Consider the following 144179-nt stretch of genomic DNA (forward strand, 5'->3'; position numbering starts at 1 on the left):
CAATACATAGAGTCCTATGTATGTAGCATGTTTTTTTTTATTTCGCTGAGCAAACAGTGCTCCTAGAGCATGTGTCGAAGTCAATGTAAAAATGTATCTGCCATATAATGTAATTGTTTGTTTTATGGACTGAGCACCACCTGTCCCCTAAACAATTAGATTACCAGAGCAGAGGCAACAAAAGACCTCGTCTCTATTCATCATAAAGGCAGAGTGATAACTGTTATTGTTTTTCCAATTAGACCTCCAAATTGATGCCCCGTCTTTGGGGGGAGCAACAAATAGCCATAACTAGGATTTTGAGTTATCTTAATAAATTAATCCCGATAGAACATTTATTGGTTGCACGGTGGGCGAGCGGTTAGAGCGCAGACCTCACAGCTAGGAGATCAGGGTTCAATTCCACCCTCGTCCATCTCTGTGTGGAGTTTGCATGTTCTCCCTGTGTATGCGTGGGTTTTCTCCAGGTACTCCGGTTTCCTCCCACATTCCAAAAACATGCTAGGTTAATTGGCCACTCCAAATTGTCCATAGGTATGAACGTGAGTGTGAATGGCTGTTTGTCTATATGTGCCCTGTGATTGGTCTCGCGACCAGTCCAGGGTTAACCCCGCCTCTCGCCCAAAGACAGGTGGGATAGGTTCCAGCACCCCCCGCGACCCTCTTGAGGATAAGCAGTAGAAAATGAATGAATAACATTTCTTTTCAATATGAGGCAAGAAAAATTTATGAAGTTCTTCATAAAGAAGGACAACATATCCAATGTCATACATGGCAAGAGACAACACATTTGCTTACCAATACACAATCTGGATCAGATCAAGATGAAAATTGGTTTGGTTTGGAAGCCTCAGCCATTGCATAGGCAGAGGAAATAGTTTAATAAATTATTATTCATTCATTCAAATTACATTAGATTGAGTGGGAATTCTAATGTAATTCAAATTACATTTACCACTCGTATGTAGCCGAACATGCTACGTGTTACTTTCTATTCACATTGGTGTCAAATCTGGATCCAATCTGGGTTGATATCACAGATTTTGACCATTCACATGCACATTTAATTAAACTGGAGAAAAACAAAACACAACAAATAACATTCGACAACAACACAAGTGTCTGAACATGTTAAATATAAATTTCCATGTTATATTTTTAATTTAGTTTGGTTTGACATAACAGCTTCTGACCTTGCACACCAATGACTAGACAACAGAGGTGTGGACTTAAGTGACGTGACTCGGACCCGAATTACAACTTCGATGACTTTGGACTCAACTTGACAGTATCATCAAAAACTGTAAACTTTACTTGAACTTTGGCATCCTTGACTTGGACTTTAGTCCGATGACTTGAAAATACATGAGATTTTCAGTGAATGTGTTTAGTAAACTATTCAAAGTAGTCAACAAACATGCCCACCGTTATATCGTTTTTCGCAAGAGCAAATTCATTCATTCATTCATTCATTTTCTACCGCTTTTTCCTCACGCGGGTCACGGGGGTGCTGGAGCCTATCCCAGCTGTCTTCAGGCGAGAGGCGGGGTACACCCTGGAGTGGTCGCCAGCCAATCACAGGGCACATATAGACAAACAACCATTCACACTCACATTCATACCTATGGACAATTTGGAGTGGCCAATTAACCTAGGATGTTTTTGGAATGTGGGAGGAAACCGGAGTACCCGGAGAAAACCCACGCATGCACGGGGAGAACATGCAAACTCCACACAGAGATGGCCGAGGGTGGAATTGAACCCTGGTCTCCTAGCTGTGAGGTCTGCGCGCTAACAACTCGTTCGCCGTGCCGCCCGAAAGAGCAAATTTTCCCACAAAATCTGCCTCTTTGAATGCATCTATTAGCGTCCAGTCAGTTTTAAGAACAAACAACGGTGTGACTTACATTAATGTGCGTGCCAGATTGCTGCTAGAAAGTTATGCGCACACTCATCCAAAGTTCATTGGTTAAAATGAACGTCTTCAGAAGTATTTGTTCTTGTACTGGTACTTTGATGATACAGTATAATCAATGCAGACAAAGCTACCTGTAACAAGTGCATGAAGGTGGTTTTGCTGTGATAATTATGACAATTTATTGCTTGGTTATCATTTTATTTTTTATTATTTAAATTAAGTATTTAGTAAATTACTGTCCGACTTGCATGCCATACAATTCCATTAAAAATACATTGCTTTTGGACAAAATCAGTATGTTTTCCTTTTTTTGAAGCAACAACATAGTACTGGTATCAGATTAAAAAAAACATTATCCAACTGTGCAATTCCACATTCACAGCCTTGCACATATTTTTTTGTGACATAATCACACAAAGTCAGCTACTATATTAGGGTTTACGGGGCAGTTAATGTATGTTAGAAAGATAAATCATACAATTCATGTGGAAAAACACACCTTCTTTTGCACTTATATTACATTTGAATGTGTCTTTAGTTAGTATATTGGCTAAAACAATCGTCATACTTATCTGTAAGTCACTGTCAATCGAAATGAATGGAATATTCAAACTAGATGGCTCAACAGACTTGGTAATCGTGTCTTGTGCTTTAAAACACAATTCATTGTTTTCAATATGCAAACGTGTGTAGAGGAATTCCAAAATATGGCTGGTGACGTCACGACTGTGTGTGTGTGTGTGTGTGTGGATATATATTTGTGTGTGTGTGAGGGAGAACCTGCTACTGGCTGCTTCATCCACAGCCGCAGTCAGTCAGTCAGTCAGTCAGGCGAGCGGTCAGGCGGTCGGTTCCACTGGTGAGTGGAAAAAGTCTCCTTTACAACACGAAACTCTGGAAAACAAAAAGTGCGGACATGTTAGATTAATCGACAAGCTAGCTTTTAGCCGGAGAGGTGCGCGAGGCGAGGATTTGTGGGCTGCACGTGGAACGAAGCGTCGTTTTCAACACATAAACTGGTAAGTAAATACCACCAATGAGTTTGTCTTTGCGCGTATGTGGTAGTAAACGAGTTCTGATAAGTGTTTTTGCAGTCCTTTTTTCAGTATATTGTTAGGAAAGACAGCTGTTGTTTGCTATTCGCCACTTTTGTATTGGAACAAGTGTGCGCGTGCAGGTAGACTAGTGCGCACGAGACCACTGTTTTGCTAACCAACTAATTGTACATCTTTCAAACTACGAATTGAACAATATCTAACGCATTTTTTATATGTATTTGCATTGCTTGAATATTCTTAACATGACACCTGACATAGTTTACCTCTAAGTCGCCCCCAGCCTTGCACACTGAGTTGGTATGATCCTGCTGATTAACATAACATGCATGTTTAAGTATGCTAGCTGTGTTAATGTAACATATTTAAGGCTGAAACTGACCTTCAGGTCAAATGTTTTATATGAATGTTTAAATATTCAAGAGAAATACCACTCAGTTAGTATGTATTTGAAAAATACTAAGTGTATATGGAAGTGTTAATGGGGACCTACTATGGTTTTTCCACTTTTCTGGATAATGAGGTTTGCGCATTTGGAAGTGAGCCCTGAAGGAAGTTTGGGATGGTTCAAAAAGCTTGATTTCAAAAGGCGTGGTCAAATCGCCCCTTGTGATGTCACAGAAGAGTGGATTTCCTTATTTGTTTCTTTAGTTAGGGAGTTATTTGAGCGTGTGACCGATCACAGCGGAGTTGGCGGGCCGGTGGAATAAATTAAAACAGACCGTTTTGGTGGTAAGCACAAATCAAGGAAATACAGCTGGAATAGGTGCAGATTCTGCAAAATCTAAAACGTTTTCTGTTAGTGTGTAGATGCTCTATAGGTGACCACAACTCAATACAAAGGGTTGAAAATGAACATAATAGGTTCACTTTAAGGCTCGTTTAAGTTTTAATAATGCATGTATATTTGTTTATATTATCACTAAAAATGTTCTACAAGGTAGGCTAAAATATACAGGTGACTTCCCCGAACCCTTGGTTATTTTGTATTGGGCTAATTGTCACTTTCTCAATGGTTTGATTCATGCTTGTTCCACTAAATTCAAGTTGGATGTGTTTTTCTCATTATCTTGTGTACAGTCCATGTTGATATTTCATACAATCATACATACATTCATTTTGTACATATGGAGGACTTTTCCTATTTGGAATTTCCAAAGTCTGACCTCCGAAGTATCAAGTAGTTTCAAGTAACCAGAAAAAATACATTGACGTCCCCCACGCAAGTGACAATTCTGCAAGCTGACATCGAGCAACTTTTCCTAGCTGGATAACATTGTACTTTTCTGGAATGTATGTTTTCATTTGTGTTTCGGTAAGATTAGGTAAAAACTACCTACAAGGATCTCCTTTCATTTTCCTTAATTGCTCAGTAAATATTGCATGACTCCTAACAACAAGGATATGCAAGCTGATTATGCCTTTTATTGTGTTTAATTTGGTGCTGATCCAAACTACGTAGCTTCAACTAGCTTCAACACTTGCTCTAATCAGTAGACCAGTAACTGCATCTGCATATACTGCAGGTCTGCGAAAGGCCGACTTCTTTGGTTGTTATTAGCCTTGAGGCTTCTAATCTTAACCATGTTCCATGCTTACGATGCTGACTATAGTAACCCACTTATGATAAAATATTGCCTCTTCCCCCTGGCAGCAGTTCAGGGGCAGGGCTTAATTTGCTCTGCTACGCCATAAAAGATAAGCTTACACCGTATCTTGCTCCATATTTCTTCTGTCCAATTACATTGAACATAATGTCAACCACAGAGCTGGCTTTGCAGTTGTGTTTACCACCTTAACTTATCCCCTCCCCCCCACAGAAAAAAATGATTTTAGGTTTTATTTTTTTGCTTTTGAATTCCTCACTTATTGGTCTGTTGTCTTACCAAATTTATTGCCATGGGTTACAGTTACAACAAATATTGAGCTCAGTTTGGTGGCTGGCATCAGGATTATTGATTCATGGCAAGGTAACGCCTTGCTGGCATTATGTAACATTTGCTAGTTGCCAAGTCACCCTAGAAAACTGACTGTCCAGATTTTTCTTTTTGAGGCGTGTTGTTTTCCTGTGCCTACATTTTGCTTCTTTTTAAGTTAACAGTTGCAAGTTCTGCTGTCAAACATGCTTAAGCATAATAGACTTGAGATGGAGAAACATGGTTGGAAACTTTATAAGGATGTGCAAATTTGGTTTTCTGGTCTTGACCAATGCAGATCATGAGATACCGTTCTATCTTTAACATTTGACATGATGTATAAATGGAAATGACGCAGATCAGACCAGATTTTTTTTGCAATCAGGACTAGATGCATCTCTTTAAGCGGCCTCAGTTACTGTGCATCTGGATTCAAAAGATCATCATCATTATTACATCATTTTAGTGTGCAAAGAACTACAGAGTCAACTGCTGATGACGCCATAGATGGTGGGACAATGACAGTAACAAGATGCTAAGGGATGTTTTGTGGGGAAAAAAAACCCCAAAAACATCAGGTATACAGTTGTACTCGTGCAGTGTACTAGTAAAACTACAAGACGCTCTGCATATTGTATGCTAACTGGAAAATGTATACAAACCGAGGCAACATTTTGACCTAGGGTAAACTGAAAATTATGCTAACCCAGGTACTTTATATATCCTTGTCTGTTAATTGTGTTTTCTTGTAGATTAATCTTTAGAATGACCAGCAGATCAGAGATGACAACCCTAAAGGCAGAAACACAACAGACATCTTTAATGTTTGTTTCCCTTTCTTCATACAAAAGTTTTATTGGTGAATATCCTTTTCCCCGTCTGGAAAAAAATGGCAGGTAGTGCTTTGCAGGCAACGTTACAACAGAAACTCATTTGTTTGCCTTGCTGGGCTGAAGTTTATACTGTTTCCAGTGACGTCACACACCGCAAACAGTGTGGTTTTGGCTCAAGGTCGTGCTGCTTCTTCTTTTTTTCCCTGGATGCTTGGCAGTCTCAAACACTAAACAAACGAGAAAGAAGTGTGGTGTCACCGTGTCAACAAAGTGAACCACGCAAAATGAAGGGTACTAGTTTAACCGATCAAGCCTGATGATTTTTTTCAGAAGAAAAGCTTTTGGAGCTATTTTGCACTGGATTGAATCCTTTCCCAGTTTGGATAAGCAATCCTACTTTTGTGCTTGTTTTTCCATTTTCTACCAATGAAATTGAGATGTCTTTTCTGCCAAACAACAAAAAAGCTTAATGTTTTTCCAGCCTCAAAGTGGAGCAACTGCACAGTGAGATTCCCCAAGTGATGATTTGGAATTATGCACTGTAAAGCTGCTAAAAGTATTGTCAGCCTCTCGCATTGATGCAGTCTCTTGTATAATACCAGCGAGAGTTCTTTCTCGGCATGAATTGGAATGTGTAGGTGCACAAAAGAAGGTTTCATGCAGCTATTTCTCCACTCATAAAATGTGGCTGCTACGAAGACTGTAGTGTGATGCAACATTGGAACAGGATGGACACCACAGACATGTACTGTAGATCCAACCGTGACATTATGGGATGTACTGTAGTGTATATTCCCCCATGTGTGCATGTGGCGATGTTGGCTATATGACATATCCCACAGAAGCCCTCAAAAGATGCTTGGGATATAAAATCCAAAGCAGTGAGTCACTATGAAAGAGTCATCAGACATCTTTTTACCACAGTTTATACATTTCACATATATAAACAGCTCACTACTGTATTTTTAAGTTCATGTGCCACACAGAATTGCCACAGTAGCGTCTGTCCTGTGTGTCAGCCCTACTATCAATCAAACGGGCTGCCTTCCATTAGAGTTTGGTTTAATGTAGCTTGGCCTATGTTTGGTGTTTGTTGAAGCCCTGTTTACACAGAGATCCTGTTGAAGAACAGTTGTTTGTCGGCCAAGTATTTCATACCTAACACAAAACTCGGGCACTGTCAACACCAGGCATCAAGTTATGCAGGTATATCCAACTTCGCCTGGTACTGTGTTAAAGGCACAAGCAGGTAAATGCTACATCTACTTTAATGTATAAAAGAGGAACATACTGTGCATTCCCTTGTACACTGGCACCGTCCTACAATTCGGGATGGGGTAGGTCCGAGCCAATATTGGATAGCAGCATAATTCACATTTATCGTCAATTGTCCCTACCAAAGATTTTCCAGTCCATGCATCTGGTAATGGTAATGGTTTTATTTCATTTGAACATGCATCAGATTACAATCCCATAATCAGTTCACAGTTCCACAATCAGTATCTGTTACGTTTGTTCACTTCCTGCTTTCCATAATACAGTTTAAGGGTTTTTTTTTTTTTTTACTAATGCACCTTGTACCGAAGTACGAGGTGATATGAGCATCCAATGACATAATGGGTACCATAGTAAGTGTCAATATAGTGATATATATAGCACATCATGACTGGTTCAAGACTCTTCATCCTTGTATTTAGCAAACATCAACTGCTTGTATTGTTTCTTGAATTGGCTCATCGTTGTGCATTGTTTGAGGTCCTTACTCAATCCATTCCATAGTTTGATTCCACATACTGAAATGCTATGTCTATCATAACGTAGTCCTAGCATAGAAGTGTTTCAAATGTACTTCTTCCCTGAGATCATATTTCACCTCTCTTGTAGAGAAGTATTGGATGACATTTTTAGGTAATTGGTTGTTTTTAGCCTTATGCATTATTTTAGCTGTTTGGAAATTAACTATCAGCAATTTTTTTGTGATGTTAGAAATAAGGAGTTAGTATGTTCTCTATAGGCGGCATTATGAATTATCCTTACTGACCTTTTTTGCAGTACATTTAGCGAGTGAAGATTGCTTTTGTAGTTATTACCCCATCTGTACTTTTAATGTTGAAAAACTTAGCTTCAAGAATATCAGCAAAAGTAGCCACATAGCTGTCTCCACATATGCACTACAGCCGCCATCCTCAGCGCTCCGCCAATTGCATTCAAGGCCACACACAAAAAAAAAAACAGAGAGCCCTGGTATTGGAATTGTATCGGTATCGATAGATGTCCAAATTCAAATATCAGGATTGGGTCGGAAGTGGAAAAATGTGGATTGGTGCATCCCTAGTTAGTTAGACACACCAGGAGTCCCGAAAAGAATATGTGAAAGGCTAAAGCTTTCTCTGCTCCAAAAATCAGTGGATTAGTTTGTAAACTTTGTGGGGTTGGGGCCCATGCTAAAACAGATTTTTCACAATGCCAGCTGTTGCTTTTTTTATCCTGGTGCATAAAAACGTGTCTGCACAGCCAACATTGAAAAAAAAAACAAGGTCTCTGGAGAAGAATCGAGCACAACCAGCACTGAGCCATCGCCCAGCTCGGCAGTTAACGAAGTGCTTTTCTCCTTGGAAATGGGGTGATAATCAGCCGTGAAATTTATGTACGTTGCTTCACTGCCGTTGCAGCAACACGGCTCCTTCTTCCAGTGCGCTTACATAAGACAGCTCACAGTCAAAGCATAAGCTAGGCATCAGAGCTGGCTACATCTCCCTGCCCGGAGGCTCCTTGTCTGCTCCTTCCTCCCAATTTGGTCTTCTTCCCTCACCATCCACTCATGCTTCAGTGGGTCACCTGAGGGGGGGTGGGGATACACACTGATCTTTGCCTGGTGACAGCTTGCGGGTAGATGTGGGCTGCCTCCCTTCTCAGCTGGAGGACTGTGGATAGGAAGGAGCGATTAGGGCTTCCACTGAGAACATCTCTGCAGGGCTGAAAGTGAGTTTTGCTTATACCTTCACCAAAGTAATAATGGTGTCGTAGCCATTTGTTTGGTTGGAAAACTGCTTTGTCATTTTTCCACAAAACATTGTGGAGGAACTACCCTCTAGTTTGGATCTCCTTCTCTTGCCATTAACTATGGACGCCATCAGGACGCTCCTATGCAAATTCCAAAAGTGCAATTTTGTGGCATCGAAGGCGACAAGGCCTTTGAAGGCATTTTTTGTTCCAAAAAGCCTTCTCTCCCATGCCGTCTAATGGTTATTGGGCTACACTGGGGCAGCATCGATAAGAACCTTCATTTAGACTGAGGACCATCCCACGTATTGACGGACAGCGAATTGGATCCTCCGGCTCAGGGTCTACCACTTCATAACCCTGCTCCATAATAACCCCCAGGATGTGCTAAGAAATTGAAATTGACGTCTTTAGGAATTGTAAACAAATGTGGTTTTCCCTTATGGGCTATTGCCATTGCAACTTATTTGGCTTACAGCCATGTAAGGAAGTCTGCTCCTCTGTGACATCACAAAGGGACAATTTTACCACGCCTTCTGAAACCAAGCGTTTTGAGCCATCGCAAACTTGTTTCAGGGCTCGCTTTCAGACCTCTTTATCTGAAACTTTGGCATCGTTTAATACGAGAATATATAACATTCTAGCTACATGTATAGGTCAGAAAACTGGAAAAAGCATAATTTACGTTTGTATTGTGTTTCTTGATTTCGACTATTTGTTTTTAAAAAATGGTCTCTTTTTATTTAAGAGTTGCTAAACGTGATGCCAACTAGTAGAATAGGCACTGTGTGTTATGTTATTATGCTATTAAATCATCCATCCATTTTCTACCGCTTATCCTCGCGGGGGGTGCTGTAGCCTATCCCAGCTGTCTTTGGGCGAGATGTGTCGTACACCCTGAACTGGTCGCCAGCCAATCACAGGGCACATATAGACAAACAGCCATTCACACTCACATTCATACCTATGGACAATTTGGAGTCGCCAATTAACCTAGCATGTTTTTGGAATGTGGGAGGAAACCGGAGTACCCGGAGAAAACCCACGCATTCATGGGGAGAACATGCAAACTCCACACAGAGATGGCCGAGATGAACTCGGGTCTCCTAGCTGTGAGGTGTGCGCGCTAACCACTCGACCGCCATGCAGCCCGCTATTAAATCAATGAACAGAAATATGAATGGGTCCTATAATGATCTTTATTGCCATATTGAGCTGTAGTGTGAATCATTCAAAATACGGGTCAATGTTTTGGCAATATTAAATATTGATGCAAGTTTTCTGTCCTTTTACACATGATTTTTTTTTTGCACAGCTTGGTTTGCACCCAAAGCAAGTATTTTTAAATTTTTTGTCTGTTTATTAATTCTTTGATTTTTTGTTTCTGTTTAATTGTTAGATTTTGTCCCACTTACCCCTTTTCCAAAACACTTACAATATACAATTTCATTTAAATGTAATGTCTGTTTTCCAGTTTCATTCACATTGCTCTTTAGCCATACAAAAATGTACAATGTATATTCTTTCCGATTACTTGATTAATCGACAAAAATTTCACTAGGATACTCAATTACGCAAATATAAAAAAATACATGTATTATAGATATATTATAAATGAGGAATGCCTGTACTGTATATAGTAGATATTTGTAAGCTTTTTAAACTGAGGTCTTGTACATTAGTACAATTTCGGTATTTGTGTGTATATATAATATACCATTTGTGGTGCTGAACCAAACGTATTGTTCAGCCTTGGCTTGGTTCTGCCATCGTCTAAATCTTCACTGTTCTAAAGCTAATGTGCTTTGTATGTAAATGAGGATGAATAAAGATTGCACACTCCATGTGTGTAGGTTGGTTGACTAAGAATCTATTTGTACAGTTCTTTTCTCCTCAACAATTAGAATGTAAATCTTAAACGGTCGCTAGCTATAGGCCTCCAGAAGCTTGGAAGCATATTGGTTCCATTTCCAGGCTGAGCATGCAAGATACAGCGGAGTTGTCACTGGTACAGATCGCTATCGCTTTGCTTTGCACCGTATGCTAAACGGGCCTCGTGTTATTGCATTTTTCATTTCCGAGCCAAATACGAGCTGTTCGAATTCAACATATGACATTTCTCCCAGAAATGTTCTTTAGTCGGGCGCCAGACCTTTTTATGTTCCACTGAGTTCCCTTTGGGCTGACGTAATCCCTACACAACAATGACCTCCAGCCAACAATGGCCTCTTTCCCAGTCCCACTTACATTATCAAGTGGACAAGTTTGTGGATTATTTACTGCTGAACTGTACCCTGTTTTTGTGTCTCGTTTTTTGCTCCCCTTGGCCTCAGCATATTACCTTTTTTGAAAGCTTGCAGCAAGTGACAAAAGTTGGTAGTTTTAAGGTCTGTTGTTTATTAGCTGACTTTTGGACTTTTTCTCGCCATACAGTAGTTCATCCACTGGTTATGATTCACAAATTGATTCCTGGGCTGGAGTTTGTTTGTGTGTGTCTCTCCAGTGTGCTTCTGATCAAATGCAGTTTTCCTGAGAACATTTGGACCTTATTAAACCACTTCTTCGATGCACAGGCATCCACTTAGAGTGAGTGAACTCGAGGGCCACTCGGCACTCTTGACTTGAAGTATCTCCATTCAGCCCCAAACAAACAATGTCACTCGTGGGTTAACTGGTAAAAGCAGTGTGGGTGTTTTGTGTATTTGTCAAACATATAAATCACTATACCGAGATCCCGCAAAAAAGAAACTCCAATTTTAGCTGACAGTTCAATGCAAAAAGATTAGATTTTAAACACTGGTTAGTTGGGACACATGGCAAGGTAGCACTGTATATGACAATAAAAACAATGCCTGCACTGCTCCAGTCTCTGGCAGGCGTGATAACTCAGCGACAGTAGATACAAATAAATTTGGTCTTTGTGAAAGAGCCTACAGTGTGGACGCACATTAATCGCACGTCAAAAAAAGAAACTTCCGTTAACTTTGACAACCCGAATTTTTATTTCATTCATTCATTCATTTTCTACTGCTTTTTCCTCACGAGGGTCGCTGGAGCCTATCTTCGGGCGAGAGGCGGGGTACACCCTGGACTGGTCGCCAGCCAATCACAGGGCACATATAGACAACCATTCACACTCACATTCATGCCTATGGACAATTTGGAGTTGCCAAATAACCTAGCATGTTTTTGGAATGTGGGAGAAAACCCACGAGAACATGCAAACTCCACACAGAGATGGCCGAGGGTGGAATTGAACCCTGGTCTCCTAGCTGTGAGGTCTGCGCGCTAACCACTCGTCCGCCGTGCTGCCCCGAATTTTTATTTATTATTATTTATGTAAGTAATGAATGAATTATCGTCGCATGGTGATGCAGTGGTTGGCATGTAGGCCACAGTCAGGAGATTGGGGGAAGATCTGGGTCCGATTCTGGGTGGATGTACCCTGCCTCTCGCCCCAAGTCAGCTGGGATAGGCTTTTCAGTATCCCCCCGCGAGCCGAGTGAGGCTAAGCGGTATAGAAAATGGATGGAAGAATGCATGGATTATCGTCCCAGGCCTTGTGCCCACAACAAGACTTTTTTTTTTTTCTGAATGAGAAATCTTGTCATGTTTTAATCTTGCCAGATCTTGTGACACTCCTAATTTATAAATATGTGTTTTGCTTTTATTGTTTTTTGCTCACTTTTAGTTTCTCCCAAAGCATCCATTGAAATGGACACTTGAAGCCTGGTACTGAGCATGACGCCATCATGTTCTGTTTTGGTTTCCACTATGCAAAGTTGCAGCTGTCATTTCTCACCGGCAGGAGGAAAGATTTAATTATGACTCTGCGCACTGACTGTGCTGTGAGCTTTGGCTTTGTATTGCTATGAATTTTTCATTTCTTTTTTATTATACCAATTTTAATTGGCAAGAGCATTGATTTCAGTACATGACACATCTACGTTGCCCTGCGGGGATCAGAACCGCCTCTTCCAAGCATGCCTGGTCCAAGGAAGTAATGCTTTAAGTACAGATCTGAGCAGTCACACTCGTCTAAAGAAACGAAGCAAAAGACGGTGGTACTTGAAATATGTTTGCGGTGTCTAACTCCAGAAAAGGAGCTTCATCCATCATCATTCATAATGTGCCCATCCTCTCTCTCTCTCTCTCTCTCTCTCTCTCATTCTCTTCTGCCCACTCAGTTAAGAACGTACCTCGTTGCCGCCTCTCGGAACCAGCCGGTCCTGCTTGTTGCCCGAGATGAGTGCCAAAGCAGCCATCCACAAGGAGGTCTTTGTACCCCACGACGAGAAGATGCTGGCAGCCGTGCAGGTGAAGCGGAAGACCAAGAAGAAGATCCCGTTCCTGGCAACCGGTGGCCAGGGGGACTACTTGACCTTCATCTGCCTCTCAGGTGACTAACCCGGTACCATATTTCAAAACGTCTGACTGAATTCCCACCTCGATGTTCCCTATGATGGGCATGTTTCCTCTGCTGCACTAAATCAGTTTACGACTGAGCTGCAGGTCAATCCTGATTACATTTACTTGGAAATTGAATAATTGTTTCTCCACAAACGAGGGTTTAATTTCTGTTTCATTGCCTATTAACTGAATTAGTCATGCGTGGCGGCGTAATACAAGAGTCCGCCAATCTGCGCAGGGAAGCGGCAGATCAATGAAATGTGATGTCTAAATGGAAATCAGGCGTCAGGAGTTCGCATCACAGCATTCAGCGGTTTGGTGTTTAATTACCACTTGTTGGATTTAGTTCTCATTACTGAAACAGAAAGGCCAGAAGGCCATGCAATTAAGAGTTGACATAAATTCATCTCAGTCATAATTACTAAACCGGCTGCACGGCCATGGAGTGCTTAGCGTGCAGGCCTCACAGCTAGGAGACCCGAGTTTAATTCCACCCTCGGCCATCCCTGTGTGGAGTTTGCATGATCTCTCCGTGCAATTTCCAATTTCCTCCCACATTCCAAAAACATGATAGGTTAATTGGTGACTCCAAATTGTCCATAGCCCGAAGACAGCTGGGATAGGCTCCGGCACCCCCGCGACCCTCTTGAGGATAAGCGGTAGAAAATGAATGAATGAATGAATACTAAACAGCTACGTATATTAGGAGTGTCAATAAAAAAACAAAAAACTTTTGTCGTTTTCATGACAGGCAGTGTAATATATTGTTAAGCATTGGAATTTAAGTGGTTTTCTGGTATTTAATCAAAGTGAAGAATCTCAATCATATATTATAGTATATATATATATTTTTTTTTTATGTTGCCATTGATGGCGACATCACAGCTCCTGAAGCAGATCACTCCAGAATAGGAACATTCAGTCTGCTTGATCTGCACAACGTAATTGAATGTCTGCCTTGACATTTGAGGATAACGAGTGCTAAAACACAATGCCAAATTGACATTGACTTTTTAACGACTTTACATCTACAAAGGGCACTTCCTAGAATTTTTGATAGTGCTGTATCCAAGAAACAGTCCTTTTGAGTGAGTGAAGAAGAAGCTCATGGCTATCTTTTCATATTATGAATGTCCCTGGCTATATATTTATAAGAATATATACAGTAATAAGTCCTACCGGCTGCCATTCAGATGTGAACGATGGCCTTGCAATAAGTGGAATCGACAGCGTTTCTTGAGATTTGCAGTCCAGATCTTTACGATCTTTTTGCTTGCGCTGGAATGTATAAATTTTTTTGCTGCAAAGAGATTACTTCATCCCAGCCTATGATCAACCTGCCTTGGAGATTTTGGTCTTTTCTCTGTACTGTTCACATTGTTAGTCTGAAAAGAGTGTACGTTTCAAAACATGCACCCCTACTGTCTGGACCATTATTAACATTTACACCACAGGGCGGCGCTGCTGTTAAACCCCAAAGTTTGGTACGCACTTTCAGGGAATTGACAAGTAAACGCAAAATAGTCTGCTAGCCTGCTTTTCATGTAGGGTTTCAGTTAACTCATTTACTACCAAAGACGTATTTGTCATTTACGTTTTTTTTTGTGCAGGAGGCAAAAAGAGGTGATGATGCATCTGCACAATAGAAGAGATCATGTTTAGTGCAGTTTTAAGCTGTAAAAACGACCACCAGGCGGCAGAAGTGTGTTTTATAAAAGCTCGGCATGCATCTTTCCAATGTAATCATCCACTCCACAGCAAGCAGGAAGTTGAAGTTGAAATTGAAGGCGTGTAGCAAGGTTATGCATTGAAGGTAAATTCAATACGTGCACAATTTAATCCCAAATGTGAAAACTGTAAATAGGTTATGGTGTTATATTTGTAAATACGTACATTATTGTCATATATAACAACAATTTTTTGTGGTGTTTGTGTTGTGGCATAGTTGTTTCGATATTGTGACAAAAAACATATGGCTAAAGTTGTGTCAAAGTGAACGTTATGCTTGAAATTGATCTTTTCACAACAAGCTTTTTTTTTCTACTGCTGATTACTAAAGAACATCAAAAGTTTGAAACTAACTTTTTTTCTGATGAAAAATGAGAATCTAATCTTTCTTTTGGTAGGTACCATGTTTATATGTAGAACACTATTATACTACAATATTCTGTGTGCCTCGAAATTCGGTCAAAATAGTCAAAAATAGCCCTTAAAGGGGTGTTTTGAAAAATGTCTGGGATGGAATGAGTTAAAAATGTGAAAACACTAGAAAGAAAAACATTCTGAAATACACAGTGTTTGGTTTTAGTAACTCTTGGCCATTTTGATTTTGTAAAAATAGCTCTCACAAGTAGAAAATGTTGAAGGCTACTGGTATCGTATAGACAATAGCATGTAGTGTTTTTCCTGCATTACCACATGTGATGACTGTGTATACATGTTTGCATAATGTCCGTTCACTATATTTAGCCTCGGCTGCCTTTCAATACAACAGTCAATGGAGTCTCATCACATTGTTCTGGAGGTCTGCCCATGAATAGTGATTGAAGACTGTACTGTTAGAGAAATTCAAAGCTATGTGGATGTGGAGCCATTCACTTCATGTGTAAGTCCTTAAGGTCATTGCATGTGCAAAGAGTGACCATTCAGTCTGTGTACATTTAAGATGCATGACTTTGGAATGCTTATGTGCATGCACTGTACAGTACAGTATGTAAAGCTGGGAATGGGGGTTGGGATTCTGTCAGACTTTCAGTAGCACAAAGTGGAGACCCTCGGGCCATACAGTGGCTGTGTTATGCAATGCATGGTATGCCACAGCTGGAAGCCAACAGTGGGAGGAGGCAGACACAAGCATGGACGTGGTGCCAGGATAAAAGACCCGACTGTCACTGAAGCGCTTCTCCAAAATGTTGTCCATCCATCCATCCATTTTCTATCCAGCGTATCCTCACTACGGTATGCTGGAGCCAATCCCAGCTGTCTTTGGGTGAGGGGCAGGATACACCCTGCACTGGTCGCCAGCCAATCACAGGGCACATAGTATAGACAAACAACCATTCACACCTATGGATAATTTGGATTCGCCAATGAACCTAATCTTTGGATGTGGGAGTAGACCCAAGTATCCTGAGGTTACCTTGTTTTTAAAAGTAGAGTTTCAACCTGAAACCAGTTTACTGGCATGCAGACTACAAAACAATACCTTAACAGTCACACATCTGCTCAAAACATTATTTTAATCGTCCAAGTTTGTTGACACCAACACTGATGCCTTTCATCTTCATTGTATTCCTCGTCTCCATTCAGGAAGTTGTGTTCTGTAGTGGAAGTACGTGTTTTCAGGGCGGTTCTGGCATCAAATGAAGTTGCTCCTTAAAAAAACATGGCAGAAAAAACATGTTTTCACAGATTGTTTTGCAATAGGGAATCTGTTTCTTTTTTAAAGTTTAAATTATCATAGACCAGAGATCTAGTTTTTATTGACTTATGACTCTGGCAGGTTGGAAGTGGTGAAATAGTAAAATGATGTTTGTCGTGCTCCCTCTTGGAGAGCAGGGTTCCTTGTTAAAAAAGAAAATCACACATGGCTTCAAGAGAAATGTTACCGCTTCTGTTGTTTGGCCTCACCGTGACCTCTTATTTCATCATATTGTCAAAAAGTCTTGTACAGATTTTAGTCTCTTACCAAGTAAGGTGCAAAATCAAAACCGAGAGTCTTGCTAGCATGTGCTGTGACAATATCACCAAGTAGGTTTCGTTGTAACGCCCCTAACAACAACATCGCAGGAGTTTCCCTGGATCGAAGCCAGTGAGCTCAACGTGGTCCAAGTCAGTTAGCGAAGGTTCACTTTGATCACTGGGCTCCATGCGGTGCCTTTATGGCTGGACCTCGAGGCTGAAATGCTCGGCCGCCTGCAGAATGTTTGGCAACAGAGATGAGAGAGCCCAAGATAAGACTCGGCCAACGTTTCACTGGCATCACAGACCTTTTAGTCTAGCATGATTCTCACAGGATCTTACGGGTCCTAAGAGGAAATCGTTTCTACTTCTTTGGCCTAAGGCAGTGGTTTCCACACTTTTGCCTTGTACCCGCTATTGCTGCACACTTAATAAAACTTAAACATTTTTTAATCTCCATTTACTTGAAATATTGAACATGATTAAGATATTCTGGTTAAAATATTTCCATTTTGCATAACCAATTTTTTTTTTAAGTATTCAGTCGACATATATTTTTAAATTCAGCCAGATTGAATCCTTCCTTTTGAAAAGGTTGAACTTGAGCTCCATAATTGTACACTTTGGGAACCTAGATCCCGAGGATGATGTGTTTATGCTTTGTCATTGTGTGGTTGTCACGGTGGGATGCATGTGGGCATCCACGTAGGATTATTCTTCGGCGAGTATTCAAGGTTATGCAGATTGGCATGTTGTAAGGTGGTTTTGTTTGCATGTTAATTTCATGTTTAGTTTGTCTCATACTTTTCCACACTCCTGATAACTCCATGCGCCCTATTTCTTTGGTTTAAAATCACTAAGGGTATCCCGATCCTATATGGATATTCGATATCTGTCCAATATGAAAAAAACAGAGGTATTTGATTATATTGCTCGGCATGTGAAATCTTTGATGTAATCACTTCAATACGTCATTTATTGTGCTCAATGACCACCCCATCAGTGGTGAATAATGTTGGGATTAAACAATTTTTTTATTTTATTTTAACATATTACACATTACAAAACAAACAAAATTATGAAAAAACAAAACATGTATGATTCATTCTCCTATCTTATCAGATTGATTTATGTATTGGCCAGCATACAAAGCTGCAACATCGGTATTTTATTGGAAGGGAAATGTTTCAGGATACACCTAAGATCCCCCTCATCTGGGCTGGATTTCAATCAGGATGCTAGTGTGACCCGTATCTCTAATTTGCCAAAAATTGGAATTGTCACTTAAACTGTCTAGTGTAGGGGTGGGCAAACTATGGGCCACATCCGGCTGGCCAAGTGTTTGAATGAAAGCATTTTATTCACACTTAATATTCAACCTGGCATCATGGCTTGAGCCAACCTTTTGATGGTTTAAGTAGCTGTTTAACAAATTTCGTTATTTATGTGGTTGGCTGTTTACAAAGTGCTCCTGAAAGGGCCACAAGCACATATAGCAGATTGCGCAACACTTTTACAGATACAATAACTCGAGGTGGACTGTTACGTGTAAAATATGTAAATGTTGTTAAAGCAATGCAGCCCGCGAGTCAAAAGGTTTGACCACCCGTGGTCTAGTGTAAAAACATGCATGTTTGGTAAATTGGGGACTCCAAATTGTCCATAGGTATGAATGTGAGTGTGAATGGTTGTTTGTCTATATGTGCCCTGTGATTGGCTGGCCACCAGTCCAGGGTGTACGCCGCCTCTCACCCAAAGTCAGTTGGGATAGACTCCAGCATACCCCGTGACCCTAATGGGGCTAAGCGGTATAGAAAATGAATGGACGGATGGAGATCCTTTCACATGTTCAAGAGCAACATCTTTATTCACATTTATCCATATTCACATTGAACTGTGTGAAAAATGTCAAGACAAATCCGACTTGTATGCTAGGACTACGTTATGCTAGCCATAGCATTTCAGTATGTGGAATCAAACTATGGAATGGATTGAGTAAGGACCTCAAACAATGCACAACGATGAGCCAATTCAAGAAACAATACAAGCAGTTGATGTTTGTTAAATACAAGGATGAAGTCTTGAACCGGTCATGATGTGCTATATATATCACTATATTGACACTTACTATGATACCCATTATGTCATTGGATGCTCATATCACCTCGTACTTCGGTACAAGGTGCATTATTAAAAAAAAAAACAACAAAAAAACAAAAACTTTAAACTGTATTATTGAAAGTAGGAAGTGAACAAATGTAACAGTTACTGATTGTAAAAGTACCAGATGGAGGGGTCGGATTTAATAGGCTTTGCTGCTTCTTACTCCTTTTGGACATGTGGAACTGTGAACTGATTATGGGATGCACTCAATTCTAATCTGATGCATGTTCAAATGAAATAAAACCATTGCCATTACTTATAGGGTCGAGCTTTGGGGTTTAGTACATACTGTATTTGTCAGAAAATAACAACGCAGGCAACACAGTATTAATGCATGTTTTGACAAATTTTCACCCTTTTGTGTGCAGCAGTTCAGTTCATTTTTGCGAATGTAGATTTGTGGTGCTTCCTCACTAGAACTGTTCACCTACTGTTCATTTACAATCTAAGAATCTCATTCAGGAGTTGAGCCTGGTGTTACAGGGTTACAATACGAATAAAATCTTGCACTCGCAGCTCCAGCCAACTTTTGCATTTCCGTACATACCACACTTTTTTCATCACCAGCTACTTGCCCCACGGCTATTGATTGCCTCACGAGATGGATGGGCGAGCGGCTTGTTTAACTCGCCGGTAAATTAAGCTCTCTGGGCTCAGATCAGTTATATGCCTTGTTTGTTTGCTTTTCAAAGACCTTAGTCTGACTTTCTTGCTTTCCATATATGAGGTAAGTATTGTGAAGTTGTGTGGGTGCTCTCGCCAAGGCTACCTTAGACCTTCCCACCTGGAGACAAAATAGCTCATAATAAATACATATTTATAGTTTATGATCTGTTTGTGACCTCTCAACGCATTTATTAAAAACAGAAAAATATACAAAGCTTTTCAGTGCTTTGGTTCAGATTTTCTACAAAAAAAGCTCTGCTAAAACATTCCATTGTTCTCAAATATCTTAATTTTTATTTTCCTGCACAAAATAAGATGAAAAATAAATAAATCAAGAATAAAGAAAATCAATCAGTAATAAATAAATCTAATAATAATAAAACGGCAAATAATAAAAACTTAAGAAACCACATATAGTTGGTGGGTAGACAAATTATTTTTTTCAGATTAAAATTAACAAGGCATTATTAGAGCCCTGTAGACATGACAAAACACAACTATAGTCACATTTATACTCTTTTTATTTACAACATATTGCGCAACTGCAGGGTCTTGAGACACATGCCTACTCGCAAACTAGAGAGCTAGCGAACTAAACGGTAATCATCAAGTTATTTCCTTTAAACTTAAATAGCCAAAAACGTACCACTTCCACACGGATAGGGAGGATAACTATTAACAGTTATTTAACCTTTAACATGAACATTAATCAAACATAATGATTTTTTTCTGAGTACATGATACCATACAGCATCCATATCAAACCGCACTAACATTAAACTTTCATATCAAGGCGGGGGCCTCAAAGTAGTGTGGCCCGCAGGCCGCGTGTTTGAGACCCCTGGTCTTCAGCGATGACAAGCCCTGCACCTACCGGAAGATCAAAACAAGAGTCAATAGCAACAGCAGACTAAACCATTTGGCATAGGCAGTGAACATTTGGCACCTTTTACATGGGCGTAACACAGTGTTAGCTGCTCATCCCACAAATGGATATTCCTTACAAATAGGGCAACATTTAAAGGCTAAATAAACAGGCTTTCAAATGGTCAAACAGATGAGGCAAAAGATAACAGAGACAGGACTATGCATACAAATATTCTACAGTGCGTCCAACTGTTGAAAGAAAGGTCTCAGGGAGTTTGGCCCAATGCTTGTTAATGAGGTTTAGCCAGACGTGGGTGTGTGGGCGGCCCGTGTTGGGAAGAATGCTGCCTTCTGTGGGCTTCTTACAGGGCCCGTGTATCGGCTGTGACTGATGCCGGGCTCCAAGTATTTGCAGAGTGCACAGACAAACAGCCCACTCACATGGGACTAATACCACATTCCGCGTTGGTGTGTGTGTGTGTGTGTGTTTGTGTGTGTGCTGTGCATGCATGTGTGCGTGTAAGTGTGTGTTTGCATACCTCTCCCTATCAGAGCGCCACAGCAGTCTTCATCCAGACTAATTAGCCTCTTGCTGCAGTTCAGCTCTCTTTTTTTTGCCAGATACTTTCCCCAAACAAGCTTTGCTTCCCACTTTCTTCCCCACCCATCATGAAAAACTCCTTTTTCGGCCCCCATGCTCAAATCTCATCTTGGCTAGGTCTTTTTGGGCTTGGGAAAGGCCTCTGTGATTGATTGACCAGAGCTGAGCCCAGGAGAGGAGGGCTTAGACAGAACGAAGATAAACCTGAGGGGGAGACAAAGTTTCAAGTGATAGACTTACAGCAGGTGGACTGGGACAGATGAAAAATCAGGTGCAATGCAGGTGGACTGAAATACTGTGTATATATATATATATACAATATGTGTGGGTGGGGGGTGTTGTCATGCAGTCTTAAATCCACATCTGAGTATACAGAAGGTTTGTGTGTTTGCAATCCGTTTTTGAGCTGTCATCTTCAAGTTGTTTATACGAAACTCTGCATCGTGCGCATTCATCAGCTACTCCCAGGTCCAACTTGGCTTCACGGCGCAACCCATAATTTTACACTGCTATCCCACAATGCAAGGACTTGTGTAGCAAGCACTCTATCCAACACCAGTGATGTGTGGTGGCAGTTGTCAGCCAATAGCCTGTAAGATTTTAATTACTTTCATATGTTGACACGCAGGTTTGTTTGAGATGCTTTCCTATAAAAACAAAAGCAATCACGTCTGCCGTGCAGAACCTAACTGCTAAAGCATTATATGGAAACTATCTTGTGGGGGTAGCGCGATAAAAAGCTTTACTACGGCATTTGAAGAACAAAATTGTCAGAGTATGATGAGTTTTGGAGGCTCATAACAGCTCATGTCAAACGGCAGCTAATGCAGCTTAAGTGTGTGACAATCAGACGGCTAGGCTAATAACCCCAAAAATAATTGAATTCATTGGATGAGAACAGCCTCTCTCAGTGGTGGAAGACACCGGGTTTGCAAAGTTTCTTTAAAGAAGGTGTCTCATCCTCTGGAAATTGTCTTTAAAAAAGTAATTTAAATGTTTTTTGTCTAAATTAACCCTTTAAGCGCCAAAGTTGCAACATTTCCGAATTTAACAAGCCATTTCAGCAAACACGGTGCCAATAGTAAATACTTTACACCGGGAGATGGCGGACATCTGAAACTTTAAACTACATTTGTGGGTGTGGTTTTATGCTAAGTGTAGGTGTTAATACACTTTCAACTACCGTGTACTAGTGGCAGCGACTCCGTCGTTACAGTCCACAAATAGCATATGCAGTACTTTTGCCGATGCTTTGCTTAAACATGTTAGGGGATGCAGAAGGGGATGTGGTGGGTTGTCAAACATATCTAATGGTGAGGGGATTAGCGGGAATTAAAAAAAAAGCACTGCTAATTAATTGGTTAGACCTGTGCAGACAGCCCCCAACACACACTTGTGATTAATTCACGTGATCGGAATCAGACGGTGATCATTACATCGCAATCATGCCTCAATTACTTTAGGTAGCGATTACTCCACATGTCATCCAATTCTACACCATGGACAGACTTCTTAACATTCAATTAAAACATTGATTATTCCCATTCCTACCCCTGATGAACTGGTGGTCATCTCTGCAGTTGAGTAAATACACGGTTCTGTCGACTCTGAGGAAATACAGCGTCCTGGAAAATTATTTACCTGTTTTCCAGTCAAGGAAAACAAATGGAGAAATGAGAAATATTACAATGTCCTGAAAACGGTGCAGTTATTCTGGAAATTTATTTACCCTCCCCCAGCTTTGTCAATTCAGATCTTCTGGGTAACTTTAAGGCCCAGCGCCCCATGTGATGCTACGAATCAGATTTGCATTTCCGCTCAGAGCAGTTCTGCAACCCACTGCTTCCAATGTACTGTTTTCAGAACCCTGTTGGAGACAAAGCTAGCAACTAGATTTTCTATTTTAGAGAACAGTTTGTTTTTTGTTTTAACCCAAGAAAACACCCCACAAATATCTCGCTCAGTTCTCCCAACATCAGTTCCACTGCATCCCCCTGCAATAGTAGCGTAAGCCTCCACTCCCAATAGATGAATGCAAAAACAAACTTTGAGTTTTCATCACTCGGCACACCATCGATTATATTTAGATTAAAGGAGTGTGCAACAGATGTTTTAATCCATGAAACAGATAACCTTGCTATGAAAAAAAAGTTCTTTGTAGTGGATGTGTGAAGAACGTTCCCACCTGGTGTTGTCTCGCAGTCCACACACGTGATTCCAGCAGAGCTGCGAGGCGTGGTCGCTGGTCTTTTGTGTTGACACTGAACAGGTTTTTGGCCTCCTTGCTGGGATGAACTCTTGAACCAAACGTCTTCACATGTTGTGCAAAGTGTTGATGGTACCCGGCGGCAGGATTCAGGGAGCGTTGAGGAACAGCAATTATTTGAAGGAGATGACCACACCGCCACATGTTTTTGATAATGTGTACTCTGACCATATGTATTGACTCACGAACAGCGAAGGCTATGACAACACAATTCCCTATGTACCTGAGAAAAAGTCATCTTCATGGTATGCTCTTTTTGTTTCAACAATTCCATATCCAAATTCTTCCATTTGTCTGCAAAGTGTGACTAGACCCAAGAATGTCAAGTTTAGTGGTTCAATAGGTGAAGAAACAAATGCTGCCTTTAACTTGGCCTCTAAACCGTTATTTATAGACTTGTTTCTCAACACACTTTCTTTTATCCATTAATCCAGTTGTTTTTGTTTTAGATGCACTCAACCACTGACTTTGGATTATCAGAAAATACCATCACTGCAGTGAAGCCCTGCTATACAGGATGCTAGCAAGCTGGTTGTTCTTTTTACAAGCCTATTTCCCATTAAGTTGATATACTGCACTCTTTTGTTCTCTAAAAGAACTTTGGTTTTTCTTATATGGTGTCTGCTGACTTGTTTTAATATTCTTTCCTATCTTTGGTCTTTTTGTGGACATTTCCATATGCAAAAATGACTTGCGTAAATGTCCCCAGTTGTTTATTTTGAACAGTAGCAACAGAAACTGTTAAATTGTAAGCAATAGGGATGAAGTCCGAGACATGGGAACATCTTAATAGTTTGCATGATTCGTGTAATTTAATTGTTCTGTGTCGGTTCTACAGTGCTATTATAATGGAAATTGAAAGTAACAGGGAGTTTGAGAATCTGCACTCAAAAATTTTGAGATTCCCAATATTGTCCAACTCTCAATTTCCGATTCCGACATCAACCGATACTGGTATGTGTAACATCACAACATTTCTTATTAGTAAAGGTATTGTGAAACGGTGTTTCTCAATTATTTTCTGTCATTCCCCTCCCTAAGGGACAGACACCCCCCTTCGCCCCCGCCAATTTGAGGTCAGCATTAAAATGAAAGCCTCTTGGATAATTAATTAATTAATTATCGGTTGCCGATATCGGACAGCCCTACAAAAAATAAAATGTACAGTTTGTCTCTCACTACATCACAGATTGCTCCCACACTTTATCACAGGTTTTCATTCATTCATTTTCTACCGCTTTTCCTCACGAGGGTCGCGGGGGGTGCTGGAGCCTATCCCAGCTGTCTTCGGGCGAGGGGTGGGGTACACCCTGGACTGGTGGCCAGCCAATCACAGGGCACATATAGACAAACAACCATTCACACTCACATTCATACCTATGGACAATTTGGAGTCACCAATTAACCTAGCATGTTTTTGGAATGTGGGAGGAAACCGGAGTACCGGGAGAAAACCCACGCATGCACGGGGAGAACATGCAAACTTCACACACAGATACCCTCGTCTCCTAGCTGTGAGGTCTGCGCGCTAACCACTCGACCGCCGTGCAGCCACCACAGGTTTTCAATCATTAACAAATTCATAAGTGATCACTGTTTCATGGTTGATTGTAGCTTAGTATTTGTCAGAAAATCTGCATATTTAAGCAAATTGTTTTTGTTTTTTTTCTCCCCACCAATAAAGCATGTTCAAGAAATACCAGAATTGGCATCGGCTCCAAAAATTCATATCTGCTTGCCACTATTGGCCAAAAAAATTTATATAGAGGTGGTGTTTTTAAAATGCCATTTGTTACTCTACTATGACCATTACAAAGTGTGATGCAAAAATAAGTTATCTTTTTTAAGAATAACCTGAAAGTGAAAGACCTTTTGGTTTACATCTTCAGCCAAACACCCGTTGATCATACTCTTGTATAAATATCACAAATTACCTTTACAGCTAGAAATGACATACGGGTTTGGCAGCATCCCTCTCACGTTAATCTACAGGTGCAGCCTGTAAATCTGTTCCATCCGACTCCCTGGCTGCTTCTTATTTGTCCTGAAAGATTTATCTGACTTATTAGAGCACACAATACCTGCTCAGCTGTAGGGATTGATGGTGGATAGTTAAACTGGAAGAACGCATCTCATGAGTGCTAATCTTTAAAAGTAATTAGTACAATAATGGTCCACAATGTTTCCAACAAAGCAAGGACCAACATCTGTTTTGGGCACCTCAAGTGTCAGGCGAATGGGAGCTCAAAAAGCAAAGGAAAACACTTGTCAGTACCAGAATGTCTCAACCTTGAGGTATTACGGTGTAAACATCTGAATTTGCAACACTTCACACTTTATCAGACATTCATCATCATTCAGTAGAGAGATGCCTCAATTGCCCCCCATGTTGAGTCCCGCCCTCTGTGATTTACAATCCCCTTAATGACAGGAAAAAGCATATATATATGCATGGCAGCTTTATCCTGAAAATGACTGTAGTACAAATATGCTTCTTTAAAAAAAAAATAAGACAAAGAGGTAAGGATTTCATCAAGTGTAACCAAGTCAGTTCCGTGTCTTGATTCCATGGCAGAACCCTTGCCGAGCTTGATGTTTCTTATATCATTTAACGCCGCTGCTTGTATCGATTGTTGAAGTCAGGCTCTCGAATTTGCTGAGCCCGTACTTTGGGAGTTAACTCTATCTGTCTCTGTAAAGGTGAAGAAGGCTTTAACAGCTGCCTTATAAATGAACCTATCTGCCGAGAGCTCAAACAGATATATAGTACAGAATTGTTTGTTCTTCTAGCACAGAGGTAGGGAACCTATGGCTCGGGAGCCAGGTCGGGCTCTTTTGATGACTGTATCTGGCTCTCAAGCATTTCTTACCACAATAAAAATGTATTTTTGCTAACATTTTAAACTAAACATCACATAAATGACTGTTAAAAATAATATTAAAAATCAACAACTTTTTTATGCATTTTAATTCGTCCATCTATTTTCTACTGCAATATGGCTGACCATATCCATCTTTCCTGATATTTTCCAGGTCAAACACCAAAACTTGATTACTGGGTAATGCTGTAGTCTACCTCGGTCATTGAGATGTCAACATGTAAATATAAACTTTTCTCCTTTAGTCAAATAGTCACCTAGCTAAAGCTGCAGAACCAAGCCTTCTGGCAAAGATGGCCAAAAGAATGAAATATACTGAGTATGGTGCAAAACTATGCAGCAGCAGAAGTTGTATTAATGGCAACAAGTATTTGATTTATTGTTGGACACTGCGCTGCTCACGAAAGTTTGCTGGCCACACCCCATTGGCGTGGGGTAGTGTGCCTGGTCTACATAATTAGAGCCCATTATATCTAAAACTGTTGGTCTTACATAAAAATGCACACATTTTATTGCATTCAATGTTTAAAAAAATGTATATGGCTCACAGATACACATTTTAAAATATCTGGCCTTCATGGCTCTCTTAGCCAAAAAGGTTCCCGACCCCTGTTCTAGCATATATAAACTCTATAAGAGATTAATGCATATTGTTTTTGTGATAGCTTTATTTATAGTTAAGTTTGGTTAAAAAAAAAAAAAAAAAGCTGCACACGTGGGAAAAACATGCACACCAAACTGTATTGCCAATCCTGTTTACCTGACAAATACACCACATGGCCGTGCTGTCACCCCGCGATCCATACCGGAAACCCGATCGGTTCTCCGCATCTGCAGAACGGGTCTACATTCAGTCGGCCCATTTTTCAGTAATCACGTGTTCGTCAAGCTGATTTGTACCACACATTTGTAATCTACTCATGTGGTCATCTATTTTATGGCAGTTACAGATTGTAAACGTCAGACAAGACGATATAACTGAGAAAGGAGCCGCAACAAGGATAGCCTCATGCGGCTCTCCTGGAGCCATGGGTTGCTGACCCCTGCTATAGTCAAATGGGATGCTGAAGTTACCTGCATTTAAACTAGTAGGAGATGGGAGACCATCCTGGCCCACTATTCATGTAGCATTTGATAAATTGTATTCATTTATCATTATTTACTTACATTCATCGTTGTGGGCCAGTAAAACTGTATTGTCTGTACAAAATTTTGGGTACTCAGATCTGTGGTATAAATCCAGCTTTTGATGCAAATCAGTGTGAACTGATCCATGGTGATAACGTGTTTGCTTGCCCTGCTTGTTGCAGCAGTCCGACCAGCCCATTAGATGTAGAGCTGTTTCTAATGCAAATAGACAGCACGAATCCACTGCGCTTGAGTAATTGGACCTTATGGGCAGACACACATATACGGTACATACTCTCGCGCTTCATCACTCTTTCTTTACATTTATCAGATAAAGCCAGCCTCCTGTGGAGATTAGAGTAAATGGGCTCTGTGGACTAGACCTCTCTTTCTTATGCCAGCAACAAATCTTGCATCAGTGGCAAAGCAAAGCCAGACTCCCATCAGTTTATCAGGAAGAAACATCACCCGGCTAAGCCAGCTCAGACTCTGGAGTGTTTAAGGGAAAACAAACATACAGGTAAAAGTTTCAACTGGCAAATATCAACTCGGTGAAGTATTTCACAGGTAGCTGTTCAGCATTTCTGTCACAATTTTCAAGTATTCACTGCATTTGTTAGAATTAGAGTGTTTTTTTTTTTTTAATAATGAATTTCAAGCTGGTAAATTCCCCCTAATGTTTCCAGTATTATCTACACAAGTGCTGATTTATTATTTGCCACTCGGTCAAATGGCTTGTAACATTTCAGTTGTTCTCATTAGCATCCCTCAATAATCTTTAACCGTCATACAAGCAGATCAATAGGAAAGTGAGGTATGTCTTCTTCCAACACACACCGTATTTTTTTTGCTGTGTACAGATCAGGACCTCTCAAACCAATTAGGCTGAGACTTTGTCCCCCTCCTGCCCTCTGCTTATGTGCCCTGGGACCTGATCAAGCATCGAGATGAATGGCTCCGTTTTGAGTAGCAAAGCAAAGTGGGGGCTAATGGGCCCTCTTTGTTAACCCGCCTTTGCCTCTCCTGCTTGATTGATTCACTTTGGAATAAGAGAAAATCGAGGCCATTAACTTTTGAGCAATACGCTGTTTTTTTTTTTTAAACTATTGATTTTTGTTTTCTTAAAAGTTATGGGAGTGGTTTCATTTTGGTAGTTTTTTGATCAGGGACGCCATAATTAATTTCTGTATCATGCGGATCACCCAGCCCGAGTATAGCATGTGTGTGAGTGGCATGCATATTAATTGTCGTAATGAAGGTCATCCGGAGGAGCAGCTGGAGTCCCTTTCTGTATCTACAACACTCACCATGGCTAAGTAGCAGCCTGCCGCGTATCTCGCCAGGGTGACCAGAAACACCATATGTTCCCTCGTTGACACTTGGAACATTTTCAGGGCTGCCGTAGCGAGTTGGGAGCCTTTTCGCGACATGCAATGTACACTGAGGTCTAAGATCCAAACTGAGAGGACTAGTCAAATAAACCAACTTTGGTGAATGAGTCTTGATTTCATTGTTAATACTCTAAGTCAGTTGTAGGTACCAATCCTTAGATTTTTACAAGTGGTGTCAGGATGGGACAGGATGAGCCTCGTTCTTCAGTTTCATGGTCAAAGTACAAATGTTCAACCTCTCAAAACTAGATTGAGGATACTTCTTATGATCATTGCACACATTCTTCAACATGGTAAACTTGGGTTTGTGTTTTGTGTCCCGATACTGCTTCTTTGGAATTTGCTATTGTTTTCAAAAGTGGAATAATTTTCGGTATGATCTAAATGGGGAACCTTTGTGAGGGCAATGAAGTGTAACTTTGCATGAATTTGCAAATTGTGATGTAGCTATAATGCCAGATAAACTTTATCTTCAGTGCCATATTTTGAGTCACGTTGAGGGTACTACTTAGAATCCTGGTTGATGCTACTTCTTATAGTTCCATGACAACATGCCCAACCTACTTGACGTTGGAGCCAATCAGGATTTAAAGGGGAACTATTCTGCCTATTTCATCTTTCTGACTTATAAATGTAGTTAAAAGTTACATTTCAGATAATGAGGTTTGCACATTTGGAAGTGAGACCTGAAAGAAGTTTGTATGTATCAAAACACTCTGTTGCCAAGGGTGTTGTAAAACTGGAGGTTTGTGATGTCACACATAGGTGGGCTGCCTTATATGGGCGTGTCCTCTAGGCGAGATATACTTTCTTCCCTCCCCAAGCTCCCAGGGAGTGTTTCTTCGGGTTTAAGGAAGAGCTACATTAGTTTACAATTAGTTTACAAATTTGTTTATGATGCAAAAAAGGCACAAGGCACAAGTGGTTGGAGTTCTTAAATGCTTACCAGCAAAAGAAAAAGATTTTATGTGCAATGACCACATTACATGTTATAAATGCTGTAGAAAATGCGAAAATGCTAAAGCTACTTACTTATTGAGCGATGTCTTGAAATAACCTATTTTCTTGAGAAACTTCGCACTGTCAAGTATCTGATTCCGGATCCAACACATATTGTTGTCTGTTAAAAGTGGGCTTTCTAAAAAGATGAATGGCAGTTTATGATAAAACTTCTATATTGTTTATTAACTCCTATAAAGTTGGGTTCAGCAGCTGGCGACACAACACCGGTCAGGGCTCTACATTAAAAACAAAAATGACTTGTCGATGGGGAATCCTTAAGGTGAGAACTACTTGCCCCATGTAAAATGAAAAGACTGCCATAATGACATCATCTAATTTTTGTGGCATCACATGAGCATCTCAAAGATGAAATGATTATCATTTCTTGTGGTTGTTTTCCGACATAGATCATGACGTTGCATGGAAATCTGGATTGTCAAGAGACTTCTAGGGACTTAGCCTTTCATAAGTTGTGCACCACAATGAAACATTATTGAATCGACACATTTGTGTACTAGTAAAGTGTTTTTAATCCAGAAAAAAATGCTCAATGGTCAAACAATAATTTGTGAAGCAAAGGTGAGAAAAATCCACAGAGAAATGGAAGCGCTAGATTTTGGAGCTTGTGCAAAATCAGCACTTGGTATTGGATCTAATCGGTGGTGTTTCATTGTGACCACTTCAAATTGTCACAGCAATGTGATTCACTCACCTGTGCCATCATTTGATTTGCTGCCGCTAATAAAATACTTGTTTAGGAGGCACTGGTTCATCACTTTTTGCTGTTTTCCTTCACAATTTGTTGAAGAATTAGACCATGTTGGCAGGGACGTCACGATAGATGTTTTCCTAGTCAAACCATCGCTGATTGGTTGATCGCGAACAATAACGGGTGTGGGTAAAACATGGACTGGGGACCGCGGTCTAAATAAACAATTCTGATTGGTCCATTTCAAGATTTGCAAGGATTGGTTTGCAAATTACCACTGGAATTACGCAGTCCGTGTTTTACCAACACCCAACAAGAACCGCTTTAAAAAAAAAAAGTAAGTGCACTTGCCTGACGGGAATATCACTGATTGGATTTACTTGCCCGAATTTTGTTTTAACTTTTCCCGGGCCATCGGTACATCGTTATTGTCGAGCCCTGACCGGTAGTCCTCCTAAGCAACAGACTGTTTTCACGGGAAGCGCAAAATCCAAAGAAATACAGCTGGAATAGGTGCAGATAGTGGAAGATCTACAATGCTTCTTATGCTGGTTATGATGTGTAGCTGCTCTTTAGGAGTCCACAAGTCAATACAAAGGACCAAAAAATGAGCATAATATTCCCCTTTTAAAGGTTAGACAGGATCTAGATTGGCATCATGGCATATCGCTCTCCTCAGGCAGCTATGTAGCCCAACAGTCTGGTGACAGCACACTGCTGGGTCTCCCCTGGTGTGCTGCTGTGACTTCCTGTGTCAGGCGGTGGGTGTGCTGTGCTTTTGGTATTTTATACTAAGGCCATGGATCATGACCCCTGCAAAGCTCCCTAAGAGACCTGCACACACACAAGAGGAGACACTTGTAGAAAGTTACTTTGTATTTTCCTTCGTTTGTTGCTCAGCAGATGGAAATGGACACATCTTTAGTGTGTGTTGAAGGTAATGATTGAGACTCTCATTTTAAGTTTTTCTTTCTCCCCGAACTTGTTCTTCCTGTCACACAAAAAGAAAGGAAGAATGATATCATAGATTATTATCGCTCGCACAACTCCCAGCTGCTTTCCTGCATGATGCACGGAGACGAGGCCAGATGGGAAAAGCACTAACGACGGTGAACAAATGAAACTTTTCCTGTGTGTGTGTGTGTGAGTGTGTCAGATCCATTTTGGCAGAGGAGCAATTTACGCCTTCTAATGATACCATTTTGTTGAATGTGTGTAAGAGGGTGACATGCCGGCTGGGGACATATTCTCTGCTGTTGTTCTCTATGTTCTGCAGCAATAAACTTCCACAGTAATTGCCTCTTTTGATTCATTAGCTGCTGGCTGTATTGCAGTATTAGACAGGTTACAGGACCAACCCCAGGACAGTTTTTTTTTTTTGGAGATGTGCCTCTTGCATGGACCTCATCTTTGTATTCATTTCAAGGATGTTTCTTTTTACCCGCTATTAACTTTTCACGGTGTTATGAGTTACAGCTTTTTTCACCCCAACACATCATCTACACACACACAATTAACATATTTGACCTGAACTTACTCTGACGTATTACTGTGCTGTTCCCTTTGTACAGGCGTGTAACCAGATAACAATCATGAACCCTAAGTCATAAATATCAACTAGGCTGCATTTTCTATCCTTTTTTGCCTCCTCTACTAGGAAGAAAGCAGAATGAGGCAAAAGGTGATACACACTGTACCAAAGACCATTCATTGCACTGACGAGCAGGCAAACCCAATGTCCCCAAAAATATGCTTTGAACTGTTGTTTGTAAGCAGGTAGTCAAAAAGTGGGAGAAAGTAATTCGACTTTGATCTGAGCAAACAGGCCAATCAAACGAATCACTTATTAAATGTATCTTTGGTTTTGCATGTGTACAGTTAGTATGCCAAAGAATACTTCCATTGTACTGGTTTGTTGTGGTACCTCTTGGAGGACAAATGGATCCCATCAAAGGACTTGTATCAGAGACAGTGACCTATACATTTGCAAGTACCTTTATAAATAATCAAAATACTCATCTTTGCATCGTTCCTGATATGTCCCCCTGGTTCCCATCAAACACCCCTTGTGGAGGAAATAAACCTTTAAATAAAAAATGTATAATCTAATAACTCCTCTCCCCTAAGGGGCAAATTTAATGCCGCTTTCTCTTTTGCAATAGGGCGTGTTTCATTAAATAACAATGAGCTGGCACTGCCAGGTGTCTGTCTAACCTTGAAGGGAATTGGGGGGGATACTTCCTGAGGAGTTTGCCTGTCGTCAGAGACAACGCTTGATGGATGTTGTTCGCCATCCACTGCTATTCGGTGACATTCAACATCCATCACAAGCCTCCAAAAGTTTTGAGTCCAAACCTGTTCACGTTGTTCTTTGGAAGACAGATGCTTAAGAAGAATGTATGAAATAAGACAGCTGCTTCATAGGTGTGTCCTGCTAGATTACACTTGGTAATGGTAATGGTAATGGTTTTATTTCATTTGAACATGCATCAGATTACAATTGAGTGCATCCCATAATCAGTTCACAGTTCCACATGTCCAAAAGGAGTAGGAAGAAGCAAAGCTTATTAAATCCTACCCCTCCATCTGGTACTTTTACAATCAGTAACTGTTACATTTGTTCACTTCCTGCTTTCCATAATACAGTTTAAGGTTTTTTGGGTTTTTTTTTAAATAATGTACTTCGTACCGGAGTATGAGGTGATATGAGCATCCAATGACATAATGGGTACCATAGTACGTGTCAATATAGTGATATATATAGCACATCATGACTGGTTCAAGACTCTTCATCCTTGTATTTAGCAAACATCAACTGCTTGTATTGTTTCTTGAATTGGCTCATCGTTGTGCATTGTTTGAGGTCCTTACTCAATCCATTCCATAGTTTGATTCCACATTCTGAAATGCTATGGCTAGCATAACGTAGTCCTAGCATAGAAGTGTTTCAAATGTACTTCTTCCCTGAGATCATATTTCTCCTCTCTTGTAGAGAAGTATTGGATGAATTTTTTAGCTAATTGGTTGTTTTTAGCCTTATGCATTATTTTAGCTGTTTGAAGATGAACTATATCAGCAAGTTGAAGTATTTGTGATTTTAGAAATAAGCAGTTAGTATGTTCTCTGTAGGCGGCATTATGAATTATCCTTACTGACCTTTTTTGCAGTACATTTAGCGAGTGAAGATTGCTTTTATAGTTATTACCCCATATTTCCACACAATAAGTAAGATATGGTAGAACCAGAGAGCAATAAATAGTGTGGAGTGATTTCTGATTGAGAACAAATTTTGCTTTGTTCAATACTGAAAGATTTCTGGCCACCTTATGTTGTATATTTGTAATATGAGGTTTCCAGCTCATATTTTCATCTATTGCGATCTTGATACATCTACTGTATATAAAATTACTCATGACAACAAGATTTGACTTTGTAATAAACTTGCATTGTACTACAATGAATCCGTTCCAAACCAAAATGTGCAAATGTGCACAATCTTCTGACCTTCTGCATCTTCCGTTTGCATCTTTGTTGGCTTTATTTTACAGCCATGATCAATGAGAAAAGCAGAAACTTGCTGTGTTGTAACAACTACAGAGTCATCATAGCTAGGCAATGAAGCTATGTTACAATGGCGTCCAGTACCAGTTTCCATGCTAACACAGTTCACCTCACACACTGTATTAATAACTTGACAAGAAGCGCACCACATTGTATGCTGACCGGGAAATGTAAATACTAACAAACATTTGTGAGCATGTTTTTATGCCTTGTGTAGGAGTTTATAGACTTTCAACTACCGTCTACTTGCACCACCGTCACAGTTCACAAGCAGCATATAGTTTCGCAGATGCTTTGCGTAACCATGTTGGGGGGAGGCAGGACGGGACATGGTGGGTTGTCAAAACAGCTAAATGTAACAATTTATTAGTGTCCCGACTGTTTCTTTTGTGTAAGTCATGGAGCAAAAGTGCTTGTCTATGTAGCATTATAGAGTATGCATTCGGGAAGCTGGGTTGCCAATAGCCGTTTCTCTCAAAAATTAGTGGCTCTACCTGAGTTTTTTTAAACACTGGTAGTGCCTTAAAAACTTGCAATGACAACATTAGATGTTACAGATGCTGTAGAAACCCTAACGCTAAAATGCTAAAGCTACTTACCATTGAGAAATGTCTTGAAGTAACCTCTTTTCTTGAGGTACTTCGGACTGTCCAGTCTCTACTTCTGGATCAGATTTGGGATCCAGCACATATGGCTGTATGTTAAAAGCGGACGTTTTAAAAAGATAAATCACTGTTTACTAAAAATCTAATATCGTTGATCAACTCCCATTAAGTTGGGTTTGCAGCACAGCAAGTTCCTCTAAGCACTCGGGAGTGTGACCAACCACAGCGGAGTGGGCGTGGCCGAAGGTGGGCCGTGCTTGGAATACATGAAAACAGACAATTTTCGCGGCAAGCACGGAATCCAAAGAAATACAGCTGGAATAGGTGCAGATTCTGGAAGAATTCAAAAGCTTTCTGTGCAGGTTATTGTGTGTAGCTGCTCTATATGAGTCAACAACTCATTACAAAGGGCTGAAAAATTAGCACACCTGTAATAGGTCCCCTCTAACACTATCACACTGAATAGGAGAATAACTTTTTTTTTTCCCACTCTATCATTGGACATGCCATGGCTGACTCCATGCAGTTTGAAGGTTCTGTAATGTCGTGTTTCATTATTGTTTATCATTACTGACTCCTTCTGACCAGAATACAACATACAGCTTGTCAGTGTCCTACAGCTTGGAGTGGTTAGCGCGCAGGCCACACAGCTCGGAGACCCAAGTTCGATTCCACTCTCGGGCATCTATGTGTGGAGTTTGCATGTTCGCACTGTGCATGTGTGGGTTTTCTCCAGGTACTCCGGTTTCCTCCCACATTCCAAAAACATGCTAGATGAATTGGTCCATAGGTATGAATGTGAGTGTGAATGGTTGTTTGTCTATATGTGTGTGCCGTGTGATTGGCTGACGACCAGTCCAGGGTGTACCCCGTCTCTCGCCCAAAGACAGCTGGGATAGGCTCCAGCACGCCCTCGAACTTTGAGGATAAGTGGTAGAAAATGAATAAATAGGCCATAGTTAACCAAACAGACCAAATTTACACACCAACCTTTTTTACAGGTGTCCTCAATTGCACAATCCAAAATCCCTGTCACTCCTTTCCTATTAGACACAGCTACAACCTCCCTGGGCCTTGTTTAAAGGAGAACAGATGTGCAAAGGAAATGAGCACTCGAAACAGGCCCGGACTGTAATGTTTTGATACTGTACTTCATATGCTTTCACTTTTGCAGGGGGGCCTCAAGGTAGTGCTTCGATTATTGTGAGTTATAACGCTTAATTGAAATTTGTGACATAATGTAGTGAAATAATCCAGCTTTTCTCGGCTCATGATAACATTTATGATTCATCCAAGTCACCTGCTCAGTGTAATGCAGGTCTACACATATTTTTCTTCTAAGTATTCAGTTTAGATTGTCCCGAAAGTGTTGAGGAATGTACTGTACTTTGCTTTGACTGTTTTGAAATACTGCTGTTTATTCCGTGCTTACTATGTGATAACAACCAGACAGTACATTTCCATGTGTTCTTGCATGAAACACGCTCCAGATTTATAACACACAGCACACACATGGCGTGTTCACCGCACAATACTGCAACTTTTTCTATCTTTACGGGGTTTTATACAAGCACCTTTCGTTTGTTCAGGTGCCAACACAGTAAACAAGCGGGGATTTTGGCAGGACGACGACCCTAAATTTCATATTGGTAATCAAACAGATGACATAGCTGACTCATTGTACAAGTGTTTGGTTTAGCTTGGTTAGCATGTTGTCTAACATGCTTTAGTGGGACCTTCTTTTTTTTTGTCATTGATTCGTTCCAGAAGATCCGACTCAAACCGAAACGGCGGTTGACCAAATCAAGTAAAGCCATAAGAAATAACGTGAATCCAGAACACAGAAATGTTAACAAAAACAAGTTACATATAAATAAATGATGAATGAAAGGGATGAATTAACATTTAAGGTTGAAGTTGTGATTCTTGACATGACTGTTCCCGAAAACACAATGTGGCAGTGAGATCAACACTCACTTCCTGTTTTGCCATGAGTTATTTCTTAAATTCAATATTGTTCTCCAATCAATAACCCAAAACAGAGCCAAACAAATTTGCAAGTGGCAGCAAGAAACGCTATTGAATTAAATAAATAACTCATGACAAAACAGGAAAGTCTTATGGAAGAGGAAGGTAATGATCTCACTGCCACATTGTATCTTTGGGAACAGTCATGTCTTCAGTGAAGGTAAAAGTAACCTTTAATGTTAATTTGTCCACTTCATTAATCATTTATATGCGTTTAGAATTGTTTCATGCATGTAAAACTAAAATTGTAAAACTAAAAATGCCTGCTATTAAAAGACCTACAAAACCAACAACGCTGTATGGTGTTATGTACTACACGCGGTCACCATGTACGTAAGATAACATGTTAGACATAGACTTTCTTTATTGTCATTGCACAATAACACAGCAGTGAAATTGCCAACGAAATGTTGGCTCCCGTGTCATAATAAATACACATTCCAAAAACATGCTAGGTTAATTGGCGACTCCAAATTGTCCATAGGTATGAATGTGAGTGTGAATGGTTGTTTGTCTGTATGTGCCCTGTGATTGGCTGGCGACCGGTCCAGGGTGGACCCCGCCTCTCACCCAAAGACAGCTGGGATAGGCTCCAGCACACCCCCGAACCTCGTGAGGAAAAAAAACGGTAGAAAATGAATGATTGGATGAAATAAATTACATCAAATATGAACAACAATGTAGAGCGTAAACAGTAATTTGTACAAGTAATTTAAACAATTTACAATAAACAATAAATTAACAATAATTTAAAGTTTTGGTTGTGCGTGTGGGCAGGTAGAAGGGCTTATTTGGCATTAAGCAGTCTGATGGCCAGGGGGAAGTAGCTGTCTCTAAACCTGGTTGTTCTACAGCGGATGCTGCAGAGCCTTCTCCCCGATGCCAGGCGAGAAAACAGTCCATGCTGGGGGTGTGTAATACAATATTTTGCCATACTTTGGTAATTTTAAGCATTACCGGCGCTTCCTTGCTGGGCAACATGGAAACAAACGCTACATCTAGCATTAACTTTTCCAAAGAAGTTTTTCCAAATTCAAAAACACAACAGCAGTAACTGCAGCCCCAATGTATAGCTTTACTTTTATGTAGTGGCCTGAGGTGGTGAAGCTACTCGCTAGACGGCTAGTAGCTAGCTGCCGTGGCAGTAAAGCATTTCTTTGGTGCAAAAGTGTGAATGATAAGAATTGTCTGCCTCTTTTTAGCTGTTTTTATATCTTCAGAACGCATGGAGAAGAGAATTACGTGTTCATGTCTCACATAAGGATTGTAGTAGGGCTGGGGGATATATCGGTATTTTTGAAATATCGATATTTCTTTGGAAAAACAAGCATATCGTTCATCGATATAGACAAAATTTGATGCGGAGGTCTCATGTTTCAAGATGGGGCCACCCGATTGCAAGATAGTTAGGGCAGCTCTGTATCTCCTGTGGCGTTGCTAGTGTTTAATAGTGCTTTAGTTATTGTGTCCTTATTGTTTTTTTGTGCCATACTGACCCCTTAAACAAGTGTGCAGCTATGCATGTTCACCCTGTTACGGTTGTAGTTTCCCATTTGCTCTATTGTTTACACTCGGGAGCAGCTGTACTTTGAGCACCCCTTTGCTATGCCGAACGATGGGATATCCCCACGGAGATATGGAGGAGGAGAGGCTGCATAGCTCAAGTGAACGGCGAAAAAGACCATATAAAGGTTGATTGTATCAACAATGTTTACTGTCTGTCGTCATGGAAAACGTGACATGGAAGCGATAACGGCGCTAACCCTGCTGCAAGAGTTGCTACAGTGAGTGGAGCATGATTCCACATAAGATTGAACGTTAAATTAGCTTTTTCTATCTTTATGTATAGATGATATACCATTTTATTTCAGCTGCTATTTTTCTATAAGATTGGTTAAATATATTGGAATATGAGTTTTGAGCCATTATCGCCCAGCCCTATACAGTAGGCAAGATTTACTGTATATCAACATGGTCATTTAAAGTGCCTTACAAGAAAGCGAAACAAAGAGCAAACCCTAAAAACAATAAACCAAACAAAATATAAAGTACAAAGTCAGATGTTTAAAGAGCTCAGTGGCGCTTCCAAGAAGCAATAACAATGTCTGTCTGTCAAACGGTGTTGTTGAATGCCACTCATAGGGAGGCAACATTGTGAACAGTGCTTTCACATATCACAGAGCGAAAGAATTCCCAGAGTCAGAGGTTCGGAGTAATTAAATATTTGCCTGTATCCTGGAGCTCAGTCTCCAGAGGAATGCATTCTGTGACTGAATAGCTGGATTTTGAGTGGCCTGAATACTCCAAACTCAGAGGGGGCAATAATGTGCATTTATAGCACTTGCCACAGGCATTATGTCCCCCATCAAGAACAATTGAAAACATAAATAAAACTACCGTTTTCAGCCTCTTCCCTGGCTTGCTATTTTTCTACAAAACTCCCAATGGTATTGTTCAGGTCTGATTAAATGTACTTTCACATTTGACATTTTGTTTCATGAAAAATCAACCCCTCCCATTTCTTATCACTGCTTAGACTCATGGTTTGGGATGACTTTTGCACTCCATGCTGCTGCTGAATTAATCAACTTCTAGAGTTCTACACCACAGCGCGCATGTCCGTAGGGAGATGTCACTGTAATCAGTAGGGCGTTTGCACTGCACACCTCACTCGACAACCAAAAAGGCTGCACAGATGCTATTTTCAAACATGCTGTATGTCCCTTGTTGCCAAAGCTAATGCGGATACAGGATGGTTGTTAACTTTGTTTACAATGTTAACATTATGTCCATTGGGGTAAATGAAGATCTGCACAGATTAGTTTATGCAATCAATCTCTAGCTGTGTTGGGCTTGCCAAAAATATCAGTTATTTACAGCTCCTTGTACGTGTAAAGGTTAAAAATGTGCTGGACATGGTACGATTTCATATTTGTTCATATTGTTTATTCTGGACTACTGAGCGCATATGAATATAAGCCGCACAAAATGTTGTATACATATGTAGGCCACACTTGTGTTTAAGTTATTTTGAATATATACACAGAAACACACTCTATAAACCTTGCAATCCCACCTACATCCGATGTTCCCAGCATCACGCTTGCTCTGAGACGTGAAAGACTGCCGCAGTCCAAGCCGTCCAAGCAAAAGCTGTAGGAATTCTACACTTGATCAAACTTAGCTAAGATTTGTAAGATCAAAACACAATTGCTGCATGACACTTAAAAAAATGACTACATAAGCATACAGTTCACTACTTCCTGAATCTGCACCCCGAGCATCATAAGATAAGATAAGATAAGATAAGATATGCCTTTATTCGTCCCTCATTAGGGAAATTTGCATTGTAAAGCAGCAAGAGTACAGAATCAGTTAAGTAGTACAAAATATGCAATATACAAAAATAAACAATATAAACAACAATCATGGGAACTGTAGTTCTTTTTAGCCATAAATCAGCTGCATTATTACCTCTGCTCAGCGCAGCACAGATGTTATGTTTTTGTGGGCATTTATCTGTTTGTTTGTTTGTTAACTTGAAGCGTTCTCAATTGATTTGGATTAAATTTCCAGGAATTGCTGGAAATGGGATAGACAAGAAGTAAATCAAATTTGGGGCCGATCCGCATCAATGTCTGGATCCTTTAACATTGCGAGATAGGACCAATTTTCAGCATTTGTGCACACAACTCCACAAAAACGGTCAGAGCACTTGGGAAAAAAATGCAGGTTCAGATTCAATAAAATTAGGATTATTATTTTGGTGTGACTCTCAATATGAGGGGACCTATGGCGCTTGGCGGAGGTCTGCGCTCTCCGATTATTTCTCTATTTTGTTTAAGCCGCAGAGTTCATAGTGTTTGGAAAAAAATCAGCGATTTATAGTCCAAGTTTTTCAACGACACAATAATACACAGAACTACAGGCTGAATATGTGCCCAGTATGTTAACCCAACACATGAACAACAATAGCACATAGAACATGCCAAAGATCTACAAGAAATACGCTAAAGAGGTAGCTTTGTACAATTATATAAAACAAAGATGACATGTGTGGTTATGGTTAGTGGCCAAAATGTTAGACAAATGTTTGCTGCAAAGTCCTGCTCATGATAAACTACAGCGGGTGTTTTGTAAAGCGCACGCATTGAGTTACATACAAATTTAAACTTCTGACTGAATTTTGGTAAGGAGTAAGGCTTGATTAAACATGAAAAAAAGTAATAAACTGTCAAACTTTTCACACTTGAGTTAAGAGCACTCTGGTTTTCTATAGCTCATGTTGATTTGTCTAGCTTCCAGAAAGCTTTTGAATGTGTCGTCCTTGAGTGAGTGTTTCAGCCATGTGCCAAGCGCTTAACAGACTTTTGGCTGCAGGCAAAAAGTGACCTTTTTTTCTTGTTAAAAGTTGTACGCGTTTGAATTCTCAATTTTTTTCTCAATTTTTTCTAAAGAAATGCCTCTCTTGACTTTCAGATTCACAAAGAACTGCATGTTTTCCTTACAAAACCACAAAAAACGTGACTGCAACCGTCGTGTTAGTTTGCATTTTTATTCCATTTTTTTCTCTCTGTGAACATCTTGTAGCGATGTTGTTGGCCTCAGTGCATGTGCTCCCATTCACTTCTTGTGTCATGTCACTGCATGGTTACTATTCTGCCTTCGAGCAGACCCTTTTACACAGAAGAGACAGTGTTCAAGCCCAATGAATAGACTGAAGAGGTCTTTTTGTTCTGCCGTGTTGGTGCTGGTCTAGCCAGGAGTGACTATAAACCCCTTTGACAGCCTCTCTGAAGATAAACGTGTTCCAGCTTAAGCAGAATGGTGGGTGTCAACTGACTGTCTTATGATAACGGGTCATGTTTTCAGTTTAGTCATACATGTTAAGGCACTTGCAACTCAGTATGGACTTTGATGTCGCGTTGGCTATTGTCTCAACAACCAAACAAATGAATTCCATGTATTGCTGCCCTGGTCAGGGACATACTGTACATTCAACATAAAAACATTCCCATGGTGACAAAATTTTAAAAATAATAAACAGAAAATGGTTTATTAATAAACCACATAAGAATATAATTATTTGCAATATTTCACCATGTCATTATCATATTTACTGTGTTCATAGTTATAACATGTTTAGTTTCTGAGAGTCCACAATCACAAGCTGTTAGACAACTGCTCAACAAACATAAAAGCCAAAGTTGAAAGAAACGTGACTGAATTTGAGATAGTTTTGTGCTTATAAAGAGGACTGTGGTCAAAGAACAGACATATCAATGGAGTAAATTTAAAAATACAGTGGTACCGCCGATTTTTTTTTCTTAATGCGTACAAGCTAGCTTAGCCTGTGTAGCTGAGCTAGCTAGCTATGTTATCAGATGGATACTGTCCCATTCATGTGCTAAAATGTTTTTTCCGCGCAAAACACATTAAAAAAGGGCAAAGTTGTAGGTTAGAAAAGTGGAAAAAGCATAATAGGTTAGTTTAAATCATATATAGTGATAACGTACACAGTATTAAAGTCATATTTTTGATACTGATACTATTCACTATAGTGATGCTATTTTAAACTGGTTGGAGAATAACTTAAAATTTTGCTAGCTATGTCACGCTTTTGGTCCCCCTTTCAGGAGACTGACACTAAAATACAACAGCTTGTTACACCCAAGATTTCATGAGAACTCTAGCAAAATCTGGGCCATATTTTTTGTCAGAATCCAAATCATACTAAAACTGAACCGAGGTTTGATTGCATAATGATGACATTGATGTAATAATTTTGCTCACGATTATACGTAAAGGTCTCCTGTCTGATGTTTATTTTTCGAAATAAGGGCATACACCGCAAATTAATACTTTTGTGTAACGATAAAATGTATTTATAGTGTCTCCGAAATTTGTTGCAAAGTCAGATGTCAAATTGTGATTGACAGTCGTGTATGTGACGATCAAAATGAATTTTCTGTAATGTCGGACATTGTTTTCACACGGTAGAACCAGTCACCGATGTATTTTTCAGAAATGTGGTCGCACAGGTGCAATTAGTTACATTTTTGATGTAATAATTTTGCTCACGATTATCCGTAAAGGTCTCCTGTCTGATGTTTTTTTTTTTCGAAATAAGGGCATACGCCGCAAATTAATACTTTTGTGTAACGATAAAATGTATTTATAGTGTCTCTGAAATTTGGCCGCACAGTTGGAGCAGAACGCAGACAAAATTTCAGGAAGATCAGATTAATTTCAGGTGTGTCATAGTTTTGGTCATATGAGTTGAGGACTACCTTTTGTTTTTAGGTTTGGACGGATCATTTTATTTTCCTTAGCTTCAGAAATTTGTTGCAAAGTCAGATGTCAAATTGTGATTAGCAGTCGTGTATGTGATGATCAAAATGAATTTTCTGTAATGTCGGACATTGTTTTCACACGGTTGGAGCCAAGTTACAACTACAATTTTTAGATTTTTACATTGTGACCAGTAGAACCAGTCACCGATGTATTTTTCAGAAATGTGGTTCCACAGTTGAAGCAGAGTTACATTTTATTGAGTTGTCAGCAGTTTCTGATGATGCATTTTCTAGTGTGTAAGAAATTTGGTGGCTGAGTTGAGCACAAGTTATATTTATGATCATTTTAAACAGATTCTGACCAGTCCTACCATACCCAGATAAATTTTTGGTCTGTCAAACATTTAGATGCACAAGCAGATTTATGGCTACATTTCTCCAACTTAGTGGGTGAATAACCTGCAAAAATCCAATTTTCAGCAGTTTTCAGTTTTGAGCAAGGCTCCAATAATAAGCAAAGCATCTTTCGCTGTTATGCGCCCCGTTGTCCTATTTGGCAAAGAAAATGATTTATGTATCTCACGTGTGTGGGCTTTCTGTTTTTTTGAAGGGTGTCATTGTCAAGTTAACCGTGTGCTCCATGTGTCGCCTCATATTTTGTTTCATAACAATCTTCCTCGATTCGTTCTCGGCAGATGATAACTTGATCATTTGTCATCCACCGCCGCTGAATGAGACATCTTGTTCCCATCGTTTCCCATCTTAAAACAACTTTGATAATATTTCCACACTGGGAAGCTGATCCCCAGAATGTTTGTCGTACGTTGAATTTCCCTCCCCTTTTCGGCCCTTGTGCACAGCCAAGTACAACAAAGGACTGATCCACTAGAGGAAGTGACTGCATGTCATCGTTGGAGCAGGATAGCATGGCCTTGCTGGGACCGCACAGCCCACATGGAAACAATAGTCTTGGCAGCCTCTTGGTGATTGTTACAGGATTTATACACTTTATGATGTTGGAACAATACAGGATTCAAATTGGGGGAAGTGTGCCATTCTACCGTTTGATTAAGAACGCACCCTTGTCAGCAGTCGTGGAAATCATTTAAAAAGGAATAAGATTTCTCCTTTCAAGTCGGAATTATTGTTTAACATTCAAGGCAGCAGCGACTGAGTGAAAGTCAAGTGAATATGAAATGAATTTGAGGGCCTCTAAGTTTGCTGGCGCTTTAAGACCTCAATGCCGACGTTTTGATTGTGCTATGACCTTGAGACAGATGGTTTCGTCAACATTAAGTCTCATGGGACTTCCTCCTTAACTATGCAACAAAGCCGCAAGTGAGTTCTCTTCATAACATATTTTCAGTGTTACATAAGTGCAGTTCTAAACGTCTGGTCTCTGTGTTTGTTTTGAACGCAAAGCTGGTATCAGTGAATATGCTATTGAAAATGTTTGGATAAGTCTGTGAAATCTTGCACTGTCTAACTTTCTGCACTTGTACTTTATTTTTTCTGTTGTTCCGTGTTTTCCACTCCTATCCAGTGTGTTCAGTTTATTTATTCTACATTTAGAAAGTTGTATTTTTTTCAGGAAACAAAATGTAAAACTACAAAGTGAAAGTATTTTTTGAATGGGGAAAAATTGCAACGTTATGTGAAATAGAAGTATTATATAATGTAGTGTGTAATTATAGTGTTTTTATAGTGATTTTTGCGTTGAACTGCCAGATAAAATTGGAGTTACAGCTGCTATTGACGGGCTGTCAATGTGATCAAATGGATGAAGTCGAGCGTTGTGCTAGCATTAGCGATTTAGCATCAAGTAACTAGGGGAAGATTTTCAACATCTCCGTAAAACATACGTACATTATAGCGATGTGATTGATCCTCTTTATGATGTATTGTATAAAACTACGGCAGGAACAAACATCAAATGAAAAGCACTAAATGAATACAGAGCCACAATCCAGCTGGGTGGACTTTGTTTTTCGGAGAGGTTGTTTACCACAATCATGCACATTAGCACTTAAAGTACCATTATGCGTTCCCACATAGTATCAGCATTTCGGAGCAAATAGGAGCTGTAAGAAAAAGGGGGGAAAATACATCCATGCATCCCTCTGCACCAGGGAACGGTAGATGGTGCGTTCAAAAAAGTAGAACAAATTGCAGGTTGCATTAAACATTCAAAAGCTGTGGGATCACAAATAGTTACAGTATTGTAATAAAATAACATTTACTGTAATATAAAAAACATATGTGATGATATATGTGTATGTGTGTATATGTATATGTGTATATATTTGTATATGTATGTGTATATATGTGTGTATATACGTGTGTGTGTGTATGTATGTGTGTACATGTATGTGTATATATGTGTGTATATACGCACTCACACAGACACATGTTTTTGTCTGACCAACTTCTAGTCCTATTACACGAAGGCAGGGTTTTGCCATTAGACTGTTTCTGGTTGAATTCACAACACTGTTAGCTTCTGTTTTTCTATTAGCTGCTGCCAATCCTCAACTTATCACACGAGGAAAAACACAATTTTCTCAGTAATAGGTTTGGCAAAAATGTGCCGTTGTTTTCTAGATAAGAGTTCCTCACAACAAAAGCACCCTCGTATCTTCAATACTGTAGTTTATAGTTTATTAAATCCAGTTGTTGTTTTTATTGAAACATGTCAGCCCCTTGAATTTGTTTTGTTGAAGTTCTGTACTCTGTTTGGTCATGCTTGTGGCTTTGGCTTTGTGTCTTCCTGTGACCACAGGCCGGCACCTCACGTATTAACTGCAGCTGTCTAAATGGATACACAAAACATCCCTGCTCATTGGGGAGCTTGCTCCCTGAATATATAACCTGTTGCAACAATAGGTTCTGCCTATATTTATATAAATCACATCCAGAGGAATGGGCGGGCAGCACTGACTGTAAAGCCAACAGGGGGATGTAGTGGAACGTGTTGGTCAACCAGCGATTTTAATTGTAAACTGTTTGGAAAGATGAGGATCAGAGTAAAGAGCAACAATAGCGAAAGTTGACCCGAACACTTCCTCTTATCTGAAGCGACACAATAGATCACGTGGGATGACGGAAGCGGAGGTCTGCTCTCCGGGTTATCAAAGCAATGAAATGAGCTGGACGTCTCCGTGAAGCACACTATGATCCTGATCTATCAGCAAACATGGATGTCCGAAGGAAGTCTATGCAACCCTGTGAAAGAGGGGGCTAGTTGAGGACAAGACATTAAACAGGAGGTGAAAAGTGTAGTTGGAGCACCAGTTCGTCTTGGGTTAGCGCAGTGCTTATCAAATGGGGGGGGGCGCAAGCGGCAGAAAGGACTTTGAATATTAGTACAGACTTGCCAACATGTATGAATTTGTCCTTTTTCTTGCATTTTGCTGGTTTCAGTTTCAAATTCAGTTTGTACAGCACAGATAAACAAAAATATATAATGTTTGAAATGCACAGATCTGGAATGGGTTCAGAGACTTGGTTACTACCGCCAAAGATGGACATCTTTGAGTTTCTCACCCCCTTTCCATGCTGGTTCCCGGTGCTAGACTTACCACTCAACACCCTTTCTGTCTCACCCATTCTTACAGCTGTGATATTGTCACATGTGCAAGATTGTGAGGCTGTGTCGATGCCATTCATACAGAACAAGGTGGACAGGTCAGGTGTTAAACTTCAAAACCCTGTCCCCATCATTGCAGCATTTCCTTTTATACAGGCCCCAGACCGCCCGTTACTGCTTTCATACTACCTAAAAAAATACATAGCTCGACTTCCTCCCCCTTCATTTATACACAACAGCGACACAGCAAAATGGTGGATGAAAGCTGTCTTTGACATGCTGTGTGAAAGGGGCAATTGTCCTGTAGCATCATGTAGTGGTGTCACAAGGCAGTCAGTTCATGGGACGAGACAATACATGAGAATGGGTCTCCTCCGGGAACGAGACAAGACGGGATATTAATTAGTTTGAAAAGTACTCTGACAATATATTGTAATCCACTAATTGAAATACGACTATGTTACACTCTGCTGCACTCTGTGTGTATGCTAGCGGCCCCACCTCCACCCAACAAGACAAACCTTTTCTCTTGCTTGTTTTGAGGCAAAAGATGAGGAAAACAGACACATATGCACAATAGGCAATATACTATTTTAGGTACAAATCAATTATCCACTTGACTTTCATTTATTGTGTGATTATTTAATTATCGGCCCAAGCTTACTGTCTATGAGGCCCATTTTTTTTCTGAACAAGATTCTGCAATCTTTAAAAATATTAAAACGTGATGCAACTGCTCGTGTAGAAAAAGGTTCCCAACCTGGGAACAGCAACTGCCCCGCCCACGAGGTTGTCGCTCAGCCGTTGTTTCACACCACACTATTTCATACCGCCAATTAACGTAACATGCTTGTTTTAGGAACGAGGGAGGAAACCCACAAGAACATACAAACTCCACACAGAGATAGCCGAGTGGGGAATCGAACCCGGGTCTCCTAGCTGTGTGCTCCAAGCACTCTCTACCGTGCAGCCTTCTATAATGAAATGTTATTGTGTATTTCTTTTGCAGTGACAAATAAGAAACCAGTGCACGTCACCATCACGAAGGTGAAGCAGTTCCAGGGATCATCAGCCTTTGTGAAACGGTCACAGTGGACAATCGACCAGCTCCGGCAGGTCAATGGCATCGACTCCAACAAAGTAAGCGCGGCTGAATTCTGAATTCTGCCGTTCCAGTTGAATTCTGACTTTGCTTCCTGCTAAGGACTCTCCGGAGTTCGACCTGACGTTCGACAACGCCTACGACCAGTGGGTCGCCGGTTCTGCGGGAGAGAAGTGCACCTTTGTCCAGATTCTTCACCACACCTGCCAGCGTTACATCCCCACACGGAAACCAGAGTTTGTCAACTGTCAGTCCAAACTGCTGGGAGGTGAGACCATTATTTAAAATTATGTCTATGTTTTGTGCAGTCTGAAGTAAATCAGGCAGTCTACTCTGGTGAAAATGCATGCTTCTTTCTTGTATGCTGCATCTGTGTTCTAAGTGTGAATCTTTGACACCTTGACAAATAACATTAACATGTCATTACGAGCCCCTATTTGGTACATAGTTTGCAGCAAAACTGTTACTTCCCCCTTTGGAATAACCTCATCATTACATCCATCTAATACATGTGAGGTGGAAACACAGCAATCTCAATACAACCTGGCGGCTCGGTTGGATGTAAATAGTTTCCTCATAAACTTAGGAAAGAAAGACGCTTCCCGCCCGGATAAATCAGATATTGATCTGTTTACCCTTGACTCTCATCTTTGAGCACTGTTCAGCTTTTGTATTATTCATGTAGTTGTGAATACAAACACATCCTCCCCCGGCTTGGCTCTTGCCTGAGCTCCATCAAACCACAAGCACCTTGGCTCCCGCATAGATATTTGCACAATGGCCGACAAACAGACTGCACTCACTTAACCTTCTCTCCTTGGTAACACTGTAGAGGAGAGTTGCTTGTAATGAGCTAAAGTTTTTTTTACAAGGTGAAGCTGTAGCATTTTCTATCCTATTACTGATATCGTTGTATACACTGTCTGAAAACATGCACCATCTGCACCACAATTTATCACCTCCTTTAAGTGCCAGAAACTGCTGTTTATTAGGTATGTATTAAGTGTTATTCTGTATTACTGTATTTCTTGTCAAGACACAACTTTGCGGGGAAATGGTGCTTTGGCTATCATGTTTATTACAGTACAGTCTTATCAAGGGATAATTCTACAGAAATGAAATATACTATAGATATAGATCTATACTTTAGAGCAGTGTTTTTCAACCTTTTTTGAGCCACGGCACGTTTTTTACATTGGAAAAATCTTGTGGCACACCACTAACCAAAAATGTTACAAAAGGTCACCACGACCTCACACGTGCATCAATAAGTCCATCGGAGGAACAAGGTAGGTGTTGCCACACGGACCAATATTACATTGCTCTGCCAGTCTTTACACCACAGACACTCCACAGTAGCCACGTTTACATGACGAGTTTTCTCTTTCCGAATGACTGGGAAACAATGGTATCCATGGAAAGAAATATTCCAATCTCTTGTCTACATGCGCCGTGAAAATCAACCAGAATAGTCAATGGGTAATGTGCAGTAAAACGTAAACATCAACATCACATGATACCGGCTTCCCCGGGTTTTTCTTTCACTTGTTGGAATAACTCCGTTTTGTCAGTTTTTCGTCTGTCCAGTCTTGAAATTTAGTTTGAATCAAAAACAAACTTTGCTTAGTCCAATGCCGATTGCTGGCCTCCATTTTTAAAACTGAAGAACGTCTGGAGCTGCGTGTTACGTCATATCTGAGCATGCGCTGAAAGAACGCACCCGGGATAAATTTAAACAGGAAAAGAGCACATTCAATCTTGCTAATATTTTATAATTAAACTCGGGACATGTTTCATATAGATATATATTTTCTTTTTTAATAAAACTGTACTTGTGAATAAAGTATAGAAGGGTTTAGATTCTGTTTCACAGATGGCGCTAATGCACACGAAAGCTGCTTGCCAACCGCCAATAAACAACAGAAGAAGAAAAACACCAGGGAGAAGAAGGCACCCTGACAACTTTCCGTTTGAGCGGGAAGATACCTCAATCGGATTGGGGAAAGCAATATTCCATCCCTGTTCAGTTCTTTCCGTTTTAGCAAATATACCAAATGCAATTTGAATATGTGGGTCCATATATTCATGGCTATTGACATAATATTTGCAAATGATGATTAATAAATGTTAAAGTGATATTGGATAATTCCTCACGGCACACCTGACGGTTTCTCAAGGTACACTAGTGTGCCGCGGCACAGCGGTTGAAAATCACTGCTTTAGAGTGGTCAATGCCTAGCTTGTATAGCTTTGTAGATTAACTATACACTGTTTTTCAGTCTTTTTAGCATTCACATTTCAGCAGGAGTTACTGCACCAGAGTAGACCACAACCCCTTATTGTTTGATTATGCTGTTTACAGTGCACCAAACAAACCATGCTATCAGAGCAATAGTTTGTTTTAGTGTGCCCACAGGGTAAGTATATGTACACAGTCGCTACATTACAGTTCCACATTGCACCGCCACTCTCTGTTTTATTTAATTATGGCTGTTTTGTGGTTTGAATTCGGCCTATTACTCATTTAAAATATGCATATTTAAAGGCAACTTAATGCTTTCCCTCTTTTATGACCTGTAAATGTTACAATGTTGTATTCTCGTGTTAAACGATGGCAATATGTCAAATAATGAGGTTTGCGCCTTTGGAAGTGAGCCCTGAAAGCAGTTTTGGATCGCTCTGCATGCTGTCTTTTACAACATGCTGTGTTTTGTCAACACCGAGTTCCATTGACATCAATGCAACCCGGGCTTCCTTATATGGGCATGCCCAGGCAAAAACTGTGCGTGCATAGAGTTTAGCATACAGCGAACACAGGGAATGTGACCAATCACAGTGCAGTGGAGTAAATTTCACAGACCATTTAACAATTAACAGTGATAAACGAGGGACAACTGTAGTAAGAAACTGATCAGGAATTGCATTAAGCTGACTTTTCTCAAGGTTGGCGCGCCCTAAGGATAAGAGAGGAGATCTTCTTTGTGTGTAAACGATGCTGAAGTTCCTTGGTGTGTACTGTGACAGGAGCCACAAGAGATGCCAGCTTTCCGTCCACCTCAGTTTAAGTCTCACACCAGTGCAAAACAAAGATCATGACGCTGCTCAGGTGTGGGACCATAACTGTGGGAGACTCATATCTGCTCAGACACTTCCTGTACCACCAATTTGGAATGTGCTTATTCATTAGTAGATTTTTTTTTTTTTTAGACAAATCTTACATTTTATCAGTTGAACATGAGGGCTGCACATTCCAGTTTCAAGGAGACTGGTAGAAACACATATAGGTAATATGCCTATCTACAGGCCTCATTCAAATGTCTAAATTGGGTTAAAAATGCCATTACTTTATCAGATATGTGAACAATATGTCGTTCAAATATGCCAATGAATGCACCACAAAAATCCCTGATGAATAAAAAAAACACACCCATGATAAGCCATGTCACAGCGAAAGCATTGTACTGGTGGCCTGATTTTACAGTGTTGCAAATTTAATGTCCTTCCCCAACCAAATTATTGAATTACTTAATTTTGGTCGGTAAACACAAGACTCACTCGAGACGTAGTTACGGCACAGCGCAAGGTGGGAGAATACACTGTTGTTGTCTCAATATTGACATGAAACAGTTGCGAAGCATTTGCTTTATTTGTCACTATGATTTCATTTAGTATTTTATGACTATTTTATGTGATTACATGTGCTCCGTGTCTAAGCTGAGTGACTTAGGAGTTCATTGAGGTGTATGACGATCTAACAGCTGGTCATCGATTTGAGCACAGACCTAAAACCTTGCTTTTTAATGCACAAGACTAGACACACACAAACTAAAAAGCACGTCTAAAAACCTCAAGGTAGGGCTTAACAAGAAGAAACTGATGTTTGGGTTGGTCACCTGTCCAGACACAGTCTCAAGTTCTTGTTTTTTAATGCACAAGATTAGACACATGCAATCCAGAAAATGATATGTAAATGTTACACTCAGGGGGGAAAAGGCTAATAGGCTAATAAATTGACAATAAAAGCACAAATACTGCAGATTTCAGAAAACAACAGATGGAATGATACAGCACTCTAAAAGAAGCAATGAAGTCTGTAAAATTAAATAATAAAAAAAAATAAAAAAATAGTTACAACTATAATGATGAGAATGGGAATATTAATGATCATTATAATGATGGTAATAATGATAAATATTATAACAATAATGATAATAACAATAATAATATTACAATGATAATAACAGGGGAAAACAAGACTGTGGCATGAACATGATTATATCTTGCAAAAAGGGGTAGGCACTTATAAGCTTTTGCTTCTGCCTACTCCTTTTGGGCTTGTGATCAGATAGCTGAATACAAATGTAAATAATGGAAAGTTATATTTTCATTGATGTAAGAAATGCACTGTAATGTTTCATATTTTTGCCCAAATAAATAAAAAAAAAACACCTGTTATGAAAGAAATATTTTCCCACTCTGTTCTGAATGGGTAGTGCAACATGTATGTGCTTATGTACAACAGAAACATAACAGTTATAAGACCTTTCACTTGGAACAAAGGCACCCTGTTCTTTTTAATTAAACTAATACACACTCACAGACACGGACATACAGTAGTTAAATTATGAATCACTCTTCTGTTGCCTGGCTAAGACATCCAGCCCTCCTTGCCAAGATTGGTTGCAAGCAGATCAGACCAATACACCAAATATACAGTTCATGGAAAGTTTTGTGATCATTGGGAACGCCTCCACAGCAATCTTATGAGGGAGAGGAACTCTTCACTTTAGAGACTTTGGCTGGAGGCATGACCGTTCTCTCCAACGCTGGCGCTGAAATTGCTTGAATAAAACTTGAAATTAAACTCTTTTTAATATTCAATGTCAAACCTTACTTGAAACTCGTAACATTATTTCAGAGCCAGTAGAACAAAAAAAATCTGAGTTCACCTTCCTAAGAAGGCAGGTCCAAACACATGACTGTCTAAAAACCTGAGGCCTACCTGTACATTAAATATGGTACATTTGAGGTGCTTAGATCAGTGCTTTTAAAAGTGTGGCACCTCTGACGTCTTCCCTACTCACCGAAAATACCATTTCACCATTTTAGTCTTCTCACAAAAAAGACCAGCTGACATAATGTTAATGATTCTCTGGTTAATATAAGTGAGTGTGTTGACAAGGACAAAGGCTGGAGACGACTTTGTCATCCGGATTGAGTGGGAATAACAGACACAGTTATTCATAATGGTTTTAAAAAGGTGTGGTGCTTGAAATTTTTGTTTTTCCTCTGTTAACCATGGTTACCTGCAAGGAAACACGTGCAGTCATTATTGCTTCGCACAAAAAGAGCTTCACAGGCAAAGATATGGCTGCTAGTAGGATGGAACATAAACCAACCGCTTAAGTTGAGAGTTTCAGTTGTTCTGTGCCTCAAAGTCCAGCAAGTGTCTGGACTATCTCCGACAATTGGTTAAGCTGCTGAACGGTAGCGAGCAGGTGTGGGTGCATCTGCACACACAGTGAGGCGAAGACCTTTGAAATGGGCCTGGTGTCAACAATGGTGCATGGAAGCCACTCCTCTCTGTGGAAGAACATCAGCAAAAGATGTATGTATTGGACTCCTGAAGTCTGGGGGAAAAACATTTTCTCTCTGAAAAGTTTGTCCAGAAAAGAAAAGCTGAGCTCTACCATCAGTCTTGTGTGATGCGAACAGTAAAGCATCCTGAAATCATTCATATGTGGGGCTGCTTCTCAGCTATGGGAGTGAGCTCATTCATATTCATGAATATTTGAATGGGACCAAAACAACCTCCGAAAGTAACTGCTTGCGACCACCCAACAACAGTTTAGTGATAAGCGGTGCCCCTTCCAAAAAGCGATAACTAAGTGGCTTGGGAAACAACGTAGTACAGTAAACCTCGGATATATCGGACTCGGATATATCTTAAATTCGCTCACAACGGACAGATAAAAAAGAACCGATTTTTCTGTAAGACATTTCCAATAAAAATTCATTGCATATATCAGATTTTTTATAACGGATTTCGCCTATTTCGGACAAAATCTCCAGTCCCGTTCCAATGCATTTCCATTAAATTTCCCTCGCATATATCGGATGGCCGCATCGTGGCGCTCCGATTCGCCGAATCGTGACAGGCCGCTATACGACGTCATTTGCAGCGTTGCCTGCGCGATTTATATTCACGTTTATTATTCAGATTTAGGACAAATATAAAAGTGAGTGACGTCAATAATACTAGCACAGCAGTGAATGAGATCTTAACCTCACTATTGGAAATAACGTAGGCCTGACGGGCGTAACAGGGCCTAGCTTAATTAACAATTTGTTATGCTCAGAGTCCAATAAAGTTAAATTCTCATTACCTTACGTCTCTTTTCATTGCCCAGTCCAGGTACACTGGAAACATAGTCAAGGAAGTGCCTTTTTATAATGGATAAAATCCGATTTACGCATATACCGGATATAAATCCGATATATGTGTAAAACGGACATTTTCCGGTATACGCATATAACGGATTTCGCTTATATCGGACAAAACCAGTGGGAACAATTGAATCCGATATATCCGAGGTTTACTGTAACATATTAACATTTGACAAAAAGATCTAAAAACACTGAAGCTGCAAACTTTGGGAAAACCAATATTTCTGTAATTCGGATTCCAGCATTACACTGACGAGAGACTTCCATACTGTGTTGATTCAGAACCAAAATGCGTGACTTAAATCCCTGTTCAATGTTCCATGTAACCAAACTGTAAAAAATATTAACCTAGTTGTGACTAGTATATTTATGACTCCAACTTTAAATCACAAGGTAACAGTTTTGAGGCCTCGCACTAAACTGATAACACCGACAACTGGTAACTCCTCCTGACTAATATTCCAATCTTTTTACACGCACACAAATTGATAATTCCTGTCAATATTTCTTCACCACAGAAGCCCAAGCTGTAGATTCAGTCATTGTCCGTTGCAAAGTGTTTATGAACAGAGTGAGGAAAGATCTGGTGGCTCAGCATAGTCATCTCCGAAAACGAGGTAAGACCCGCAGCATACAGAAGGAATGAAACCTCATCCTCGATATTTTTTATGTATAACAGGGGATGTTGTCTTTTAATAAAGCCTTGCTTCTGCCGCCTCTAAGGGCAAAACTGTGAGTGACCTCAGCTGTCATTTTTTTTTTTTTTTTTGAGGCAAACACTGTGGTTAATCTAACCGGATGCTCACGGCTAGCACAAGGTCAGATCCCCTTCCGATATGACTTGTCGCTGTGTGTCGCGCAGTAGGGGGTGTAGTACAAGCTGGAAGGGATTTGGAGGAGTTTATACCCAAAGGTTATTTGTGAGTTATGTTCACTGTCCAGGCCTTTCACTGTCAGCTCAGTGAATGCTGCAGAGGAGAATTATGCTCTGAAGGGCAGTGTGAGATGGAGTGTTCTTTGCTAATGGCTTGTGCGGTCGCTCTGTCTCGATGGTTTGAAAAATTTACTCAGCACAAACTATAATGATGAAAATGATGCCTTTTTAAATGCATATGTGTAAAGCTGACAGTTGAGCCACTTGTGAAAAGCAGGGAATTTCATGCTTTTGAATAGAAAGCAGCTATTTTTTTTTTTTTAGGTAAAGAGGCACATGAGAAAATTTGCAATGACAGACTCACAAAAGTTAGCATTTCAGGGGACATCTCAATAGACGGTACGTGAAACTTGAATATTACTTGGAGCTGTCAGTGTCTGCTTTGCTTCACAGTGTCAGAGTACATGTTGGAATACCAACATGTAACGGCAGCACTCGTGCATCCCCAGATTATAACACTATCAAGACCATGCTTGATTGCTTCTGATTAAGATGGCAGATGTTCAGTCATTCATTTCATTGTTGTTGCCAATGTACGTACATTATCTACTCATGCATTCATTCCTATTCTGCTTATCCTCACTAGGGTCACAGGGGTATGCTGGATCCTCGAGCAAGAGGCAGGGTACACCAAGTCAATCACAGGTCACATATAGACAACCATTCACACTGACACGGATACTTTTAGTGAACCTAACATGCATTTTTTTAATTAACATGGGAGGAACCCATAGAAAACCCATGCACGGGAAAACATGCAAACCACACAGAAATGCCCAAATATGTGATATGAAGCCAGAACTTCCAGATCCCCTGACTGTTCCACCATGCGGCCACATATTGCCTACTCTCAAATATGTAATTTCTATAGTACTATCATCCATTGAGAAGGTATACTAGATGTCTTCTAACACAGTGGCAGCGCACTTTTAATCTTAGTCCTTCCTCTTTGAAGGGTTTCCTCATTCATTTCTTGCATGAACATCAGTAGCTGAAGGCCCTTTGACAATATGCGCTTATTAAGGCAGATCATTTTGATGGAACTCGCTAATATTTGAGTGCACTGATTGTAAAAAAATCTGTCCTCTCACTTCCCTTCCGCCCACACATGCATGTTTTATACCCCGCAGCGTTATCCTTGCACAGCAGCGATAACATTGTGTCAAGTAGAAAGGAAACGTAGCGTGCCCTCTCTCATGTAGCGAGACGCTCTTCAAGTTAAACCGTGCTGCATGAGCCATCTTAAATGTAAATGTAGGCTGTCAGCAATTTGTCAAGCCAGTCGGATACATGTCCATGGCGTGCATGTGTTTATTCTATGCAATAACACAGGAGGGGAGCCTGCAATACACCTCTAATTGCCTCAGTTGCTGCTTTAGTCAAATTTACGTAAAGGAATTAACTGAATAGAATCAATTAATTTCAGGGTCAGTTTATCGTCTGCTCAAAAAGCTTTTTTTTGTTAATGTATTTCAACATTTTCACATTATAAAACCACCACCACACATACAGCAGTATATACTGACACATTAACAATGTAAAGGCACAAAAAAGGGGAGGGAAGCAAAACAACAAAAATATTATTATATTTCAGTGCTGCATTTACCATCAGTGGTGCCATTATCTTCTGACCTGTAAATGTTGTTACAATGTTTTTGTGTTAAATGGTGCCAAAGTGTCAGTGCACATTTGGAAGTGAGCCCTGAAAGGTTTTTGGATCGGTCCGCACGCTCGGTTTTGCAGTGTTTTTTCTAACACTGACTTCTGCTGACATTAGTACAATTAGTACTTCCTTATATGGGCTGCAGATTGCCTCCTTAATTACAAAGCGCCGGAAATTAGCATAATAGGTAATTTAACGTCTATAAGTTGCCGTGTTTTTCAGTTAATATGCCAAATTTTGGCTGAAATTTTGCTTTGTTTGGTTGGCGTTCAAAATGTGTACGGTTTGTACACGGCGTCAACTTAATATCACACGCACCGGGGAAAATGTTGCGATGCTTGCACATGATCGTGCAATGCAGTCTGGGCCTCTTTCACCCTTTTAGTGCAACAGCGTTTTTTTTATATCATTTCTCTGACTCCAGGGAGACATACACAACGTAACAAACACATTGGAGGCACAGAAGAGTAAGGCAATTGACCATACTTAGACAATGGTGCAAGACCTCCAAATGTTACAGTTTAAGGAGAAGATGTATAAAATACAACACACAGCCACGCTGTGTTGGCACAAAATGACCACTGACCATATCCCCTGACCTCATTACCCCTGACTTTCTCAAAGAGGTGGTGGGAAAAGTTACGCCATTCATGTAAATGAGACATGCAGAGCCATGCACCCGCATTGTTTACACTTATGCATTTGTGGTTAGATTGATTTTACATTCGTCAAATATGACAGCAGCACTATGTTGTTTTACTTTGTGATGGGGACGAGTGGTTAGCATGTTGGCCACACAGTTAGGAGATCGGGAAAATCTGGGTTTGAATCTCTTCTGGAGTTTGCATGTTCTCCCCATGCATGCATAGGTTTCCTCCCACATTCCAAAAACATGCTAGGTTAATTGGCGACTCCAAATTGTCCATAGGTATGAATGTGAGTGTGAATGGTCGTTTGTCTATATGTGCTCTGTGATTGGCTGGCGATCAGTCCAGTTTGTACCCCGCTTCTCGCCCGAAGTCAGCTGGGATAGGCTCCAGCATACGTGACCCTAATGAGGATAAGCGATAGGAAAAAATGGATGGATTGATTGTCGTTGTCCAAAGGGTGTCCACTACAGGTAAAAGGATGTTAAATGTTCACTTGTTCACCTGTTATGTTTTTGACATTATTTTTGTAAAACTGTGTGTTAGAAAGTCTTTAACATGCACAGATTAAGCATAGATTTTTTTTTTAAACAAAAAAAAGCATAATCTCGTCTCCTGTCCTTCCCGCTTTGCAAAACTACGTAAAATTGATGTTAAATGTTCAGTTCTTAATTCATTTGTCATTTGTAATTATGTTTGCATTATTTTGTGCATGTAAAACTATAATTTGACAGTATTTTTTTTTTTAGCTGTAAGAAATATCTTGTCTCGCATGTGACGATGCTCAAGCTTGCAATCCCACCAGTGACCCGCCTAAATCACATGGAACCGAACTGCAATGTCTTCCAACAACAAAGATGATCAGCTTCTCCATTCCAGTCAAAATTGAAGCGGTGCAACATAATCTCCTCCCACGCGGTCCATTCAGCTCCTTCCCTTGCTCTCCTAGGTCCGTCCCCACCCTGCTTCTCTGTAATTATATTCTCCATGATGGGGGGAGCCCACGCTGCAAGCGCGTCTCTGAATGAATGGCGACGAGGTGCCTCAGGAGAAAATGGAGGCCGAGTGAAGACAAATAAATGGAGATGTTCTCCGAGTGCTCACTTCTGGAGGGTGGGAGTTACACTGAGATGATTGTGATGATGGGAGTATTATTTCCTGGACGCCCCAGAAGGACGAGGAGGAGGATTAAAAGGAATTTGGCTCAAGTTGAAAAGGTCTGTGTGGACTCTAAGACGAACTGTCCAGACAGGAAGTGTGCCTCCTCTGAAATTACTTAATCAAATTAACATCCTTTGAAGGAATACCAGCTGTCTCGTTCCCTGCGGTTCTTCCTGGCTGTCACACAACATGCAATGTGTTGGAATTGCCGGGAATATTTCCATAAACAGGCTCGCTATCCACAGAAGCATCTTCATGAGATGACAGATGACGTCCAGACGAGAACACAGCTGCAGAATCGCAGGACAGAGTCTGGCCGTTAGCATAGCATAGTAGCGCTCTTGACATGCTGCAGACCAACTGTCAGAGGAGAATCCTCACTGGGGCTTCAATGACTACATCTGATCCTGTCTTTGGTCCCATAAAAATGCATTTGCAGCTTGGAAGTGAATGCCACACCAACATTAGACAACCAGAAGACTGAAGAAGGTCATTACCACACAGAGGAGTGCCTGAGGGATTCCCCCCTGCAATATCGCCACTTAGCAGTCTGCAGTTTGACACCCCTACACAACCTGAAGCTCCATTGAAGGAGCCAGTAACAGACCATTACTTTTTAATGTCCCGTGTTTGGTGCTCTTGAGCAAATTATGAGTATTTTTTTCCGTCTGATGGTTATTGGACTGTAAGTGGACTGCATTTGGCAACAGTAACAATCTTGATTTGGGTCAGTTGGGTCCTCTGGATTAGGGAAGGTGACAGGAAATATTATTTTGCCTGTACCACTTGACTTTTTTTTGTTCCATAACTACATACACCCTGGATTGGTCGCCAGCCAATCACAGTCAAGAGGTTATGACAGTGTGAATACCTGACAGAAAATTACATTTAATCCATATTTGTGTTTAGATTTGGGGGTTTAAAGGCTGTGGTTTTTGTAACTTTTGATCAGGTGATGACTTAAAATTTAAAAACTATACATTTTTTTGAGTCATTTGGCAGTGTTCATGTGGATAGGATTCCACCTAAGAACTGGAACACACTGATAAATAGATAGACTTTTTTTATTGTCATTGCACAATAACACAGCAGTGAAATTGCCAACCAAATGTCGTTGCCTGGCACATAAATAATGTGGAGAATAAATAGATGACATCAAATATGAACAATGTACAGCATAAACAGTAATTTGTACAAATAATTATATATAAATAAATACATAAAATAATCACAATAATAAGAAACACTGAACTGGCACAATTGAAATGAGAGGAAAACCTAGAAAGAAAGATGTGAAAATGCATGATATGCTGCGCCATGAGACGAGAGGTTAATTTGCTACATATTACCTCCAAGAAAATAAGCTTGAAGAAAAGTCCCTTCCAATACCAGTGGCTCATTTTTCATTCCTGTTGCACTAATCACATCCATTCCTTTTTGTCTTCCACTTTTCCCCCTTCCTTTTTCCTCCCCTTCCCCCGACCTGCAGGTAACAGTATACTCCACTCAGCCGCCGACAGCGTGACCAGCGCCGTACAGAAGGCCAGCCAGGCTCTGAACGAGCGAGGTGAGCGATTGGGCAGGGCTGAGGAAAGAACTGCCGACATGATGAACAGCGCCGAACAGTTTGCTGTCACAGCACACAAGGTGAGGCGGTCGTCCTACTTGAGATGCATTGGAATATCTTATCCGCTTGTCTGCTGTTGGGAATTCTGGGAAAAGTCAAAAGATAATGAATTCACTTGTAAATACGGTAGAAGCACTCAGGTCTTAGAATGCTTGTCGCTGCCTATTTTTTGGATTAAAAATAAAAGAACGGGAATAATGACCATCCACCCTCGGCCATCTCTGTGTGGAGTTTGCATGTTCTACCCGTGCATGCGTGGGTTTTCTCCGCGTACTCCGGTTTCCTCCCACATTCCAAAAACATGCTAGGTTAATTGGCCACTCCAAATTGTCCATAGGTATGAATGTGAGTGTGAATGGTTGTTTGTCTATATGTGCCCTGTGATTGGCTGGCCACCAGTCCAGGGTGTACCCCGCCTCTCACCCCAAAAAGACAGCTGGGATAGGCTCCAGCACCCCCGCGACCCTCGTGAGGAAAAAGCAATAGAAAATGAATGAATGAATGAATGAATAATGACCAAACATACTGTGGAGTTGCATCATCACCTCTTTGTACTTTTCACATAAAAAAGTAAGACCTATAAATACGTCTTTGGTAGCGAATTAGTAAATAATTTATCATTAACAGTATATCTACATTATCATTAGTAATATTGCCATTAATATTGTCAACTCATTCTTGTCATATGTGACTTGTTTTCCCTCTGCTACCTACTACATTTTCTATTCTATGGTTAGCGCCGCACAATGGTCGAGTGGTTAGCATGTTGGCCACACAGTTAGGAGATTGGGAAGACCTGGGTTTGATTGTGTGTGTGTGGGGGGGTTACTCCGGTTTCCTCCCACATTCCAAAAACATGCTAGTTCAATTGGCAACTCCAAATTGTCCGTGTACCCCGCCTCCTGCCCGAAGTTAGCTGGGATAGGCTCCAGCATACCAACGCAATGAATGAATGTTCTATGGGTATCATCAAATTTCTTTCCCTTATTTAGCCCCAAAATCCCATTCAAATGCTTGCTTAGCTTGTTTTTTTTTATTTTATTTTGCGAGATAGTTACACATTGTATGTTTTATTCTTGTATTGGTCAAAATGTGGCCTGTCCATATTAACTAGTTTGCATGTTATGCAAGCTTTGCTCTTTTTTCTGTTTTAACATAGCATGCTCATTATGTACCCCCATTTACATTGTCCTCTATTTGTTCCTCATCTCTAAACTAATGATTTGCATACTGCTCAATTTAGGTATTAACATCATTTTTTTCCACTCCAAAACATTGTAGCTGATTATTATCCTTACACTGCAGGTGTCTGTCTAATGGTGTAATACATCACACACGCCAGCCAGGGAGCCATGCATGCACTTATGCATTAAGCATATGCATGCGACACCAGTGATCGCATTTTGCTGATTTTTTTTTTTGCCAGTGATTTTATTTTGCCGAACTCTTCCATGTGCCTACAAATTGTAAATCCCATCAAAATGATCTTAATGCACAGTGTGTGTTGTGCAGTGTAATTAGGAAGGAGCGGTCTAATTTAGACATTTAAAGAGGCGTAAACAAAAGCTCTTTTACGGATCACTGATGAGCTTTCATGGGGCAGGATGTATTTTAAACACATTTACTCATTTCAAACATTTGACAATAACACTTAAAACACTTAAAGTGTGAGACCTGCAGTCACTGAGGGTCACCTTGCATCTTCTCACTTGTGGAATTCCGTGCAAGATGTTGCAATGAGAATGGTTCGCTCCTGTGTGTCACTCTGCTACCCCCGTCTGTCCATCCTCAGTACTCCACTTCGCTTGGTATTCCTGCTACCTAACATACTTCTTGCGTGTGTGTGTGTGTGTTTTGTGTGTGTTTCACTGTCAACCCCCCCACACCACCCCCAAACCGTGCACAGCTCCACATTAGATCTGTAGTCATGGTCATCTCTCAAACACGCCTCCAGCTAAGCCCATTAACGCTTGTTAATGACACCAATAGAGTTTTCTGTCATTGCCTGAATAAAAAAAAAAAAACCTTGAGGACCACTGCTCGCTGCCTTCCACCATTCCTTCAGCTACCTTTTCCCATGGTGCACAGATTTGTTACCTGCATGTCCTAATTATTCCATTGTACGTCTTAACAATCTAAATATGCTGTGCCTTCCTCTAGTTCAATACTATTATCTCCTACAGTAGCCAAATTAAATCTATATTATGACAGTATTATATACATTTAAATAATATTTAAATGTGTATTATGTAAGTGCTGTGAGGGACAAATTATTCTATATTCTAATTAAACTTAAAACAAATTAAATAAAAAAGTTTATAACTGTATCACCCATTTTTTAATGTGCTTTTTTGGTCTTTTTAATATATCTTTGTAAAACATGTAATAAAATGTTGTTAATAATGTGTTAATAAATGCAAGAAAGACATTGTGTAAGCATATTGGAAATAAAATACAAAATTAACATTGCCATCTAATACCATATATCTATTATTATTATTATACACATTTTTATATAATATACATTAATATATTCATAACACTTAAATAATATATTTATGTTTAAATATATATATTTTTGATATTTTTTGATATATGTAATTAATTTTAAAATATGTTTATACAACATTTTTTTCTTCAAAATTGATTTTAATGCTATAAAGTATACATTATTGTGGATTATTATTATGATATATTATTTGGGGTGAAAACAAATTTTCAAAATACAACATAAAATGCATCCTCACAAATAAAAATAAATAAACGTGTTAATATATTCATAACACTTAAATAATATATTTATGTTTAAATATATTTATATTTGATATTTTCATCGTAATTAATGTTAAAATATGTTTATACGGCAATTTTTATTTCTTCAAAATTGATTTTAATACTATAAAGTATACATTATTGTGGATTATTATTATGATATATTATTTGGGGTGAAAAAAAATATTGAAAATGCAACATAAAATGCATTCTCACAAATAAAATAAATAATAAACGTGTCTATGATAAACACCTGCTATTATACACATTTTAATATAATATACGTTAATATATTCATAACACTTAAATAATATATTTATGTTTAAATATATTTATTTTTGATATTTTCATCATAATTAATGTTAAAATATGTTCATACGGCACATTTTTTCTTCAAAATTGATTTTAATGCTATAAAGTATACATTATTGTGGATTATTATTATGATACATTATTTGGGGTGAAAACAAATATTGAAAATGCAACATAAAATGCATTCTCACAAATAAAAATAAATAAACGTGTTAATATATTCATAACACTTAAATAATATATTTATGTTTAAATATATTTATATTTGATATTTTCATCGTAATTAATGTTAAAATATGTTTATACGGCAATTTTTATTTCTTCAAAATTGATTTTAATACTATAAAGTATACATTATTGTGGATTATTATTATGATATATTATTTGGGGTGAAAAAAAATATTGAAAATGCAACATAAAATGCATTCTCACAAATAAAATAAATAATAAACGTGTCTATGATAAACACCTGCTATTATACACATTTTAATATAATATACGTTAATATATTCATAACACTTAAATAATATATTTATGTTTAAATATATTTATTTTTGATATTTTCATCATAATTAATGTTAAAATATGTTCATACGGCACATTTTTTCTTCAAAATTGATTTTAATGCTATAAAGTATACATTATTGTGGATTATTATTATGATACATTATTTGGGGTGAAAACAAATATTGAAAATGCAACATAAAATGCATTCTCACAAATAAAAATAAATAATAATATACGTTAATATATTCATAACACTTAAATAATATATGTTTAAATATTTATTTTTGATATTTTCATTGTAATTAATGTTAAAATATGTTTATACGGCAATTTTTTTTCTTCAAAATTGATTTTAATGCTATTATTATTATATGTTAATTGGGGTGAAAACAAATATTCAAAATGCAACATAAAATGCATTCTCGAGAATAAAAACAAAGTTGATGTTAAGAAAGCCAGTATTTGAAGTAAGGATGGTTGTCGTGTGTATACGCTACAAACCCCGCCTCCTACTGTGTTTTTCTGCAGCTTGCCATGAAGCACAAGTGTTAAAAGAGCCACTGCCAAAACCAACTGTGGGCTCGGCAGGGGTGGGATGGGTCCTCGCCAATTGCCCATCGCCGTCCAGGATGCGGACCCTGGGATATTTGTTGTGTTTTTGGGAAAAGACATTCTAATATTTGCGTTATTGCATTCGGAGATGAAAGGAGGAAGCTGTTGACTTGAAGCCATTTCACGAAAGTCTGTCTAATCCTCTTCTCACGCTGATAAGTTGTACGATTTTTTTTTTATTGCCGTTTTCATCATTTGTCGTTTTATGCACAAAGCAACGATCATATGGTTTGATCCGGGAGACTCCCAGAGACGTTTCCTGTTCCGAAACCGTCCCCACATTAACAATACGACTACATTCCCAGTCGGCAAATAATCGTATGCGTAACCCACAAGAGTCCATGGATGCTCCCTTTTGGATTGTTGGGGATTTCTTTAAATTGGGGTTTCCCGAACTTTTCAAGAACCACATTTGACTAAAATGCAGTACATCAGGTCTTACAATAACAGTGTTGTACTGTATACTCGTGTCCATGGACCAAAGAAAATAACACATCATTTCACCATAACTCACCCATAACAATTGGGAAACCATGCTTTAAGCTGTGGATTTGTCCATTATTCCATAATATGTGAAAGCAGTATTTATAAATACAATATCACATTTGTATCGTATTAACCTGTAATATTTATACATGCAAACCAACCAGCTGGCACTAAATAGTCATAGCTTTTCTTCCTGTCACTCACACACACACACACACACACACACACCACTGGACTCTAGAGTGAAAATATTTTTTATTTCAATCTTCCAGTTGCTGAAAATGTGATTTTTATTATTATTATTTTCCAAAATATGTATTTGTTTTTGTTTCTTCACAGACGGCTTATATTCGGGTTAATACACTAACCACAAGTCAGACTGAAACTTATTCCCTGTTGACCCTGACCCCGAGTTGGGGGTATCTTGCTTGAAGTTATGTTGTCCATTATTTCTAAATATATAAAAAAAACAGTATTTATAAGTAAAAATATCACTTATTGACCTGAAGGTAGGACTATAATCTGAAAGATAAGATACATTTATCCCACATTCTGGAAATTTCACGACTAGTATACAATTTACATATATGCAGGATAGAGAATAAACAAAAGGCCGGTCGTCTTATATTTGGGCTTTCTTTAATTAATATTTGTGCATACAAACTAACAGCTGGGGCTAATTCCCCTTATTCCCAAGCAAGTCATAGCTTTTCTTCCTGTCACTCTCTCACACACACACACACACCACTGGACTCCAGAGTGAAAATATTTTTTATTTCAATCTTCCAGTTGCTGAAAATGTGATTTTTATTATTATTGTTATTATTTTCCAAAATATGTATTTGTTTTTGTTTCTTCACAGACGGCTTATATTCGGGTTAATACACTAACCACAAGTCAGACTGAAACTTATTCCCTGTTGACCCTGACCCCGAGTTGGGGGTATCTTGCTTGAAGTTATGTTGTCCATTATTTCTAAATATATAAAAAAAACAGTATTTATAAGTAAAAATATCACTTATTGACCTGAAGGTAGGACTATAATCTGAAAGATAAGATACATTTATCCCACATTCTGGAAATTTCACGACTAGTATACAATTTACATATATGCAGGATGGAGAATAAACAAAAGACCGGTCGTCTTATATTTGGGCTTTCTTTAATTAATATTTATACATACAAACTAACAGCTGGGGCTAATTCCCCTCATCCCCAAGCAAGTCAAAGGTTTTTTTCCCGTCACACACACACATGCGGCAACGACCTGGAGAGACTCAGAGACTCGTTCAAGCCCAAAGTATGAAATCATTTTTTTTGTCGTCTTATATTCGAGTCAATATGGTATAGTTCACCAACCACAATGGAGACTGAAACATATACTGTATATGTCAACTCTAGCCCGCACTGGAAGAACAGAATATTTTCCGTATTGGAGAATTGATGTTCCCAGAAGGCCTGTCGCTCGGAGCTTCTGCGTTGTGAAAAGCAGTAACACATGCAAACCTTCAGTAGAGCTGATGCTTCCTTGCCATGCGTCCCATGGAGTGTTTTCAATTCAGTGGCTCTCAAAATGGCTTCTTGTGTAAACTTTGGTCCATCTCAAAACACAATGTGTCGTATTTGTGCTATCTTTGAAGGCTACTTGGCTTCCTCGCTGATAACGACGCCGCCACTTGCAGTCAGGATGTTGTTGATTTGTAATATTTTTCTTTTATATTGTACATTTTCTAATCGATGACGTTTCAACGCGCTGCCAGTTCAGTGGAGTTCGGCTCTTTTAATAGGAAGTGTGGCCTAAAAAACTCAGTGTGCGCTTTCAACTCCTCTGTATAACACAAAGACTTTGGATGTTTTATTGTTTTCATAATAAAAAGATGTCTAATCCAATTATGTGTCATTATTATATCATAACCATGCAAGAGAAGTTTTCCCATCAATGTTATTGCATTTGCAGTCACTTTGTACTATAATGTACTATATTCAAATCATGAATAAATTATCAATAATTCCAATACGAATAGTATTGGTCAGTTTAGTTGAGGTTTTGTTTTGTTTTTTTTTTTGCTTTTATGTATTAATTTGCAGAAAAAATAACCTTTTTTTTTGAATGGATAACAATTAAAAAAATTGAAAAACATGTTCTTTGGTCAAACAAACAGCCTATTTCTCGACTTCTACAGGAAAAATAGAGGAAAAAAGGTAGACCAAGACGCAAATGGATAAATAACTAGAATGGATATATGCTATCAGAACTGCAAATTAGCTAAAAAAAAAAAAAAAAAAAATGATGCGACTGACAAACCATGACCTCCAGCCTTCAGCAAGAAGATGAAACCAAATGATGAAAAAAAAAACTTGAAAGATTTGAATTTGGATTTACAGTACAGTTTTTTTTGCTAGATAGGACACATGATATTAATTTCATATAAATTCTGTAATATTGATAAATATGAGATTGATCAATTAAAAAGTTTGGTTTCAAAATTATCTACTGTATATTATATTTGTTATATAAATATATGTAGCCAATTGTACATGTACAAATTTGTGTGTGTATTTACTACAGTAAAGTCTCGTTATATCGATATCGGTTATAACGAATTACTACTTATTACGATACTATTTTCATTTCCCGGCAAATTTCTAGTCTTTTATGATATAATTAGCTCCGTTAGTACGATACACGGTTATTATGATAATCCGGTTACTAGGATGCCCTTTTCATCTCCCACCAGCCAATTTGGTCTGCTTATATCGATACAAAAGCAGCTTAAATCAATCTTTGCTTAAGGATTTCAATACCAAAAAAGAACACGGCGAACGGCTGCTTCCAGTCAACTTTATTTTTCACACTTCCACCACCAGAGCGCAGCACACACACCGATTCCCGCACTTCCTGGTTCACAGGTCATGCTCAACCTGCCCCACATAGCTGGCCAAACACATGCCTGTATAGAATCTATACACACGAGAGAAACCACGAACGCAGTTGGTTCTTCTGTTGCAGGCATGTGTTTGGCCAGCAGACATTGTTCTATACTATAGAACAATGTTCTATACTATAGAACAATGTCGAGTGCATTATTGCCCACTTTTAATGCAGTTCGGCGCAGGATCGGATATATGGATAGTCCGGTTATATCGGTATTTTTTCCGACTCCCGAGAATATCGATATAACGAGACTTTACTGTATATATGTGTATATTTAGTTCAAAATTCAAAAACACTTTAGTTACATCAGGGGTCTCAAACACGCGGCCCGCGGGCCAAATGTGGCCCGCAGGACACTAGTTTGAGACCCCCGCCTTGATATGAAAGTTTAATGTTAGTGCAGCCCGCGCAAGTTTGATATGGATGCTGTATGGTATCATGTACCCAGAAAAAATTATTACGTTTGATTAATGTTCATGTTAAAGGTTAAATAACTGTTAATAGTTATCCTCCCTATCCGTGTGGAAGTGGTAAGTTTTTGGCTATTTAAGTTTAAAGGAAATAACTTGAAGGCTACCGTTTAGGTTGCTAGCTCTCTCCTTTGTGAGTTAGCATGTGTCTCAAGATCCTGCAGTTGCGCAATATGTTGTAAATAAAAAGAGTATAAATGTGACTATAGTCGTGTTTTGTCATGTCTACAGGGCTCTAATAATGCTTGTTCATTTTAATCTGAAAAAAATAATTTGTCTACCCACCAACTATATGTGGTTTCTTAAGTTTTTATTATTTGCTGTTTTATTATTATTATTATATTTATTTATTACTGATTGATTGATTTTCTTTATTCTTGATTTATTTATTTTTCATCTTATTTTGTGCAGAAAAATAAAAATTAAGATATTTGAGAACAGTGGAATGTTTTATCAGAGCTTTTCTTGTAGAAAATCGAAACCAAAGCACTGAAAAAGTTTGTATATTTTTCTGTTTTTAATAAATGCGTTGTTTTTTTTTGGAAAACCTGATGCGGCCCAGTCTCACCCAGACCCTACCTCCAGTGGCCCCCAAGTAAATTGAGTTTGAGACCCCTGATTTATATATATATGGAAATGAAAATATAGCAACAACAATTAAAATAGAGGGAAATTATTGCTTTTTTGTTCTGTTACTGAACCATTTCTACTCTCTCATCAATGGTGTGTATTTTGGGGCAAACCATTCCACTGGATGCACTGAGGGTCATTTTCAAGTTATTTATTGCCAAGCGTTTGTACTGTTTCCTACTAAATTGTCCTGCGAGCTCATTTCTTTTTGCGTGCCATGATGTGGCAGCATCATTGATCCAGCTGCGTGGCCCCTCCAGCGTGTTAGCCCTGTACGAGGAAAACAGATTGGCTACAAATAAGCGGCGACATGTAATCTTTCCTTCCTGCGGGACCAATCTAAGCCTTGACTCCATCTTGAACTGAGTCTATCAGCCCGCTTTATAGAATGCATACATCTAAATACTTGCTTCCCTTAATTCAGACGCAACTACACTCTCAGATGCAAGTTTGGAGACGTTTTTTCATGCTGTGAAATGATAAGGTGTTTTACAAACTTTTGACTGTTACTGTACGTGTAGCATCTACGTACAAAACCTGACTAAATTTTTTGCACTTTTAACATTTTTAACACGTAGCCCTTTTTATTACAATTCCAATACAAAACAGGGCCACACGAAAATAAATTTCTGGGGATCACAATAGATGAAAATATGAGCTGGAAACCTCATATTACAAATATACAACATAAGGTGGCTAGAAATATTTCAGTATTGAACAAAGCAAAATTTGTTCTCAATCAGAAATCACTCCACACTATTTATTGCTCTCTGGTTCTACCATATCTTACTTATTGTGTGGAAATATGGGCTGATAACTATAAAAGCAATCTTCACTCGCTAAATGTACTGCAAAAAAGGTCAGTAAGGATAATTCATAATGCCGCCTACAGAGAACATAGTAACTCCTTATTTCTAAAATCACAAATACTTCAACTTGCTGATATAGTTCATCTTCAAACAGCTAAAATAATGCATAAGGCTAAAAACAACCAATTAGCTAAAAATGTCATCCAATACTTCTCTACAAGAGAGGAGAAATATGATCTCAGGGAAGAAGTACATTTGAAACACTTCTATGCTAGGACTACGTTATGCTAGCCATAGCATTTCAGTATGTGGAATCAAACTATGGAATGGATTGAGTAAGGACCTCAAACAATGCACAACGATGAGCCAATTCAAGAAACAATACAAGCAGTTGATGTTTGCTAAATACAAGGATGAAGAGTCTTGAACCAGTCATGATGTGCTATATATATCACTATATTGACACTTACTATGGTACCCATTATGGCATTGGATGCTCATATCACCTTGTACTTCGGTACGAGGTACATTATTTAAAAAAAAAAAAAAAAACTTAAACTGTATTATGGAAAGCAGGAAGTGAACAAATGTAACAGTTAGTGATTATAAAAGTACCAGATGGAGGGGTAGGATTTAATAAGCTTTGCTTCTTCCTACTCCTTTTGGACATGTGGAACTGTGAACTGATTATGGGATGCACTCAATTGTAATCTGATGCATGTTCAAATGAAATTAAACCATTACCATTACCATTACATGCTTAAAGTGATCCATAGCACAGAAATCATATTGGGCCACTTAATTGATGCCATAAAAGGATATTTCATTGCTTACAGTTGATTAATTCAATTCAATTCAACTTTATTTATATAGCGCCAAATCACAACAGTTACATATGTCAACACATGAGGGTCACAAATGACCCTAAATTAAAAACCCCACTTGAGCAAGCACATGGCGACTAAGGCGAGGAATGACTCCCTCTGGGAAAGAAACCAGGTTGTGGCGGCTGTCTGTCTCGACCGGTTGGGATGAGATATAAACATATAGTAAATACAAAAGTAAAGGGATAGAAGGTAGATCAGGTGAGAAATCTTAGCTCAAGGAATCTAGGGGAGTGTTTGTGGTACATATAGTATATATGTATATATATATATATATATATATATATACGTATATATATATATATACAGCATATCAGTTGGTTCCATAACATAGGAGCCTGATACCTAAATGCTTTACCTCCCATTCCACTTATAAATATTCTAGGAGTGGCAAGTAATTGCGAAGTGTACTACTACTGGGTGTACTGTTACATGAACAGTTTTTTTTCCATGACTGTAAATGACATTGTTTCACCCTTTCTAATTTGTGCATGCTTTTTAACATATTACAGATATCCTCCAACTTTTATAATATATCCATAAATGGCCAGTGACTTACTGTGTGCACAATTAGTTGCTATAAATTGTAAAAAGTTTTGCTTGATGGTGGCCATGTTTTTCAACCCATCTTGGTTAAATTTGTCATACATGTACTTGTACATCCCAAAAAGGTGTGCACCAATCTTTGCAATGTTTACAGTATTTCTATTTTTGTAGAGAAAAACACATTGGGATGTGTGAGAAATTTCAAGTCATGTTGACTTGCTGGGGCAAACGTTTCTTTTTTTTTTTTAAATAACAGTGCCGCTGTCAGGAAATAATTGCACAGGCAAGACAGTTTGTTTTGACAAATTTTCACCCTTTTTCACCCTTTTTGCGTTTCTGACAGCTGGGATAGGCTCCGGCACCCCCGCGACCCTCGTGAGGAAAAAGCGGTAGAAAATGAATGAATGAATGAATGTGGTAGAAAACTTAGCTTATACAAGAATAAAAAAATTTCCTCACGACTGTAAAAAATATGACAAAGCTATTTAAAATCAATTTTGTTTAAAAAAAAAACATTTTAAGGGTATTGTTTTATTCATTAAAAATAATTATTTAAAAAAATATTTAAAATAAGCATTTAAACAAAAATATATACATTTTGTAACATTATTATATTAACTGCTGAGAAAGGAAAATAATTTTTAAAAAGTTAAATATATTTTGAATGAAAAAAAAAACTTAAGGGGTGACACGGTGGTCTAGTGGTTAGTGCGCGTGCATGCGTGGGTTTTCTCCAGGTACTCCGGTTTCCTCCCACATTCCAAAAACATGCTAGGTTAATTGGCCACTCCAAATTGTCCATAGGTATGAATGTGAGTGTGAATGGTTGTTTGTCTATATGTGCCCTGTGATTGGCTCCAGCACCCCCGTGACCCTCATGAGGTTAAGCGGTAGAAAATGAATGAATGACTGTAAAAAATATGACACAGCTATTTAGAATCAATTTTGTTAAAAAAAAAACATTTTAAGGGTATTGTTAAAATATTATTTTCAAAATTTTATTTAAAAAAAATTATTTTATTTAATCGCCCCAATATTTAAAATAAGCTTTTAAACAAAAACATATACATCTTGTAACATTTATGATATTAACTGCTGAGAAAGGAAAATAATTTTTAAAACATTAAACATATTGCGAATTTCCAAAAAATTAAGTTCTTTGTTTTGGATAAAATTACTACTTTTTTCTAGTAGCATCATGATTTTTTTGGGCTCAAAAATATGAATAATAAAAATATTATAATCACGGCCATGCGTGTATGGATTTTCTCTTGGTACGTTCTCCTCCCACCTTCCAAAAACATGTTAGCATGTTAGGTTCATTAGCGAATCTAAATGTGTCCGTAGGTATGAATGTGAGTGTGAATGGTTGTTTGTCTATATGTGCCCTGTGATTGGCTGGCCACCAGTCCAGGGTGTACCCCGCCTCTCGCCCAAAGACAGCTGGGATAGGCTCCAGTGTAGGATGGATGGATAATCCTTATCACGTTTTGTATGTCCGGTATGTATGTATGAATATTGATTGTTAAAACCTATCATGAGTCTGACATGTGTCTTGTAGTCCTTTTGTCAGTCGTGCTTCCCTGCCAAGGATTGTACAAAATAGATATATTTCTATATTTAATATATCAATATTTCAGTTCCCACCCTTCTGTCCCTTTCATACCTCTGTGTATTGCAGCAATGTCCCGTTCAATCAGAGCGAGATATCAGTATGCAGGCAACGCCACGCCCTGCAGTTGTGCAGTGCAGGCTGTGTGAAGCCTGTAAATGATGGCGGATTATGCAGGAAAGAAGGAAGGAAGGAATCCATGACATGTTCTGCCTCTTCCTGTTTGTCAGTGATGCATCAGCACAGCCTCGTATGATTTTATATTTCGCTGGCTTGGGTCATGCCGGGTGAGCTGGGGGACAGTTTTCGTTTATGTTGAAAGTGTGTGGAATTGACATGTAAAGTGAAATAACACTACACTAAATTTGGCTTCAATATTATTTGTTTGGAAATGGGGACAACTGACTCAGAGGAAAGGATGTAGACCAGGGGTCTGAAACACGCGGCCCGTGGGCCAAATGTGGCCCGCAGGACACTAGTTTGAGGCCCCCGCCTTGATATGAAAGTTTAATGTTAGTGCGGCCCGCGCAAGTTTGATATGGATGCTGTATGGTATCATGTACCCAGAAAAAATTATTACGTTTGATTAATGTTCATGTTAAAGGTTAAATAACTGTTAATAGTTATCCTCCCTATCCGTGTGGAAGTGGTACGTTTTTGGCTATTTAAGTTTAAAGGAAATAACTTGAAGGCTACCATTTAGGTCGCTAGCTCTCTAGTTTGCGAGTTAGCATGTGTCGCAAGACCCTGCAGTTGCGCAATATGTTGTAAATAAAAAGAGTATTAATGTGACTATAGTCGTGTTTTGTCATGTCTACAGGGCTCTAATAATGCTTTGTTCATTTTAATCTGAAAAAATAATTTGTTTACCCACCAACTATATGTGGTTTCTTAAGTTTTTATTATTTGCCGTTTTATTATTATTATTATTATATTTATTTATTACTGATTTATTGATTTTCTTCTCTTGATTTGTTTATTTATTTTTCATCTTATTTTGTGTAGAAAAATTAAAATTAAGATATTTGAGAACAGTGGAATGTTTTATCAGAGCTTTTCTTGTAGAAAATTGGAACGAAAGCCAAGTTTTTTTAAATGTTTCTGTTTTTAATAAATGCGTTTTTTTTGTTTTTTTTGGAAAACTTGATGCGGCCCAGTCTCACCCAGACCCGAGCTCCAGTGGCCCTCAAGTAAATTGAGTTTGAGACCCCTGATGTAGACAGTGGCTGCAGTTTGTAGATTGACCACTAGATATCACTAAATCTCATACAGCTGCATGATACAGTGATAGTAATAGGAATGAAACTTGGATATACTCTAGAGTAGTCAGTGTACAGCTTGTACAACAGCATGGACTTGCTATACACTGAAAATGAGTCAACACATACATAGTTGTCACACAACTGTGTCAAGCACGAGTTCTGTCGGCAATGGGGGTGAGCTGCGGTTCACTGAAGGAAAATATGTCCTCTGATATTCAAGCTATATATTGACCTCTCTGAAGTACTTCCAATTTGCTTTTTATTGTATGAGTGCTGTCGGCAATGGGGGTGAGCTGCGGTTCACTGAAGGGAAACATTGAATAAGGAATATGTGGACTTGTTATACACTGAAAATGAGTCAACACATACATACGTAGTTGTCACACAACTGTGTCAAGCACGAGTGCTGTCAGCAATGGGGGTGAGCTGCGGTTCACTGAAGGGAAATATGGAATAAGGAATATATGGACTTGCTATACACTGAAAATAAATCAACACATACATAGTTGTCACACAACTGTGTCAAGCATGAGTGCTGTCGACAATGTGGGTGAACTGCGGTTCACTGAAGGGAAATATGGAATAAGGAATATATGGACTTGCTATACACTGAAAATGAGTCAACACAGACATAGTTGTCACACAACTGTGTCAAGCACGAGTGCTGTCGGCAATGGGGTGAGCTGCGGTTCACTGAAGGGAAATATCTCGTCCTGACAGTGATGTGTTGACTGATTTTTGAGAATAGTAAATAATGGCTCTCTCAATGTTGTTAGCTATTTAGACAATCATGGCTACATGAAACAGTAAAACTATACTGCTATTCAAGCTGTACATTGACCTCTCTGAAGTACTTCCAATTTGCTTTCTATAGTATTGATATATTTAAAAAATGCTTGTTGAAATGTGAAAGGTTCACTTCCATGTCCTATTCCGTCTTTCACCACTAAGGGGCACTGCAGCTCCAAGCTGAGCACCCCTCACCACACGAACCCAGGTGAACCTTTAAGAACCAAACGTGCTCCCTTCACTGGCAGCCAATAAAAGTTGGCCAGCACGGCCCCAAATGTGCTGAGCTCTCTTTTTTGTGCAATGAGACTTTCTTTTTCTACATCGTCATGTTGCTGCACTCTTCTTCTTTCACTTGTACACCCTCTCTGGCTCTCAATTCCTGGTCTCTCTTTTGGGATATGCTGCCGCTCTTGTTCGATCGCTCTCTTTTCTTCTAAGAGACATTAGGTTGAGTCCAGCTGTAGTCAATCTAATCCTTCTAATTCGTTTAATCTAATTTTCTGGGTATGCTCACACTGCGGATCTGTGCTTGCTAGTTATATACTGTGTGAATGGAGTCCTGAATACCAAATACTCGACAGTACTTCCCTTTTCCACTGCTCTCATCGTTGTACTTGTTGCTGGTATTTGCTGTGTGAACAGTAGGTAGCCGTGACATCTTTATGTACTTTAGGGGAAAAGAACTTCTTCCAGAGAATTTGTAGAAAACTACCACAATCTCCTTTGTGCTCTCTATAATTGTGCTTTAGCTTTAAACATATATACTGTTTAACATACTTTAAACAGTATATATGTATATTTCATATATTTGATTATTTTTGTACATTTGTTATATATATATATATATGTATTATGGGCAGCACGGTGGTTAAGTGGTTAGCGCGCAGACCTCACAGCTAGGAGATCAGGGTTCAATTCCACACCCTCGCCCATCTCCGTGTGGAGTTTGCATGTTCTCCCCGTGCATGCGTGGGTTTTCTCCGGGTACTCCGGTTTCCTCCCACATTCCAAAAACATGCTAGGTTTAAATGCATTTACTATTATGGGCTGCACGGCGGTTGAGTGGTTAGTGCACAGACCTCACAGCTAGAAGACAGGGATTCAATTCCACCCTCTGTGTGGAGTTTGCATGTTCTCCCCGTGCATGTGTGGGTTTTCTCCGGGTATTCCGGTTTCCTCCCACATTCCAAAAACATGCTAGGTTAATTGGCGACTCCAAATTGTCCATAGGTATGAATGTGAGTGTGAATGGTTGTTTGTCTATATGTGCCCTGTGATTGGCTGGCCACCAGTCCAGGGTGTACGCCGCCTCTTGCCCGAAGACAGCTGGGATAGGCTCCAGCACCCCTGCGACCCTCGTGAGGAAAAGCGGTAGAAAATGAATGAATGAATTATATCATACATAAATAATTATATAATATTATTTATAAAACTACTACGAGAAAGTATGGCCATCTGTTGATGGGCAGAATTTATGGGTCAAATATATTGATTACATTCAAAATTTTACAAGTGTTAGACTGTACTGGTGAAAAATCAAAATTCATTCATTCATTCATTTTCTACCACTTTTCCTCACGAGGGTCGCGGGGGTGCTGGAGCCTATCCCAGCTGTCTTCGGCCGAGAGGCGGGGTACACCCTGGACTGGTGGCCAGCCAATCACAGGGCACATATAGACAAACAACCATTCACACTCACATTCATACCTATGGACAATTTGGAGTGGCCAATTAACCTAGCATGTTTTTGGAATGTGGGAGGAAACCGGAGTACCCGGAGAAAACCCACGCATGCACGGGTAGAACATGCAAACTCCACACAGAGATGGCCGAGGGTGGAATCGAACCCTGGTCTCCTAGCTGTGAGGTTTGCGCGCTAACCACTTGACCGCCGTGCCGCCCAAAAATCAAAATTAAATAATAATAATAATAATAATAATAATAATAATAATAATAATAATAATAATAATAATAATAATAATAATAATTAAAACTGCAAGCAGTGATGAGCGGGCTCGAGCACCCCGACGCGCTCGGGGGTACGCGCGGGTCGGGGGTACGCGCGGGTCGGGGTCGCGCGCGCGACCGGACGGGCGCGCGGACGTGCCGTACGAAAAACCGCGGCGAGCGGATAAGCGGTAAGGGAGTCACGGCACTTGCAATTTTCCGCCAGGAGGGGGCGACAGCGGCGGCGAGGCGGGTGCGCGGTCACGTCCCGTCCGACGCCGCGAACCGCCATAAAAAAATTCACGACGATCGGACCGCGCGGTAGGTCCTTGCGGCGGATATACGTTTCCGCCTGTGGGTGGCGCTATAGAGTGTATGCGCCCACACGGTAACGGACCGGAGGGTACCCCGAACCAACAGAAAAAATTAGGGGCCGATCCGACCGTGCGTAAGGAAGTTACGGCAGATATACCTTTCCACCAGTTGGTGGCGCTATACAGTCTATGTACACACACTGTCATAGACCAGAGGGTACCCCAGACCACCAGAAAAAATTTGGGCCTGATCCGACCATGTGGAAGGAAGTTACGGCTATATACATTTCCACCAGTTGGTGGCGCTATACAGTCTATGTACACACAGTATAACAGACCAGAGATTGACCCAACACACCAAAAAAAATTTCAAGACAATCTGACCATGAATCAGGAAGTTACGGCAGATATACATGTCCACCAGTTGGTGGCGCTGTGTTTTGAACATGGCTTCTGGAGCGTTAAGTGCGTCCTGTCTTGATAGACGTCTCCACCGAAAATCATAGTGATACGTGTAACGGGTGGCGAGGGATAATGAATTGAAACTTCTAGGTGGCGCTAGTGTGTCAATGTAGATTGGTGTCACATGGGAGCACCACCAGGGCGCTCAGGCCTGGATTAAGGCCTCACGTTTAAGATTTCAGCAGCCTGTGACCTTCTGCAGGCAAATGATGACCTTTTGATGGTCAATGGCGAAGGCTGACCATTCGCCGTGGCCACGCCCCCCACATGTGCTTTACACACATCATAGTCCATCAACTGACATCATCAGTCTGTCAGTCAAACTGTGTATTGACTTTGATGTACATTGCTTCAAGGCAAGGCCAGACACCAGGCAGGGCCAGATATGAAATGGTCAAAGTTTGGTGGCGTGCCACGCCCACATCCTATGGAGCGGCCCAAAATCCTTCGCAATTTAACGTGGGCCATCCGTCTAGTGTCCGTTGATGCAACAACGGACTCATTCGGTCAAACCCCCTAGGAGGAGTTCGTCAAGATACGACCCATACATCCGCCCCCAAATGGCCGCCGCCACCTAAAATGGCCGACTTCCTGTTGGTTTTAGAACATGGGTTATTGAGACTTTTTTGTGCGTCCTGTCACGAGTGATGTCTCCTCCGAAAATCATGCCGATACGTGCAACGGGAGGCGAGGGATAATTATTTTAAAACTTCTAGGTGGCGCTAGTGAGTCAATTTGGCTTGGTTTCATATGGGGGCCACACCAGGCCGCTCAGGCCTGGATTCTGACCCCCCCTATGAGTTTTCAAGCCCATGCGACCTTTTGCGGGCGAATGATGAGCTTTTCTATGTAAATGGCGAGGCCTGAGCATTCGCCGCCAGGCCACGCCCACCACGTGCGCTTTTCCTGCATCATGGTCCATCAACAGGCTTCACCAGGCTGTCAGGCAGTGACCTTGTGACCCTGATGTTCATCTGATGAATCTCCTGGCAGAAAAGGCCTCATGTAGATGACACGCCTTTAGCCTGTCGCCAATAGGTGGCGCTGCGACGAAATCAGGAAGTGACCTACGGGGACCTTCGGGGCGGGGCCATGATCACATGTACCAAGTATGATGAAGATCTGACCACGTGGAGCCAAGTTATTCACGTCTACAGTTACGCTCAGCGTGCAAGGCCCGGACATATGAAAATGGGCAAAATTTGGGGGCGTGCCACGCCCACATCGTATGGAATATCCCAAAATCCTTCGCAATTTAACGTCGGCCATCCGTCTAGTGTCCGTTGATGCAACAACGGACTCATTTGGTCAAACCCCCTAGGAGGAGTTCGTCGAGATACGACCCCAACTTCTGGCACGAAAAAGGCCGCCGCCATCCAAAATGGCCGACTTCCTGTTCGTTTTCCAATATGGGTTCTTGAGACTTTTTGGTCCGTCCTGTCACGATAGACGTCTCCACCAAGTTTCGTGACGATAGGTGAAACTGGTGGCGGGGGCCAATTTTTTTTAAATTTCAAGGTGGCGCTAGAGAGCCAATTTTCAAACATGATATTTGAAACCCATAAAATATCAAATTTTTCGCCAGACCGAATGCGCTCGCCAAATTTGGTGAGTTTTCGGGCATGTTAAGGCCCTCAAAATGGCGCTCATTTTGGGAGAAGAAGAATAATAATAATAAACGGAACGATTACAATAGGGCTTTCGCACTGGTCAGTGCTCGAGCCCTAATAATCCACCCCCCAGCACGCATGCTTTATAATGTAGTAGTGTAGTTTGTGCAGATTTTTCCCCTCATTGTGTATTCATCAGCAGCTCCCAGTCTATAGTACACGCGTGTTTGAGGGATTACTGAGCTCTATTAGCAGATAAAGAGGGGGGGGGGGACTTTCTCAGTGGAAATGGCAGCAGATAGGCTATGTAGGTTAAACGTTATGCAGCCCAACGCTCGCTTTGTTTAATCACGTTGGCAGATAAGCCCACCAGTGTTATTTGTGTCTACCCGTTGCTGACACCACTTGTTTTTCGGCTTCCTCTCTGGCTGTCAAATATGCAGCAAAAACCAAAAAAAAAAAAAAAAAAAAGCAAAAGGAAAGAAATGTGCGTCATTAGACGTCGTCAGTCTCAGCGAGAGGATTGCAGAGACGGGGGCTAAGAAAACAAAGTGGGCCGAGTGGGAACCACCCTCGCGTCACTGTCTGGGTAGTGTTTGTTCATCCTGACAGCAGACAAAGAAATAATATTGGTCTGTCACCTTTCAGCTCCATGTTGCCTCTCACCTGGCGTGTCCTATTTATGGATTTATAGGTCAACTGTCCCACTATTTCATGTCCATCTGGTCGCATTTCCCGCCTTGTGGGAGCCAGGAAAATGTGTTACCTGCTGTCTCCCGGGCTGATGGACGTCATAAGTGTCGTGCCCAAGTGGGAATGCACTTGTGACTTTGCATTAGGGACTGGGGGGCACCAAATCCAAAAGATGTCATTGTCAAATACTACGTCAGAATAAACATGTCATCCCGGGATTTTCATGGCTGTTCAACTGCTGAACAATAATTGTCCTACAGATTAATGTATTCAACATTATTATTAGACAATTTTTCATATATCCATTTTAAATACTGGGCTGCACGGTGGTTGTGTGGTTAGCGCGCACACCTAACAGCTAGGAGACCCAGGGTTTTCCCTCTGCTACCTACTACAATAATTGCCATTTTCTATTCTATGGTTAGTGCCGCACAATGGTCGAGTGGTTAGCATGTTGGCCACACAGTCAGGAGATTGGGAAGACCTGGGTTTGATTGTGTGTGTGTGTGGGTTTTCTCCGGGTACTCCGGTTTCCTCCCACATTCCAAAAACATGCTAGGTTAATTGGCCACTCCAAATTGTCCATAGGTATGAATGTGAGTGTGAATGGTTGTTTGTCTATATGTGCCCTGTGATTGGCTGGCGACCAGTCCAGGGTGTACCCTGCCTCTCGCTAGAAGACAGCTGGGATAGGCTCCAGCACCCCCTGCGACCCTCGTGAGGGAAAGCGGGAGAAAATGAATGAATGAATTTTAAGTACTCTTAAATGCATTGTTAGTTAGCACAAAGAGACTGAATGACTTCCAGGTGGATTCATTGAAATTCCGGATGTCCTTCCTGTTGCAACGTTCCCTTTCACCTTTTCCCATCAACATCCGAACAGCACTGGAGAGCTCCAAAAGGGCACTGGGGGCCCTGGCAAGGATGTGAATCTACGGCATCTGCATGAAATGCAACGGCAGGGCGACATCAACAGTGATACCCCCCCCCCCCCCCACACACACACTTTGTCCCATGAACCCACTTCTGGTCGGATTTTGGTGGTGAGGAATGTAGTTCCAGTTAGTTGGTGGAGCCATTTAAAGGGGACCTATTATGCTCATTTTTTGGCCATATTGAGTTGCAGAATCCTATAGAGCAGCTACACTTGATAACCAGCATAGAAAGCTTTGTAGATCCTCCAGAATCTGCACCTATTCAGCTGTATTTTTGGAATTTCGTGCTTCCCAGCCCGTTTTAATTTATTCCACCATTTATTCCACACACACAAAAAAATAAAATAAAAAAAATAATAGAAAGCTTTGTAGATCCTCCAGAATCTGCACCTATTCAGCTGTATTTTTTGAATTTCGTGCTTCCCAGCCCGTTTTAATTTATTCCACCATTTATTCCACACACACAAAAAAATAAAATAAAAAAAATAAAAATGATTTATTCCACCAAAAAAAAAAGTTAATTAGGCAGGGTTAGGTCAGTTTGTGCTACACTTTTTACTACTTTTTATTATAATTATAAGAAATAAAATCATAAGCTGAAGAATTTAGCATTTTTTTAATAACAATATAACATCTACAAACAAACATACATACATTTATCTGACTTTTTATTTTTCTACACAAAATAAGATGAAAAATAAATAAACAAATCAAGAATAAAGGAAATCAATCAATCAGTAATAAATAAATAAATATAATAATAATAAAATGGCAAATAATAAAAACTTAAGAAACCACATATAGTTGGTGGGTAAACAAATTATTTTTTCAGATTAAAATGAACAAAGCATTATTAGAGCCCTGTAGACATGACAAAACACGACTATAGTCACATTTATACTCTTTTTATTTACAACATATTGCGCAACTGCAGGGTCTTGAGACACATGCTAACTCGCAAACTAGAGAGCTAGCGACCTAAACGGTAGCCTTCAAGTTATTTCCTTTAAACTTAAATAGCCAAAAACTTACCACTTCCACACGGATAGGGAGGATAACTATTAACAGTTATTTAACATTAATCAAATGTAATAATTTTTTCTGGGTACATGATACCATACAGCATCCATATCAAACTAACATTAAACTTTCATATCAAGGCGGGGGCCTCAAACTAGTGTCCTGCGGGCCACATTTGGCCCACGGGCCGCATGTTTGAGACCCCTGCTCTAGTTCTCGTGTGTGTGTGTGTGTGTGATGACAAGGGTCACACTAAGTTTGTCAGTACTTTTGGAACTATGTGTATTTAACTGTGTTTAAGCTATACGCTGCATCGCATACTAAAAAAAACATCTTCATACGCTATGTGCTTGATTTTAACTTTATTGTTCGCTAGCCAAAATATGAGCAAATACCTTCAAGAGTTTGGCTTCTCAAAACAATGTGCGTTCAAAAGAGTAAATACCTTTACATGCCAAAAATGCCAGAATACGAAGCACCTGCTTGGGTAAAGCAGATTCCTGTGATGAATGACAGCTAATGACAGCATGTTGATTGATCAATGTATGTTTATGCATACACTATGAGAAATTCTCTTTAGAAAGTCAAACTTCAGTGTGAGTTGAAAGCTTTCTTTTTTTTTTTTTTTTGCTTTTAAGTGTCCTCCCTCATTTTTCATAGTCTCCAGCTGTCTTTTTATATATTTGATGTTGTTTCATCTCTTTCTCTGTGCCTGCTGAGACAGGAGGAGGAACTTGTCTGAGCAGCTTTGATGATCGTCTGGCAGGGCAGGATGACCCGTTGGTCCAGACTAGATTTTGAGAAGCAAAGCCGAGGCGACTTTGAACGATGACAGGACAGCCTCCCTTTTGTCTTTTACACAGAGTTGATGTATTTGGGCCCGCAATGCAGTCCTTAACCATGAGGCAGTGGGAGGAGTCATGGCGCTATAATCTCCGGAGGTTGGATGGAAAGTTCTTGACATCTGAGACTGCTGGTGTTGAGCTGTACGTCAATACCGCTGTGTTACGTAAGCATTTCCTGCTTCATCATCACGTTGGACGGTGGTTGCATTTTGCCACTAGCATTATTTCAACTATTCACTTAAACAGCCATTAAGGATATTAAATGGCGTTTTTCTTTCAATGCATCCACTTTGATGGTAACTTTCTGGCCTGAAAACGGCCATCGTGGTCAAAAGGGTGTGCTAACAAAACGTTAAAAGTACTTCACAGTTTTGTGTCTTGGCTTTGGCTGCCATAGACGGTGCCAGCTAGCTCATCAGCGCCACTTTTGGCTTCCTATTTAGTCCTCCAGAGATTTAGTGCAATTTGTCTGTTAGAATATTGTAGTCTTTTTACACTGAGCCACCGCTTTTAAGTAGGAGTAAATGGGAGTTTGAATGAATGCATAGTGATAAGGAAAAAATGCATATACCCTATGCATTTGGTTTTTTTGTATGTTTGTCACTTCAATGTTTCAGATCATCAAACTAGTTTATTTATAGTCAATGACAACAAAACAAAAAGGAGACTCTTTGCAAGTTATCGCAAACGCTTGATTGCAGTTGTTGCTGTTAAAGTGTGGCAAGCATGAAAAAATGTTTTTTTCCACCACTGTATATTTTTGTGAGTGTTTTTTCCATATTATTTATTACTTCCATTATTTAAATACATTTACTATTATGGGCTGCACGGTGATCGAGTGGTTAGCGCGCAGACCTCACAGCTAGGAGACCAGGGTTCAATTCCACCCTCAGTTATCTCTGTGTGGAGTTTGCATGTTCTCCCTGTGCATGCGTGGGTTTTCTCCGGGTACTCCGGTTTCCTCCCACATTCCAAAAACATGCTAGGTTAATTGGTGACTCCAAATTGTCCATAGGTATGAATGTGAGTGTGAATGGTTGTTTGTCTATATGTGCCCTGTGATTGGCTGGCCACCAGTCCAGGGTGTACCCCGCCTCTCGTCCAAAGACAGCTGGGATAGGCTCCAGCAACCCCCGCGACCCTTGTGAGGAAAAGCGGTAGAAAATGAAATGAAATGAATTTACTATTATTAATGTTTAATTTCATTTAACCACAATCTAAAACAGTGTAAAAGACAATACATGTGTGTGTGTATGGGGGCGGCGGACATTTTATAAATTTGATAAAATATAAAGACTGAAGATAATTTTAGGGTAATTTAAGGTCAAACCAGAAACTTTAGCCTTAAAAAGTAAATTAGGCAGGGTTAGGTCAGTTTGTGCTACACTTTTTGTTACTTTTTATTATAATTATGAAAAATAAAATCATAAGCCGAACCATTTTGCATTTTTTTAATAACAATATAACATCTAAAAACAGTCCCTAAAGTAATCTGTGGCATTTGTTTGGAGTGTACTATAGCCTTTTTAATTTTATTTTCCAAAATACATTCATGAATAAGTGATCTCTGTTTTGTTGTTGGGTCTAGTGGTTAGCGCGCAGACCTCACAGCTAAGAAACCAGGGTTCAATTCCACCCTCGGCCATCTCTGTGTGGAGTTTGCATGTTCTCCCCGTGCATGCGTGGGTTTTCTCCGGGTACTCCGGTTTCCTCCCACATTCCAAAAACATGCTAGGTATGAATGTGAGTGTGAATGGTTGTTTGTCTATATGTGGACTGTGATTGGCTGGCGACCAGTCCAGGGTGTACCCCGCCTCTCGCCCGAAGACAGCTGGGATAGGCTCCAGCACCCCCGCGACCCTCGTGAGGAAAAATGGTAGAAAATGAATGAATGAATGTTTTGTTGTTGACTGCGGCCGATTAGCATCCGGATCTGGTGGGTGAGGTGTTAATGATTGCCCCCGGGGTGGCCTGGTGGGTAGGCGGGGTGGATTATTTTTAACAAATGAAAATTCTATTGCGATTTCATGTTTTTTATTGTGATGCGACGCTCTGACATGAACTACCTTTGTCTTGGAGCACACGGCTGCACGAGAAAATCCCGTTTCGTCTCCATTCCACTCTAAATTGAAGTCATTGCAGCACTCGCCGCTTCCGCTGATGCTTTAAACCCTGTTCACGCCGCCACTCGGGAGTCGCAGGTCTTTCTGTTCCTTCAATTAACCTGTCAATCTTCAGTGATGGTTTCTTCAGCCTTGACCCTGACCTGGAACGCCATGTCACTGCTGACAGCACATTTCACCTCTAGTGGAGCGCCTCAGTCTCCCATTGGACTTGGGCGAGGTTACATAAACTGGGATGATGATTATTCTACTCCTTAATTGGAATTTTCTTTAGAAAAATTCTTTAGAATCTATCTGAACATATTTGTCGTACTTAAAAGGGATTTTCCTTTCTGGCATTTGATAGCGTCGTCCCCAGTCACGCTTCACCATTTCATACCCCGCCTCCTTCGCTAGTTTCCTGACAAAGTGTCAGTCGCTCTTGTGTCTCTATTAGCATCAGCACTCCATCACCCTGCCACCCCCCCCCCGCTCCCAGCATCCTGACTCCCTGGAGGGGGAGCGATACTGCTGATGCATCACCATCGCGAGATAATTTGTTTAAATGACAGATTAGGCGCGGTAACTCGATTTTTGCGTCAGATACACTCTGTAGTGTCTGTTACCAATCTAATAAAGCCAGCCCCTGTTTGCTCCTCCCCTCCATAAAATCCCGCCGTTGAATGAGAAAGACGGGGCCGTTACGCGATCCCAAGGCCCTCCCGCCTGTAATTGAATTGTGCGGCCGGGGAAAAGCTGCGAGGTTTTCGGCGAGGCGCTCATTGACTCATTGATCGGCGCAGAGGGGCTTCAGAAATATGCCTCGCAGTCGCAGCCAATCAATCAAACAATTAAGCCCGGTCTCTAGAGCTGCCTGTTCTCCATTTAAGTCTAACCTCCCGGCTCCCCACTTGCAACGCAGTCCAAATTAATTGCTTCTCGCCGCACAATAAGCCCTGCAGCTTCCCTTGTCTCCATGGATACCCTGCGCCCATCCCACCCGACGTGCTCAGGGAAGGTAGCTGTGACATTGCATTTTTGTACCAATAATGCACCCTCCCGATTTCCCAGAAAGACCAGCAGGCGGCTATGAAGATCATTTCCAGCATTGGACCTCTAATGCATCCTTCTGATTCCAAAACAACGCAGTCTTCATTATCTGGCTGTTCCTGTCTGCTAACATAAAATGTTAAATAATGTGTGAGCACGACACCTCACACAGCGAGAGTCGCCTAGTTTTTGTATGATTAACACCAAAAACTCAATTTTCCTAAAATATTGTACAAAAGAAACAAGTCTGTTTGCTCTGTACCGAATCGTTTTGCAAAAGTTAGGGCCCAAGCAAGGCATGGCTAAATAAGAAAGTCCATATTTATTTATTTTTACTTGTATTTATTACCGCAGTATTCATGGACACTCTTTATTGCTCTCTGGTTCTACCATATCTTACTTATTGTGTGGAAATATGGGATAATAACTATAAAAGTGATCTTTACTCGCTAAATGTACTGCAAAAAAGGTCAGTAAGGATAATTCATAATGCCGCCTACAGAGAACATACTAACTCCTTATTTCTAAAATCACAAATACTTCAACTTGCTGATATAGTTCATCTTCAAACAGCTAAAATAATGCATAAGGCTAAAAACAACCAATTAGCTAAAAATGTCATCCAATACTTCTCTACAAGAGAGGAGAAATATGATCTCAGGGAAGAAGTACATTTGAAACACTTCTATGCTAGGACTACGTTATGCTAGCCATAGCATTTCAGTATGTGGAATCAAACTATGGAATGGATTGAGTAAGGACCTCAAACAATGCACAACGATGAGCCAATTCAAGAAACAATACAAGCAGTTGATGTTTGCTAAATACAAGGATGAAGAGTCTTGAACCAGTCATGATGTGCTATATATATCACTATATTGACACTTACTATGGTACCCATTATGGCATTGGATGCTCATATCACCTCCTACTTTGGTATGAGGTGCATTATTAAAAAAAAAAACTTAAACTGTATTATGGAAAGCAGGAAGTGAACAAATGTAACAGTTACTGATTGTAAAAGTACCAGATGGAGGGGTAGGATTTAATAAGCTTTGGTTCTTCCTACTCCTTTTGGACATGTGGAACTGTGAACTGATTATGGGATGCACTCAATTGTAATCTGATGCATGTTCAAATTAAATTAAACCATTACCATTACATTACCATTATGACTTTATTCCCATAATGGAACTTTATCCCCAACCTGATTTTCCAAAAATTACAACTATGTTTTCATAATAGTATTTTTTATATTTAAACGTTGTAAGACTAACATTACTATTTATGTATTTATAATACTATTTATTTATAATACTATGACTTTATTCATGTTAAATTGTAGCTTTTATTTCTCCAATAATTTCAACTTATTCTTATAAAGTTTTTTCTTGTAATTATGACTTTGTCCCTGTAATATTATAGCTTTTTCCGTGATAGCGTAATTTTGCCACAACTTCATTTTTTTGTTTCTCATATTATGAATTGGACCAAAAAAAACATACGTTTTACTTCATAATATTACGGGTTTATTCTCTTAAATTTGCTACTTTTTTTCTTTGAATATTAAGGCTTTATTCTGACACAAACATGTTTTTCTTCTTTCCGGTTTTCATCGTTTTCTGCATATAAAACTATATTAATAATTAATAATAATCAAATTAATAATCTATAAAATGTACTTCATGGGGCGGCACGGCGGGCTAGTGGTTAGCGCGCAGACCTCAGAGCTAGGAGACCAGGGTTCAATCCCTCGGCCATCTCTGTGTGGAGTTTGCATGTTCTCCCCGTGCATGCGTGGGTTTTCTCCGGGTACTCCGGTTTCCTCCCACATTCCAAAAACATGCTAGGTTAATTGGTGACTCCAAATTGTCCATAGGTATGAATGTGAGTGTGAATGGTTGTTTGTCTATATGTGCCCTGTGATTGGCTGGCCACCCCCGCGACCCTCGTGAGGAAAAAGCGGTAGAAAATGAATGAATGAATGAATGTACTTCATGGTGATGGACAAGGATTGATTGAACTTACATGATTTTGTGTGGGAAAAATTGCCTTGATTGTCGTTTTTTTGTCTATGCTTTCGGTAGAAATAAGAAAAACTGATATCACTGTAGTTATTACACATCAATTACACATCCCTAATATCAGGACTTTTTTGGAGCATAGCAAAATACAGAAATGCCCACAAAAAATGAATGTCACATTATTGTAGAATGACAAACTGAAATTTTCGGGAAATCGGAATGTGACAAGAGAACTGTGAGAATAAAATGTAGATAGAATGAATATAGCGTCAGTTATCACCCTTATATCCATTTGCTTCGACAATAGAAAGTGTTTGAATGTGCTGAAGAAGAAATGTTCCCGTGACCCTGATCAGAGACCCCCAGCGACCCCCAGGTCCTGGAGGTGCCTGGACGCGCCAACAGCAACCCTGCGGATGCTCATTTAATCCTGCAAGAATGTGTCAAGATAAGACCTCATAAAACAATAAAAGTAATTACTCTTACATATACAAAACACACGTAGACAAACAAATACAGCCCCTTAGAGTTGCACAACCATGTAGTAGGGACCCCCGAAAAGAGAATAAAAAGAGAGGAGTGTGAACTGCATATTCAGAGTGGAGCGGCATGTCACTGGGTATGTGGTTTCACTCTCCTCGCTGCGAGTAACTTTGAATATTGTTTTGTCTCTTCCGTATTTCTGTTTTTAAGTGTTTTTTAAAAGGAGTTTGAACCTGACATTTACACACGGTGAAGCCAACAAATTATGAAGTCATCTTAATGTTGAGTGCTGCATTCATTTCTAACTGAAAATCAACATGGAGATTCCTGCATAGAAAAAGAGGGAAATCGTTATTAGAGGACTGTAATTTCGGAAACTGGGCATTTCAGGAAATTAGAAGTGTGGTGATAGAGCACACAGACACTGGGTTTTGTGCAACAGATTTTTGTTTTGGAATCAAAACGGTCTGTTAGAAGTATGTAATGTTGCCCACAGATCATGGACATTATTGATATTTTAAAGTGGAAATTGATCATCCTGTGTACAGATACTTTAATGAATGAGCATTGTGTTTTGTAAAATCAGTCATCACACTGATTCCCACCCACTGATCCACATTGTCATTTGAATTTGTGGTGTCATCTTCACTATCGAGGAGTCGGGAACGTTTCCAAGTGTTGTAGCCAAAAAGTGCTCCATCCTACCCCACCGCCGCCGCCGCCCTTCACCCTGCCCTCTCACTCCCCATTCCTTCGCCCCCTCCGCTCCGAAGATGAGCCTTACAGGGCAATAAAATGCTGTCCCACAACAACGGCAGCAGGATTACTCACTGCATCCGTGACTGGAATCCTCCCTCGCTCTCCTCCAGCCATATGGCGTGATCGATTGTGCTCACTATGGCAGAGCGTGTCACCTTTAAGATGGCGCCTCTACGCCCGAGCTAGCATCTGTGGGAATATCTGTCTTACACTATGCTCTCCCTGACTTTGCTATTTCTCTTCCCATATCCGGGGTGTGACATGTCAAAGGGCTTAGGAGAGATTTGGGTGTCTAGCCTGCATGATAGCTCTTGGGTGTCTGCCCCGAGAGCGCCTTACTGCGGCACAAATCACTGCGGTTACCAGCTTGATGTGATAAATCAAAGGTGTCTCTTGTCTTTTTATTTTTTTTTATTTTAGCGACGTGTCCTTAATCTTTCCAAATGGCCACCTGGCCTGATATGTAACCTTGACGATATGAACACACACATACACACAAATGCACATACATACAAACACATACTGGAATGGTGCCTCAGTCGCACGGATGTCCTTGGGCTTCACGCACACTCCCAAACAGATGGAGACATGAAGGAGCATGGGTAAGATGTGAAGGTGTTACACGGTATTTCTGTCAGAGAGGATGCATGTGATGGAAACATCCACAGACAGCCAGTCAGACTCTTGAACGCATCTATTCTTAACATTTTTAGTATTAGGTCTAATCCAAAATATTGTGTAACCACTGCAACCGCTAATAATAATTGCACCACGATGTGTGTGACTGTTCTGCCAATGTTGCCAATTCTATCAATAATATACTAAAACACAATATAACAATGCATGGCATGACAGAATTGGGAATGAATACTATTATTATCTTCCAATAAATCGACTCCACACTACCATCCGCTATCATCTGAAGCAATTCAGAATAAATATTTACATAATAACATGACAAAAACATTAACAAATAAATAAAATACAACACATTTACCACTCACGTGTCACAATCTGCATCGCCTCCTGGGTGACAGTTTTTGTGTTTCACGTTGTTTGCCTTAGTTCCGGTTTTCATGCTTTTATTTTGTAGTGTTTCCTGTGTTGGTCTGTTCTTTGTCCCGTCACTTTTACTTTCCCTTTCTACGCGCACCTGTTGCTAATTTCATAGTCTTATTTAGTTCAGCCAGGTGCGTCTGTTTTTTGTTGGTTCATTGTTTGTCTTTCACTACGTGTCGTATGCCAGTGCGGCATTCGCCGTATCGCCTCTGCATCATGGGGTCGCATCGCAACACCTGCATGACGAACCGTGACATCACGTTCATATATAATACATTTATATTATATCAAATAAAAAATAAAAAATAAAATAAAATATTTGATCCTGATTAAGTGCTTTTTGTCCACAGTTAACTCACAATTAATCACATTTAATCTCAGGTGGAAATAAGTTTTTATCTATAATAAGTAGATGAAATCTCTTTGTGGTAAACGATTCGATGTGCAACTACAACGATAATTACATCAAATTAGGATGATGTTTTTGGTATCATTCTCCGTCCTTTTTCGGCTTTAAGTTTAGAACAAATAAATTGAAGGCTAGCTAACTTGGCTAGGTAGCTTGCTATACGCTATTGAAGTACAAAGAAAGACTAATAGGAGTGTGAAGGTGATTTTACGGGTGTTATTTCATGTCTACATGGCTCCAATAATTGTAATATAAGATTTTTTTCATCATTATATGTAAATGAGAATTATGCTGATGCATTTCACAGAGAACTTAAAAGTTATAATTCACATACTGTTGTAAACTCCCTCATTGTGACTGCGATGTTTGGTGCAGGCACTGTTCAGGGCAGACTGTGGTCATGTTTTTAACCAGGCAACTTGCAGGGCAGCTAAAGGGTCCTCTGTAAGACCACAGCCTAGCCTTCAGAAGGCTTGTTCTCATTTTCTATACATGTCTGTCTGCGTTCATGAGAAAGGTAAGCTAATGGGCTGTTAACGGCTGTTCGCGATCGTTATTCATATGCTAATTAGGCGGCAAATATCGCCCATTGTGTCGTGTGCCCACATTTATTATGCTGACTCATTCACATGCTAGCTAACCTGTTGCCGCCCTTTCCATAGCCAAATACAGTGTATGTTTTGTGTAGATTAGCCTATGCTGTTTCAAGGTAGTGACCTGTATTTGTGCTGATTTATTTATTCATTTATTTCAGAAACCAGACTCATTACGGCATACCAGGTAACCTGTCCGTTAGAATTGGACTGTGATCAATAAAGTCCATACAGTTCTGCCACAGTGTCCGGACTCTCTCTCTAACCGGAGTTCTGGTGTGGATGAGGAGCTCCAGCGACACCTCCTAATAATAATAATAAGTCCGCTCTCCCCCACACATACTTTATTTCTGTATGGCCAGTTTTCAAAGTAAAGGCTCTGAAAATGAACTCAAGTGGAGTTTTTTTTTTTATTGAGAACCTCTTATCTGGGCTGAGCTAGCAAGTAAGGACAAAATGTTAGCGGGAGAAAAATGGAAAACCTTGTGTATGAAGACATGCCTGACATGTTCATTAAACTTGCTTTGTGCTGGCACACTGTGTTATTTGGCACTACTTCAGAACAATATATTTGAGAACGTTACCACGGCAACCAATAACCACAGCGTAACCTCTGAGGAGTTATTCTTCACGCTGCTCGCTCTCATTTGAATTTCAACAGGAGGTTTGAACTTGAAGCTGAAATTGAAATAGATCGGCACGGCTTTGACAAGATGCGATAGCATGCGCTCTTATCTTTAAAAAAAAATGATAGCATAAAGTCAAGTTGTGATGAAAGCTGATTAGCGGGGAGAGCCGTCGCTTCAAAAGAAGGGCTCGTTGGGCGAAAACGGCACTGGTATTATGTCCCCTTAATCTGCCTTTTTTGATATTCATGTCCTCTGTTAGCCTGCAAAAATCTCCAATTCAATTGCTTCCACAAAGTGCTTTATCTTTTCTTATTTTTTTTACGTTTTATTTTCGGTCCTGTGAAACCGTGACTGGGAAAAGGCAGCCTGCTAATGATTATCATACTTCCAATCTCCAATTAGCCAAAGAGAGGATGGTTAATTACTTCTAACAGTGTTTAGCTGACAGGCCTTCAGGCGCCGCACATAGTGTGAGAGGCTTTTCTCTGGGAAAATGTTTTTACAACCACTTTGCAAGCCACAAAACAGCCTTTAGCAGACCACAGCAAATCCTACTGTTACACCACATAGTGGAACCTCGGTTTTTGTCATTAATCCGTTTATAAAGGTCAGACGAAAACCAAAGTATTTTTTTCCCCTAAGCCAGGGGTTCCCAAACTTTATCAACTCGGGGCTCACTTGAAAATCTAAAAAATGTCCGCCCCACCTTTTCCTTAAACTGTATTATGGAAAGCAGGAAGTGAACAAATGTAACAGTTTCTGATTGTAAAAGTACCAGATGGAGGGGTAGGATTTAATAAGCTTTGCTTCTTCCTACTCCTTTTGGACATGTGGAACTGTGAACTGATTATGGGATGCACTCAATTGTAATCTGATGCATGTTCAAATGAAATAAAACCATTACCATTACATTACCATTATGACTTTATTCCCATAATGGAACTTTTTCCCCAACCTGATTTTCCAAAAATTACAACTATGTTTTCATAATAGTATTTTTTATATTTAAACTTTGTAAGACTAACATTACTATTTATGTATTTACAATACTAATAATACGGTTTTATTAGCATAAAATTGCAACATTTTTTGTTTCAAAGCGACCTTTTTCTCCTACTATTTTGACTTTATTCATGTTAAATTGTAGCTTTTATTTCTCCAATAATTTCAACTTATTCTTATAAAGTTTTTTGGAGGGGTAGGATTTAATAAGCTTTGCTTCTTCCTACTCCCTTTGGACATGTGGAACTGTGAACTGATTATGGGATGCACCCAATTGTAATCTAATGCATGTTCAAATGAAATTAAACCATTACCATTACCATTCACCTTTGTCCTATAAACAGTACATAGACAAAATGCTGCGTTCACTTAACTTATTATTGTTATTATTATTATTATAAAGATTAGGATTGAAATGAAAGCAGGGGGATAAAGGAAGCCCAAACTTTTAATCTGTGGTGTACACACGACAGAATTAATTCTCAATTTTTTTTTCTCAACTGTTTTCTCAACGCTCCATTTTTCCCGCCACTACATACGACGTGCTCCTCCGTTAATGACCCCCTGGCATGATGACCAGAGAGCTATGTTCCAATCGTAAACTGTATAAGGTTCCTAAAATATTGTGACAGGTCAGTAACACTCAATAGGTTATTACTTAGGTCTATAAATATTTTTAAATGTTTATTATAAATATTTTTTAATAAATATTTTACAATAAAAATAATTTTTTAAATAATATTGAATCCCTGCACGGTGGACTAGTGATTAGCACGCATACCTCCGGGTACTCCGGTTTCCTCCCACATTCCAAAAACATGCTAGGTTAATTGGCCACTCCAAATTTTCCATAGGTATGAATGTGATTGTGAATGGTTGTTTGTCTATATGTGCCCTGTGATTGGCTGGCGACCAGTCCAGGGTGTACCCTGCCTCTGGCCCGAAGACAGCTGGGATAGGCTCCAGCACCCCAGCGACCCTCGTGAGGATAAGCGGTAGAAAATGAATGAATGAATATTGAATCATATTTTTAATGACTTAATATTGAAATATATTCATTCATTCATTCATTTTCTACTGCTTATCCTCACCAGGGCCGTGGGCTGCTAACCACTCGTCCACCATGCAGCCATGTGAAATACATGACAATGACAAAAATGAAAAGGATAAAGCAACATTTAGCATCACTTTTACCAAGAACTGTTTGCTTGCACTTCCACTCAGAATTCTCACTCAGAAGACTCACTTACACTCACTTATACTCAGTGTGCTTGAACGCCTCAACAGCACAGGGGCGCCGTGCTAAGGGGAAAAAAAGTAGACAGAAACTAAGCTGTTCCTCGCTCTGTGTGCGTTCTATGAACAAATAAACCCCCAAACAAACCCCCCTGGCCAGAATCTGTTTATGGTATCCCATTTCTAAAAGAACCACTAAGTCGCCATCCATCCATTATCCAATTGAACTGCATATCAAATAATATGACGGCAAACAGTTAAATCCATTGAAATGTTACTCCAAACATTGGACGTGCTTAAAGTGACTGGATGTTTTACAAAAGTTAATTTTGCAGTGTAACATTTTTGATTGCAACTACCGATGGACATAAAGTTATAATTACTTTGAAATTCTCTGCAAAATCCAGACTTCAGGGACAACTAGGAGGTGGCGACAGTGAATCAGGACTTGCTGATTGATGGCTGTGTGTGTTTGTGTTGACAGAATGTGTGTACAGAAAGAAGTCGGGCATCTCCCATCTTTGGTCTAAGACTGCTGACAGTGTGCAGCTTTGCAGAGGAGTCCCTCAGGGATAGTGTCCTGGTGCTGAGGCTGCACTGCAGACATACAGAGACACACACTTTGTGCTCCATTGTGCTTTAAGTGGAGGGGCGGTGGGTGCACCACTTGCATTTTTAGGATGTGCAACATCAGAACAATAGCGCTTGTTCAAACCTGGAGGCTATACTATTGAAGACGGTAAAAGGTGTATGGATTACACAAGTCGATAAATGACCCTCATGATAATCAAAGAAATCAATAAATGACCTTGTTGCCCAAATGCGGGTCAATACGCAAGCTTGTTATTACCGTGTAATGATTCCTCCTCCCTTATGTACACACTACATGTACAATACAAGGCGCATATACTATGTATCATGTACTGTCTTGTAGTTAGCAGAAGTGGCTAAGCTCCACTCCAGCAGCTCTTCTGTTCAATTGGATAAGAATGTGAGACAAGACTTCAGGACATTCCAGATTTTCTAATCCAATTTTCCCCATAGGAAATAATATACTGGGCTGCATGATGGAGAGTGGTTATCATGGTTAGCATGTTGGCCACACAGATCAGGAAGACCTGCGTTCGATTCCACCTTCGGCCATCTCTGTGTGGAGTTTGCATGTTCTCCCCATGTGTGTGGGGGGTTTTTCCGGGTACTCCGATTTCCTACCACATTCCCAAAACATGCTAGGTTAATTGGCGACTCCAAATTGTCCATAGGTATGAATGTGAGTGTGAATGGTTGTTTGTCTATATGTGCCCTGTGATTGGCTGGCGACCAGTCCAGGGTGTACCCCACCTCTCACCTAAAGACAGCTGGGATAGGCTCCAGCATACCCTGCAAACCTAATGAGACATGGCATAGAAAATGGATGGGACCCTTGTCCACTTATTAATCAAGAAATCATGTTTTGTAGTTATATATGGCCTATTATTACATATTGTTGACTAAACTAACTGAAGTTTAAGCATTCAGAAGACTCATTCAATGACGTATGTTGCTGCAGTGTTGGGTGAGACCCACAACAACCAGACCTGATTGTCGGAACAACAGGCACCAAGCTCAAACTCAATTCTAACCCCCCGATTCACTTCCTGTCTGCCTCCCATTCAACTCTTCTGGTACCGGAACACATTTCCAACATGAGTCCTAAAAGTCTTATTTTCTCTTATGAAGTGTACAATTACTACATACGTCAGCCATGACCTCAATCCATCATTCAGAGTAAGTGCTGCATTAAAAAAGCCAAAGAAAAATCACCCAAAAAACCTGGATCAGTTATAATTTAAATGCCTTATGCAATGTGCTGCGTTCTATCTTCTTCAATAAGGTTTCCATAAAAGCTACAAAAAGCCCAAAAAAAAGCATAAACATAGAGGTAATCCTTCCTCTATTAGGTATGCTCGGGTCTTGCTGTCATTACTGATGGTTGGTGTTTCATCAACTATTTTACATCCCTTTTTTGGAATTCTTTTTAGCATTAAAAAGCCAAAGAAAAAGCAAACATGTAGAGATAGACCTTGTTAGATACGCTACAAGGATTGCATAAAAGCCACAAAATGCCAAAGAAAAAGCAAAAACCCGAATCAATGCCTCGTCTTGTGAAGTATTCTACAGTTTTACTGCTTATTTGGATTTAATAAGCTTTGCTTCTTCCTACTCCTTTTGGACATGTGTAACTGTGAACTGATTATGTGATGCACTCAACTGTAATCTGATGCATGTTCAAATGAAATAAAACCATTACCATTACCATTTGTTACCAAATTTTTGGTGCATACTTGGAAACACCATTATTATTAATAATTAAATACGTTTACATATCAACCAGACACATGCACAGATACTAACTAGCAGATCTTTACGTGTTATGATACTACATTGACCCACCCATTTCATGGGCATCCCAGTAGCTGCATTGCTGTGTTCCTGGAACTGAAAGTGATACTCACACAGGAAAAACTGAGGTGGGAGGTAGGGGGCTGACTTGTTTTTTTATTATTTTTATCTCAAGGTGAAGAAGGCAAAAAAAAGAAGATTCAAGGGAGGAGCTAATGAGGAAAGAAAGGGAAGCGAGATGGAAAAAAAGATGCAGAGAATGAAGCCCAGATGGGGATCGATGCAGGGTTAGGAATCGCACATAAAGAGATTTTACATTTTTTTAATTGATTCCACACTATCCCATCCGGAAGCGTGTGACAGCCACATTGTGGAAGAGATGGATGCTGTGTGGCACTACTTGCCTATGCGGCAGGCAGTCACCTCTGCTGGCCCTGACCTGCTGCATTAAAGGTGGCTGACAATGTAAGCGCATATACATCACAATATATGCATACTTGTAGCCTTCACACATGCAGGACAGTATTTACCATACATTTTCAGTCTGTGTATTATATAGGTGTGCCTAATATTGTGGCTGGTATCTTTGCGTATGTCAGTCCAGGGGTTCCAGATGCATTTGTAACTTGTTTTGAAGCTCAATGTTTGTCATTAAATGTGTGGATTATTACATCAGCACAGCAAATCTTTTTAAGAACACTCTGACCTTCGTCTACACTTCAAAAAGAAGTGAGTCTGGCAACACCTGCTTTGATGTGTGTGATGATGCAACAAGCATATTTTGGCAATTGTGTCAGTGATGACAAATTGAAATTCTGACCTACATTTCTACCTTCTATTTTTTTGTAACCATATTAACTCATTCAATCCCAGCCTTTTTTTTAAAAGCTGTCCCTCTCGGTAGCGGACATTTTTGATGATTTTGACTGATTGTTCAGGGCACACATATGTAATAGTATGTACTTGGATTATATACAGGTATACAGGCATCTAAAAAAATAGAATCTAATGAAAAAGTTCACCATATTCATTTATTTATTTTCTACCGCTTATCCTTACAAGGGTCGTGAGGATGCTGGAGCCTATCCCAGCTGTCTTCGGGCACACCCTGGACTGGTGGCCAGCCAAACACAGGGCACATATAGACAAACAACCATTCACACTCACATTCAAACCTATGGACAATTCGGAGTGGCCAATTAACCTAGCATGTTTTTGGAATGTGGGAGGAAACTGGAGTACCCGGAGCAAACCCACACATGCACAGGGAGAACATGCAAACTCCACACAGAGATGGGTGGAATTGAACTCGGGTCTTCTAGCTGTGTGGCCACTCGGCAGCCGTGAAATCCATATATTATACATTTATACACAGAGATTATACACAGAGAGTGAAACATTTATTTCTTGAAATTTTGATGACTGTGGCTTATAGAGATCCAAAACCCAAAATGCAGTGTATCAGAAAGTTTTTCACGCTGGATGGCACTTGTGCCCAGAGCAGGGATCAAGGCAAATGTAGAAAAAGTATTTAATAATAAACAAAGGACGCTCACAGAGGAGGAAAAAGTACAACAAAACACACCAGTGACAGAAGGTCACTGAGAAGCTAAAAGTACAAACAAAAGAGTACAAAGTAGCAAATAAGGATTACAAAGTGGCTGAACTACTTACAGAAAGTAGGCAACAAAAATCCAAGTTACAGGGCAGGGAGACAAAAGGTCAGGAGCAAAAATGAAGCATGCAATGTTCGAGGTTCAAGATCGAGGCATGACAAGGAAAACGATCCGACACGATGGAAGTGGAGTGGTATAAGAAGGCCTAATGGCTGATGGGCAACAGGTGTGCAGACCAGGGGAACAAGGCAGGAGTCTGCTGCAGGACAGAGACAACAGGGGGAAGCAGAAAAACAAGTGCAGATCATGACAAAATTAGAATATTTTGAAAAACCCTGTGATTGGCTGGCAACCAGTCCAGAGTGTACCCCGCCTCTCACCCATAGACAGCTGGGATAGGCTCCAGCACCCCCGCGAATGAATGTCTCTCATCATCCATGTCTTCATTGCATGGAGCTGGACGAAGTATACTGTACACCTATAACCATTATAACCGCCAGCATTGCCATAAAGACATAAAAATATATTATATATTTATATACAGCATACTTTGAACAGTATTTCAACCTTAATATGATGCACACATGGAAAAATATATGCACCATTATGGATGTCTTCCATTGTCATAAAGGAGGCTTATACATGTGCTTATTGCTGAGCTGGAATCCTGACTTCCAATCACACATTTTCCCATGATGGCCCAAGCAGATGGAACGCCAGCCATGTTTAATAAACATACCAAAGCCTGCTTAGTCTGCATTGTCACGCACTATACCATAAACACAACACGCAGGATTCACATAAAGGCATCCACGTGGGCCGTGACAGCTGTCAGTCACTTTAAATGCTGCGTACAATGGAGTATTAGTGCGGGCATTAACAGACACCTAATTACCCTGCACTGCTTTTCACGTACACTTGCCGTGAATATTTAATGGCACTCGGTAATGAAGTTGGGGTGGTAAAGTGCAGTTATTAAAAACTGTGCAGGCTTTTAAATCTAAGTCATAATTAAAAGTTGGCCAATATTAAAAGCTGTTTATAATGCACTGCAATAATACATACGCAGACAATTAGTATTAAGACACCTTCCTGTGCTGTTTTTCCTGACTAAAACACATTAAAAGACATTTAAAAAGGCTTGTACCCTGATTTGCAGCTGTGTGTTCACATGCATCCTCCTGGACAGCTATCGATCCGCCCAGGGAGGAAATCAATAGCTTTTTTACATGAATGCACAACTAGCACTTTTTAGTACAAGCGCGCTGGAAGCGTACGTCGGTGCCTTACAAGACGGCCGGCCTTAATTGCACGCAGAGTCTTTCATGTCAAGAAAAGATTGAACAAAGTACTTGTTAAAAGAAGCCGTTAACAACAGTGAGGGTGGGAAAGTTTGGAGTCCTTCCGTCGTGCCCTGGAATTAAATTATTAAAATATTCTAGTAATGGGCAAATTACAACTGGGAAAATAATCACTTCCTTTCAAGGGCATGGCAGGAGAAAGAAGTTGGCCACTGTAGCAAGAGGCATACATGATGTAGTATGCTTTGGATCATTGGTTGTTCCTTTGATTGGTAGATACGTAGATGAATAACCCGTGATGTGATGGACTTTGGATCATGATCTTCTTATAGAAGGATATGATGTGACTTTGAATCATGAGTCAGGGCTCTACATTAAAAACAAAAATGACTTGCCCATGGGGAATCCTTAAGGTGAGAACTACTTGCCCGAACTTGCCCCATGTAAAATGAAAAGACTGCCATAATGATATCATATATCAATATATACTGATAATTCATCAGATAACAGTACTGACATATTGTATTAGGAGGAATGTCTGAAAAATTGTGGAGGTATATGTTAACATGTTATGCCATACTACCTTACACATCGTAGTCATAGTAAGCAGTGATATTTATAAGTTGTGCACCACAATGAAACATTATTGAATAGACACATTTGTGTACTAGTAAAGTGTTTTTAATCCAGAAAAAAATGCTCAATGGTCAAACAATAATTTGTGAAGCAAAGGTGAGAAAAATCCACAGAGAAATGGAAGCGCTAGATTTTGTAGCTTGTGCAAAATCAGCACTTGGTATTGGATCTAATCGGTGGTGTTTCATTGTGACCACTTCAAATTGTCACAGCAATGTGATTCACTCACCTGTGCCATCGTTTGATTTGCTGCCGCTAATAAAATACTTGTTTAGGAGGCACTGGTTCATCACTTTTTGCTGTTTTCCCTCACAAGTTGTTGAAGAATTAGGGACGCCATGATAGATGTTTTCCTAGTCAAACCATTGCTGATTGGTTGATCGTGAACAAGAACGGGTGTGGGTAAAACGCGGACTGTGGACTGCGGACCACCGTCTAAATAAACGATTCTGATTGGTCCATTTCAAGATTTGCAAGGATTGGTTTGCAAATTACCACCGGAATTACGCAGTCCGTGTTTTACCAACACCCAACAAGAACCACTTTTAAAAAAACTCTTGGCAGTATGGCATGCCAAAGTGCACTTGACCGACGGGAATATCACTGATTGGATTTACTTGCCCCAATTTTGTTTTAACTTGCCCCGGTCCATCGGTACATCGTTATTGTCGAGCCCTGATGAGTACAGTATCAGATGCCATACAGTGATGTGGTTTCTTTGGATGACAAGCTGCTTCTGTCCATGGATACCCATGATATGGTCAGCTGTTCCTTTCAATGGTAGATAGTCATATGACCTATGATGTGGTATACTTTGGATCACGACTCTTTGCTATGGATTCATCAACAGTCTTACAATAGACATGACTATTGTATTTTTATAGGATAGCTAACACATGAGGTGTTTCATAGACACATACAGTACATAGTGCCTGATGTGGTGGCCGTTGGATCTCAAGCGGGTCCCTTCCATGCATACCCTTGAGCTGGTATGCCTTGAATTATGGGCTGGAACCTTCCCAGACAGATAGGGGCATTGGATGTGGTATGTTTTGGATGCCCCATTGTTCCTTTCGCAAAGAGATGTGGTATGCTTTCTTTCCCAGACTCATACTCCACATGCATTTCATGTAGTATGCTTTGGATCGCCCACTGACAGATTTGGGCATTTACTGTGGTTATGATTTGGATTATATTATATTTATATATTCAGTTCCATAGATTGTTTGATATGGATGCTTCGATTAGGGTTTTATGCTGCCGATTCCAATCATCCAGGTTTGAAATCAGCCAATACCGATCACATGGATTAATTGTGCATTTTTTATTTATTTATGATGAGTTTCGGTCCATCAGCACAGTGTGAAGGAAAGTGGGAGGAAAGGCAATTATCAGCATATGCCGATTACATTATTTTTCACAGAAATCAGCTGATATGATCAATGGCCGATCGATCGGGACATCACTGTTGCGGTAGGTTTTGGATCATGGGCTGTTCCTTTCCCCCACAGATATGGACGCTTGATGTGGTATGGATTTGGATCATGATATCTTCACTTCGATTACTTGATAGATGACACATAATGCGGTATGCTTTGGATCATGAGGCGTTTCATAGACATATACAATACAGGGTAGGCTTGATGCGGTCGGCTTTGGAGCCCAAGCTGTTCTTTCCATAGATGCCTAAGATGTGGTATGCTTTGGCTCGTGAGCTGTTATTTTATATTGGGAGACTGATGGACGACTCACAATTTGTAATGACAGCTACGTACATTAGATAGTTGCTCTGGATCTTGAGATGTCCATTCCCATGGCTAGATGGCCCATGATGTTGTATTCTTTGGATCATAGCTAAATGGTAGAGGTTGCGTGCATCTCGTCCTCCATGCTGTGCTTGTTTGGCTGCAGCGTGTGTTGGCATGCCGTCCTATTCATTTGAAATCATCCAACATTAGCACTGGTGCTTTTCTTATGACTATTTACAATGTGACAAGTGAATGCTTGTGTGTGCCGCATGAGGAGGTCTGGCGTCTTTTCCTGGCATGACACATGTCGAGAAAGCCATGACCCCCTCCATCCTCCATCATCATCCTCCTCTTGGCCAGCAGGCGCATTATTCACCAAAAGGCACACAAAGCCAATCTTCATCCCAGCCTGTCAGCTTGGGGGAGGTAAATGACATCATATGTCTGAATCAGATTCTTTTCTTCTGACCTTCTTGCTTTTTAGTCACATTGAGTTATACACACTTTTCTACCTGCTTTAGCTTCACTCGCTAAATGTACTGCAAAAAAGGTCAGTAAGGATAATTCATAATGCCGCCTACAGAGAACATACTAACTCCTTATTTCTAAAATCACAAATACTTCAACTTGCTGATATAGTTCATCTTTAAACAGCTAAAATAATGCATATGGCTAAAAATAACCAATTACCTAAAATGTCATCCCATACTAGCGAGGAGAAATATGATCTCAGGGAAGAAGTACATTTGAAACACTTCTATGCTAGGACTACGTTATGCTAGCCATAGCATTTCAGTATGTGGAATCAAACTATGGAATGGATTGAGTAAGGACCTCAAACAATGCACAACGATGAGCCAATTCAAGAAACAATACAAGCAGTTGATGTTTGCTAAATACAAGGATGAAGAGTCTTGAACCAGTCATGATGTGCTATATATATCACTATATTGACACTTACTATGGTACCCATTATGGCATTGGATGCTCATATCACCTCCTACTTCGGTACAAGGTGCATTATTTAAAAAAAAAAAAACTTAAACTGTATTATGGAAAGCAGGAAGTGAACAAACGTACCAGTTACTGATTGCTGGTTACTGGAGTAGATTGTAACATTTGAGGAGAGCTGACTAGAATGACACAAATGAATGAGAATGAGACATGGAAATATGGGCTAATAACTATAAAAGCAATCTTCACTCGCTAAATGTACTGCAAAAAAGGTCAGTAAGGATAATTCATAATGCCGCCTACAGAGAACATACTAACTCCTTATTTCTAAAATCACAAATACTTCAACTTGCTGATATAGTTCATCTTCAAACAGCTAAAATAATGCATAAGGCTAAAAACAACCAATTAGCTAAAAATGTCATCCAATACTTCTCTACAAGAGAGGAGAAATATGATCTCAGGGAAGAAGTACATTTGAAACACTTCTATGCTAGGACTACGTTATGCTAGCCATAGCATTTCAGTATGTGGAATCAAACTATGGAATGGATTGAGTAAGGACCTCAAACAATGCACAACGATGAGCCAATTCAAGAAACAATACAAGCAGTTGATGTTTGCTAAATACAAGGATGAAGAGTCTTGAACCAGTCATGATGTGCTATATATATCACTATATTGACACTTACTATGGTACCCATTATGTCATTGGATGCTCATATCACCTCCTACTTCGGTACGAGGTGCATTATAAAAAAAAAAACTTAACTGTATTATGGAAAGCAGGAAGTGAACAAATGTAACAGTTACTGATTGTAAAAATACCAGATGGAGGGGTAGGATTTAATAAGCTCTGCTTCTTCCTACTCCTTTTGGACATGTGGAACTGTGAACTGATTATGGGATGCACTCAATTGTAATCTGATGCATGTTGAAATGAAATAAAACCATTACCATTACCATGCTTTAAGTATATCTTATTGCTAGTGAAACCTACTTAAGACTGACATACAAGCACAATGGAACCTTTTCCATAAGAAATATTGTAAGTCCAATTTAAAGCCAAAAATGTTAACACAAAACACATTTTTGAGTTTTGCAACTCTAGTTTTATATGCAGTAAACAATTCCAAAAGCGTATTGATGTATATAAATGATGACTGAAAGATACAACATGAGTATTTAATTACTCTGACATTCATTGAAGACGTGATTTTTGATGTCAGTGTTCCCAAAGACACGATGTGGCAGCAAGACACCACAGGGACATCTTCCTGTTATGTTATTTATTGAATTGAATCGTGTTTTTTTACTTCGGTTTGGCTTGAATTGAATCAATTTGAATCAAGTGTTGTTATACATATTTAGACATATTTAGTTTTTATAATCTCAAACGCCAGATCCCAACAATGTACTGTATAAATATGTTTTTTATGGTTGGCAAAAAGCGGTGATGACAACTCTCCACACACATGCACACACATTCAGTAGTTCTATCCCAAATGTGAAAATTGTAAATAGTTCATATTAATTAAAATTGTTGTTTTGATTTAAAACAACCCCTTTTTGTGTTGTTTATGTTGCTATAGTCAAAGTGAAAGTTGATATTTCCTTGAAACTTACCCATGTGCTACTGCTGATTACTAAAGAACGGAAAAAGTAAACATTGTTTGTTTTTCTGATGAAAGACAAGCAGTCTAGTCTTTCTTTTTGTAGGTTCCATTATTACGGCCTGTCTTTGTGTTTATGATGCGCTTAACAGAGACGCAAAGTCTGGAAAACTTTGTGTGATTTATTAGTCGAGACCAGGGTAGCAAAACTGACAATGTACAACAATGATGTTAAAATGTGTTTAATACAAAAAATACAGCTTCCTAGCCTTTCCTCGCTCATCCTCGCTCTCCGGTGACATACTGTGTGTCCTTTATACTTCCGCACACACCCACCAATGACCATGTGACCATGCCCGCCACACCTCTGTGGACAGAAACCTAAACCTGTCTCCTACATCTATGTTTATATAGCCAAAGGAGAGGATGAAGATTAGCCGCAGCAAGATGGAGAAAATGTGTGTGAATGAGAGGGACCCAAGTGGAAGAGTGAGGTTACAGGGAGAAGAGATACAGAAGGTGGAGAATTTTAAGTACTTGGGGTCAACAGTCCAGAACAATGGAAAATGTGAAAAGGAGGTAAAGAAGAGGCTGCACGGCGGTCGAGTGGTTAGCAAGCAGACCTCACAGCTAGGAGACCAGGGTTCAATTCCACCCTCGGCCATCTCTGTGTGGAGTTTGCATGTTCTCCCCGTGCATGTGTGGGTTTTCTCCTGGTACTCCGGTTTCCTCCCACATTCCAAAAACATGCTAGGTTAATTGGCCACTCCAAATTGTCCATAGGTATGAATGTGAGTGTGAATGGTTGTTTGTCTATATGTGCCCTGTGATTGGCTGGCCACCAGTCCAGGGTGTACCCCGCCTCTCACCTGAAGACTGAGATGGTTGGGACATGTCCAGAGGAGAGATAGTGAATATATTGGTAGAAGGATGCTGCCAGGTAGGAGGCGTAGAGGAAGACCAAAGAGGAGGTTTATGGATGTAGTGAAGGAGGACATGAGGGTAGTTGGTGTGAGAGAGACAGGGTTGGATGGAGGCAATAGATTTTCTGTAGCGACCCTTGAAGGGAAAGACGGCAAGATGTGTGCGTTATTGTTTGTTAACCGGAAAAAATAATGTAAACCAAGGCTAACATTTGATGCAAATTTTTTTAGTTGAGGTATAGGAAAAGTCTATACTGTAAGAAATGTCAGCGCCTTTATACTAAAACAAAATAAAACTAAAATAACGTGGGCATGAAACCATAACAATAACCAGAATAATATGGTACAGTTCGGTTCAGCTCGCAATGGAAAAGTGGACAAAACCTGGTCCATGACCCAAATTCTTGCATCAAAGGAGTACTACTTAATCTGGTCCCTCTTTACTTGCCATACTACAGGTGATAGAAACCGAGTACCCGGAGCAGTACAGTCGCCATTATTTGTCTTGGTACGCTCCACAAGGTTTTACAATAAAATGCCAAAACACTACATAGAGGATATATAAACACAAGGGTCTTTGAGGGTCTTTTCATATGATGTGATGTATACACTGCGACATCCACCTCAGGCACACCAAGCTACGGGACTCCCCACACCTTCATTTCCACACCACACAAAGACAGCGCGCCGAAATGACGAAAGAAGAAGCAGCAGCTTGGGGCTAAAAAGAAAGATGAAAGGTGCAACAGAAACAACAAAAGAGCGTCGTGACAGTTGTCTGAAAGGCGGCGCGTCGCAACGTAGCGCCTGACAGCTCGCTGGTGCGTCAGGTGTTTCGGCACGTAACTCGTCCTTGAGTGTATCACGCAGAGTTCAACATCTCTGCGTCTCGTTTTTGCATCTGCTATGTCATTTTAATGGTGCCATTAAATGACATCATCCCTCAGAATAGAGACCGCCGCGATCTTGTCCTTGACCTCTTGGGCTTCTTTGCTTTTTTATATACGCTGCGGAGGGAGCGACATCTTATAGACTGTAAATCAGTGACGCTAAGGGGGCCACCGTGTGTTTTAAGGCTCCAAAGAAAACCTCATATGAGCAAATAACCACTTCTAATACTACATATATGAATACACATTCTTTTGTAAAGTGTCTTTGAGTATTTTGAAAAGCGCTATACAAATAAAATGTATTATTATTATATAAACGGTAGCGGAAATATACTGTATAATATCTGTTTTCTTACTACTGGCATGAAAAGGTTAATTCTTTCAATCAGCAGATATCATTATAATGTTCTTTTATGTACCACAGCAGGAGGGTGCCAAAGATTTTGCGAATCTGAAGTATTTTTTCTCAGAGTACTCCGAGTACTATAGGTATGAATGTGAGTGTGAATGGTTGTTTGTCTATATGTGCCCTGTGATTGGCTGGCCACCAGTCCAGGATGTACCCCGCCTTTCGCCCGAAGTCAGCTGGGATAGGCTCCAGCATACCCCTGCAACCCAAATGATGATAAGTGGTATACTAAATGCATGGATGGAAAATGTAATGATAAAGTAAAAATATAAATTTGTAATATTTTCTTGACATATTTCTATGATGCATCGTCCTCAAAATGTATTTTCTATGTTGGTCTTGCCTGTTCAAATTTTATTTTTATTTTTTTTTTTATTTTTTACTTCTTTATTTCGTTTTCAGGTTCCAAAGAAAACCTCATATTAGCAAGTAACCAGTTCTAATACTACATATAAACACCAGGGGAAATATACTGTATAATATCTGTTTTCTTCCTACTGGCATGAAAAGGTTCATTCTTTCAATCAGCAGATGTAAGTAAAACGTAAAGTTAAAAAAAGTTAAGTAAAAAATAAACAAAAGTAACCTTAAATGCTCAATTTATTCCTGTCATTATGATGATCTTTTATGTACCACAGCAGGAGGGTGCCAAAGATTTTGCGAATCTGAAGTATTTTTTCTCAGAGTACTCCGGTTTCCGCCTACATTCCAAAAACAGTCATCACAAGCTAACATGGATATAAAAAACATCAACTGCAAAATTGCAATTATCTCTGCCTCTGAGAAAATACACTGCAACAAAAATGCAGATGTTACAGATTTTAGGGTTCTTTCATTTTTTTTCCGCACATAATACACACACAACATCACCACATTGTTAATGTATGACGGACTCAACTTGCACGTGTCTGCAGGCGAGTGGACGCTAATCCTGAGCGATGGAGACACAAAAAGATGCTTACGGATGAGACAATTCAATCTTGTAGGGAGCGCAGAGGAGAAATTCAGGTTCCCGAATCATTGCTCCGTGTAAATACGTCAGGAAAATTGTCCATAAAACGTTGATACACAAAATTGTGCCGTAAAGACAACACAAACACAAAAAAGCTGGCCATCTCAGCAGGACAAGATCCCCTTCCTCTTCATCACTTATTCACCAACACAGTGCACAAACGTTTCTTCTCAGCATTCCTCCATCCCCCCCAGCAAGCTGTTTTGAAGGGCGATGGTGTCAAATAGTGCTGAGAAGAGACATGAGCGGAATCGAACATGTGCACACGTCGACAGCCCCCGTGTTTTTCCAAAACGGACGTCTGCAAGTAATACTACAGTACAACGCTGGTTGACAATAACACATCAAAATGAAAAGTTGGCCAAATGTTTGAGGGCGCCAGGCGAGGGATTGGCCCCCCCGGATGTTGATGGGTGGGTGACGCAGGCCTCCGTAGCGCTCCGATGGACTGAGGCGCCGCAGTTCATGTTACTCACAGAGCTGCAGAACACGCTGCCAACGTGTGAGTCAAAGCGGCGTCCTGCAAAGTGGGCTTTTCATTCTACTTTTGACTTTGACAGATTAACGAGGCTCTTTATTTAACCCTTTATCTTGCCTTGATTGGTTTCAGTTTTTTCAGTACAGCCTCAGTTGTGTCACGGTAGACTTTTTTTTATCATATATATATATATATATATATATGTATATATATATATATATATATATATATATATATAACAAGCTTAGAAAACTTAGAAAGCTTAGAAAACAAGCTTACAGTATCATTCGGATACTGGGAACATCCAGCAGCAACGCAACATTTTGGGGCTTTGTCATGGCTGGTGCCATGAACTATAAATGTCATTTTTCATTCATTCATTCATTTTCTACCGCTTTTTCCTCAAGAGGGTCGCAGGGGGTGCTGGAGCCTATCCCAGCTGTCTTTCGGGCGAGAGGCGGGGTACACCCTGGACTGGTCGCCAGCCAATCACAGGGCACATATAGACAAACAACCATTCACACTCACATTCATACCTATGGACATTTTGGAGTGGCCAATTAACCTAGCATGTTTTTGGAATGTGGGAGGAAACCGGAGTACCCGGAGAAAACCCACGCATGCACGGGGAGAACATGCAAACTCCACACAGAGATGGCCGAGGGTGGAATTGAACCCTGGTCTCCGCGCTAACCACTCGACCGCCGTGCCGCTTTATTACAAACAATATATGATAAACAATAAACAATAAATATTTAAAGGGTACATATTATTCTCATTTTAGGTCCTTTAAATTGAGTTGCGGATTTGGGTTGAAACAGGTTAAATTGGAATTGTATCTATTCTACCCACAGCCCGCCGCCATGCACACCCACTCCACTCTGATTTGTCCCACTCAGCCTGTACAGCTTGTACCTGGGCACACCCATATAAGGACGTATGGCTCATTGCGACGTCACAGTGAGCCTGAAAAAAAGTCTCTGAAGAAGGAGCCATTCAAAACTTCTTCCAGGACTCACTACCAAACGAGCAAACTTCATTATCTGAATCTTTGTCATTGTTTAACATGAGAATACAACATTCTAACATTTATTTTGCATTATTTAGCACTTATGGATCAGAAAAGTGGAAAAAACACTATAGGTCCTCTTTAGCTCTCCTCTTGTGTTAGGGTCTGCATCGACCTGTTTTACATTTTAATGCATAAAAAGAATCACATACAATTTGTTTATTGCATCAAGGCTTTTTGACTTTGTCAGGAAACTCTCTTTCAACAAAATAAAAAAAAAAATTAAAAAATTACTACATTTTAAAATGGTCTGGTTGAAATTATGACCACTGTATTGTTAGGGTCGGTTTCGACACGGTTACAATAATATGACTATAAAGCAATATTTTGAGTCACAACTGAAATCATAAGAATACAATTAGCCAACACAATGACAGTCAGCTCCTCTTCTCATCATGTATACTTCAGGGGATTCTCATTCTGACCGCTTTTCCAGTATACCAGTATATCCAGTATAAAAATGTCCAGACATGTGAGGTGAATTCCCTCATTTGATTGGCTGATTTCACATTTACAATTTGGATCATGGAAAGAATAGCAAGAAGTACATTGAACCAAGATCTGGACCTGTTCTGCTTTTTCATTTCACTTTACACAAAATTTCTGTTGCTGAAAACAATCACTTTTTTTGTACCTTTTCTTGGTAAAAAAAAGATATGTGGGTCAAAATTCACCCAAACACCATAGATCAGGGGTCTCAAACTCAATTTACCTGGGGGCCACTGGAGCTAGGGTCTGGGCCACATCAGGCCCCCCCAAAAAAACACACACATTTATTAAAAACAGAAAAATATACAAACTTTTTCAGTGCTTTGGTTCCAATTTTCTTCAATAAAAGCTCTGATAAAACATTCCACTGTTCTCAAATATCTTAATTTTTATTTTTCTGCACAAAATAAGATGAAAAATAAATAAACAAATCAAGAATAAAGAAAATCAATCAATCAGTAATAAATAAATATAATAACAATAAAACGGCAAATAATAAAAACTTAAGAACCCACATATAGTTGGTGGGTAGACAAATTATTTTTTTCAGATTAAAATGAACAAAGCATTATTAGAGCCCTGTAGACATGACAAAACACGACTATAGTCACATTTATACTCTTTTTATTTACAACATATTGCGCAACTGCAGGGTCTTGAGACACATGCTAACTCGCAAACTAGAGAGCTAGCGACCTCAACGGTAGCCTTCAAGTTATTTCCTTTAAACTTAAATAGCCAAAAACTTACCACTTCCACACGGATAGGGAGGATAACTATTAACAGTTATTTAACCTTTAACATGAACATTAATCAAACGTAATAATTTTTTCTGGGTACATGATACCATACAGCATCCATATCAAACTTGCGCGGGCCGCACTAACATTAAACTTTCATATCAAGGCGGGGGCCTCAAACTAGTGTCCTGCGGGCCACATTTGGCCCGCGGGCCGCATGTTTGAGACCACTGTATTTTATAGCTGATTTAATACATGGGTCAAAACCCGGTAACATAAGAGATGATACCAGAAAGCTAACACAAGAGGAAGGTTAAGCAAATATGGTAATCATCTCATGGACACTTTAACATAAAGGATTGCATTAATTGATATTAAATGTGATAATAATAAATGTGGGGTGAAGAATGTCATTTTCAATGGTACATTTTTTGATCTCGAGGACCAAATGTAGCACTCTGTGTGTAGCTCAGCTGAAACAGATATCTGTAAAATGTTCTCCAAATTAATGAACCCATATTCTTTGAAAATCCAAAATATTAGTATTTCACTGACCTGACCTGCCTTTTTTTTCCAACATGCTTTTTCTTCCCGCTCTGCTCAGTTTTATATTTTCATTTAGCCACTAGCACCTTTTTGATTTATGGCCAATTCAACCAGTATTGACGCCTCAATAGAAAAAGGAACATTTGGCCATTTCTCTTCTGGAGCACATGAGCTATTGTATGTGCTGCAGTATTACAGGATGTATTGTTTTAGTGGGGGAGAACTACACGCGAATATTTCTCTGTGCTTACACAGTTAGCATGTAGGGAAAGAAAATATCCACAACTACATTGACAGTATTTAAGAAAAGTACATAAAGGTATATAAAGTATAGAGTATTTTTTCAAAGAAAGTCATCATGATTTTCAGAAACAATTGACCAATTTGTGTAAAAAGAAGTTAACCACTGTTGACAAGGTGCAATGGGCTGGTCAAGTTCCATTTCCTATTCTATGGTTATCATCACACTTCTCCCCCTTAATGTATCCTTCTGTGGTGGAAAAGCCAAAATTAACGGTAGACATTTTGCATTTTGAGACACATTTTCCCAAATGTTTTTGACAAAAAAAGTTGAATGTCTCATGCTATGGTTATCATCACACTTCTCCCCCTTTACGTATCCTTCTGTGGTGGAAAAGCCGAAATTAAAGGCAGACATTTTGCATTTTGAGACACATTTTCCTAAATGTTTTTGACAAAAAAAGTTGAATGTCTCATGCTATGGTTATCATCACACTTCTCCCTTTTGTCATCACTGGTCACCTTGTGTGGTGGCATCATAAAAAGCCAAATAATACACAGAATTTTGCATGTTGACACATGTTTCGAGGATCTCGGGGTCTTGCTCACAAGTGAAGGGAAGGTTGGAGTGTGAGGTCGATAGACAGATCAGTGCAGCGTCTGCAGTAATGCAGTCCGTCATGGTAAAAAGAGAGCCGAGCCGGAAGGCAAAGCTCTCAATATGCGGGTCGATCTATTGTATGTTCCCACCCTCACCTATAGTCATTAGCTTTGGGACGTGACCGATAGAATGACATCGCAGATACAAGCTGAAATGAGTTTCCGCCGTAGGATGGCTGGATTCACCCTAAGAGACGATGAGGAGCTCAGCCATCTTGGAGGGGCTCCTTCACATCTAGTGGAGCCACTTGAGGTGGCTCGAGAATCTAGTCCGGATGTCTCCCAGACGCCTCCCTGGTGAGGTGTTCCAGGCATGCCCACCCAGGTGAAGACCCCGGGGAAGACCAAGGACACTCTGGAGGCATTATGTCTCACAGCTGGCCTTGAAACACCTTGGTGTCGTCCTGGTGGAGCTGAATGGGGGCAACGAAGTCTGGGCTTCCCTACTGAGGAAAATGGATGGATGGAGACACTTTTTCCAAAATGTTTTGACTACATGTAGCTCCTGTTATGCTTTACATGTTCCGTTTCCAGTTCTATGATTACCATCTCAATTTTCACCTTTAATGACAGCAGAGGTAACTCCAAAAAAGCCAAATAAAAAGCAAAATAGTATACATAATATACTGTAAAGGTATGGTATTTGGTTCTATGGTTGTAATCACACATTTTCCCTTTGTCATCATTGGTCGCCTTCTGTTGTGGCTTAAAAAAAGTCAACTAGAAATAAGAAAAACACTTCTGCAACGGCGTCCATAAAGCCAAATAAAAAGCAAAATAGTATACATAATATACTGTAAAGTTATGGTATTCGGTTCTATGGTTGTAATCACACATTTTCCCTTGGTCATCATTGGTCGCCTTCTGTTGTGGCTTAAAAAAAGCCAACTAAAGATAAAAAGAACACTTCTGTAACTGCGTCCATAAAAGCCAAATAAAAAGCAAAATAGTATACATAATATACTGTAAAGGTGTGGCATTCGGTTCTATGGTTGTAATCACACATTTTTCTTTTATCATCATTGGTTGCCTTCTGTTGTGGCTTACAAAAAAGGCATCTAGAAATAAGAAAAACACTTCTGTAACTGCGTCCATAAAAGCCAAATAAAAAGCAAAATAGTATACATAATATACTGTAAAGGTATGGTATTCGGTTCTATGGTCGTAATCACACATTTTCTGTAACTGCGTCCATAAAAGCCAAATAAAAAGCAAAACATCTTATTGAGTTAGTCCTTGCATACACCTCGCATGTATGGTTCTATGGTTATCATCTCAATTTCCTCTTTGCTTTCTGCGGTGGTAACTCCAAAAAGCCAAATAAAAAGCAAAACAGCACTCCTGGGGTTCGTGCTTATAAATGCAGGCATTTTACATTTTGAGACACTTTTTCCTCCAAAGTTTTTAGCAAAATATATATCACGTGGAACGGTTGTTGTTCTATATGTGCCCTGTGATTGGCTGGCGACCAGTCCTGGGTGTACCCCGCCTCTCGCCCGAAGACAGCTGGGATAGGCTCCAGCACCCCCGTGACCCTTGTGAGGAAAAGCGGTGGAAAATGAATGAATGTATCACATGATAGAGCATGTTTCATGTCCTGTTCTATGGTTATCATCACTCTTCTCACTTTTTACCCATCTTTCTGTAATGGAATCACAAAAAAGTCAAAGGAATATAAAAGAAACTACAAAAGTCTTTGGCAAAATGTATCATGTTAGTGTACAAGTTCCGGTTCCGATTCTTAGATTTGTCATCCTTGGTCATCCTCTGTGGTGACATCATAAAAAGCCAAATAAAATGCAATACAACAATTCAGTCCTTTGAAAATGGAGACATATTTCATTTTGAGACACATTTGGCAAATGTTTTGGTTAAAATGCATCCCTGTACTAGACAGGAAGTAGGCGCCTGTTCTCCTTTAGCTGCCAGCTTCTGGTTGACCTTGAAGAGATCGAAGTAGAGGAGGTACATCCGAGCTGAGTGACTGTGTGTGTGTGTGTGTGTGTGTGTGGAGGCTCATAAATAAGAATGAAGAATGGCCCCTGGGGATCTGCGGCAGGGTAAGGGTGGGCAGCAGGGGTCATCACGTAACACCCTGCAGTGCACGAATCCATGACACAAGACAGACCTCCCTCACCGGAGTCGAGATTAATTCCTGTTTTCATATTAGCATCCCTTCCGGTAATTTTCATGTACATGTTTTCCAATGCCCCCACCCCCAGCCCAGCTCCCGTTTTTGCACATCCATGAAAATCTCAGAGATAACAGAAGTAATATTTTCATTATCTTTTTATTATTGTCTTCTAAGCCAGTGATTTTCAACCACTGTGCCGCGGCGCACTAGTGTACCTTGAGAAACCGTCAGGTGTGCTGTGAGGAATTATCCAATATCACTTTTTATAATTAACATTTATTAATCATCATTTGCAAATATTATGTCAATACCCATGAATATATGGACCCAAATATTCCAATTGCATTTGGTAGTATATTTGCTAAAACGGAAAGAATTGAACAGGGGTGGAATATTCCTTTAACCAATCCGATTGAGGTATCTTGTACCCGCTCAAACGGAAATTTGTCAGGGTGCCTTCTTCTTCGTGGTGTTTTTCTTCTTCTGTTGTTTATTGGCGGTTGGCAAGCAGCTTTCGTGTGCATTAGCGCCATCTGTGAAACAGAATCTAAACACTTTAATATACTTTATTTACAAGTGCAGTTTTATTAAAAAAGAAAATATATATCTATATAAAACATGTCCTGAGTTTAATTATAAAATATTAGCAAGATTGAATGTGATCTTTTCCTGTTTAAATTTATCCCGGGTGCGTTCTTTCAGCGCATGCTCAGATATGACGTAACACGCAGCTCCAGACGTTCTTCACTTTTAAAAATGGAGGCCAGCAATCGGCATTGGACTAAGCAAAGTTTGTTTTTGATTCCAACTAAATTTCAAGACTGGACAGACGAAAAACTGACAATACGGAGTTATTCCAACAAGTGAAAGAAAAACTCGGGGAAGCCGGTATCACGTGATGTTGATGTTTACGTTTTACTGGGCATGCCCTATTGACTATTCTGGTTGATTTTCACGGCGCATGTAGACAAGAGATTGGAATATTCCTTTCCATGGATACCATTGTTTCCCGAAAGGTCATTCGGAAAGAGAAAACTGGTCATGTAAAAACGTGGCTACTGTGGAGTGTCTGTGGTGTAAAGACTGGCAGAGCAATGTAATATTGGTCCGTGTGGCAACACCTACCTTGTTCCTCTGATCGACTTATTAATGCGCGTGTGAGGTCGTGGTGACATTTTGGAACATTTTCGATTAGTGGTGTGCCACAAGATTTTTCCAATGTAAAAAAACGTGCCGTGGCTCAAAAAAGGTTGAAAAACACTATTCTAAGCCACACGCTAGCCTGTGTGAAGACATGGTTGTCTCATTACTCTGCACTCTCCCACTTGGTATTGATAAGGATGCTTGAAAAATGACCCTCACTGAAGGCACTCGGGCAAAACACACAAAAAAAACGTCCATAAAGTCATCCGGTAATCTATACGGAGCGTTAATGGCACTTAAAGCCTGTCATACGCTGCACCTTGCTAGTATATCAACCAACGCTTACCCTAGAAAGTGTTTTTTTTTTTTATGGCAGGTAACTAAATAGGATAAACAGTGATGCTGTGGAGCTCTACGCTACTGTAAACTGCAACTATGGTAGCTTTTTTAACAGCTCTTGTATTGAATGTTGTTACAGTATAGTTTGGATGTGTACCCAATGGATGGATGCCATAGAGAGAAGTTTCTCTTCAAATCTGTTACCAATTTTAGGGGTCTAGATATGATATAATGCAACCTTAAACAAACATCTAATTATTGTAGTATATTGTAGTACATTTGTGTTTATTCATTCATTCATTTTCTAACGCTTATCCTCACGAGGGTTGGAGCCTATCCCAGCTGTCTTCAGGCGAGAGGCGGGGTACACCCTGGACTGGTCGCCAGCCAATCACAGGGCACATATAGACAAACAACCATTCACACTCACATTCATACCTATGGACAATTTGGAGTCGCCTTAATTAATTAATTAATTAACCTAGCATGTTTTCTCCATGCATGCACAGGGAGAACATGCTAACTCCACACAGAGATGGCAGAGGGTGGAATTGAACCCTGGTCTCCTAGCTGTGAGCCACTAGACCACCGTGCCGCCGCTTTTGTAATGACACAAAAATACTGGAAGAGCCGCACGGTGTCTGAGGGGTTAATGTTGCATCTTGGCCACACAATCAGGACATCGAGAAGACCTGGGTTCGAATCTCCACTTGGCATTTCTGTGTGGAGTTTGCATGTTTCTCCCGGTACTCCGGTTTCCTCCCACATTCCAAAAACATGCTAGGTTAATTGGCCACTCCAAATTGTCCATAGGTATGAATGTGAGTGTGAATGGTTGTTTGTCTATATGTGCCCTGTGATTGGCTGGCCACCAGTCCAGGGTGTACCCGCCTCTCGACCAAAGACAGCTGGGATAGGCTCCAGCCTACCGCGACCCTCGTGAGGATAAATGGTATAGAACAGAGATGGATGGAAAATACTGGATGAATGACATTTTTATTCAGTTGGCTTCTTCCTTTTATAAAGTCAGATTAACATCTACATCAACAAAAGTAATTTACTTGAATTGTTTCATTTGTATGCTGTACCGAATTGTTCTGTTTTTAAAATATATTGTTTTAACTCGTATATCTTGACGTGCATGGAAGTGTTTACCACAAAGAGATTTCTTTATTATAGAGAATTACTTCTACTTGTGATAAATTGTGATTAATTATGGTTTAACTATGGAAAGAGAGTGATTCATCACAATAAACTAATGTAACTAATGTATAATTTTATATTTTTTTATATATTTAAAAAAATGTGTTTTTCTTCAAAATGTTTTTTTTGGTAAATATTCACCTATAGACAGTTGTGTATTCAGTGGTAATATTGGAAGAAAATGTGTTATTTTACGAGTACCACAAAAGAAAAAAATGGTGATAAATAAAAATTTTATGACTAAAATAAAAATATGGCTGAGGTTTTTTATTTTAATATTACAATAAAAACATCTTCACGTTTGTAATATTACAAGAAAAAAGCTGTAGTTTTATAAAATGTGAAATTATATATTATTTTTATTATATATTATTATGTATTATATATAATTATAATTTTAAAATAAAAATAACCTTTTCGGTTTTTGAAAAATATTTTCATTATGTCATATCACAATATGAGAAAGTCATAATGTTACAACATAACCATATTATTGAGAGTTTTTTAAATTGTAGTATTTTGAAAAAATGTACTACTATTACTCAAACAAAACTGCAACATTACAAGAAAAAAAGGTAATATGAGAAAATAATGTCACAATAACACACTTTTAATATCCTAAGGAAAATCTTTAATTTTATGACAGAAAATGCAGTCATCATTTTTTTTAAAAAGTGAATGTAAAATTCCCAGAGACTGTTTTGAATTTCCACTCAGCCTAAATAGAAACTACTTAATTGTTAAAGTCTTTTTTTCTTGTGCCGCTTTATTATTTACTGCTCTCCACTGCAGGTGTTCTATATCCTTAGGAGGGAAAACATTGCCAAAAAAACACCCCGTCTGGCTGTGGATGTGCTCAAAGTGAGAGAAAAGATACAGATTTTTTTTTTTTTAAAGCGGAGTTGGATGTGTGAATTAATGATAAGGCGTCGTGGAGATGATTCAATCTGATCCCCCCACTCAAACCCATTAGAACCTCGGCCAGAAAGCGATGCGATGGTGCATATTAATTGCTGCTTCCACATGAAAATGGAAACTTTGTGCTGATGCGTGTACGTCGGCAGGCTTTATCTCGCTGCGCTCTGGCAACACTTTGTGTCATCGCCTTCAGTCACTGTCTCTTTTTTCTCTCTTTTGGAGAAGATAGCTACACCAGCATGAAAGTGCTCCATGGAGTGGAGCTGTTGTTGGAGCACTTCAAAATAAAATACCAAACTTTCTGCACCCTCCTCTTTCCTTGCCACTAAGTTCGGTAATCTTTACTGCGTCACATCTAATACCTTAACTCTGAGGAAGTTTGAATGGAGGAAGCAAAACCTGAAATCCTCTTTAGGAACATTTTTTTTTAAACAGCAGCATGTCCCAGAACATTCTGCGGAGTCGCACACCTTTTCATTCCCAACCGCCACTGCAGTGCAGTAAAGAGGGTTATATTGGTCTATATGGCGCCTACAGAAATAGCACCACCATACGAGAGCTGAAACCAGTGGGGTTGCGACTCTCGATTCCCCGATCTGATCCCCTCCCTGAAAAATACCTTGACACTCCCTCACCTGTGGGACTGGGGTTTACACTTTGTGCTGTGTAGGAGTCATAAATCAAACGGTATTGTTATTGATGATGTGTGCATGGCTGCTGGATGCTGCTTACCTGTATCCTGCTTTCTTTTCCGCACTCTGGACTTGTCATGGCATATGGTCCGTCATGAGTAATGCATTTCATCAGTCCAGAAAACCTTGGAAAATTGTTTGTCATTGGTTGTGTCAAAATGCTTTAGAAGAACATACATGTTAGCATGTTGTACATGCTAGCATACATGTAATACAGATACCAATGCTCAGTGACTAGTTGCATTTTATGCTCCTTAACCATTCATTTTCTACCACTTTTCCTCACAAGGGTCACGGGGGTGCTGGAGCCTATCCCAGCTGTTTCAGTCCAATTTGGAGTGGCCAATTAACCTAGCATGTTTTTGGAATGTGGGAGGAAACCGGAGTACCCGGAGAAAACCCACGCATGCACGGGGAGAACATGCAAACTCCACACATAGATGGCCGAGGGTGGAATTGAACTTGGGTCTCCTAGCTGTGAAGCCTGTGTGCTAACCACCCGGCCGCTGTGCAGCCCTGGTTCAGTATATTTTTCATCAAAATAGCAGTCATGCCAAAATGTTGTGTTGCTGCTGGATGTTCACAGTATCCGAGTGATACTGTCGTGGGGGTGCTGGAGCCTATCCCAGCTGCCTTCGGGCGAGAGGTCGGGTACACCCTGGACTGGTGGCCAGCCAATCACAGGGCACATATAGACAAACAACCATTCACACTCACATTCATACCTATGGACAATTTGGAGTCACCAATTAACCTAGCATGTTTTTGGAATGTGGGAGGAAACCGGAGTGCCCGGAGAAAATCCACGAGGGTCCCCCCTCCTCCCCCCAAAAAAACTGCTTTCAGTTATTTTCTGGCCAATTGGAAGGCCAGCGTGAACGGCTCAAAGACCACCGCCTGCAAAAGCCTAATTGTTATTGTCTGGCTAATTGCCTATGCGTCCCACCAGTTGTTAAATTGAATGGCAGTACTTCCTAACTGGACATGTTGACATCTTGTAAGTGTGATTGACGTGGAGTTGCACTGTTAATTACTGTATGTGTCCCCTTGGTTACATTGCATCATTTACCCAGGGATGGTTTGACCTTCTACACAAACACAAGCATACGAACCGAAGAAAAACATAGTTAGGTTTGGTTTGGGGGAGGGGGGGGGGCTACGCATTCGGAGTGTTTTGGCCAAGAGGAGAGGAATGTAGATTCCCTCAGACTATTTTACAGTAAAGTCTCGTTATATTCTCGGGAGTCGGAAAAAATACCGATATAACCGGACTATCCATATATCCGATCCTGCGTCGAACTGCATTAAAAGTGGGCGGATCTTTGATATGGCATGTAATTTTCTCCTTGAGTTCATGGATTGCGTATCTAACATGCTTTTGTACTACAATAAATTTTGTACTACAGTAAATAAAAATAAACTTACGCTGTAGTGATTACCGGTTACCGGGACATAATTCACCCCGGAACTATCGATAGGGAAGGTGTTGCCACCCGGAGGGGTAGGCGCGAGGGACGGGTGTTTTCCGCGGAGCTAATTATATCATAAAAGACTAGAAATTTGCCGGGAAATGAAAATAGTATTGTAATAAGTAGTAATTCGTTTAACCGATATCGATATAACGAGACTTTACTGTATTATAAAAAACTGACTATAGGGATCCAATACCAGGTTCAAGCCCCTGAAATGAGCAGGTTAGCCCCCCCTTGAACACTACACAGACCAAAGACATGGACGACTGTTAAAATGACAAAAATGTGTGTGTATGTTGCAAAAGTATATTTTAGAGACATTTGGTGAAATCTAAGATGTTAAATGGTAACACAATATAAAAATAAGCTAATAAGGGCTTTTTGGTTTGGAGTATAATGATCCCTTTTTTTGCCCTGTGATTGGCTGGCCACCAGTCCAGGGTGTACCCCGCCTCTCGCCCAAAGACAGCTGGTATAGGCTCCAGCACCCCTGCGACCCTCGTGAGGATAAGCAGTAGAAAATGAATGAATGAATGAATGATCCCTTGTTTTTAATTGGTTCCAGACCCAACCATAATAAGCGAATTTACGCAGAGCAGGATTCCTTATTTATGTGTGGAATATTTTTGCAGTTCCTCATAGCTTCCAATGTTAATACCGTGACAAGGAGATCCCACCTGAGATGTTTTCCACATGGCACAATGGAGGGGGGCGACGTGATGTGCTGGGGTGCTTTTTCTTTAAATGCAACAATGGACCTGCATGTTGCACAGGGGCGTCAAACGGAAGATGTGTAAATTTTGCAAGCAGTAAGTAACAATTTATCACTGTCTTAACTTTCATTTTGTGAAAGTCACGGAGCAAAATCGCTTGTCTGTGTAGCATTATAGAGTGTGCATACAGGGAGCGGGTTGCTAATAGTCATTTCCCACCACAATCAGTGGCTCTACCTGAGTTGCCACTGTGGACATCCCTGAGGCCTAACTGTTCTTTACTGTGCAACGTTATGACAAATAACAATTTGCACTGGAAAATATTGTTTTTTTGGGGGGGGTCAAGTTTAATCTAGAGTACCAAACCACAAGTATGAAAGTATGAACTCAGCCTAAGCAAACACGAGGTGACTGTCCAATGCTAATGACTTACTGATCTCCGCTGTGTAATACAAGACCTGCAAGTATCAGCAACTTTTTTTTTAATGGAACTCCCCCGCCACCATCTCCTTCTCAATGGGGCGTCACAGCAGATATCTCATGTCAACTAGCAGATGTAAGCAATCCTTCCGGTCCTGTTGTGCACTAATATAACCTCTATAGCGAGAAAGCCGACATCAGCAGGAAAGGGAAAATGTAAGGACAGAAACCTCAACATTGTCATTGGTATCGGCTTCACCAGGGTTTGAACTGCACATGAGTACAAACGTCCTCATTAGGGCTTGATACGAGAATGACTTCTTAAACACAGCCTCGGGTTAAAGTGGAATAAGTTGTCTCAAAGACAGCAGCAGCATCCTCTGGCAGCTTCACTCGCCTCTCGGTGTCTTTATTGAAATACAGTCTAAAGTCCAATGAACACTCACAGGAAAATATACACTCACACAATCACACAGTCTTGCAGTTTGGATCTCAGTTCAGCAGGCATCAAAGAATTAAATGTGGCTATTTATGTAAGCTTTACGTAAGTATGTTTTGGACGTTTAATGGCGAGTAACTTCTTTTTAAAATTTTGGTGGGAAACAGCTATTAGCAACCCCGCTCTCTGTATGCACACTCTATACTGCTACACAGCCAAGTGCTTTTGCTACATGACTTACACAAAATAAACACAGTTAGGACACTGATAAATTGTTGCGTGTTGCGTGCTGCGTGCTGCGTGCCCATTTTCATCCAAGAATTTGTTTAGAACTCTCATTTAAACCATGCAAACTTTTATGAATCGGAATTGAAACCAGGAATCAGAATCAAAATCAATCAAATTCAATGCCCAACTTTACTGACAAACGACTTCTTCCAGAGGAACAAGCTCATTTTTTGGGGCCCCATCCTTTTTGTTCCCCTGATCTAAATCCAACTTCTTTTTACATTTGCACAACAATGTTGCAAAATATTGCAAACGAACCCTAAATACAATATATACTACCAGTCAAAACTTTTAGAATACTACAATTTCTCTGGAGGAAAAAATAGTACTTAAAAAAAAACTTGGGTAGAGCTACAAATTTTGGTGGGAAACGGCTATTAGCAACCCCGCTCTCTGTATGCACACTCTATACTGCTACACAACCAAGTGCTTTTTCTACGTGACTTACACAAAATAAACACAGTTAGGACACTGATAAATTGTTACTTACTGCGTGCTCTTCTGACTCTTCCACGCGATCAAGTAACGTTAGAAAGGTGTTGGGCTTCAGAAAGTTTGTTGGCTCGCTGCCGATAGTGGCCCATTTTCATCCAAGAATTTGTTTAGAACTCTTATTTAAACCATGCAAACTTTTCGAAAATCGTTCACCACCAGCAAGGACATTCCCACTAGCCATGTTTCGGACGTTTAATGGCCTGTAACTTCTATTTACATTTGCACAACAATGTTGCAAAAATATTGCAAACGAACCCTAAATACAATATGTACTACCAGTCAAAACTTTTAGAATACTACGATTTTTCTGGAGGAAAAAAAAAAACTTGGGTAGAGCCACAAATGTTGGTGGGAATTAGCAATCCGGCTCTCTGTATGCACACTCTATATTGCTACACAGCCAAGTGCTTTTGCTACATTCATTCATTCATTTTCTACCGCTTATCCTCACGAGGGTCGCGGGGGTGCTGGAGCCTATCCCAGCTGTCTTCGGGTGAGAGGCGGGGTACACCCTGGACTGGTGGCCAGCCAATCACAGGGCACATATAGACAAACAACCATTCACACTCACATTCATACCTATGGACAATTTGGAGTGGCCAATTAACCTAGCATGTTTTTGGAATGTGGGAGGAAACCGGAGTACCCGGAGAAAACCCACGCATGCACGGGGAGAACATGCAACAGTCCAATTTGAAATGCAGTTGACAGACTAAAATGCTAGTAGGGAAGTGTTCAAAAATGGATGATAGCATGAATACAAAATATACACCTGAGACTTTGTTCTTTTGTTTGGTATGCAGTTTTTAACAATATGATGTATTGATCCCAAGATATGTAGAAAAAGTATGAAAAATGTGACAATATGCCCTGGTTTTTATATTATTATAATTGAAAAGCTCATTTTAAGCACCTGCTTGGCTAAACATCTCCTTATGAAGGAGGAAAAAGTGGGATGAAATGCATAAGGAGAGGCTTTTAATTGGATTAAATGCATTGAATATGTGAATAGGAAAGGGTTATGAAATGATCTATCATACATGGTGAAAAATGTTGTTGTGTCCAAATGACAAAAGCATCCCAAGTAAACAACAATGCAGGGAGATGTGCAGGCGTACTTTTGGATGACAACACCATCTTTCATCTCGACTGTGCATCCTCTCATGTGACATATTTCCCTTCCTTTCTATATGTTTGATGTCCGTAATCTGCCTTTTTGGATTGAAGCCTAAAAGACGTGGGTGGAAGAAGAAGAAAGACCAAAAAGAAGACAAGGTGTGTTTGGCTGGTGAGATTCTTTAATCCATACTTGTGACAGCATAAATTGGCAAGGATTGAGGAAATGGGGATTTGGATTCTTGGAGAATGTCATATGGAGTATTTAAAAAAAAAAAAGTCGAACTAAAATAAGTATGTGGAGGATTAAAAAAAAACATTGTAAGTGTGGTTTGGATAGTTTTCACAGAGTGAGACTTCACTTTAATGAATGAACAGCTTGCGGGGATCATTTATAGTTGTCTCATTCAGCAAGGATATTAAAAAAATATCGTTCACAGGTGAGCGCCTCCCATTTGACCTTTTTGGTAGCGTACAGAAATGGTTCACTTTTGTAGCTGCAGGCTAGTTTCTGCATGACAACTCATTAACATTCACTTCTACAGCCGAGACATTTATAAAGAGGAAGGCTTAAGAAATGCAGGAAGCTCCAACAGTTCACTGTTAGTGACACTTAGAAACACCACTACATTCTAATTGGGGGAAAAAAATGTTCTTTTTATAACAAGATCATGATAATGTATCTTAATACTATGATAGCTTTTCCTGCCATGTTTGGAATGTATGGAAAGCACATCGAAATATTTATTTAAATAATGTATTTTCCTGAATATACAATGATTTGAAGATATATGACTTATGGTACATATTATATATATATTGATATAAAAACATCTATGTCTTTGAAAATTAGGGCTTGTCAATACGGTTGTGACCATACAATAAAAGAAAGAAATGTGCTGTACAGACGATTTTATTGCAGTAATTGCTTATTTTTGTCTGCCGTGTTAGGCTTGTGTACATAATAATAATAATAATAATAATAATAATAATAATAATAATAATAATAATAATAATAATAATAATAATAATAATAATAATAATAATAACAATAATAATTGTTTTTATTATTCTCATTATTATCATATTATTATTCATATTATTATTAATTTGGTATTAGTCTCATCAATTATTTTCATCATAATTATCTAACAATAATAATAATAATATTAAGATTAATAATAGTACTACTACTAATAATCATGATAAATATGAAAAATAACGAAATTACCCAATAATTAAAAAAATAATATTTATTAACAAAATAATTGTTGTTATTATTATCATTATTATTATTATATATTATTATGTTACAATAATATAATAATAATTCTTATTATTATTAATATTATTATTAATTTGGTATTAGTCTCATCCATAATTTTTCATCATAATTATCTAACAATAATGATCATAATATTAAGATTAATAATAGTACCACTACTAATAATAATAATGATAATAATGATAAATATGAAAAATAAAGAAATTATCCAATGATTAAAATAATAATAATAATAATTGTTATTATTAATCATTATTATTAACAATAATCATTATTATTATTATATATTATTATTATGTTAGAATACTATAATAATAATAATTATTATTAATATTATTATTAATTTGGTATTAGTCTCATCAATAATTTTTCATTATAGTATCTAACAATAATGATTATAATATCATTATTATTATTATATATTATTATTATGTTAGAATACTATAATAATAATAATTATTATCAATATTAATATTAATTTGGTATTAGTCTCATCAATAATTTTTCATCATAGTATCTAACAATAATGAATATAATATTAAGATTAATAATAGTACTACTACTACTAATAATAATGAAAATATAATAAATATGAAAAAGAAATAAATGATCCAATAATAAAAAATAATAAACCAAAATATAATTAATAATAATACGAATAATAGTTGTTAGTATTAGTATTATCACACATAAAAATAAGTGAAAATAAAAATAAAAATTGACAACAAAAATACAAATAAAAATGGACAACAAAAATACAAATAAAAATGGACCACAACAACAATAATAATAATGATAATAATAATACATAAATGTATACATACATACACATACACGTGTGTATGCTCGAGCCTATCTCAGCTAACTTCAGGGGGTGGGGTCCACCCAGGACAGGTCCATCCATCCATCCATCCATCCATTTGCTGCTTATTCTCCCCAGACAGGTCACAGGGTAATATTTAATAATAATAATAATAATAATAATAATAATAATAATAATAGTTTCTATTATTATTATTTCTTTTAATTTGTATTGTAATTGAATGTAAGAAATTGGATGATTGTCCCTGGTGGGAATTGAGCAAGCGTACTTCAGTATATAATTTGGCATGCTAACATATGTCAAGTTCCTCTTCTGATAACATTTGTCCATTCAGCAGCATCCACCACGTTTTCTCTTCTAAGCATATGCTGGAGTGACACTATCTGGGATTGTCCACAAATTGAGCTGTCTTCCACTGGGCCACGTGAATTAAGAGTTGTAACCTGGTTATGAATGTTTCACGCGGCTGATTTAGAGACCATTACTCCTGCGGCTCCTGTGGCGCCTCGCCATTTGTCGCTGCTATCAATCTTCCTGCTGCAGCGGCTCAGACATTTTGTAGCTGCTTGATATGCTGCATCCGTCCCCTGTGCACGTGTGCAGTAGATACATGCTCATGTGGAACCTCACTGCTTGAAGGAACGATGTAACTACATTTGAAATAGGATGGGAGACTCTCCGTGTGAATGTTCTGATCTCCTGTTTCGATGCATGTAGAACAGGGTCATTTCACCTGCCCAATCTGCTATTACGCACTTTTTTTTCTTCTTCTTCTTTCATTCTTCTTGTTCTTCTGTGGTTTCTCACCAAGCTCCTCGAAAATTACATGTAAAAAATGGATCGCATCCCTTCCGCCATCTATCCATCTATCCATCCATCCATCCATTCATCTACTTACCCATCTATCTATGTATCTATCCATCGATCTACTTACCCATCTATCTATCTATCTATCCATCCATCCATCCATCCATCCATCCATCCATCCATCCATCTACTTACCCATCTATCTATCCATCCATCCATCCATCCATCCATCCATCTACTTACCCATCTATCTATCTATCCATCCATCCATCCATCTACTTACCCATCCATCCATCCATCTACTTACCCATCTATCTATCTATCATCCATCCATCCATCTACTTACCCATCTATCATCTATCCATCCATCCATCCATCCATCTACTTACCCATCCATCCATCCATCCATCCATCTACTTACCCATCCATCCATCCATCCATCCATCCATCCATCCATCCATCCATTTACTTACCCATCTATCCATCCATCCATTCATCCATCTACTTACCCATCCATCCATCCATCCATCTACTTACCCATCCATCCATCCATCTACTTACCCATCCATACATCCATCCATCCATCTACTTCCCCATCCATCCATCCATCCATCCATCCATCTACTTACCCATCTATCCATCTATCCATCCATCTACTTACCCATCCATCCATCCATCCATCCATCCATCCATCCATCCATCCATCCATCTACTTACCCATCTATCCATCCATCCATCCATCCATCCATCTACTTACCCATCCATACATCCATCCATCCATCTACTTACCCATCCATCCATCCATCCATCTACTTACCCATCCATCCATCCATCTACTTACCCATCCATCCATCCATCCATCCATCCATCTACTTACCCATCCATCATCCATCCATCTATCCATCCATCTACTTACCCATCCATCATCCATCCATCCATCTACTTACCCATCTATCCATCCATCCATCCATCTACTTACCCATCCATACATCCATCCATCCATCTACTTACCCATCCATCCATCCATCCATCTACTTACCCATTCATCCATCCATCTACTTACCCATCCATCCATCCATCCATCCATCCATCCATCCATCCATCCATCCATCCATCCATCTACTTACCCATCCATCCATCCATCTACTTACCCATCTATCCATCCATCCATCCATCCATCTACTTACCCATCTACGTATCTATCATCCATCCATCCATCCATCCATCTACTTAGCCATCTATCTATCCATCCATCCATCCATCCATTTGAATTATTTGAATATTCTTCATGAGTGTCAAATGGCAGGCTACAAAATCAGATTCGGAGGGCCGCAAATGGCCCGTGAGCCACAAGTTTGAAACCATGATGTAGCTCCATTTCCCATAGTTGATTATCGGGTTATTGCGTGTGAAGCATCGCATCCCTTCCAAGAGCTATTCTGTTTCGCTGGGTTTGTGCTGCTTTTCTTGGCTGTCGGATTTTCATCTTCCAGATTGCATCTCTCCCGTGTGCTCACTTCCTGACCTTTCATACTCCTCCTATGTGCGTGATGGATACTTTGTCCTTCTCCCATATCTTCAAGGTGATCATCTCAGGGGCTGCGTCTCTTGTGGGAGACTCTATTTTTATATATACTGATATTTGTTTAGACTCTAATCAAATAAATAAGGTCAAGGGTCTTCAAACTCTGGCCCGAGGGCCATCTGTAGCCTGTATCTTGTGTTTTGTTTTTGGTTTTTTTCGCTGGAAAGCATAACTGGTTTGACTGTAACTATAGCCCTTCTTTGAGTCTTCTATGACTTTTCACATTTGAACATGCATCATATTACAATTGAGTGCATCACATAATCAGTTCACAGTTCCATAATAAATTGAATAAAAATGTAAAATATTTTCTTAAATTCTATAATAAACAATGCAATTTAAAGTTGAAAAAAACCCACAAATAAATCAGATTTAATGTGATTATTTTGTGTGCGTTTGCCATTTTTCACTCAGATCATGTTTTTAAAAATACTATTTTACAATAGTTTATTTTGTCACTATAATTTTTTATATGTACATTTTTTGTGTCTTCATTGTTAGATTGATATTATTTCATATATGTTTTTAATATTATCTGATTTCAGAATTTTGTCACATTATGCCACGAGATTGGCATTCACTGAAAATTACTCCAAATATGACATTTTTACATTTGTAAAAAAAAATGTATATAAAAGATATTGAGTATTTACTGATTTTTTTAATAAAAAAAATCATAAAACTGTTTTTAAATCATTGGCGTTTATTTTCATTTGAACATGCATCATATTACAATTGAGTGCATCACATAATCAGTTCACAGTTCCATAATAAATTGAATAAAAATGTAAAATGTTTTCTTAAATTCTATAATAAACAATGCAATTTAAAGTTTAAAGAAAACACAAATAAATCAGATTTAATGTGATTATTTAGTGTGTGATTGCCATTTTTCACTCAGATCATGTTTTTAAAAATACTATTTTAGTTTATTTTGTCACTATAATTTTTTTATATCTAAATTTTTTGTGTCTTCATTGTTAGATTGATCTTATTTCATATATGTTTTTAATGTTATCTGATTTCAGCATAATGCCACGAGATTGGCATTCACTGAAAATGACTCCAAATGTGACATTTTTACATTTGTAAAAAAAAAATTATATAAAAGATATTGAGTATTTACTGATTTTTTTATTTAAAAAAATTATAAAACTGTTTTTAAAACATTGGAATTTATTTTCATTTTAATTTTATGAGTTTTCACATTTCAGTAGTGTGTGAGTTGTGTGAGAGATGCTCATTCAGCATCATGAAAGGTCAGAGTGACGCTCCCTCCTGGGACCACCGTGACAAGCGGTGAGCACATGTGACCCGGTGACACATCTTTCAACAAGCACATCCCTCCATGACTGCTTAACTGGCTTGACAAGTTAAAACGTCTCCGCCGGTAGGGAGGTGTTATTTTGGGGGCTTGGCGTAAGATTCATGGCCCCCCTCTGCGCCGTACTTCAATACTGACCACTGATGAAAATCTGGAATCAATACGCAAATTGGAGACATAAGGGCAGCCGGGATCTTAACTCATGTGGAGGTGAGGCCGTGGTGATCCAACCGGAGATGGACCGATGCCATCAGTCTTCGGCTCGTTGGACAGCGGCCAGGCTGCACCTGAAAACTAGGACGAGGAAGAAATCATTACCTCCACCAAGGGCGTGCTGTGTCTGCTTAGCAGGAACAACATTGTCCCCTGTCACTGTTTGGTATAAAAGGCACCAACGCAAGAGCCGATCCGGCTATTTTCCACCATTTGAGGTACTATTCCAGAGACAGAGACAGGACAACCCTGTCAGACAAAATCATTCAGACCGACATTCCACTTTGTTGGGCTGTGTGGAAATGTGGCTAAATTGTTGACCTCTTCTATGATGTAAAATAAGTGAAATAAGAAATAAGAAATAATAAGAAATAAGTGAAAAACTGTATAAAAGAGTATAAAACAGTATAAAAATAACATTATATATAGTATAATAATAACAAAATAATAAATAAGCGAAGTAGCGTCTCTCTTGCTGCCTTTTCTTTCACCCTCTTCACCTCCTTGATAAGAGACCATGTCATCTCCTCCTCCTAGCATCCTTCTTCTCATCCCAATTCCGTTCCTGGTCTCCTTTTAATCTCCCTTTCTCATCTCCTCTTACAGTTTTTCTCGATTGTTTACACACAATTTTGTGATACCTGAGACCCAATGACCACAACATAACCAATATAACCAATGCACCAGCTCCATGAACCAAGTCTGCTAAACTATAAGCACAATTCCTGCTTTACACTCACACTGCAGATCTACAACACACTTTTTTCAAAACACGACACACAATTCACTGAGTTTTGGCACAATTTTCATGAAGTAAACTTCTTGTTTTCACAAACAACACAATGCCACTCAAAACAGTCAAATTAATATTCCTATTATTCGCACAGACTCATCACATGGGTAAACACCTGTCACTCATTTTTACAATTAGCGGTCTAACAATGAGGGAGAGCCTGACCCAAACAGAAGATGTGATGCGGCATAGTCTTTTTGCTTTGTTATTGATTGATTTTTTTGTTGATTATTATTTTTATTATTTCTGGAACTAAAGCTGTATACATTTAGATGCAGACCACTGTATGTGGAACTTTGTGTTGGCTGTGATGAACACTTTGTACATTGTTTTTCTGTGAAAAATTAAAAAAAATATTTCTGTGTAATTTTGTGTTCTGAGTCATTCATTCATTCATTTTCTACCGCTTTCTCCTCACGAGCGTCGCAGGGGGTGCTGGAGCCTATCCCAGCTGTCTTCAGGCGAGAGGCGGGGTACACCCTGGACTGGTCGCCAGCCAATCACAGGGCACATATAGACAAACAACCATTCACACTCACATTCATACCTATGGACAATTTGGAGTGGCCAATTAACCTAGCATGTTTTTGGAATGTGGGAGGAAACCGGAGTACCCGGAGAAAACCCACGCATGCACGGGGAGAACATGCAAACTCCACACAGAGATGGCCGAGGGTGGAATTGAACCCTGGTCTCCTCGCTGTGAGGTCTGCGCGCTAACCACTAGACCGCCGAATATGAGGCATCCTTTCAGGAAATGTGGAGAAAAACTGTAATCTACCTTAATCTACCTTAATGTCCCTCCAGTTTCCCTTTCCTCTCCTTTCTTAGTTTCCTAGTTTCCTAAGGTCTTTTTCTTCTCCTCTCCAAACATCTGTCTCTTCTCCCTTTCACTCTCTCCTCACCTAGTTTAATTTCCACCTCCTTCTCCTCATTTAGAGTCCATTCTCCTTCCAACTCCCAATCACCTTCTTCTTTTTTAGCCTCCTTCTCATCTCCTTTGCCTTTTCGTCTCGCATCCTTCGTTTTTCGTTTTTTTTTTGCATTTTTGGTTTCCTCCTTCCTTTCCAAGCCTCCTTCTGCACTCTTCCCTCCTCCTCCTTCCCTATTGTCCTTTTAATCTCCTTTTCTTCTTCTCTTCTCCTGGCTTCTTTTTCATCTCCTCTTAATCTCCTTTTCTCCTTGCGTCCTTCGACTCTCCACTTCCTCTCCTTCCCGACTGTCAGTTTACTCTCCTCTCCTAGTGTCTTTCTACTCTTCCTCTCACTTTCTCATTTTAATCTTTCGTCTCCTTCCAGAGTCTCTGTCTCCTTTCCTGACACTCGCAAGTACAATATTGGATCATAATAATAAGTCGATTCATTACTTTATATTGTTTTCTTTTCTCCACTTTGTTGTTGCGTAATGCATCCAAACGATCATCAGCTGTTTGCAGTCGGTCAGATGAGCGTGTTGCACACACAGTGTAGTAGACAGATCCCGGATCATTTACAAGGTAATCCACTTTACGCTGGCTTCTTCAGATGATAAACACAGACAATCTTGTTACTTAAAGCCGTCTTTGCCAAGGTGAGGCCGCAGCGCGCCCAAGCCGATTGGCCGCTTCCCCTCGTGTGTGTACGCACGTGCTAGGCCGTGCCGCCAAGTGATCTTGCCACCGTTCTTTGTCATTAAGTACAGATTATATGCTGGAGTCGTTTTTGTTTCTTCATATTAATCTAATCATTCATTGTCACATATTAAGGTCAGAATATTTTGAACTGGTCGTCATGGTGGATTCTATCCTCTTTTTCTAACCTTTGTGTCCTTAACCCAAGGCCACGCCAATAAAGCAGCTTTAATTAGATATCCTACACACACATTGCACTGTGTGTGTGTGTGTGTGTGTGTGTGTGTTTGGAGGAATGCTGTAGGAGGAGGATTTTATCATGTAGAGACTGGAAAAGGAAATAATTTACAAAGATCATAATGCATGCAAATCAACTTTCATAATATTTGTTACATGTAATATAGGATTTTTATATTCATTCATTCATTTTCTACAAGTACGATTTTTACATTCCTAGCAAAAACAATGACTAAATAAAACTAAAGTAAAATTACTCGTCATTTACCATGTGAGGTAGCTGAGCACATTCATTCATTCATTCATTCATTTTCTACCGCTTTTTCCTCATAAGGATCGTGGGGGCGGGGGGTTCGGGGGGGCTGGAGCCTATCCCAGCTGTCTTCGGGCGAGAGGCGGGTACACCCTGGACTGGTGGCCAGCCAATCACAGCGCACATATAGACAAACAACCATTCACACTCACATTTAATGTAATATAAATAAAATGTTTAAAACATATTTATTTATATTTTAAATAATTTAAAATTGTGTATAATAACATGATTGAGTCTCTAAAAAATATATTTTATTTTATTTGACAGCAAAAAAATTAATGTTTGTGTTGTGTTTGTTTAAGGCTAAGACATTTCATCCCAAGACTTTACTAAAAATTGTATAGTTTTTATTTGATTGAAAATATTACTTTTATTGAAAATAACACATTTACAGAAAGTAATAAAAAATTATTTTTTTTTCTTATTTTTCAACAAATCTTTTACATAATTTAGTTTTTCAGTGATTGAGTGAAGCTAGAGAGAAATAATAAATATATTTTAAAATTAATAAAAGCCTGTAATTGGCTGGCGACCAGTCCAGGGTGTACCCCGCCTCTCGTCCAAAGACAGCTGGGATAGGCTCCAGCACCCCCGTGACCCTTGTGAGGAAAAAGCGGTAGAAAATGAATGAATGAATTAATTAATAAAAGCAATAAAAGCTAAACTATAAAAGCAATCTTCACTCGCTAAATATACTGCAAAAAAGGTCAGTAAGGATAATTCATAATGCCGCCTACAGAGAACATACAAACTCCTTATTTCTAAAATGGCAAATACTTCAACTTGCTGATATAGTTCATCTTCAAACAGCTAAAATAATGCATAAGGCTAAAAATAACCAATTAGCTAAAAATGTCATCCAATACTTCTCTACAAGAGAGGAGAAATATGATCTCAGGGAAGAAGTACATTTGAAACACTTCTATGCTAGGACTACGTTATGCTAGCCATAGCATTTCAGTATGTGGAATCAAACTATGGAATGGATTGAGTAAGGACCTCAAACAATGCACAACGATGAGCCAATTCAAGAAACAATACAAGCAGTTGATGTTTGCTAAATACAAGGATGAAGAGTCTTGAACCAGTCATGATGTGCTATATATATCACTATATTGACACTTACTATGGTACCCATTATGGCATTGGATGCTCATATCACCTTGTACTTCGGTACGAGGTGCACTATTAAAAAAAATAAATAAAAAAAACCTTAAACTGTGTTATGGAAAGCAGGAAGTGAACAAATGTAACAGTTACTGATTGTAAAAGTACCAGATGGAGGGGTAGGATTTAATAAGCTTTGCTTCTTCCTACTCCTTTTGGACATGTGGAACTGTGAACTGATTATGGGATGCACTCAATTGTAATCTGATGCATGTTCAAATGAAACAAAACCATTACCATTACCAATAATTATAATAATAATCATAATAATACATTTTATTTGTGTAGTGCTTTTCAAAATACTCCAAGACACTTGGAGAATGGAGAATGGAGTTGAATAAAAGCAAGTAAACAGAGTAAAATATACATTAATATACAACATTCATTCGTTAATACACAGTTAAAACATGAGTAAAAGCGGTTTTGGTAAATATTAATGTTTATTTTACATATACATACATTTTTATTGTATAGATATTTATACAATATTTACACAACTTAAACACAACATACCATACCATTTACATGCAAATATTACCTCTCATGATGCACTGCTGTATATGCTGTACACTATGCAATACTTTAAATGGTCCTGTGCATCTCTGGTGTGGTTAGGACACACGATAAGTCACTTAACATTCTCCTGGATAGGGTGTGTGATCATAACGACCCCACCCCACCCCACGCCACCCCACCCCACGTGTGTGTGTTTGTGAATGATAAGTGTTGTATATCACTTCCTCTGGAGGCCACCTTTTCATGGAGATACCGCACAAATCACACTGACAGAGGTGCTGATGTGCAAACAGGGACAAGATGAACGTCACTCAAATCCTCCTCCGACTCCTTTTCACGTGCCGATGGATACAGTGTCTTCGAAGCAGGTTAAACAGTGTTTTTGTATGGAAGAGAACCTTTTTCAAGAGCTACTGGCTCTTTAAAAAGGAGCTGCTGACCTGTGCTGTGTGTTCGCCGATAGATGGGGAAAGATCGTTTTGGGTCAACTCCATCTCCCGAGTCAAGGTGATGTAAAAGAAGCCCTCGTGATGTCTAAGTGAAGCCATGCTGACTGCTGACCTTTGTGTCTTTCGCCATCTATCATGCTGAGCTCTGCCTCTGTGTGTGTGTGTGTGTGTGTGGCAGCGTCGGGTGCCATGGCGCCAAAAAGCAGCGTGCCCATAAAGTCGCTGACATTGTTCTGGCACCAGGAAGTGCTTTGTATATATTTATATACAGTATTTCCTTACTTGCTAACAGCAGCAATATAAGCGCCAAAACAACCCCCCCCAACCCCATCCCCATCCCCACGACCTACCTTCTGTATACATTGAATTGTATGCATCAGAGGACATCTCTAAATAGCTTAATGCACACATTCGTAGGTTTTATTTCATATTCATCTAATTTACAGGCTTATTAGTGAACCTCTTATAATTGTCCTTAACAATTTTAAATGCTAAATCATTAGTAGAATAAAAATGCAATTAGTGTTTTCCACCCTTCTAAATTAAATTAAATACAAAATAATGGTAATGGTTTATTTTCATTTGAACATGCATCACATAATCAGTTCACAGTTCCATAATAAATTGAATAAAAATGTAAAATGTGTTTTCTTCAATTCTATAATAAACAATGCAATTTAAAGTTGAAAACCCCCCACAAATAAATCAGATTTAATGTGATTATTTAGTGTGTGATTGCCATTTTTCACTCACATCATGTTTTTAAAAATACTATTTTACTATAGTTTATTTTGTCACTATAATTTTTTATATCTACATTTTTTGTGTCTTCATTGTTAGATTGATATTATTTTATATATGTTTTTAATATTATCTGATTTCAGCATTTTGTCACATCATACATAGAGATTGCCATTCACTGAAAATTACTCCAAATATGACATTTTTACATTTGTAAAAAAAAATGTATATAAAAGATATTGAGTATTTACTGATTTTTTATAAAAACAAATTACATAAAAACTGTTTTTAAATCATTGGTATTTATTTTAATTTGAACATGCATCATATTACAATTGAGTGCGTCACATAATCAGTTCACAGTTCCATAATAAATTGAATAAAAATGTAAAATATGTTTTCTTAAATTCTATAATAAACAATGCAATTTAAAGTTGAAAAAAAACACAAATAAATCAGATTTAAAGTGATTATTTAGTGTGTGATTGCCATTTTTCACTCAGATCATGTTTTTAAAAATACTATTTTACTATAGTTCATTTTGTCACTATAATTTTTTTATTTCTAAATTTTTTGTGTCTTCATTGTTAGATTGATATTACTATTATATGTTTTTTTTATTATGTATTTTATTATTATTATATGTTTTTAATGTTATCTGATTTCAGCATTTTGTCACAGATTGCCATTCACTGAAAATTACTTCAAATATGACATTTTTACATTTATATCTCCAAAAAAATATTTTAAATAATATTTGAAAATTTCAGATATAGAAGTGCATGTTTTTAATTGTACAGTGAATAACTGTCTAGCGAGATAATTTTTGCAAATGAGGCTATTAGTTTAATTTATCCAATCCAATGCAAGAGATAGAATGCTATTTAAGAATGATATTTAAGGCTGTATTTCAAATTGTGCTGTACCCTAATTTTCAATGCTACAATCCACCTGAGATTTCGCAACATAAAACACTCATATTACATATATTACATATTAACGTGGAATACGGATTATATGTTGCAGTGATGCACTTTTGTTGCCTCTTCTCTCCATGTAGTCCTACTACTTTGTATCATGTCCTTTTAAAATAAAATATGTTTCCTTGCAGATAGGCTGCTAAGATGTATGGGGACATACTGTATTTTTCCCTGGAATGTTACAGGGATCAGCATTTCAACACGCGGGGAATGCCGTAATGCCACCTCAGAGGGGATTAGCGATGCTGCTGCTGCTGAATCCCAGCGGGATAACACTGGTGTGTGGTTTGATGTGTTTATCACAGGAGGTGTGCCCCAAGGCTCCCTATTAGAGCCACTCCTCCTCCCACTTTTTCTATGGCTCCTTTGAAGAATGGCCATTTAATTTCTCTTCTTTCTCTCCATTGCTGCTAGTGCTGGTGTGTTTTTTTTTTTTTTTTGCTCGTGTGTGTCATGGCTATCACTCTAGGCTGATTTAGTGCACAATAGGGGAGCCAAAGGTACAGAAAATGGAGGTCAGAACTCATCGTTAGTGGCCAATGAATTCTTAATTAGGGCAACAAATGGTGCAGTGTGGCTGGAGGCATCTCAGAGCACCAGAAACAAGAACCTGGTCACCTCCACCCATGTTGTTATTTAATAGTTTCAACCCAGGATTAGGCGGCATGGCGGACGAGTGGTTAGCGCGCAGACCTCACAGACCACGGTTCAATTCCACCCTCGGCCATCTCTGTGTGGAGTTTGCATGTGTGGGTTTTCTCCGGGTACTCCGGTTTCCTCCCACATTCCAAAAACATGCTAGGTTAATTGGCCACTCCAAATTGTCCATAGGTATGAATGTGAGTGTGAATGGTTGTTTGTCTATATGTCCAGGGTGTACCCCGCCTCTCGCCCAAAGCTGGGATAGGCTCCAGCACCCCCCGCGACCCTTATGAGGAAAAAGCGGTAGAAAATGAATGAATGAATGTGCTCAGCTACCTCACATGGTAAATGACGAGTAATTTTACTTTAGTTTTATTTAGTCATTGTTTTTGCTAGGAATGTAAAAATCGTACTTGTACAGTTAAATTAAAGTTTTTACTAAATGATTGGCTTCCAATGGCGAAAACTTGAAAATTAACGGTCGTCACTGTGGAGGTTCTACTGTATTTATTTTAACGCATGTAACATGTTAGCTTTGTAGTGTGCAGTGTGATTTTTTTATGTAATAGAATATTTTTTTCAGAAAAAAATGATGGTCCTGTTATTAATTTTTACAAAATTTCCCACACAACTCTACAAAATACTAACTTTGGGGTGTTTTGTCGAATCACCACAAAATTTGGTACACCACTTAAGCATGTATGTAAAATTCGAGCAAGCACGGGACTTAGTAATGGGCGGGACTTAGTAGTAACTAATTGTCCAAAAGTCATTGGCTATTTGTGTAAAGATGAACTTTCCGAAGCTTCTTGAATGTCACCAAGGTGATTTAAAATCCACCCCATGGTCCTTGTTATCTCCTGCACCATGAGATTGCGTCATCATTTTTTTATTCAGTTTGGTGACGGAAGAAACATAATGAGAGAAGAGAGGAAAGGCTCTCAGCAGGGTGTGGATGTCTGCTATTCCATGTGCCGTAAGAGATAATAAGGGAAGGGGCTGTGTCGTTTAATGAGGATGCAGAGCAAGCGGGGACAAAAATATCATTACTTGTCATTTATCCACAAGCAAGATGGACAGTAATGCTGCTTTTCGGACAAGGACAGCAGCTTCTCTAGTTATGGAAATCCGTTTTAAGATGGAGTTAGTGTAAGGGTTCCTTCATCTTGTTGTTTTTTTTTGTATATTAAAAGTGTCTGAAAAGCTCACCAATTCTAATACAATTATTCTCAACGAGAATGGAGAAATATGACATTAGGGAAAATTTAAGGGATTTTTTACATGAAGTTTGACATGAAGTTGTATGACCTCCCCATTAATAGTGAGAATAACTCTTTGCCCCATTCACTCCGTGCTTGCCCTGACCTTCCCAGTTTCAAAAAACAACTAAAAACCCACCTCTTTAAATATGTTTTTAATGTCTAACTTTTTATATCTGACTGCTGTGCCCCGCCCCGCTTTTACTCATGTTTTAACTGTGTATTAACCAATCAATGTTGTATTTTAATGTATCTTTTACTCTGTTTACTTGCTTTTAATTCAACTCCATTTTTCTGTAAAGTGTCTGAGTATTTTGAAAAGCGCTATACAAATAAAAATAAAAATACAAATAAAATTATTTCATTTCAATTTCTACCGCTTTTCCTCACGAGGGTCGCGGGGGTGCTGTCTATCCCAGCTGTCTTCGGGCGAGAGGCAGGGTACACCCTGGACTGGTGGCCAGCCAATCACAGGGCACATATAGACAAACAACCATTCACACTCACATTCATACCTATGGACAATTTGGAGTGGCCAATTAACCTAGCATGTTTTTGGAATGTGGGAGGAAACCGGAGTACCCGGAGAAAACCCACGCATGCACGGGGAGAACATGCAAACTCCACACAGAGATGCCCGAGGGTGGAATTGAACACTGGTCGCTTTGTTTTTTTTTTTAATTAGAGACTCATTAACTAGTCATTTTAGGTACTTATGCAAAACAAAGTGGAAAATATTCCATTCCTAACAGTATAAAAGGTACAGGTAGCTAAATACTGGATTTAGTGTTGTGTTTTTATTTGCATTTCCCAGTGCATTGCTACTATCCCTTGATTCTTTGCCTGAAAATGTGCAGTTCGGGAAATTGGGTAATCATGTTTCGCTAAGATTGCTTCTGGCGTTACTCCACGATGCAGGGTCGTGGTGGCAGTTTGGATCAATGAAATAGCGAATCGACACACAAAAAACACAAAGTACCAAAGAGGCTAGGAGGCACAGCTTGGGTTAACATAAAACTCACCATGGAAGATGTAAACAAACAAATGGAGTAAAGTACAACAACAAGAAAACAGTTAGCAAAGATGCAACAGAATATATCCAAGTCACAGGTAACAAGAGTCCAAGGAAAGGTAAAGCAGAAACAATGAATCAGCAACTACAACTATGTGACAAATATGGTTTTTTTTGGTCATTTCAAAATACCTACATATAATTTCCATTTATGCTTTTAACTTTATTTAAAAATAGTTGAGTTTTCCAACATTGCAGAAAGGACACATTTTCCAGTTATTGACGGATAAATGGCGACCATTGTAGCCCTCCAGCCTGCGCGATAAGCTCATGTTTGCAAATGACTTGAGTCCGCTGATGTGCTGCTTTCTGTTTTGAAACCGCAATAATCCCCCCCAATATTGACTTTTTGTCTCAGAGGGAAAAGACATTCGATCATTTTTGAGATACTGCAGATTTGCATAGTTTGGTCAGTGCAGGAAATGCGTTCATATCAGTCCATATTATTGCTATACAAATAAGTTTACCTCATGGGAGAAGTTAGAGGGTATACAGGTACTGCATATTTGGGTGATTCTGCTTGTTTCATTTCCTTATTTTGTGAACATCTGGTATGACTGCACACATGACTTCATTTTCGATGTATTATTGAGCGAAGCCTCACACACAAAGTCACAACACATGAATAAATAAAGATGAGAGTTTGAGATAAGAGCCCATGGCCAATGACAATCACATTCTCTCAGAACAAAACACATTTGTTCTTCTTTGATAGATTGTGGATCTAGATTTGATTCAGTTTTATTCACACCAAACCAATTTTCATGCCCATGATACAATCTATATGGATCTGTGAGTCATACTAAAGTTGCACGCCAAATTTACTTACAATTTTAAAATTGGGTTCATGCTACAAAACTGGGTTTGGATCAGGATTATAGATCTGTATTCCATATCAGAGCAAGGTAATCATTCATTCATTTTCTACCGCTTTTCCTCACGAGGGTCGCGGGGGGCGAGAGGCGGGGTACAACTTGGACTGGTGGCCAGCCAATCACAGGGCACATATAGACAAACAACCATTCACACTCACATTCATACCTATGGACAATTTGGAGTCGCCAATTAACCTAGCATGTTTTTGGAATGTGGGAGGAAACCGGAGTACCCGGAGAAAACCCACACATGCACGGGGAAAACATGCAAACTCCACACAGAGATGGCAGAGGGTGGAATTGAACCCTTGTCTCCTAGCTGTGAGGCCTGTGCGCAAACCACTCGACCGCCATGCCGCCCAGCAAGGTAATCATTCATTCATTCATTCATTTTCTACCGCTTTTTCCTCACGAGGGTCGCGGGGGTGCTGGAGCCTATCCCAGCTGTCTTTGGGCAAGAGGCGGGGTACACCCTGGACTGGTGGCCAGCCAATCACAGGGCACATATAGACAAACAACCATTCACACTCACATTCATACCTATGGACAATTTGGAGTGGCCAATTAACCTAGCATGTTTTTGGAATGTGGGAGGAAACCGGAGTACCCGGAGAAAACCCACGCATGCACGGGGAGAACATGCAAACTCCACACAGAGATGCCCGAGAGTGGAATTGAACCCTGGTCGCTTTGTTTTTTTTTTTTTTTTTTTTAATTAAAGACTCATTAAGTAGTCATTTTAGGTACTTATGCATGTGGGAGGAAACCGGAGTACCCGGAGAAAACCCACGCATGCACGGGGAGAACATGCAAACTCCACACAGAGATGGCCGAGGGTGGAATTGAACCCTGGTCTCCTAGCTGTGAGGCTAACCACTCGACCGCCGTGCTGCCCAACAAGGTAATCAATGTATCTATAAATTGCGATCGACCAGCTAGTTGATCCCTGCTGTAAATTCCCTAATTAGACTTTTAGATTTATATTACTTCATGCTTTTTATGCCAGGCACCTTGCAGGGCAGCTAAGGGTCCTTCTTCTGGTCCCTCTGGTATATTTGAACCATCCCTGAATTGTGTTCAAAAGGTAGTCAAGTAATTTTTGGATCATGAACACAAACTACTATCCAAATCAACTCGCACGTTTCAGACTTAGATCCGTGTTACAAAAACAGTCTAGATTCTGGATTTTATCCAGATCATTTTAAATCCTGTTTATTAGCCAACCTCTGACCAACTTTCCTTCCAAACCACTGAAGACTTTTTAAGTGCCACAGGTAAAAAAAAAAACAAAAACAAAAAACTCCACAAATACTGGAGAAATGACTTCATTGGTAGATGAAGTGTGTTCTCAAACAGGCACCCACACGCACACAACGCTGAGTGTCATCTTCCTGGGTGCCCACGGGGCGGCATGGAGGACGTGACAACAGCCCTAATGAGCTCGCCAGAGTGGGTGACCCTGTCGCCTGGCAGGGGAAGTGCTGTCGCCATAGAGACCAGGAGGCTGTAAGTCACAGTGTCATGCAGGTGTTAGAGCAGGGACTGTTTAAAAAAAAAAAAAAAAAAAAAAAAAAAAACGAAAACCTTAATTTCTCTTTCACGTGGCCAAACATGAGCATGCAAAGCTACTAACACGTCTGGATTTAGCCAAGTGAGCAAGACAATATTCAACCATTGGTTTTCTTTTGTGGCATGTGTGTATTTTGGGGCAGTTTGCATTGTGAGTTAGGCAGTGGGACCAAAAAACTCCCTAAATGTAAATTGACATGCCGGCATTGTCTTTAAGAGCCGCCGAACAAATGAAGAAAGACATTTTTTGACCTAGGTAGATGCTGGTGTTACGGGTCCCAGGATATGGCACCACAGTAACAAAATACAGTAATCTGTAAGGACAGGTATGGATGGACAGCAGTGAGGACACGGAGCAGCAACATCTTCGTCCAGATTGCGTCTCTTATTAAAACTTGATTCATTTCAAGAATTACAATATACATATATGTATACGAAATACAATAATTGGTCACGAGTGTGTGCAGGAGCTCAATAACTACCTTCAATGAACCTGCCTGTGAGACAAGGCTGAGGGCCATCTAAACCCAAAGTGGCTGTCGTCAGCTGGGATAGGTTCCAGCACCTCACGACCCTCGTGAGAAAAAAGCGGTAGAAAATGAATGAATGAATGAATAAACTAATAAGCTTGCTCTATTTAAAAAAAGGCTTAACAATATCATATGAGCTATAAGATATGCTTGGATTAATTCCCTTCAACAAATTATGAATTTACAGAGATTGAATGAATACAGTAAAGTCTCGTTATATCGATATCGGTTATATCGATAGTACTGCTTATTACGATACTATTTTCATTTCCCGGCAAATTTCTAGTCTTTTATGATATAATTAGTTCTGGTTTGTACGATACCCGGTTATTACGATAATCCGGTTACTACGATGCCCTTTTCATCTCCTGCCAGCCAATTTGGTCTGCTTATATCGATACAAAAGCAGCTTAAAGCTATTGCGTATTCAGTATTCAGATATCTTTTTATCGCTTGCAATAATCACTGTTTTTCATATGTACATGCTGGCGTTCGTGGTTTCTCTCGTGTGTATAGAACAATGTCGAGTGCATTATTGAATATTTACTCAGAGTCACTATTGCAAGAGTGCGTTATGAAAATAATAAATGTTGAAAAAACATGTGACCCATCTGACTTTAACCAAATTGTGTTATGTATATGAATGCAATCATTTTTTGCAACAATGTTTATGGTTTTGTCTGCTGAAGCGTGAGGATTTTGCATTGGTTGAATTTTAGAAAAGAAATAGTCATTAAAAAAGTGTAAAGACGTTTTTATTTAATGCATAAGTTTATTTTTCACTTCACTACAGTACAAAAGCATGCTAGATACGCAATCCATGAACTCAAGGAGAAAATTACATGCCATATCAAAGATCCCCCATTTATCGCCCACTTTTAATGCAGTTCGGCGCAGGATCGGATATATCGATAGTCCGGTTATATCGATATTTTTTCCGACTCCCGAGAATATCGATATAACGAGACTTTACTGTAAACTAATAAGCTTGCTCTATTTAAAAAAAGGCTTAACAATATCATATGAGCTATAAGATATGCTTGGATTAATTCCCTTCAACGAATTATGGATTTACAGAGATTGAATTTGTTCCAACTAACCTTTAAGGACAGGTATGGATGGACAGCAGTGAGGACACGGAGCAGCAACATCTTCGTCCAGATTGCGTCTGAGCGTTGGCGGAAGTCCACGCCTCAATGCAATCTTGGCACAAAAGCTCCCGAGACAAAGGTTCCACCTGAGTACTGCCCCCACTGTGTAATATTATTAGTTTTACATTTTTTCACCGTATAAAGTCATAAAAAAATTGATGTGTATATACCCCCGAGACCAGCGGGAGACCATACCCCATTAGGGCAGAAGGGCATCGAGGGCCACACACCTGTGGGCACAGGGGCGCCCCCGCCAACCGGAAAGGAGCCCATCCACGGCCAGAGGCGCCGCCCCCCGCCCCCCACACATCCCCCAGGAAGCAGACCCCGGCCCGCCCCAGGTAACCCCAGGCCTGACCACCGACATAGGACCGCCCCGGCCAGGACAGTAGAGGCCCGGGCAGTAGAGATGGAATGCCCTGCGCCAGACCCCCGCAGAGCCCCCCCCCCCCCCCCGTATATCTATATAACCATATACACACACGCACACCCACATATACGTATATATATATATAATTATAATAAAACTAATCATTATTTATCTAAGTATTTAAAACAATAAATACATAAAATAATCTCAGACACACACGCACAACCCATCCACTCAATACGCACACACGCAAGCACACACGCAAGCACACACGCAAGCACACACTGTGGACGTCCCCAGGTGGGGCGTCCGGGGCATCACAGGGCGGGGGACCCAGGGGTCCCAGACCCACAACCAGGCCCCGAGCCCAGGGAGGTACGGACCGCCAAGGGATAGCACCCCCAGACCCCCCTCGACCACGACATATATTTGCTTTTTTTTGGTGTATGACACTGGCCCGCCATTTTTTTAGTCATAAAAAACACACATAGCTTTCAGCAACAAAGCAGAATAAGATAGCGTGAATGAGCTGGTGTGAAAAAGAGAGGGAAGGGAGCAGTAAAGTGACGGGTGGGTGGATGAGGGGGTAGCATGGAAATAGGGGAGGGAGGTGGGGGGGGAAGCTCCTCCAGGCTCTTCGCCGTGCTGGGTGATGATATGCGGGGTAATGAACTTCTCGACTTTATGCATCAGAGGCGTGACACTCCTGCTTTTTGCCTCGACTGTCAGCGATTTGTGGCCCCGGCACATCTCGGTGTGAGATGAGGCCTCTTTTCCTCTAATCTCCTTCCATCCACTCCACAGCCAGCTATTGAGGCTCTCTGCTGACTTAAAGCCTGCATTTC

General features: G+C 39.6%; 1 protein-coding gene across 2 annotated transcripts; it reads left to right on the forward strand.

Annotated features, from left to right (window-relative positions):
- Positions 1 to 2697: 2697 nt before the first annotated feature.
- Positions 2698 to 65560, forward strand: stxbp6 (syntaxin binding protein 6 (amisyn)). Of its 2 annotated transcripts, XM_058090332.2 has the most exons (7): positions 2698 to 2937; positions 12913 to 13124; positions 47571 to 47701; positions 47766 to 47931; positions 54629 to 54727; positions 60005 to 60162; positions 64262 to 65560. In XM_058090332.2, exons 2-7 carry the CDS (start codon positions 12971 to 12973, stop codon positions 64283 to 64285), a joined length of 732 nt encoding a protein of 243 aa, XP_057946315.1. In that variant the 5' UTR covers positions 2698 to 2937; positions 12913 to 12970; the 3' UTR covers positions 64286 to 65560. The 2 variants fall into 2 exon arrangements, with proteins under 2 accessions (XP_057946315.1, XP_057946314.1); XM_058090331.2 differs by lacking the exon at positions 54629 to 54727 and having other exon boundaries at positions 2702 to 2937.
- Positions 65561 to 144179: the final 78619 nt, after the last annotated feature.

Source organism: Doryrhamphus excisus, linkage group LG14 (genome assembly GCF_037039965.1).
Source record: "Doryrhamphus excisus strain RoL-2023G ecotype Guam linkage group LG14, RoL_Dexc_Guam_v1.1, whole genome shotgun sequence".
NCBI lineage: Eukaryota > Metazoa > Chordata > Actinopteri > Syngnathiformes > Syngnathidae > Doryrhamphus > Doryrhamphus excisus.

Bases quoted from the DNA above. Each gene is read 5' to 3' on its own strand.
- stxbp6 (XM_058090332.2), top strand. From the start codon at position 12,971: ATGAGTGCCAAAGCAGCCATCCACAAGGAGGTCTTTGTACCCCACGAC. The intron at 47,702-47,765 runs GTAAGCGCGGCT...CTTCCTGCTAAG, and splicing joins ATGGCATCGACTCCAACAAA to GACTCTCCGGAGTTCGACCT. The intron at 47,932-54,628 runs GTGAGACCATTA...TCTTCACCACAG, and splicing joins TCAGTCCAAACTGCTGGGAG to AAGCCCAAGCTGTAGATTCA.